Source organism: Catharus ustulatus, chromosome 13 (genome assembly GCF_009819885.2).
Source record: "Catharus ustulatus isolate bCatUst1 chromosome 13, bCatUst1.pri.v2, whole genome shotgun sequence".
In the NCBI taxonomy this organism is placed as follows: Eukaryota; Metazoa; Chordata; class Aves; order Passeriformes; family Turdidae; genus Catharus; species Catharus ustulatus.
Genome location: NC_046233.1, coordinates 10893834 through 11037102, shown reverse-complemented (window position 1 = coordinate 11037102; position 143269 = coordinate 10893834). Strand labels below are relative to the sequence as shown.

The following is a 143269-nucleotide window of genomic DNA, read 5'->3' as shown; positions in this document are numbered from 1 at the left end:
TGGACTCTTAGGGGGTGAGTTGTTTGGTTTTGGGGTTGTTTTGGGATTTTTAGATTTAATAGCTCAAGGAAATGGAAACAAGGAGGGGAAAGCACAAGAATGGATCTAAATGTGACTGTCCCCCAAAATCTTTTGATTTGTGCCAGGAAGGGGGAACAGAGCTTGCAGTAGAGATGGGATATGTTCATCTCTGGCTGACTCTGTGGCCTTTCCCCATGTGTTACAGGAGGCATCACTGCTTCCTCTGGCACAGGTGCCTTGGGGGCTTCACCATGGAGAGCTCACCTTGCTGCTTCTCATTGTTTCTGTGCTCTGAGCAGATGGTCAATACCTGGAAGGTCAAAATAATTTTTCCAGGTAGTCTTAAAAATAGTAGTATGCATTTAAGAACTTAATGATTTGCAAAGTGAAATATAAAAATTTCAGGGTAAATCTTACACTAAATTTCTGGAGTTTTTTAAGTTTGTGGTTTCCTAAGTCATCCTTTACTACAATGATGCTACTTTACAATAATTATTACAGTGTGAAAGATTTTAGCCTTTAGTTTGAGGAGTACTTACCTGCTGAGAAGGAAACTAAGTGGTAGCCTAATACTCTTTATCACTGATTTGTGTTACATTAAAATTAGGATGCCAGTAGCTGGAGCAAAGATAAAATATTGTGTGGCTCCTTTTTCAGCCTCAGTGGCTGCTTTGCTCCTTAGGTGGTTGTTTCTGAGGTGAGCTCAAGCAGCCAGCTTGCAGCAGTGCTGTTTCCAAAGGACTTGCAGGATTCATTTTCCAGGACAGCAGCAGGTCACAGAGCTCAGGCAGTGCCTGCTCACCGAACTGAACTCTACCTCAGATATGTTTGTATTGTTCAATTATCTTCTCAGCTGCTCCTAAAAGAGGTGTCAGCGTTTTTAATTGCCTGTCATCCCCCAAGAATCTCTCCCTTAAACTTGTGCCCTTGAACTTGTGAGGGAAGTGCTCAAGATAAACTTGTTCTTAGGCTGGCCCCGACTTTGCATTTGCTAATAAGCAGGAACAGCTGGTTGCTGCTGTCAAAGGCAATGCTAAACACTGGGAAAATGTCAAGACTATATAATTTTGCAGTGAAGTTTATCAGGAAAAAGACTCTTTTAAAGCCTCTTTAGAGCTTTAAAAAACCCTCTGGCTAAGACCCAACTTCAACTTTTTTTTTTTTTATTTGTCATTACAAAAATTAATTTTTCCTTTATCCTGTTTTCTAGTAGTATTCTCAGGAAAACAATTGTATGAAATTATTTTTTGTCTTACTGGGAATAGATCTTGTGTGATCTGGTAGTTTTTTATTAAAATAGCAGAATGCTGGAGTAAAAAGGGCTGTTTGCACATGTCACAGACATACCTAGGCTGTCACAAATCTTGTCCACTCAAATATTTCATTTTTTTTCCATCTTTGAATTCTTGGTTGGAACAATGAGATTATATCAGTGGACACAAAGCAGAGGTTTTGCAAGTATTGTGAGTGATGAGACATTTGATTGAATTTCAAGGGACGGTCATTCCTGAAGGAAGAACATTTTATAGAAAACCTGTGAATTTCAGCATTAAAGGTGGATTTTTGAGGTGCCATTTACTCCCTGCTCACTACAGGTTAAAAAATGTCAAAGTAAGATTCCCTGATCAACTCCTACAGTCAGGCTTGGGACAGCCCCTACTGTGTCCTCAGCTCACAAGATAAATAATTTGGGATATAAATAATTGGGACATTTCTTCTGCTTTTAATTTTCAGGTGGGTTTTTATTAGACTCTGGCCCCCTCAGTGCTGGGTGCTGTGCTGCCCTTCATGAAGGATTTTACTGAACTTGAGCCTTTCTCCCAACTCTTGTGCTTTTGAAACCTTAGGGCTTGTGCTGTTGGTGTGCTCTGGTCTGGGAGTCTCTCTCATTTCTGAAACAGAAGGAAAGAACCCTACCTTGACCAAATAAATCTGAACTTTTCAGTAAAACTTCTCCTCTTCCCAATCTGGGTAAGAAAAATGTTTTGATGTAGACAAATAGAGCTCGTTTTCTTGAAGTGTCATCAGAGCAAAACAGTATTGGATAAACAGAGATGAGTGAAAGAAATCTGAATGTTTCCTAGGCATGCACAGTTACTCTGCAGTCTTGCAAGATTAATGCAGTAGCCTGTACATGGCAAAGACTCAAGGCTTCTCCCACCCCTGGATTCTGGCAGAAATGTTCTTTGGTGGGAGTAGGCAACAATGCCAAAACTCCTCTCTATCATTTAATCATTACTGCTGCTTTAATTAGACAAAGGTTGAGCAGGAAAAGGATTCTTTCCCATTAAAAGACCTCTCCAGTGATGTGTTACTGTTTGTGCTGAAGCTCAGACATGCAATGGACTTTTAATTCACAGCAGCAATGAAAAAATGAAGTAGGGTCTTATTTGCAGTGTATCTTCCTGACAGTAAAAAAAACCAACTCCCTTTCTGAGCATATGTAACTCATAAAATCTGAAAATTGCTTTGAAGCATTGGCCTTGTACAGAGCTACACTGTGTAATTGGCTTTTTCAAGAAACCTCTGCATCATATGCTTTAAGGTATGTACTAAGTGATTTAATGGGGTGTGTCATTTTTAATTACTGTGGAAGAGCATTCATAAGTATAAAAATGCAAGTCATGTCCTCTTGGCATTACTGCTTCTAAAAGCATTTTTATGTAACCTGCAGGAACCAGCACAGTATTTTCTTTATCCTCTAAGTGCATGATAGTTTTACATTTTTGTGGTCTGCAGGATGAATTCAGTGGATGATTCGTGGTAAATTAGCCTTAACTGAGCTCTCAGAAAAACTGCTGCCAATATCTGAGTTTAAATGGTCTAAAATTAGCTCATCCAGCTTTACAGTACATCACTGTCTGAGAAGCATTTCAGCTCTCTCCACCCTCTCAATGCCATCTAATGCAGCATAATCTCTGCTAACAGGAAGGAAAAGCCATGTCATTGTCATTGCCCTATCTGGGCCACAGCTGCATCTGAGTCCAGTGGCCATCTGTGGAAAATAATTGATTTTGTTTCTTTTTTCTCTTGATATTGAGTTCTGAGCAAATCATTAGAATTTAAAAATGACATAAAACCTCTTTAGAGGATCTTTAGAGGAGAGGGTGATTTGCTTTGAGAAAGTGTCATGTGCAATTTAACCTGCAGTGTATTGTAATTGATGTTGGCTGCCTTTGACAGTTATCTCCTGATTTTTCCCTCTGTGCCTGTGCTCGGGCCCTTGCTGTTGGAAGGAAGCTGATGCCTGACAAAGGAGAAGCTGCTGTGCTGTTGTCATTGCATCCCCCAAGCATGTGAATGCTTTTACCCATTTCTGAGTTTGTAAGCATCCCAGCCCTCAAAATGCAGTGAGAAATCCAGCAGAGCAGTGCTGCTGGTGGCTGACAGCAGGTTTGTGGATTTAGTGGCGATAGCAAAGCACTGAAACATTGTCCTCCAGCAAGGAACTGACCACAGGAGCAGCTGGGTAAAGCTCTGAATTTTTGGATGAGTAACACATTTGTCAAAGAATTGAAATGTGGGGGAAAGCTCCCAGCCAACAAAGTAACTTAGCACTCACAGGTAGAAGCACACCTTCCATCAAGGTTGGAGCTGGACTTCTCCAGCTGGAGTTGGTCTTTCATCATCTGCAGTACTTCTAACAGAATTTGAACGTTTCCAATGCTTTATAGTGTTTAAAAATGTATGAAGTATAAGCTACCACCCATTTCATTGTAGCAGTGGCGGACAGCTTTTAGCATAAAGTGAAACTGTGGAAATATTCTTGGAAACAACAAGGTCTGTTCCTCAGCCCAGGACTAGCTGAATGGAAGCTCTTCAGCATTGATTTAGGTAATCCTTTTTCCTTTAATGAAAACTCAGCTTGAATTTATCATTTTCCCTCATTATTTATTTTTTTCCTTTTCCTGGGCTAAGATTAAAGTGCTCCCTCTGCACCAGACAAGATGGGATAGCTCTGTCTGTGTCCTTGCTCCAGCTGCTGTCCAAACACCCCAGTGGAACAATTCACATCTGGGGGACACCACACCCTGCACAGCAAGGTCCTGGCTTTGCTTTTGCCCTTTCCCTTGCTCAAAATGCTGCTTGTCCCAACTTCTGCCCTTGGTTGCTGAGGAGTCCTGTCCCATCTCTCTTATTTTCTTGGCAGAGGAAAAATTACAGATAGAGTGTTTTAGCTGAAATCAGATGAGATGATGGTGAGGGGGTGTGTATATATGAATATAGATAAGATATATCTGTATTGGTGCCTTATGTATTTCTGGTTGCAATGTCAATATTGGCTTTCTTCCTTCTGCAGGAATAAACATTAGAGAAGCCACAGAAAACAAACCAGGAAGAGACTCTGAAGTTCATTTGATGCATTTGCTTCACTTAAAGTCGACACAAATCTCCTGAAAATGATCTTGCTTGAGCTATGATACGCCTGGAGAAGCCCCTGCTTCTGTTGTAGTTTGTGTTTACACCTGTATTGTGGGAAAGGGGGTAGCAAATATTGCTGAGGAGAAGGGAGTGGAAAGTTTGAAGCCGTACAAGCAGCATGTGGTGAGACTGGAGACAGGATTGCACTGCCCTTGCTATTTGACAGCAGCCTGTAAAGTCTGGGTTGGACACAGGACAACCACTTCACCTTACCTGGGCCAGGGGAGTGTAAAGGGGGGGTGAATAAGTTCTTGAACAGGTGAGAGCTGCTGGTTCTCTGCTGCTCTTTGCTTTTCCTGTAAGTCCTGGTTACCTGAACCTGTTTATGGCAAGTGATGTGCTCAGAGCAAATCAACCAAATGCTTTCACATCCCTTTTTTATGAACCTCACATTACAGAAACTGTTATTCTGCAAAAGCTGTGACATGATCATAAAGAAAGCTGTGCTGATGTAACCTGACATTTCCTTTCCTAATACTATTAAAAATGCCCAGGCTTTTATGCCTTAATATAAGCTTTCCCCTTGCTAATACTTCTTATTCTTCTAGACTGAATAGGAAGCTAAAAATGCTGAATTGTAACCTCACTGAAAACGAGGGAAACCAAGAAAAAAAAATTGATAGCAAAATAAGTCAGAAAATTCATTTCCATTTTAATGGGGTTTTAGTTGTGTTCTGAATATGCTTCAAGCTTAAATCCAGCACTTACAAAGCTCACATTACAAATGGGTTGTACTTTCAGTGAAGGAGTATGTGTGTTGTTTCCTGAAGCACCCAGTGTGGTGCAGAGAGGATTGAGTGTGTAATTGTTTATTTACATAGGTGTCTGTGGGATTTAGAAGCATCACAATATGTTTAGAGTCCATTTGTATTGTAGAGAGTTTGTTTGGGGTTGTGTGAAGGCGAGTTAGATTAAGAAAACAAAAATAACCTGTGAGGATGCTGCTAATCAGGGAGCTGAATTTACATGAGCTGTAGTCACAGCCATCCAGTGGTCTTATCAGCTGCAAATAATCAAGCAAACTTATTAATTTTCGTTCCTTTTTATCTCCAGACTATATTTTTAATTTCTCCCACAATGAAGTCATAAGAAAGAGAAAGAGAGAGCTCAAGTTTTTGTTAAAAATAAAACAGAAAAAAAAAGAAAAAGCAATATTTATTTCTCTTCAGCCACCTTCAAACATTGTCTCTCCTAAGTAACAAAGAAAATGCCAATTCAGATAATCACTGAATTTTAAAATAGGTAGCATCTCCAAATAGACTCTGTTTTACTGTCTAATAAAATAATTCCAATCTTACTGAATTGTTTCCTGTGTAATATAACAGTGACTCTGGGGAACTTTCATTGGCTCTGCAGTGGAGCTGATTACCAAAGGCTGTTCTAATGTGTTTCTAGGGAATCACCAAGTGACCCAGAGCAAAAATTCTATCATGTCCTGTGTATCTCAAACAGGAAAAATACAAAAAGGAACACGTTTGAGATACAGAATGCAGACCAAATTGTTACACAACTCACAATATGGGTCCCCAGTTTCTGCTGTCTCTTTCTACATTCTCATGCTGCATTCCTGCTCTCCTTCAGCCCAGGAGAGGATTGCTTCTGCTGCCTGCAAAACTTCAGTTAAAGCATCAGCACACCAGTTAATAGGTGTCATTCATCCACAATGCCCAGGATTAACTTGGATTAATCCTCCATTGAGTTTCTCTCTGTGAAGGTGCCCTGGACTGCCCAGACAGGGAGGCTGGGGATGGTGAAGTGACCTGCTCTGGTGCTTGTCCCTGCCCCCAGGTCTGGGCTCTCCCCTTTTTTTATGGTATCAGACCTATAGATGAAGAGCTGGAGCACTGAGAGTGAGGCTTTCACAGACCAATTCTCATTTCACTGCGCTGTTGCTATTCTGGTCCTTTGGAGGTTTATTCAGGAGTGTTGTGGAGCAGGTGGAAAAGAAGCTAATGTGTTATGGATTATCTGACACATTCAGCTGCATCTTTCATTCCCAAGGAACAAAAGCCATTCCACAAGTAAAGAAACTTCTTTTAATTAACCATCAGAGGTAAAGAAGCCTCCACCTCCTCCCCAGGAGCTAAGCTGTCAAATCAAACCAGGGCTGGTTGATCTGCTCTCTCTGGTTCTGATTGCTCTGTTCTGTGGTTCTGGTGCAGGTCTGTGGGTGCTGGAATCAGAGACAAATCCCTTTTCCATTGATTCAAAGCACCGATTGGAACCAAGAACTTGCAGAAGAAAATCTTCATCACTGCATTTCTCTGTAATGTGGGGCATGGATTCTCTGTCTCTAGGTAGAATTATCTCCCTTTTCTACTTTTCTGTTGCTTTCATTTTCTGCTGTATTGCAGAATACTCACATAGCTATCATACTAGAATTTATAAAATTACTTTTATGATGGACATTAGGAATTAGGAAGCGTGACTCCATTCTTGGCTAGATTTATAATGTTAGTCTTTCCACCTGTATTTAAAAATAAATTAAAAGAAAAAAACCCCAAACCCTAACAAAATGCAAGTGTGCTGTCTCTGGGCAAATGTCATATTGAAGCCTGTTTAAGTGGCTTGCTGCATATGGGGTTCATGACTAAGGAATACAAAGGATTTAAACTGAAGGAGTTTAGGTTTAAGTTAAATGTTATGAATAAATTCTTCCTTGTGAGGGTGATGAGGGTCTGGAACACATTTCTCAGAGAAGCTGTGGGCAGCCTGGTTTAGTGGAAGATGTCTCTACCCATGGTACCTGTGCTGGAACTAAATGGTCTTTAATTCCCTTCTAACCAAAACCACTCTGTGACTCTCTGATGATTTCAGTGAAATACAGGCAGGAGAGGATGAGTCACATGGAGTTCTGGTGGCCTGAGTGTCCTTCATGAATATTAGTAAGCTACTATTCTTCTGTGGTTAAGATATTAAAATCTAATGTGACTCCAGGGAAAGCTAAGGAAGAAAAAATAATGCAGCTTCTCAAATAGAATAAATCCAAGGTGAAAACTGATAACTTTGCCCTAGGAATATAGTGAGTAAAATCTGGTTTAGAATAGCATTTTAGAGGTTTTTTCATTTCTCAGACTTCTTTGGTTAATTAACAGAGTGTTGTTAGCAGGTGGCTCTGTTATGCTGTGCCATTAGTGAGATGTGTGTTTGCCTCTCAGTAACTACTCTACCTGTTAGATTTATTAATATAAGTCACCCACACATTTGAGGCTTGTTCAATCTGACCAGGACAGCTTAGGGTGAGTTGGGCACTGAGGGAAAATCGGGCTGGACAAATTCCAGGGCAGTTCTCACTGCAATTTGCACTCTGCCCTCAGCAAGAATTTGGCAACACCTAAAGTGTCAGAGGGTGTGTGCAGGTGTATCAGAGGGCAGTGGAGATCAGCTCTGCATCTGAAAGCTGCTTAGGGATTGGATTGATGGGATGTGAGGAATTACAAAATACAACCTGGATTCTGGAGGAGATGCAATGGTGTTTATATGAGAATGTTATTAAATTATCTGTTTCCACTGAAGCGAACGTGTAGAAGTGGATTGCAAGTGCAGATCTGTATGATTGCTTGTCATTGCTCCTAAGCAGTGGTTAATTTCAAAATGCTGCACAAGCCTCTGCCTGTGGATTTAATCTTCAGACACAGCATTGATTTAAGAATTTTCTGCCAGAAAATGGTGAGAGATCTACCTATGCGACAATAGGAAAAACACAATCCTCCTTCCTTCTTATACACACATACACAGCACTCATACAGCCAGAGGTGCAATAATCCCTGTTTAGCTGCCAGAGCTGGTGGGAGAGCAGTGGTGGCCCCAGGCAGAGGTTAAGGGGCAAGTACAGGGAATGACTCCTCGTGTTCTCTAACACAGCTTTGTGGGGGCTCATAAGTAATTGTTATCTGACCCTTCCCTTTGCTGGAGCTGCCTTTAAATCCCCAATCAATAAAAGGAACTCTCACCATGGCTTTGAATGAATAATGCAGCAATTTTGCAGCAGAGTGTAGCTGTTGAAAGGCAGCAGTTTATGATTCAGGGGTGCTCAGGCTCTCTCACAGGCCTGGGTACGTGCCCTGCTGAAGTTCACAGAAGTTTACTGCGCCTTCATGACGAGCTGAATGTGGGGAAGGTTATTATTCTGCTGACTTATCCGTGGCTCGGGATGAATGGGTGTGTCCCTGTTGGGATGTTAAAGGTACTGGGAGTCACGTTGTGTTGTGCAACCTGTGGCATCTTTGCATGTGGAAAAGGATTTACAGTGCTCAGTCCAAGAACAGAGCGACCAGAGCTGCTCTCTCCAGCAGCTTTCTTGTCCTGAGCACTCCTGAGCTTTATTGCAGTTCCAATCTGAGATGTGAAGGTAGGAGCTACAGTCACAGCTACAGAACTCCATTTCCTGTGAAAGTTTATGGAGAGGGAAAATCACAGCATCATGCAACACCGTGGGGATGCAAGACATGAAGTGACTGCCCCAAAGGTATACTCATGGCAGAGCAAAAAATTAAAACTCTGAGGCAGAACTAGGGAGATTTTCACTAGAGCAAGATGAACGTTTTGCACTAAGTTAGCAGTCTAGTTAGCAGTAAAAGATGTGGACTTGTCAAAACTTCAGTGTTTCCTAGAAGCACACCAGCTGTGTTGAAAGTAATGTTAGAAAAGATCCTGAAGACCAGGATGAATTTTTTTGTTATTTTGTCATGAGTAAGAAACTGTGCAAGCGACCAAGAGTTAATCTAGGAGGTGTAGAGTGCAAGTTCACTTTTTTGCTTTTTCCCATTCAATCTGTGTTTCATTCCAAATAGCTGGGAATTTTGGCCTTGCAGTGTTTCAGCATTCCTTATTGAATGGACATGGAACTATCATTGGAGTCATTAGAATTTAAAAGGGTGAAAAGCCCTACTTTAAAATTTTAAATCCTATAAGTAAATGAATGGACGAGTTGAATTGCATGTACTGCTTTTACTAGGAGAAAAATACTAATGAAGGTTAAAAGCCATCTGCAATTAAAGATAAACAAGTCATGGCTGATTCATTAGACTTGCTCTTTATTGAGAGACAATTGTCTTTTAGATTTTCTTTCCTCTCTCTGGTGTGCTGATCCTGGCAGTGCTGTTACAAATTGCTATTAACAGCAATAATGTATAATACCAACACTTCACACATAGCATGAGAAGACAGCAGTGTGAAACCAGAAAAACACATCAAGCCAAGAAGCACGTCAGGTATTTCCCCAGCCTTTTGTTCTGTGTATTCCTGTGTGCTGCTGTGTTTTGGTTTTGGTTTTTGAGCACTGAGTGTGCCAGGGCTGGCAGTTTGTCTGCTGAGCCCATTCCTGATACAGCACCCAATCAACTGGGTGGTGATTTATGTTGGGAAAAGTACCTAGCATAATGACAGATCACTGAATCCCTCCATTTGTGACTTATCTTGTATCTCTGGGTATGTACAGACTGTGGCCTTCCCTGGTGAGTAAATCACGAGAATCTCTTTTCCTGAGATGACATTCACTCAAAAACAACCACAAAAATACACTTAGATTCCATGCAAAATGGAAAACTATAAACTGTTAGGCAAGCTCATCCTCTAGAATTGACCTAAAGGACTCTGGAAAGTTTTGCTGCACACATCCTGCTCACCAGAATTGTGTCACAGCTTTCTGGGGTTTTAGCTGTCTGAAAAAATAAAGAAATGCTTTTGCTGCAGCAGAAGTAAATGAAAATCTAAGAATCTGAGAAGACTATTTTAGCAATGATCCCTTACTCACATGGGCTTGAAAAACCCAAGTTTCCTGGGCAGCTGCCAAGTGCAGGTAATGAAAGGTTGTTTAGCACTTGGGACAAAGTAAATGTTAAACACCAGTTACACTCTGCTGTCCAAGTCACAAGACTGCCTAGAGAACTGCTGGTGATCAATGCTCACAATTATGGTATAGAAATACCATCAGGAATTTAGGGTGGAACGAGGCAGGGCAGGGCCACCCTGGACTAATTACATGGACTCAAGGAGAGGAGAAACTTCCTTGAGAGAGGAGTTTTGAAACACACACATTTGCCTGGATAAATGCTGACTGTGCAGCAAGAAATACTTTCATATGAGGAGGGTAAACTTAGCAATTCCAGCTTGGAGAGTGTGCTGGATCATTCACAGAGCCACTGCATCTGAGGGCCAAATGTGCTGCTTCTGACTGCAAATAAAGCCACTTCTCACTGCTGTTTTCACTCTCTGGAGTACTTTGCTTAAGTCACTTAAGCATCTGCAAGAAGTTAGTGGTGCATGAGATGAGGAAAGGTTCAATATGTATGAATAGGTCCAACTGTGCTTCCAAGCCAGATTTTTTCCATGCACAACAGCACCAAAATTTGGGCAACAGCCAGAATGTTGCACTAAGTTCTTTTATTTGTTCTCCTTATTGTTTTATTAGCAATTCCAGGATAATCTGTTGTTTCAGACTAATTTTACTCTCATTTTGCAGGATTAGTGAACGAACCATTGTAACAATCAGCTAAGGACACTGAAGCACTTGAGGTCTGATCTCCATTTGCACCTGGGGAGTGGATGTACCGTGTCTGCACAGAAACTGCACAGGCTGCAGATAAAGTACAGCAGCATCTGAACAGAAGGCATCCCTTATCTTCATGAGCTCCCTTAATTAGCTTGGTGCAGAGTTAAACTGCCTTCCCTGTGGAATGGAAGTTTCTGCTCATTTATTCTTTGTTTTCTGAGTACTGCTGAAGTCTTACCATTTATATAAATGTGGAGTTTCTTTCCCCGAAGAGTCTTGAAGTGTTTAAGCTTAATGCAGGATGAGAGACGGGTCAATAAGTTAGGGGACTATTCCTGGGAAGAGGGAAGAACTTTTCTAGGCTGTGACAACACAAATTCTGTAGAGTATTTTGTAAGAAAGCAGAAAAACTACAGAAGGACGTGAGGGATGATTAAAGAGAGGTGTGAATGTAGGAATCACAATTGGAAGAGAAGGGGGAGCAAGGTGATACATGAAGCCACAGAAACAAGGTGCAGGAGCTAAATCTGAACTGGTAAACAGGAAGTCAGACACACAAATTTGCCTTCTTGCAGGACAGTAAATTGCACTCTGTCATGCTGGTACAACAGAGCAGCTCCAAATCCCCACAGGCAGGATTACACTGGAGCAGTGACCAAAGCAGGGGCTGCTGCTGCTGAGGGGGAGAACCACAGGATCTGCAGAGGAAAAGACACAAATCGTGTTCAAATGGTCATATTCATGTTAGCAATTCAGTTACTTATCTCTGATGAAGTCACTTTAGAGCCACCTCTAAGTCCTTTGAATATGATTGACAATTACTTTGACTATTTGCTTTTGCTTCTTGGGGATTGTGAAATTTTAATCAAAATTACCTCAATATAGTCAGTTTGCAAAAGCTGAATTCCTAATGTTTTTTTCCCCAACATTTTACAATCTGATCAATCTTTAATAATGAGACTGAGCTGAGGAAAAAAACCCAACAAAACCAATTTTCTACTCAACTAATGCAATTTCATCAGAAATGAATCATCTTAAGTGAATACATTGATTTAGATTAAATTTGATGGGAAAATATCAAAATGAATAATTTTACCTTATTGCTTTTTGGCAATGTTGAAATATTTTATATTGGCATTTTATTCATTTAATTTCAACTTCTATGATATTTACATTATTTTGATATTCCTATACTATTGCATATAAGGATTTCAATGATTCAAACCCTGTGTGTTTGTTATTTGCACTGAAAATAAATGTCAAAATGTTAGAGTTTCCTGTGGGATAAGAATTCTACTTTCTATTTACAATAAAATGTGTAAAGAAATACAGTACTCCAGAGTAAGTCTGACCTTAGTACTCCTCAGCTCTGGAATGCCAGGCAATCTAATACATGGATCAGTATTGTGTAATAAGATTTCTGAATGATTAATGCCAACCACATTCTCATTATTTCCTCACCAGTACTGGCAGTGGTAATTCCTTGTACACTAATGCATCTTTTCCATCCAGCCAGATACAACTTATGTGAAATAAACTGCCAAGAGTCTCCTTGGAGCATGGCTTCCAGCTTTAAGGATTTTTCAGGTATTTCATCTTTTTTTTGCTGAATTAGGTCAATTTATGATTTCAATCCCCAGTATTATCATTGATAATTTATTTTACAAAATGTTCTGCAGTGTTGATGAATGTCAAGCCACGTGGAGATAATGGCAACTGTCCTCGTGTGCTTGCTCATAAAATTGATCTGAAAGCGATCAATGAGATGGTGAAACTTTCTTTAAAACACCAGAATTACACTTTAAAATATTAGAGGGGATTTTAATTTTTTTTAATTAAGCACATAAGTGATCTTTATGTAAAGCCAGATAGCTTCAGCTTGTGCTGAGGAAGTAATCAACACATTAGGTGAAAGTTCACCTCTGCAAATGGTGCTCCTGAAGGTAAGGGGAGCTGGATACATTCTGAGTTTGTTCATCTGAAAGACACCTGGATAAAAATTGATGGATTTGATGTACTCCTGAAACAATTACAGTTGTTGTCATTTCCATGTATTGCATAAACTATTTCATCAGCTTTCTGCTGGAGAAAAGGTTATACAAACCCTACACAGAACCCACTCTGAAATTTAATATAGGCAAACTTCTTGATTAAAAAGTTTGAATTTGGCTGTCCTAATTCAGGTCAGATCACCCTGTCCTAAAGATGTAGGTTTTGATCTCTTAATGAGCTGTCTCCTCTCAAAGCATTGACAAAGAGCTCAGATAACAGTATTGAGTTTTATTCTGTCATTAGCCCCACTGGAGTCTCTTCTCCACCTGTTCTCCTCCTTGTAGGAAATGCTTGGAAACTCAGTGCAATAAGTGTGAGGAGGTTTACACAAAGGAGAGATGCTAACCAGAGTTCCATAATTGGCTGTATTGAACTCTCTAAACCTAAAGCCACACACAGAGTAAATTATCTTCTTATCAACCAAATCTGCTGGTGATCTGAAAAACAGGATTTTTGTATTTAGTTTCTCAAGTGCAAACTTAACATGCATTTGCTGATGCCTGCTGAAAATTTCCAGAGCCCCTTGTGCATCCTACTCCACCAGAAATACTGCATGGAACCTGTTTGTAGAAACCCTGGGGGGCAAATGCTGATCAAAACCTCCGAAATTCTGTCAGAAACAATGCAAAATATCAGCAGTCCAATCTAAAAATCTTAAATGTATCTTTTCTCTAATTTCTCTAATCAGAATATTCTTACACAGTTTTGTTCTGCAGGGTAGCTGATCTCCCTTCCAAGACAGAAATACTGCTCTGGAAATAAGTGTTTCTGGCCCCTTCTAGACTCAGGTTTTGGGCTCTACTTTCTATTTGTTTCAGAGTTATTCCACTAGCCAGGGACATTACAGAAATTTCTTTACAGTGAAAAACTCCAACAACTCCTTGACCAACTGTGTCTCCTTGGTTCTTTCCTGCTGGGTGTCTGCTGGTGAGTCCATTCTGTTTTGGAGATTGGCTGTTTTGTGAAAACCTCATCCTGAAAAATATATTTACTGGATTATAAACACGTTATCTTAGATTTTGTGCAATCTGACAGACTGATCTCATGGCAACAACACTGCGGGAATGTGGGTTAAAGACTTTGTGTTGTCAGCTTTTAATATCATACTTACAATTTTTGGAGCAAAATAGGGCAATATATGTCACTATGTCTCAGATGTAATATTTAAGAATACTTTCAAGAAAATAAATACAAAAAGTGTCATCTCTGTAAAAACAACCTGCCTCCAAATTGAGGCCGTGCACTTTGTTTCACACGGAGCACAATTGCCAGCAAACACGAGCACTTTTCCTTGTCTCTGGTTGTTTGCCAGCCTGAACCATCCATTCCAGACAATCCACGTTCACCTGGGGCTCCCAGACACCCCTTAGGGCTCTGTAAACAGGGACTCAGCCAATTGTTTCAGTGTTGTTTTCTTTGTCAAGAAGAGTTTAAACCCCATCCTCTGCTGGCAGGTTTCCCTCCTAATTGCAGCAAAGTGTTGCTGCCATGTCATCGTGGAGTGGCTGATAGTGGCTGTGTTTTAAATGACAAGGCACAGAAGAAAAGCCCCTGCTCTCTGGAACCTGCTGTAGGAACAGATAAATGTGTGTAAAGTCTATAATTAGTGAGGCAGATCTTGCAGAGGAATCATTTACAGAAGGATCTGTCCTGTAGGGCTGATGGAATAAAAGGCAAAGGGATGGGGGATGCACTTCATAAAGGCAACACCAGAGCTAAGGCTGGACTGGCAGTGCAAAGAGGGGAACAGATGAATTTTGAGAAATTCTGAATTCTGAGAGGGTGAGGATAAATGAAATAAAAGTACACAGACATGGCAGAGGCATAAAGGCCTGGGGTTTGTGAGGAGGGGGAATGATGTGGGTGTGATTGCTGCTGGGTGCAGATTGAGGGGGGAAATTGCAGCTGTGGGGTGAGGCTTGCTGGACAGGTTGTCAAAAATCAAAACAACCAAAGGATGGACAAATGTTTTAGCCACAAGTTTTTGAAGGAAGATCGCGTACTTTAAAACAATCCCAAATTGTGGTGGAGGAAAAACCCAATGGAATCTGTGCTAAGGGCAGTGTGGATACACCACAAGGAGGATTCCAAAGTCCTGAGAGTGCTCTGAGACAGGGAACCTCAATGACAGGATAAATGCTTTATTTTTCTCATGCAAGCTGTCAGAAATAATTACACTTAATTTATAGTTTTCATTTGAAGATATATACAGTAGTTCTCAAAAGACACTCCTATGTCCAAAAGCACATTTCAAAGCTCTTACCCCTCCGGTGGAAGTAATTGTTCTCTTTTGTAACTTATAAAAACATGCTTGGCCTCCTCTCATATCTGCCTTTGGTACACAAGCCTGGCAGATGCAGACATTCCTGTGCTGTTTGTTCCAGCAGGTGAATTATGATTATAACACTGGGGATGAGCATCTGACGTTGACAAGGTTTTTCTGCAAGTCACCGTGAGGTAACGAGAAGTGTCTGCTTTAATGATTTCTGCTGTTTAAATTTTTATTGTATTCAGCTGGATTTTTTTTTTATAGCCTTTGATTAAAGTTCAGAGGGAAGATGAATTTAAAAGTCTTCAAGTTTGTTAGATGTGCTACAGCTTGCCAGTCACCCTGCCAAAATTTTCCACTGTGTACTTCTTATAGTTCTGCGTGGTCTAAATTTAATTGACTGCAGATGAGAAGCATTATTACAGATCTGTCATTGCAGCCACTCTTCATGTGTTTCACTAGCTGGAATGAGCAGTCACTGGGCTTGTTTCTGACCTAATTCATAACGATGTAAAGCAGCAGTGATTTCACAGAAGAGGAAACATTTAGCTGGTGAGAAGGGCAGAACCAGGCTCAGTGTTGCTTCAGTAGTGCTCATTCACAGGTGAGTGGAAGAGTAAAGTCCATTGTTAAAACACTAAATTTCAATTTTATGGGAACAGAGGTACATTATATAAGCTGTTCAGTTGATATAACAACATAATTCATCATTTCATTTCTCTGATTCTATTAAGACAATATGAGAAAAAGACAATAATCTGGGTTTTCCAGTCTAGCCCCTCCTTAGGATACTGGATCAGCTCCAAAGATCAAAGAATGGGCAGAGATGTATTTAACATGCCTGCTTATACAAACTGGTAATGTTATTTTGTTGTCTTGAAACATTATCATTCCATCAGCCTCATTTTAGTAAGTTAAAGTAAACTAATTTATATGTGGATGTCTGGATTTGTCTGCACATTGATTTACCAAGTATATTTCTTTATTAAATCCCCCTTCCTGATAACAAACAATTACTACCTCGGGTAATTGATTTAAAACATGGGGGAGACCATTGCCAGCTGATCCTGTGCCAGGAGTTATAGTACAAATTAATACAGACCAGAAGTCTACGTGCCTTGTACTTGCTCCACCAGATCAATATGTGAAGGAGGACTGGCATCCACCAGGCTTGTTAACAGGATCTTTAACAGGATCTTGTTGGGAATACAAATGTCCAGCACACTGCTGGTGGGATCCTTTTTTTTTAATGTGCATCTAATTTGTATTGATAGCTGACTTTGGGAGAACAGAAGGCACTGTGATCTTAGTGGGAACACACAGGGAGAAGCTGAGACTGTGATCTTGCTTCTATTAAAATTGATTGTCATGTGGTGGGTTTGGTCTCTCTCTAATCTGGGACAATCTTAAAAATTCCTGAGTCTTCCTGCAAAATGCAAATGTGATGTTGAAATGGGAAGGCTTTTGTGCACAGCCATCAGCAGTATTTTCAGGCATGTAAGATGAGACAGAAGGTAAGATGGACTGAGAGACCCTAAAACAAAGCCCTCATCAGAGCAGAAATGTCCAGCTTCCTGTCAACACTAGCAGTTAAATAACTCAGAAGATTTTCAAACAATTGCTTGGGCTGGAGACAGGAGCTGTGACATCTGTGCTGTCAATTAAAGCTCTGTGAAGTCACCAGAGAAGGACAAGAACAAACACTTGTTAACAGGGTATTGAATGTGAATAATTGTCCTCTGCCCTCACAAAATGAGGGTGGGAGGAGATTTACTGCTGAGGAAGAGCATGACATGGAATATTGCTTTCCAAATCAGATTTTCAATATTATTGTGTAAGTATTATTAAATTAATCACTGAAGGTAAAGGGTCAAGTTAAGGTTTGGAGTTTTCTTCCTTAATTACTTAATTACATCAATGGCTTTTACCTTACTGAGGACAGTAAAAAATTTAACTGTGTTTATAGGGTAGCTTCATCCAAATTCATGAAATGTCTCAACTTTATTGAAGAATTTGGGCTTATTTCACTAGTCAGTACATTGTATCTTCCTGCTGGGTTGTTTTCCCTACTTGGAGTATTTCCATTTGACAGAGAAAACCTATACTATATTTGCAAACTGGAATTTTCAAAATTTAGTCCAACTTCAGAAGACAAGACTCAGACTTGTATTTTGACAGAATTTGTACCTTGGGACTCTTCAGACTTTCTGAAGGACAGGCCAATTCTCAAACATTTCCAGCAATAAAGATTTTCAGTTTACTTTTGATTTTTTGGCCTTTAAAAATGTGTTTTCTACCATTTCTTGTACTAATGGTTTGTTGTTTTTTCACAAGAGTGCTCACAGACTGCAAAGTTTAACTAATAAACATGCAAATGTGTTCACAGGAAGGTTTGTGCCAGAAATTTTTATGGGTCGCAGTTCTGCTCCTGATTGAATAAATCATGGTGCTCTAACTCTCTTCCTCTTTTTAAATTTGGTAAGCAATCCCAGAGCAGGAAAGGGCTGGGTGAGGGAAATGTTGTCAGTCCAACACCTACAGCTGGAAACATTAAGACAAAGCCCCTGTGACTTTTCCCCAACCAGCACTCCACATAATATAAATTTTGTTGACAATTTTAAATAGCCAGGTGGAAGAAATTTGAGTTATTAATATGCAAGTAATTCGGGATTTTTTTTTAGAAAAATGTTGTGTTGGAAAAATAGTATTTGGGAGGGGTTTTGTGCAAGGAAGTTGTTTTTCCAGTTCTTTTAATTGAAAGAACTTGCTTAATGGAAATGTGTTTCTCCATTTCAGGCTCAGGGATCTTAGAGGATCCCCACTTCTCTCAGTGGCATCCTTCAGCTGCCTCTTTCTCTGAAAGACATAGTGCCTCTAAACCAGGACATTTTACATGTAAAACAGTCCCTCTCAATTCTAAACTCTGAGTAATACCAGAAGAAATTTCAAAGATGCACTCAAAGGACAAGAATCTGAATTGTGTTCCTCTCCTCTGTCCACCTGCCACTGGCAATGCTCAGCACTGGTTGGCAAGGCTCAGGGTGTGGGTTGTGCAAGGCAGAGCCAGCCCGGTGTCACCTCCCCTGTCCCCAGCCAGCTCCCGCTTCCCTTCCCGTTCCGTGTCTGTGTCACCCGTGTGGGCGTCGCTTCTGGAGCCTAAATCTGGCTCAGGCACCGGGGCAAACCCTCCCTCGTTTGTCTGCTATGGAGACAGAGCTTAAGCCAGAGACAGAAATAAAACATTTCAGAGGCAGCTGGGAGAATGTAAAGATTGGTTCTTCAACCCATGGAATGTCCTCTGCTACAAACACAGACTTCCCTCCCTCAAAAGAAAATGAGTCTTGATGTCTGTGTTGCCAAACATTAAAATATCCTGCAAAGAACTTGAATGTTAACTCTGTCCCTAAAGTAGTAAAGAAATTTGGGTCAAATCCAGCATAATAAATCTAAATGCCAGTGGGAAGATCTAGTTGGATTTTATGCTTTTGTAAAGCATCTTTTAATCCTGAGAAAGCACATGGCTACTATTACTTCTCTCAGCAGTTGTGTTTACAGCAAAAAAAAAAAATGTTCAATTTGTGTGTGATATGGAAACAATGAAGAAATCAAAATATTTAAGATCTATTTAGACTGCAAAGCAGGCCAAATGGAAAGATATCATTGCTGTGACTGACCTACAGAGGACTTGTTGATAAAGAAAAATTGGTGTGCTGATGCTTATTCTGTCAAACGATAAAGCACAAAAAGAAAACAAGGCTGAAACCCTTATTGGTAAATACACAGCTAAATGCCTCCCAGACCCGCCTCAAGCATCCACTTTTGCTGCCTTGTGATTTGGTGGGGCTGTCTATAGATCCAGCTTGCTCAAAGATTTTTCATTTCAGTGTCAGTTGCTGTGGTAACAGCATGAAGAGCAGATCAGACGGAGGCCAGGACCAGATGGGTTTCCCTAAGAGCTCCCCATCCATGGGCAGATGGTTGTGACCCCATTCCAAGGGTTATCCACACAGATTTGTACTGCAGCTGACTTGGCCCTGCCTCCTCCAGGGGTCCAGACCTCATCTCTGAACCCCAGGGATTCTTGAATTTGCAGCCCCAGGCCTTCATCAGAAGCTCATGGATTTCTCACAGAGGAAATGCTGGCAGATGAGCAGGAGTGATGGAGTTTCATACCCTGATGTTTGTGCTGCCTTCTCATTGTCAAGGGCTGGGCTGAGCCCAGTCTTGAGCTCTGTCAAAATGTTGAGTAATTATTACATGATAATCACACGCTGCAGTTTCTCCCAGGCTTAATCTGATTTCTGCACTGTAGTTGCTCACATCCCACCTAAATTCCACCCACATGTAGTTTAACCAATATGTCTGATTAGATTCATTTTCCATGGTCAGGGCTGTGTTACGTGCAAGGTGTATCAGCAAATATTTGACCTTTGCTGAGGTCTTCTTGGTTGGTTCTCCTGCATTTAAAAGTGAATGAATATCCTTATGAATAATTCAGCTGCAATCATAGTAATGGCCTGGTGTTTACTGTTTGGTAAAACCCCAAGTTTCCCTTCCTGTTTTGGAAGGTTGGGGTTTCTGTTTGTTTTTTGTTTTCCTGAGAAATGTGTGAAGGGAGTGTGTGTGTCGTGGTTCAGACACAATTACGTGGGCTGGGCCAGTCAGCGTTCCAGCTTTATCTGGAAAGGGGATGGAAGGCAACTCCTTAAACAATGCTCACTTCCCTCCCTCTCTTACCTCCAAAATATGTTCTAACATGTTGGTTTGTTCAATCTTGATCCAATCTCAAGTAAATTGCGGGTTTTTGGAGGAGTAATGCTACGTCAGATTTGTGGGAATTAGGGAATGCTCCCAAAACAAGGTCCTGCCTGTTCTGTATGGATGATGTGTGTCCCTTGCCTCCCTGGCCTGGCTGTGTTGGCAGATTCACAGCAGAGCACCTGGGTAGATGAAAAGGTGTGGATCTCGACTTTAAGGGTGTTAAAATCTACTTTTTTTAAAAAAAATTGATATTTGATAAAATTGCATTAGAAGGGATTCACGGAATCAAGAAAAGTTTTGTTTTCTGCTTTTCATTGCTGCAGATTTAGTACTTTGGGGTTCTGTGTTAGACTGGGCCAGTTTCTCCTTTGATCTTCAAACCTCTTCTTCATGCCCTCCCCAGGTGTTGAGCCCATGCAGGTGGCAGGTGGTTTTGGACTATTGGCATTTCTCATTAAGCACAGCTCTAACAGTGTCTGGCAGGAGGCTGGGAGTAAGGCTGGCTGAATTTGGGGGGTACATTCTCTATTCCTGCCCCTCAGTGGCAGGTTTGAGATCATTGTGCTGCAGCTGGAGATGCACCATGGCACCAGGGAACACTCTGTGCCTCTGGCAGGTGCTCAGGGCACCTTTAGGAGGGCAGGCTCCAGCTCCTGTGGTCACAGCTCAGCACATCAGCCTGCCCATGGTGCTGAAACAAACCACAGACTGCTGGTGCTCACAGGCTGTGCTCATCCACACAGAGAAACCTCAAAGTGATTAATTCCTGCATTTTCAGCTCTGTGCTTTGAACGTAGAGATGAAGAGAAAATACTTGGCAATAGAAACCAAGAGGAGCAGATCAAAAGAAACAGAAGAGCTCAGAAATATCTGCAGTAGCAAATGGGGAGGCTGGGGCATTTCTGGGACGAGGCCACTGAGTAAGGAGGTAAAAAGTCCATTTGTGTCCTTCTGGTGTGGACCAGAATGCAGCAGTCTGGCAGGTGTTGATACACAGCACACTAAGTGTTAAATGTCCACACCTTCTGCTGGAAATGGTAAGAGATCAGCTCAAGCTGAGCGTTTGCAGAGTCAGAGCCCAGCCTGTGATGTTTTAGAGAAGCTTGTGCTGGCTCAGGATCCCCACAGTGGTGCTGGTCAGTAGGCTCAGCTGGTTGTGCCTTTGTCCCCTTGGTAAATGCTGCCTCATCTCAGCTGGGATGGGCTTTGCTTTTCTAAGGTTAATTTGGTTGCTGCCTGCTGAAGTTGCTCAGTGCCTCACAAATGGGATAAAATTACCAGGTGATGGATTCTTCCCGTGGCAACGTGGCAAAAAATTATTCCCCAGGGAGGAATCCACAGGCAGTGTGGGCATCCCTTAAAGCTCTGCTCATGACCTGTGCTGGGGAGCTGATGGGTCTCAGCTCTCCTGAGCCTCATCCAGCCTGGGCTGAGTTGTATTCACAGGCAATTACTAAATCAGCTTTAAGATAGTCTCATAGATGGTCTTGATTCCTTTATCTTCAGTGCAAGCTGTTCAATAAAGCTCCAGGACATTTAGCAGGATTTTATGTTTGAGAGCCTTCTTGATAACACTCCAGTGTTGTTTCCTCATTGCTTTTGAAGGTATCTTGGAAGCTTTTAAAAATGATCTTTATATCTTACTGTGCAGTTAATGCTCTGTTTCTCACTGGTATGTACAGATGTTTCTTGGATATTGGTAACTCCTAGAAAGTGGGAATGTGTAAAAAAAATGCTTAACCTCATGGATCTTCCCTTTTCTTCAGCTGTTTTATTTTTTTTTTTTTTGTCTGTTTCCAACACCCACAAAATAAACTGCAGAGTTCCCTCAGAAAGCAGGACTGGAACAAAATGTATTGCTTGAAGGAAATTTGGATAACCCAAATTTCTATGAGATTCAAGACTGGATTTTTGAATCCCTTAGTTTTGGGCATTTCACAGGGTCCTGTGAACCAGAATAGGTGTTCAACCCCCACCCCCCAAAAAAAAGGCAAAAAAGCAGGGCTCATAATTTAGATCCAAACCTAAGCTGGAAAAAAATCCTTCTAATTCTTATATATATTTAAATGTTTTATTGAGTTACTTCTATTTAGAAAAAAAAATTGTTTTTACTTCTCTGAAGAGCTTGCTGTCCATACACAATAGCACTGGACTATTTAGTGTGGAGAACCCAGAACAAATCACACTCCTTTGACTTCTGCACTGAATGAGCTGCTGAAAAAAGAAAATAACAGCATTATTTGGAGGAAAAATAAAGCATGAACAGGGCAGGGTTCCTAGGGGGGAACCTTGATTTGGAACTCTGCAAGGATATTCATATGTAGACAAATGAGGTTTTAAACTTAATGGTGTCCAGTTTTATTATGTTCATAAAATATTACTGTTTTTATATCCTTACCACATTCATCCATCTTTGAAAATCCATCTTTAAGCACCAAAAGGGAGGAAAAGCTGCTGTTCCTGGGGTCACTGCTGCTGTTCCTGGGGTCACTGCCATCGATTCCCACCTGGAAGGTTTCTTGATGAGAGTGCAATGTATGAGCAGCCATAAAGAGCCAGACCAGAGGGCTACAGAGCCCAGTGTAGGGCCCAACAGAAAGGAAAAGAACAGGAAAACACTCCATGGCAGCTCTCCAGTCCACCTTCACAGCATCCAGTGCACTGTAGTATTGCTGCTACTTGAGCTTTAACTGGGACAGCTCATGGATTTTTCTGTCTTGGGTTTGCCTGATTGATTTTTGAACCTGTAAAAAATTTAGTTGAACTTGCAGTGCTGTGAAAAACAAGGAATTGAATTGTGAATGAGCGGCTGCATTCAGAAATGTAAGAATCAGTTCAGAGTGAAGAAGAACTGATCCCAGCAGCTAAGCCTGCCACCATGTGCTAAATATACTTCAGAACAATCCTTTGTGGCAGATCTCTGGAGGTGCTTTGTTGGGAGTGAAAGGAAGGAAGAAAAGAACCTTTTGTGAAATCCAGAGCCAGGGCACAAGTCCTGGAAGAACTGCTATTATTCTGGCCAAAACCTGGAGGATTTCCCATCCTGCTTTAGTCAAGAGCTGCTTCCAAAGCAAAGATTGCTGCCCATTGAATAAAAGCAAACCTTTCATAATAAAATGCACACAAAATGCTTCTATCAAATTAGACTGTGCAAACAAACTGGCTTTTGAATAGGAGGTTTCTTTATGTGATGCAGGTTGGGTTCCTGAAAAGAATTTTATTACAAAGACTAGACACAGTAGTGCTTATTTATTTCTCCCCCATTCTCCTTCCAGCTATTTCCCTGGTACTCTGCTCCTTCTACATTCTGCTCACTAAACACACAAAACTAAATTTGCTGAGTTTTTTGTGAAAGTTCTCTGCTTGTTTCTGTATTTTTCATAGCTCTTCCATTTTTAAAAAAGAATCCATATTTGAAGCTGTTCATTGAAGCTTAAATTTTGATGAAGATATTAAAGAGACATTTTTGTGGAAGCAAATATCTTTTGATCAATTATATCTTTGAGGTTCCATTTACTTGTCACAGCCTCTGGGTTTTTTTCCCAAGAATTATCAGCTACTTACATAGTACCAGATAAAAATAACCAAGATCTAGCAAAATAAAAGATTCAGAATACTTTTGCAGAAGGATGCTGTGGGTGAAAGCAGTACTCAAGATGAAATATGCATCTCTTCTTGTTGGTAGGGAGCTTGAAAGCCTGGAGCTTCACCTTTGCATTTTTAGTCTGACTTTTTTTTTCATGTTCTGATGTAAAGAGCCATAACACAACATATTCATCATTTGGTACAGCTGATGGTCCTTCTTGTGTAGTATTTGTCTCACCTAAACTTCATATCTGAATTTTACTCACTGGTGGAGAAAATATTTTTTCAGTGAGATTTCTGCTACTGTGAACTGGTTTTTGGTACATGCACCAAAGAGGTGAAGGTGTGGGCTGGATTCTCATGTTTCTGGGTGCAGGTGGGGATGGATTTCAAAGGCATTTAGAGTTAGTTTATAGCCACCATTCTTGTAGGGATGTTGATTTTTAGTCATCCAGAAACCAGCACAGCCTGATGAGTGCTTTGTCAGGAGCCACCATGGTGATCCTGGACTCAGCTCACAGCAGCCAGGTGCAAAATCCACTCGGGATTCCCTTCTGCTTATCCTCAGGAATGATTGTGACAGACAATTTGAATATTCCCCGGGGCCAGGGCTGCAGGTGGCAGGGATTTGGAAACTCCTAGGTTTGGAATCTCCTTTGTGAGGTCTGCAGGGAGCAGCACCTGGGGAACAGGTTTGCAGTGGTGATGGATGTGCAGGGCTCAGTGTGTCACCTGCAGGAGCCCTGAGGAACCACGAGTGTTTCAGCATCCTGCTCCTCTGGTCCTCCCCACATCTTGGCTTTTGGGGGGCTGGGACACACAGAGGGAATAACCAGGATTCTCCAGGGCTCCAAAGGCATTTCCCTGCTCCGGGTGACATCTGCTGGTGGAACGAGCTCTGTGAGTGCAGGAGGGAGCTGGAAAATATACATCAAGTTTAATATGTGCACCTAAATCCAGCACAGAATTTATTAGCCTCAACGATTCTGTATTTGTTTGGGTTATTCTGTGGGCAAAGGGAGGCAGATTTGTGGCAGGAAAGCAGGGTTCTTGGCAATATTGAAATGAGAGCAAAATAAATCACTGCAGAGGGTTTTATAGGCAGCACTTCAGCTGAGCTATGAATAAGTGGGATTATGCTGTCGCTGCCTCCAAGGCTTTTCTGTGGTTTTGTTTGGTTTGCTTGTTCTGCTCTCCCTACACAAAGGAGCTGTTGGTAGGAAGTGTCACACTGTCAGAGGATGCTGAAAGCCAGGTTCACTGTGGGAATCTGAGATGGCACCTTTTTGTTTATAATCAATGCTTTCTGGCCCTGGCACGTCACAGGCTGTTGGCTTAGGAAACAAGTGTAAAGCAGGCTTTTCTTTCTGATAGTGGCTTGTCTTATATGCTTTTTTTAGATTACTGACACTGAAAATTAATCCCCTATTAGACACCTTCAGAATACATCCAGCAAAGAACAAGAAGTCAGAAGTGAAGAAGGTGCCAAAACAGATTTTTAATTTTTTTTTTTAAAGCCCTTTTGGCATACAGAAAATTCTATTTGGAAAAGGCACAGGATTCACAAAAATTATATATAAATTGGAATTTATCCCTGTCCACATTATTAGTGTAAATATGTCTGCTTGGGTCTATGAATTCAGAAGCAAAATGTACTGTAACTGCAATGGTTTAGCTTTGGGGGGTTGAATTTTCTTCACTTTCCTGGAATTGATTTGGCTTTACCAGGGTTAAGTGTTCTGCATTTCCATTTCTCATCTTTCCCACCCAAACTTCCTCAAGGCACTGTGTGGCCCAGCCAGGGTTCTTGAGATCTTTGAGGAAGGGAAAGCATTTTTGTGCTGACATCACAGCACTTGATTGAAGACTTTGCAATGAGCAGACATAAAACTCAGCACAGATTTGGATCGTTGAGAACCCGAGGGATGTAAAGACCTCTCAGATTCTGCTTGGTCTCTTTTATACCAGTAAGTCAGATAGGATTCTGCACGTGTGTACTCTAGAGCTGCATTCCTGGCTGTTAAGCCGGATGTTGCTGTGCTCACAATGTCACTTCATTATACAATAAATGCTTAAACTTGCCTTTTAATTAGGGCTAAGAAGATTATTTTGGGGAAGTTTACTAAAGCAGGTCCCAGAAAGACAAATGCCAGAACAGTGAGGCAGACAGCAGACACTCCCTGCTGTACCTGGAGGTGCTTTCCACAGCAGAGTTCTCTTTGCTCCTGTGCAGGATGTGGAAAAGCCCCTGATGCCCTCAGACTACAGCTGAAAAATGAAATAATGCTACTGCTGAACAAAACTCCTGAATGATGATGAAACAGAGAAACTCACACTGCTCCTTTCCTAGGCTGTGTCTCTTGGAATGAAGTCACACTGGAAAGGACTTGGAAAGCTCTGGGTTTATAGCTCTTGAAAAAAATAGTGTTTGTGTATGTTTTGGGAGTTTTTTGTATGTTTTAAGCTTGTTTTTTTAATGTTAAAAGCAAGTCCTACAGATTTCCTGAAATTGTCCATACTGAGAGATTACAAAATATAGGAAACTCCTGAGAAATGCTTGTGATAAGGAGAAAGTTCCTGTGATCCATATGGACTATTCTATCCCAGAATAGGTACTTTCCACAATTGTTACTCACTCAGTATAACTTACAGGGAATGACACATTAGTCACTGTGCTGGGACTCTAATGACCCATAGCAGGATAAATTATGCTGTGTGCTCACACAATTGTTTCCTTGAAATATGTTTATTTTTCTGTGAGTGCAGGCTGGGATCTCAGGATGGTTAGAGGCATCAAGACTGTCTTGTGAGCACATTTAGCTATTCCTGCAGGCAAGGTCAGCTGTCTTTGTCAAATTTACACACAAATTAGTAGAGTTAAGAATTCATTTTCTCATTGCAATTTGTGAGAAAATTAATGAATCATCTCTTGGTAGGTGAAAGAGGAAATTGTAATTAACTAACTCACTGTGGAGCCTGTCTACACTGAAGGCCCTAAAATCTAGGAAAGTTGTAGACCTGGGAAGATGGGCACAGGCTGGTGCTGTGCCATGGTCAAGTCTAGATATTTGCTTATGTTGTTTGTCCTCTTTCCCTGCCACAAATATTTACCTTATTCTTCCTTCCCTTCATGTCCATGGGTAACTCCTTCCATCTCCTTCCCCCACCTGTCATTTCTACAGAGCTTTTTCCCAATGTCACCTCATGCTGCGAGGATCAGGTACCCCACATCAGGAGAATTTGAGCTTCCTGTTCACCTGTGACACTTTCTGATGACAGCATCACACTGAGATACCCTGAAAACCAACTTACAAATAAAATGAAGAAATAAATAGTGCTTCAGATTTGTTCAAGTTTGGAACAACAAAAATTTGCCTACAATGCTGATTTTTGCAGAGGATGCTGTGTGTGCATATATATATATGTATATATGTAAATATATATATACACACATATATATGTGTGTGTATATGTATATATATATTTTATATATTCTATATATTTTATATATATGTAGATATGTATAGGTATATGTGTATATATATATATATACACACACGTATATGTGTGTGCATATGTATATTTTTTAATATATTCTATATATTTTATATATATGTATATGTATGTAAATTTATATATACACACATATATATGTGTGTGCATATGTATATATATTTTATATATTCTATATAGAATATATAGAATATTTATGTATATATATGCATATGTGTATATATATGTAAATATATATACATATATATGTGTGTGTATATATATTTTATATATTCCATATATTGCATATATATGTATATATATGTATATATTATATATCTCATATTTATATATTATATATTTTTATATTTTACATATTATGTATTCATATATTTTATATATTTAACATTTTTATATATATAGTATTTTATTTGTACATAAAAATTATATAAATAAATACATTATATATTTTTTCCATTTATATTCATAACTATGCATTCTCTTTGGCATCTCTTTATTTCCCCACCCAAGAAAGGTCGGTATTTTATAAATTCGTAGCAGCTGAGGCTCCGTGGCTGCTATCCCGGCTTTTTCCAGCGGCGGTGGCAGCTGGATCCCCGCAGTGCTGCCCAGCAGCCGGGAGGTGGGGCACGGGCTTTGCTGCTCCTGCTGCCGATGGTGCCAGCACCGATGCTCAACACCAACCTCGAGGTTTGCAGGGTTCAGAAGAGATAAAGTAGCGACAGATTGCAGATTAAAATTGCATAAATGAAATAGTAGAAAGTGAGAATTTTTAATGCCACTCTCAACACTGAAGCTGGTTGGCCATGAGGTCTCTTGGCAAATCCAGGTGGCAGAGGTAGGGAACAGGGAAAAAATAGGAGAGTAGGGAATTGAACTAAGGAAATATAATGTAAATCTATTTACCACTGTTTCTGAAACTGTTGGGGCAGAAATTAACTGAGAGCACTGACTGTACAGATTTCAGCTTAAAATAGATGTATTTTCCATGTTCACAGCAAGGACCAGGCAAAATCCAATATAAAAGCTGTGTTCGAATATAAGGCAAAACTTGTTCATTTACATTGAGGTAAATTTAGATCAAACCCCCAGAAGTCCTCTAGCAGAGTTGTTGGAATTTATTCTGCTGTAATTGTGAGCAGAGACATCTCCAGCCTCTGGACAAGCTGTGAGAAGCTCAGCCTGAGCTTCATCACACACAGGAGTCACAGCAGTCCTTGGCAGCTTGCAGGAGCCTTCAGTTCTAGGTTGATAAGCACATAATTGTGATTCAATTAAATTCTGAACAACACTGCATTGATACCCACAAAGAGTTTCTTCCTTCCCTAAGCTGGTTCCAACTTTGGTGCAGTCAGTGCACATCCCTGTTCAGGAGCACACAGTAAAAGGTGCATTCAGATGTTTGGAAAATTCCGTAACTGCCCAGAAACAGCTGCTCTGAGACAGCACTGCTATTAATTTATCAAGTATATTTATCCACTCTGATGGATTGAAAGTGCTTATTTTGTAGTTATAGGGTTGCATCCTCTGGATGTACTCCTCAAAATACTCTGCAGGTAAAGGTGTGTGTAACACATGCTGTTAGTGTCCTAAATGACAATGGGCTTGGGCTCCTCCCCAGAGGAAGAACTTGACCCCCAGCTGCTACAACCTTCTCTCAGGGATTTGTAGGAGCCATAACATCCCCCTTGAACCCCCTTTTCTGGACAACCCTAGTTCCCTCAGCTGCTCCTCATCACCCTTGTGCTCCAGCCCTTCCCCAGCTCTGTTCCCTTCTCTGGACACACTGCAGCCCCTCAGTGTCTTTTGTGCAGTGAGGGGCCCAAAACTGAACCCAGGATTTGAGCTGTGGCCTCAGCAGTGCCCAGGACACAGGGACAATCACTGCCCTGGTCCTGCTGGCCACACTGCTGCTGACACAGCCAGGATGCCACTGGCCTTCTTGGCCACCTGGGCACACGCTGGCTCATGTTCAGCTGCTGTCAGCCAACATGCCCAGATCCCTTTCCAATGGGCAGCTTTCCAGCCACTCTTTCCCAAGCCTGTAGTGCTGCATGGGGTTAATATATAAATATATTGCACAACTGCTGATAATACACACAACACTTTTGCTTCCATAATTAGATCCTATTAAAAATTACTCATGCCCTAGAAACCATCATCTTCCTTCAGTCCTCCCATTTCTTGGTGAAGAAGAGAATGAACATCCCATGTGCAGTCACCTGTGCCATGCCACCAGTCCTGACATTGCTGCTGATGCTATCAAAGCAGGTCAGGTCAGTCTCCTCAGCTTTGAGAGCCTAATCTTTGGGAAGGCTGAGTAAAAGCACTCCTCTAAGTCAGGTAAGGTCCTTCCTTCTCAGTACACTGATAATTCTAATTGCTACCATCTCCCTTCTTTGTGAGGACTGTGAATCCAGTTGGGGATCTGGAGAGCCATCTCTGACAATATCAGATGTTCTCAGAACTCTTAATCGAAGGCAGCCCATGAAAGCACCCTGGGGAGTGCTTTATTCTCTGTGTTTAAAAGGACATGAAAGTACAATAGTTCTCTTTATATGGGTACAAAGCAGCCAATTGATCTTGTCAGTTTAATAAATAATACAATTGCTTCCATCAGACACTGTTAATAGACTCCTGTCTGGACTAATGTTGTACAGAATTGTACAAGTACAGAAATGTTATCTTCCTTGGTCTGCCTTGGATTAACCATCTCCCCCTTTATCACCTGGAGGCAAAGCTCCCAGCAGTAGCTTCTGAAAGGCATCAGGTCCCCTGATCTTCATCTCTTTCTTCATTTCAGTGTGTGCTCTTGGAAGAGATGAGCTAATTTCCTGATGCATCTGTTGTCTGACTGGTTCCTAACATTTGTATGGATTCAAAGAAGCTTGAGAATGTAAAATATGCAGCAGGTTTAGGGAGTTTCTTTTTGTTTATTTTTAAACAATTCACTGTCTATGGGGTCCCAAGATGCCAAATTTGGGTCATGCTCTTCAAACACTGCAAAGGTGCAGGGAAGCTGGGATGCAGCTTCACACCTGGGGCATTGTGAGCACAAGGACCAGGCATCAGCAGAACTGCTGCAAGGCTTTGGTTCAGGAAGCTCACAGCTCAGGGGGTTGGGATGGTTCTTCTCAGTGTCAGCACAACCAGCTCATGCCCTTCTGTACATGCCCCACTCAGCATTTTAAGCAGCCCCTGAGTTTTGCATTATCAGCACTGCTGTTTAGGTGAGGTTTAGGTGGAACACACACACCAGTGTTCACCAACAAAGTGCTGGTAGCATTAGCAAAGGTAGCATTGAAACTTCTCATTGTCTTCAACTTTAAATCTTTTACCAACTTGTTTTCTTTTCTCTGCCATGACACAAAGTGGTTCTGGGTTTTGCAGCTCAGGGATGTGCTAGACAGGTGAAAAGAGAAAGTATTTGTCAGAGAGAATAGGTTCTCAGGGGTTTCAGGATGTTTTGCTTTGAAGATAGTTAATTTTACAGCAGTTATGGATGTTACATTTTTTAAATCTTTCTGCCAAATACATATCTAAATTTATGTTTATATATGCATAGAAGGTTTGTAAATATAAAACTTTAAAAATATAGGAATGGCTTATATAGATATAGATATAGATATAGATATAGATATAGATATAGATATATGTACATATGTATATGTAGGAATCTCGTGTTTGCTGTCAGAGTCCCCACAGGTGTTTCCCCAGATGTTGATGATGGTGTTTTCTCCTCATGCCTCCCTCAGAGCATCAAAAGAATTATTGTGGTGAGTAAAACAATGGCTGACCCCCTTCTCTGTGTTTGCAAGGAAAACAGTTCTGGTTCCAATGCTGGAATCAGTTGTTCAGCTGTTAGTAACATTTTGTTTCTCTATAATAACCTGAGTGAATAATGCAGTGACCAATAAATAAAATCCACTGCTGTTGACCAGGTATTTCGATTCCCTCTGCCTTGGTTTCCCCTGCTGTAAAAGGTAGGCAGCAGCAGTGCCAAAATCAAAGGGGCATTAGGAGGATAAACACATGATTTACATGGAGCTGTTCAGGTATTTCAGGTGCTGGGACAATAAATGAAGGTGAGGATTTGTAGCTAAGCAGAAAGATATTCAGGTTGAGCAATGAGGTCCTACAGCATGAGAAGAAGTCAACAGACCTGGAATTCTTATGGATCAGTGGGAAAAGTAATTTCTGGGAATTGAGTGCTTCACCCTAGAAGTCTTTTCCTCTGGATCCCTGTGGGATCAAGCCTGTGCTTGCATCAGTATTGCTTTTGAATTGTTGCACATCTTGGAGAGAAAACACATTGCTGCCCTCAATTCAAATGTTTTTACTTTAAATTCAAAACCTGTTCATTCAAAATTTAGATTCCTTTACTAATTTTAGATTTAACTTCAGGAAAAAAAAAATAAAAGAAAACCAGTTCTTCAAATAATAAAATTCTCATGTTAAAAATCACGTTTTTTCATTCAACATCCATTTTGAACTGAGGTTACTGTGTTTGAAGGGTGAGACAAATAAAGGTCTTCTAAAGTCACAATTGGTATTTAAAAGGCAGCTCTGTGCCCTCCTTTGAGTGCTATTGATGTTTTCAGCTGGGGCATGAAAGACCTAGAACTCTGATCTCTGGTTTTGGCAAGTCAAGTCATTCAATTCAATTTCAGAACTGTGCAGCTGTGAATCTTTGCAGTTTTTGATGTTCAAAAAGGTAGGGATTATTTCTGTTCTCTGTGATTTCTGAGAACTGCTGCTTCTGTTAGCAAACCCAGGAAGAAACCTGTCTGTCTGATGTGCATGGACTGTAAACTGATACTTGGCAGACACCTGAGCAGATATTACACATCTGGCTGCCATCTCTGAGATCAAAGCACTCCCTGATGCTCTGCTGCCCTTTGAACAGCATTTAATTGGCCATGAGACCACATTTTAGGAGCTGGGACTGAGCTTTGCCTGCCTGGGTCACTGGATGAGTCCAGTTTAGGTCTGCAGGAAACTGGCTGGTGTTCTCAGCCTCCTTTCTAGTGCAGGAGAGCTGTGTGCTCTGGTTCTGTCCCTGCAGTTTGCAGCCCCTGCTCTCCCTTGTGGGGTTTGGCTGAAGCTCATTAGCACAGACTGCTGGGTGGGGACATCCCTCGTGTGCCAAACCCCCCCAAACCCCATGTCCTGGGGACAGGAGGAGCTTAGGAGGGACAGGGGCAGCAGGGCCAGGGTCAGACATGAGTGTGGCAGGGCAGCAGTGCGTGGTGCTGGCTCCTCTGCTCACCCTGCTCAGGATCACTCGCTCCTGCATGGTCCCATCCCCTGATGGGGACCCCCAAAGCCTGTCAGAGCCCCAGGACCCAGCACTGTCCCCTCTGCCCACCATGACCCCTTGGCCCAGCCCCAGAGCCCCCACTGACCCAGACAGTGATATGGATGAGTGTTTGTTTCCCCAAACACAATCAACTTGTTCTGCCCCTCAGGGACCCTCAGCCAGCCCCAGCTGTGGGCCACAGCCTCTGGTCCCATCCCACACCATTTAGGGGGTTCCAGGGACTTGTGCTTGGCTGTGGCTCTCTGGCTGGGATGCTCTAAAAAGTTAAAACCTGCTTTTGTGCAGAAACTCTTTTGTGCAATCCATCTCCTTCCCCTGGTGTTGGGGGAGGCAGGGAAGGGCAGTGGGGATGCCTTTTGTCTGGGACCTGGCAGAGCATTGGCCCTATTGTTTCCACTCTTTCCTAGAGAAAAGGACCTGGCAGTGCAGAGAGGGACACAGGAGCTCTGAGAGGGACAGCAGGGTGTGTGCACATGATGGACTTGCAGCTAAACTGGGTGTGGTGTGTGCTCGCTGTGTCTTGTGACAAGGACACTGTGCTCACTCCCTGCTGCAAAAAGGGTCCTTCACAGACAGATCTGGGAGCAGGGCTCTTCCAGGCTGGTTTGCAGCCAGGACAGTGCAGGATGGATGCAGGCAGGGAGGTGGGGGCAGCCAGAGCAGCCTGCACTGCTGGTGGGTGTTGGGATGCGTGGGACACGGGCAGGCTGGGGAAAGGAGACATCAAAGTCACCCACAGGATGTTTCTCTGAGCAGGGACACCAGGGCTCAGCCCAGCTGTGTGCAGACTCCTGCTGTCTGCAGCCAGGTCCAGAGGCACTGAGGGTACAGTGCCTTGCAAGATTAAGCTCTTTGATTCCAGTCTCTTCAGCTACAAAGCATGTTGTTTTATCTAATGCTTGTCCCTGTCTGTTTTAGGCTGTGGTGCCTGCTGAGAAAAGGTATGCATAATGAAATGATTAAATCATGCGTTTTCAAATAATCAAAGTCATGCTGTTTCAGCTATGCAGAAATCCTGTTCCTCTTACGAGACATCTAGCCAGATTCAAAATTTTGTTTTGGATTTTACATTTCTTAGAAGGACCCAGGATGAAAAAGAGAATCTGTTTAAGGCCAGTTCTGCGTTCCTGTATGCCCAGGGCCAGAGATGATGACATTCATATTCTTCTTGTGTCGCTGCAGAGAGAAAATAACTTTGCAGTCAGATTTTATGCTCTAAAGAAAATCATTCACACTGTGACAGCACTTCAAAATATTTCAATCCTTATTCTGTATATGCTGCTGGCTATGACTGCAGTGCAGAATAAAAATGCTTCACTGAATCAGTACTTATGGGAAGGGGTAAAGTTTCCAAATCACTCCTTTCCATCTTAATTTTGTAACTAATCCCTCATCCCTGCTGTATCTCCAGTTTGAGATGGCTCCCGTGTAGCTCTGCACAGCTCCCAGCTTTGGCACCCCTGGCATAGCAGGTTGATCAACACTGCTTGAATATTGTGCAGGGGAAGGTCAGAGGGTGCCCTGTGTGCTGCACATGGAATCAGTTCCTGGCTGTGGGAACCTCCCAGGGAAACGTGCCCTGGAGTGGGTGCAAAGGAAGTGAACAGAAAGACACTTCTGGTGCAAGTACAGCTCATCCCACCCATCCACCCAGGGAAGGTTTCTGTTCATAAGGATGCTGCTCAGGCTTTTTTTGAGTGATCATGTGTGTTCCCATGTTCTGCTGTTCGGGGTCACTTAGAGGAGCATGTGAGGAAGCAGCTGAAAACAAACAGGAAAGTTGTTATCAAGGAGGACATTGACTTGCCAAGGCCATGGAAGTGACTGAACTGATGGATATTAATAGACTTGTTTTAATGAAAAAGATTTATTACAGAAGAGGTTGCACAGCACATATAAAGCAGCTGCACTGTAAGACTCGCTCACATGTTAATTTTTACTGGCCCTAAATAGAGCCTCAGGGAACAGAGCAGTGAACAAGTCCCTCCCTCCCTCAGTGTGCCACATTTATGAAACTGAGTAACAGCAACAGTCTCTCTAAGAAGGCAAAGATATTTAATCAAAAAGCAAAATATCAGATGTACACTTCAAACAGAGAAATTGTATTTTTGGGGGCCAAGGGGAAGAGTTTAATTTTGACAAAAGAACTTGTAAGAACTCTTCTGCTTTACCATAATGAAAACTGCCACCACTAGTCTCGTTTTTATTACAGAAGTGTTGTTCCAGAAGACTCCAGATCCACATGTGCAATTCTCCATCTGAAAATTGAAACACCACGCAGAAAATTACACCTGCAGTTCCAGAGAGCCCCAGGGAAAGAGCCAGCCCCTGCATGGCTGCACTACTGGGATGGCACCCTTGCTCTGCAGCTCAGATGATGGGGACAACATGTTGACAAGACAGAAGGCATTACTCCAGCAGAAAGTGTGAATCTGGGACAATGGAAATGCCAGAGTAGCTATATGCAGACAGCAGATGGAGATGGAAGAAAAGGAAATAATCAAACTGTGCATTAAGATAAAGCTTGCTTAGATATCTGTTTACATTTGCACTCATCTTGTGAGATGAATTTGCTATTTTCCTCTAGATATAGATTTCCTCAAATGATGAAATTTTTTAAAAAAGGCAGAACTCCCAGCTCAGCAGCAGTGCAGAATAAAGTCAGAATTTGAAAAGAGCAATTTCTTGTCCCTGAAAGAACAAAGCTGGATGGTTATGCTGGTTGCTTTCAGCTTTAAAATGCTGCTGCAGAGCTGAGCCTGACACTGTTCTGGTTTGCTCTGCCTGTGTGCTCTGGGACAGGACATGGTGCTGCCATGGAGAAACCACCTGGACACAAGAGTCTGGCAGATATTCACAGACCTTCATGTGCAGCCTAAAGCTTTTCCCAGCTAGGAGCTAATGTCACCAGTGTCCATATTCAACCCTTCCTTTGCAGAGTTCTGCCTCATCCTCTCGGCTGTTTTCCATGCTACATGAACCTAAAACTCCAACCAGCAGCCAAGAGAAGAGCTCTGTGTGGGTTTTAGAGTCTTCAATGCAATCTATTTGAAAAATGTCTTTTACTAAATGGTGTAAAGCCTTTAGCAGTCAAGAGTAGAACAACTTTTTGTCAAAAACAAATTATACCAGTCCTTATTGATTTTTCTTGTCTGAGTGATTCCCAGATCAAATGTGCTCTTTCTACAAGTCAAAGGGTGATATTTCTAACTGCAGTCACTCCAAACTCTGAAGAGCTAAACCCCAAGTTTTTCTTTCTGTGCTCCATCATTGCTGTAAATAAAAACTTTACAATGAAGACTCACCATTTTGTTGCTGATCCATAAAGCTTACTTTTTAAACATGGAAAAAGCTTCCCAGCTCCATAAACTGGGCATGGCTGTGAAGAGCAATTGCACATAAAAGACACAGTTGTGTGCAGCTTTTATGCCCCCAAGCACCCCAAGTGCTCTGATGTATCCTGGCCCCTGCTCCCCCTGTCTGACCTACGTGCTCAGCTCCCAAGGACAGGAGTGCCTGCAGCCTGTGTTCTTCTCACCAGCCTCCCTCTGCTTCAGTCTGGCAACTCGTGCACTCAACAGGGACAAGAAAGGGCAGAGTGAAGCAAGAGGTGAAAATGCCCAAGCTCTTGGCATCAGATGAGATTGGTACCTCTGTTCCTTGTGGTTTAGATTTAATTTCCCTCCTCCTCCTCGAGGTTTGCCAAGGAAATTCTGCTTCTGCCAAGTGATCAGTGATGCTGATGTTTGAGACCTGCTGGCAGAGCTGACAGCAGCAGCATCCTCAGCTCTCCACAGAGGTGCTGCTTGAGAGGAGACCTGGAGAGAGCCCCACACAAACCTGCAGTAGTGTCCCCCCAAGTAAGATTACACAGCCAAGATGACGATTTTAGGAAATTAATAAATCAACATTTATTCGTGAGTGAATGCAGGGAAGATCCTTAAAATCTATTTCACTAACAACAACAACAATAAAATTGGAATTTCAAAACCAGAAAATACGTCAAATACCAAAGGGACATCCTATTGAAGGAGAGGAAATCAAGTTGATTTGACTCCAGAAACAAAACCGGAAATACTTTGAATATTTGTCTCTGTAAAACTGATACAATGACTTTTATTTTTCAAAAAAAAAACGACACTTTTTTTTTTTCAGTAAGTATTAGTTCAAAATAGTTGTCACAAAGGTGGAGTGAGTGGTGCTGGCTTTCATTCTTGGACTGTCCCAAAGAAAGAAACTTAACAACAAAAACTTTTTGGTCACCCCAAGGATCCTTCCCTCAGCTGTCTCCTGCTCCAGATCTCCCCCTTTCTGCACATTCACTTCTCCTTTGATCTCCTTCCTTCCCAGCCAGAGTTTACAGGGCTAGCATCCTTTTTTTCCTGATTATTATCAGCATGAGAGATGCCCTAAATACCAGCTTAAAGCTGGATACCAGACATTTTACATCTGCAGGAGAAAGGGCACTGCACAGTTATTTCCTATCTCCATTAAGTGTGTGGTTCACATTCAAACAGATCACCCAATCTTTCTTAGACAATTTATCTCTCTCATTCTTTTCTCTTGTAGTCTCCCACAGCAAGGTTCCCAAAGTTATCTAATAAACATAGATGCTATGACATCCTCCCAAATAATTCTAAATACCACACAGGATACATTGCCTAATAAATGATATAATTACTGTGAAGAAGGAAACCAGCACTCCTGAAAATCCACTGTGAGTTGCTCTTTATCTTGTTGTAGAAATTGTTTCCATTTCTTTTCTTGAGTGTGGTTTTCTTTTTTTTGTCCTGCTTTGCCTTCCAAGCTCTTCTTTTGCCTCAATGCTTGAGATCACGTGCAAGAAATGTATATCTCCAGGCACAGAAACATAAAGTGCACTCATTCTGAACTGGCATGGGAATGCAGGTCCACCCAGTTAATTTTTTCCCATTGTACTGGGTGGAGTGGCTCTGCAGAACCACTCATATACACACCCTTTCTTTTTTGGTACTGTTAATTATTTTAAACTGCTGTTCAGGTTGGTAGCATAGCTTATTACTTTAGAAAATGGGCAGTTTCTCTCCTTCTGTGGTGACTTGCAAGTTATGAAAAGCTTTTTAGCTTGATTTATTCTGAATTCTGCCATGTCTTGCTGATTTATCTATTATGCTCTAAAATAAGGCCAATTAAGCCCAGCAGTTAAGCCAGACAAAGAGAAAGACATGCATTTCCCTACCCAAAAGGTACTTTTGAAACAAAAAGACAGTGCTTTAAGCCAGTAAATGGTATCTTGTGCTTTGAACTAAGGACAGCACCATAGGATTATCACTGACTCTGTTGTCATGGGCACCTCACATTATTACTGCACTTTGCTTTGTTACCACATTCAGTCAAAGCAGTGACACACAAAGGAGAAGGCAGAGCTGTCAAGTGCTCCAAGGCTGGGATTGCTGAACGCTGTATTTAATAATCTGACTTGTTCACATGAGCCAGCCAGCCTCAGCCAAGGCAGAGCTGTTGTTGGCCAACCAAAACACAGCTGTTGCAGCTCATTTTGAAGTCTACCAGCCTTTCTGCTGTCCCCTTTCAGAGATTATGCTTAATCTTCAGTGTGCAGGGCTTATGTCACCTTTTTGGGGAAGGGTTTCACTGCCAGCCTCGGCGTTTTCTCCTCTTCGCCTCATCCTGTGTGGTTCTGGTAGGGGAGCAGATTTAGTGCAAACATTCCCAGGCAAAAAGCAAAACAGTGTGAATGTGGTGTGGTTCTGCCTCACAGGCAGCCCATGGCCGTGCAAGGGCCCAGGGAAGCACAAGGTTTTTGGGAAAAGTGTGAGCTGTATTTTGGAATGTTCTCCATGCTGTGGGAACCAACCCTGTGGTGTGGCTTAAGCCAGTGGGCACATGTCCAAAACAGAAGCTGTGTTTTAAGTTGAGTTTTCTTTCTTTTTTTTTTTTTTTTAACTTTCTCTGAAACCCAAGTGAAATTAAAGTGTGGGAGGGGAGGCAGTTGTCTAATCTGTATGGATCAAAATTTCATAAAATCTTAAGTGAGTAGCAGCAAAGCAAAGCAGCTGAGCCTCCCCAGCCCCAGCATCTCCCCACAGCCTCATCCGAGCTGTGCAAAAGCCAGAGCTGAGCTATAAGTAACTCTGCTCCTCTGCCAAGGACTCATCACATTGGTTCATCCAGAAGGGCTTCTGCACCAAAGATAGCCTCGGGCATGTGGGTTACATTGCAGGGCTGCTTTTAGCAGAGGGAAGCTGAGTGCTGGTCCTCAGGCCCATGATTGCTGCAAAAGCCCAGATCTGAGCTTTTTTTACTGCCTGGTGTCACAGCACTCCTCTAATGACCACTGGTTGTTGCCACAGCTGAATAAATTTCCCAGATTAACCGGCAAAAAGAGAAACCCTGCACCCTTGGTTCTTTTTTTTCATTTTATAATTATCTGCTGTTTCTCTACACTTGCTCTTTTATCCTCACGTTTGGCTCCTGCCTGGATGTGCCCAGTGCCTTGCAATTAAAACGAAGCTGCTCTGTGCAGTTCGCAATCTAAGATCACATGCTGCCAGCCCTTGCTCATTAGAGCAATCCCACTGGAGAGAATAAGGCTGTTCCACACCAGGCCTGCTTGCTTGGTGCAGTTAAGTTCTGACCTTAAGTTACATCTTTTAAAACATCAGCAAAACGTTCTGTGACTCACTGCTAATAATATAGCTGCTAATGGGAGGAATCTCTAAAAAATACATCCAAATATTTTTATATAATAATCAGAAAACTTTCATTCCCAAAGGGAAGGAACAGTTGCACTTTCAACATCACTTGTGTTTTGGCCTGGAGGTGTCCTACATGCTGTGCCAAAAAGTAATAATTAAAGGGACACAGTCAACATAAAACTAAGTTTATTGAAATTCCTAACCTGTGCTCCTTGGCAATGCAGTAGGGTGTTCAGAGTGAGGAGTTTTTTAATAAAAGTTTGTTTTTCACCACTCAGGCTCTTTGTTCTTTCTGCAGTGCTCAGTTTTAAGTATAAAATCTGTTTTTTCTGGTTTCGCTTCTAGTTTGTGTTCGATCACTCAGTGTTTCTGTGCTGTATGTGCTCTGAATTTAAAAGACATCTGCTTCACTTCAGCTGGATCCCCTACTGTCAGTCTTTGCTTCCTCCTCTTATGTGCATGTTAAAATATCACTGGCATGAATATGCAAGGAAACTAAATGCAAAGCCAGCACCACAAATAATTGCTGATCCTTTTAAAGTGTCCAAGCCTCTCACGAGGTCTTTGATGCAAAGGCTGTTAAGCAAGACAAAGATTTTTGACTGCTCTCTTTGCAAGCAACAAGAGTGAGCATCTGCAATTACTTTATGAAAGCAACCACTGGTGAGAATTACAAATCGATACAATGCAATGTGTTTGGTGTATTTTATTTTAATGAAACTCTGCTTCACACAGCATTTGGAGTTTCTCAGCTGCCTTGCTCATCCCTGGCACCCAGGCAGGGTGATAAAGGAGTGAGCCACCTCCTCCCCAGCTGGGGTTATGCAGCAGATGCTGCAAGAGACCCCACAAATTCTGCTGATTTCTTTCTGTGGTGGGGTTTCCCCTGATTGGATGGCGTTGCAAGTAATTCGCTGTAAATCACAATTCACTTGGCTGCCAAGTGTTTGCAAGTAAAATTCCAAGAGACTCAAGTGAAAAGAAGAAATATAAAAATGCATAGCTGTGTGTCCGCAGGCGGGCGTGACGCTCCTGCTGTGTCAGAGGCAGCCGTGCCAAGCAGACAGACCCCAAACAGATGTTGGCACCCTGCCCTGCCCAGGGAGGCTCAGATGGAGAGGGGGACTCAGCTCCCAGCCTGGGTTTGAGTGCAGGGGCTCTGCACCCACGGCAGGCTCAGCTCATGCTGCCCCACGGCTCCTGGCCAGGAGCCCCCTGCAGCTCCAAACTGAGCCAGAGGGATTTGTGTCCATCTGCACCCACGGCCTGCTCCTGCTCAGGGTGCAGTTGGAGGTTACAGCTAAACCAATCTTGCTTCTAGGAACACTGCCCTGAGCAAGGCCTGTCTGAGCCAGATGATTTGATGTTCTCAAGATGGGAAAAAAAGCCCAAAACAAAAAGAACAAGCATCAAAGCTGTGCCATTATTGCCCCACTTCCAGGGGTCAGAATTGAAGGGTCTGGTGGTCTTACAGGGACAGTGAGAGCCCAAAGGCTGAGCAATAGCCTGCTCTGCCAGTGACTCCTTCCTACATGTCCAGAGATGGGGAAAAAGCTGAAAATAAAAAAGCTCTCAGAAAGTCTAATGGATAGACTTGAGAAATCCATAGGCTGCCCATCAGGATTGCTCAAGCTGGAATGGAGGATGTGGATACCATACTGATCTTTGCAGGGAGAGCCAGCCCTTACTCTGCAGCAGCAGCAGTGAGATGACCTAAACAAGAGACACAGCACATTTCCGAAGACCCAAGAGAGCACTGGGAAATAAAAACTATAAATATTTAGGTTGTGTGAGTGCTCAGACAGGTCAAAAAGCCAAGGGGAAGATGAGAGAGGCTCCTGGCAGAGCAGCATGCTGGGGAGAAACCTTCTTCCTCCCAGGGACCGGGGGCTGTGCTGCTTCTCTTTGGATTCTCATTTAATTCAAATCCCTTTCAGTCTTGATTTGTAATTCTTCATGAAAACTGGTTGTTGTATTTTACTTCAAGGGCTCAGTAGCCACTTGGCTCCTCTCCAGCAGATGCTCCCCACGCACAGCCAGGGCTGTGTGCTCCTCTGTATTGCAGCTTTTATTTGTGGATTCCCTCCCTTGACTGCAATGAAGAGGGGTTTGTCTGCACAGCCCCCTGCAGGAGTGGCAGGGGGAGCCTGCAGAGCCCAGAGGGTTCAGGGGTGAATTTAGGCAGAATTAGAGCCACGTGCAGGGGCTGCTCCCAGGAGCACATGGGCCCTTTGTGGCTGTGAGCAGGCTTGGCAGCTCCTGGGGCATCAGCACAGCTGCTGGGCTCAGCCCTCTGCAGGCACAGGGGACAGGGACACTGCTGGGACAGGCTCCTGCTGCTCCTGGGGCACTGCAGAGCACACCCTGCTCCTGGGAGAGCAGCAGCACCCCTCTGCAGGGAGAGCCTGTCTGTGCACTGGCAATGGCACCACTCCCTCTGTCCTTCTGCAGCATCCTGAGCAGCTCTGGGTACAAACAGCCAGGCTGAGCAGCCTGCCCTTGCTCTGCACTCAGCTGGGCCCTGCTGCACTGGCACCCCAGAGAAAGTCTGGGCCTTTGGCTCTTCCCAGGATGGGCAGAAAGCTCAGTGCACCCCCTCAAAATGCTCCAGCGCTCCTGGTCAGGGTGTGGTCCCCAGGGAGAAAGGCCCCATTCACTGAAACTCATCCAGTTTCTCAGCCACATTGCATTTGGGATTCCCAAATCCTATCCAGAGAGGCTGGCCCTTGTGCTGCAGTGGGGAACTGAACCCCTGTGAGAGCTTGTTTGGATTGAATTGTGCATGTGCACTGAAATGATAAAAACCTGGGCTATGTCCCTGTGCCAGTGTTTGGCTGTGCTGATAATATTACAATTCCTGGGGCAAGTTGGAGCAAAGTGACAGGTTTACCCTTTACTAGGGAAGTGAACTGAAAGTGAACTTATACTCTGAATGTGAAAGCAAAAGAACTTGAAAGGAACAAAGAAAACATTGGATTAGTCGTTAAAGGTGTCTTGCAGTAGATAAATTGGCAGGAGCAAAGCTGACTTAACATTAACACCAGAACTAATAAGAAGCAGTAAGTTAACCTTGAGGGATCATTAGCTTCCATCTCCTTTCAACCCATGGAAAATTATTTTCCTCCCATTCTCTTGTTTTTGGCCCCTTTGAACGTGATCAAATGCAACTTGGCTTTTCAGTTCAGTGAAACCTTTTAATCCTGCCTGCACATGAAATACTTCATACCATAGTGTGGCACTTGACAGTAAATTGAATAAACTCTTCTTTATACTCCTGAACTGTGAGAGACCCTCAATAAATAAAACAAATCTGCAAATTGAGAGAATTTAGGAGAAGGCTGAATGTTTTCCTTTCCCTCGGAGACGTGGAGATGTCTGTGTACCTGTGTAATTTCAATCAGACACTCGACTTCTGTGCGCATTTTTCTCTTCTTTTCCTTCAGAACTAAAACTGCTGTCTTCTGAAAACAACCAGGGACAAGAAGTGCAGCCTGCTTGGCTGCTCCAGGCAGTCTTGCAGCCATTCCCATCCTTGCATTTTGCTGCAGGAGGACTCCTCTGCCTCTTCAGGCTCTTTTGGAGGTCAGCAGAAGAGCAAGAAAACTCTTTCTGCCCATGATATCCACAGGGGATGGGTGTTCAGTATCAGCCAAGAGCCACTGTGTTTGGGTAGGACCTGGTGAACAACAATCTACCTGGGAAATCCATGGGCTGCTCTCAGGACTGGAAGAGTATCTGGATGCCCTGGTGGGCACTGCCAGGAGAGCAGCCTTCCCTCTGCAGCAGCAGCAAGGAATGACCCAAACAAGCACAGTGCACACCTTCAAATACCCAGGAGAGCATTGGGAAATAGATACCAAAGCATCCCCACGCTGTGTGGATGCTCAGCCAGGTCAAAGCCAAGGGGAAGCACTCTGCATGGGCCAGGCTGGCCTGCCCAGCGTGGCTGACAGTCACAGGATCAGTGACCCAGGGATTCATGAGCTCCAGAGGAGCATCCCCCATGGATGATTTACTGCTGGCTGCTTTCAGCTGCACATCCTTGCTTGCAGCTCCTCTGAGCTGGCTGGATTGATGGCCAGCACAAGGCACTGTGATGCTGATGGTGGCTCATGAGGCTGGGAGAGGCTCCTGGCAGAGCAGCACTGCTGGGGAGAAACTGGGGGCTGTGCTGCTTCTCTTTGGAGTCTCATTTAATTCAAATCCTTTTCAGTCTTGATTTGTAATTCTTCATGAAAACTGGTTGTTGTATTTTACTTCAAGGGCTCAGTAGCCACTTGGCTCTTCTCCAGCAGATGCTCCCCAACACAGCCAGGGCTGTGTGCTCCTCTGTATTGCAACTTTTATTTGTGGAGTCCCTGCCTTGAATGCAATGAAGAGGGGTTTGTCTGCACAGCACCCTGCAGAAGTGGCAGGGGGAGCCTGCAGAGCCCAGAGGGTTCAGGGGTGAATTTAGGCAGAATTAGAGCCACGTGCAGGGGCTGCTCCCAGGAGCACGTGGGCCCTTTGTGGCTGTGAGCAGGCTTGGCAGCTCCTGGGGCATCAGCACAGCTGCTGGGCTCAGCCCTCTGCAGGCACAGGGGACAGGGACACTGCTGGGACAGGCTCCTGCTGCTCCTGGGGCACTGCAGAGCACACCCTGCTCCTGGGAGAGCAGCAGCACCCCTCTGCAGGGAGAGCCTGTCTGTGCACTGGCAATGGCACCACTCCCTCTGTCCTTCTGCAGCATCCTGAGCAGCTCTGGGTACAAACAGCCAGGCTGAGCAGCCTGCCCTTGCTCTGCACTCAGCTGGGCCCTGCTGCACTGGCACCCCAGAGAAAGTCTGGGCCTTTGGCTCTTCCCAGGATGGGCAGAAAGCTCAGTGCACCCCCTCAAAATGCTCCAGCTCTCCTGGTGAAGGTGTGGTCCCCAGGGAGAAACGCCCCATTTGCTGAAACTCAGCCAGTTTCTCAGCCACATTGCATTTGGGATTCCCAAATCCTATCCAGAGAGGCTGGCCCTTGTGCTGCAGTGGGGAACTGAACCCCTGTGAGAGCTTGTTTGGACTGCAATGTGCATGTGCACTGAAATGATAAAAACCTGGGCTATGTCCCTGTGCCAGTGTTTGGCTGTGCTGATAATATTACAATTCCTGGGGCAAGTTGGAGCAAAGTTACAGGTTTACCCTTTACTGGGGAAGTGAACTGAAAGTGAACTTATACCCTGAATGTAAAAGTAAGAGAATTTGAAAGGAACAAAAACAACTTTGGATTAATACTGAAAGGTCAGCAAAACAGCCAGAAAAGGCCTCCAGGTCCCTGATACTCACATGATGTGGGTGCTCTGTACAAGCCAAGAGCCTTTTGCTTCTGATGGCAGCATTCAGCTTGTGGCAGGAGGATTTCCCCATGGGTTCCATTTTGGGGGAATCCTCTGTTACAGCACAGGCTGCTTTTGTACCATGTGTTTGAAGTCTTCTGCCTGCCTGCAGCAGCTGGCCACTGGTGGCCTAAAGGTGCAGGACATGCAGGGATCACCTGACAACACTGAATCCTCTCAGGTGATGCCTGCCCTTCCTCAGAAACCTTCAGCACTGAGCACATGCCTTGCTGCACCTCCAGCCTTCCCAGAGAAAAGGGATGGTGTGTAACAAACCTGGATGTCCCACAGAGAAACTCCTTTGGATGTACATTAAGAGGGAGCTGCTGTGAATCAAATTACCTCAGTTCTGTTTTACTCTGCCATTGACTTGTTCTTCCACCACAAGCAAGTTACTTCACCTTGATATAAGGAATGTAGGAACGTGTATCCAGGGGAAGTCTATTCCATGCTTTTCTGGTAATGGCTTTGCTCACTTCCTATTTTGTTCATGTTCAGTTGATCTGGAGATACGCCTTTAGAGTTTAGAAGAGGGTAGTATGGATTAGAATTCCTTGTTAAAGAGGCAAACAGGCAACAGATGGTTAAAAATTGTAGTGAAGGTGTCATTGGTTAAAGAATAAGTTAAATGGAAAGGAATCTATGGTTGGTAGAACATAGAGCCCCATATTCTCACCCCACCAGCCCACAGAAATGATTATGGGGCTCCTACAAAGATTTTAAGATTCATTGTGCACTTGGCTGCCCACTTTTTTTTGCCATAAAGAGCTAGAAATGTGTCATGTTCCCCATGGCATGAACTTGTCTGGCAGCACAGCCTCTTCTGAACAAAACATTTCTATAGTGGCATCACACAAACAGCGTTGCAACTTGCTATAATCATTGAGCATCCCCTTCCTAGAGCAGAAATGTGAGGGGCAAACTGCTGACACCCCTGGGCCTGTGGACTTGCCTTCTGCCTGTGCCAGCTTTGGGCAGCTCTGCAGAGCTCTGCATTCCCAGCTGCTTCCCATTGCTTTTACACAGGACACATGCAGGGTGGCAAACTGGGAACAGAGCTTGCCTTTGGGTGTGGCTTTTGAGGACTATTTAATGAGACACTTGTGCTACTAAAGGACGTGGTTTTGATGTGCTTTAGTACAATTCTGAGCCTACAGGGTATTGTCCAGCAAACACTCATCCGAATGAGTCTGTGGTTCTTTGTGTTTCAACTTACTTTTACAATTCACCTGTCCTGCTTAAGTAATAGCAAAAACATTCCCCTGGAATCTGGTTGAAGAATTTATATTCAAGACCCAGGATATTGTCATTACACTGATTTCTTCTTATGCAAGTGTCAATCCACCCACTGTGTGCTCCTTCTGCACCTCTTACCATCACCCCCTTCCTCATCCTCACTCTCCTCCACTGCTCAGTCCATATGTTACACAAACCATGCCCACATTTTCACCCTCTAGCTTCCATTATAGAGAAGACACAGCACCTCTGTCCCTGCGTCCAGCAGTGTCCCCTCTTGTTCCCATTCCTGGCCTCTTTTGTTGAATGGATAATAAAATGTTTCTCATTTAATCTTTAACAGGCTTTCCAAGAAGCTTTGGAAAACAAGAGGGAGTCTCAAAATTCGCAGGCTCAGTTAACCGCATGGACTAGAAACCACCTGAAGGGCTTTTTAAAATTTTTTTGACCTGTGAAAATTTAAATTCAGCAACCAATGTTTTCTCTGCAAGAGATGGTGAAATTACCACCTCTTAACTCCAAGGAAAAAGCTGCTTACCCTGATTTCCTTAAAATGTTTTAGGTGTCAGTGATTAACAGTGTAAGCCTCCATTTCTGTCTTTGCAGTACTGAATTTTGTGCATATGGCAAGTGATGCAGGTACACCACCTATTGCTAAAATTGACCAGCACTTCCAGCAACAATAATTCACTTCAGCTGCTCATAGTTTTGCCAAATTGCAACTATTTGGGTTGAAACTTCCTAAGCAGAAAATGTCTGCCTCGTGCTGATTAATTTGCTTTAAATATCAGCAAAAATGTTTCAGCTGTTCTTTGGCCAAGGCTGAAGAGATGCAATATTGGACATTGTTCTTACTACTTTGGTTATGGTGGAGGTTTTTATCCCTTTCATAAAATAAATTCTACCACCCACATGTACTCTAAGTTTGTCATTCCTTGGATGTCATTTCTGGTGTCAGGCAGGGTTGTCCTGAGAACCTCTATGAAACAAATGGCAAAATCACAGTCCATTTCATTGCCTCCTGTTACAGTCTGTCTCCTGGAAATCTTGCTTTTCCTGCTCCTGATCTCAACCCCACCATCCAAGCTGAGTAGCTTTCTGCTGTCCCCTCTTTCAAGCCAATACTCCTTCCCCTCAGTGTGGCAGAGCTGGTCCTTACAAATCTGTCCCAGGTGCTCAGATGGACATTTCTGCCTTCCCTGAAGGCAGCAAATAGGCTGATTTTAGTTGGTTGTAGGAGTCCATGAACATGGTGAACATTTCCTTCTTGATAAAACCTCTCTGCACTTTCTGCATCTGGAGAGGGTATGGGCACTGAACACCTGGGAAATGCTTGTGTTACATTCTGTTCCTCTGTTTTTTTCAGACTGTTGATTGATTTACAGCCAATATTCTTATGGGCAGGTGGGTGGAAGAGGTTTTTTGGCCAAGGAGAAAACCAGGTATCTGAAGCTGGTTAAGGAAATATTTCCCCCCCACCTCACTTAGCTAATATGAAATTTACTTATTATGATTTAAAGTTGACAAGGAAGACTTGCTGCACAAAAACAGAAATATTCACATCTGTCACTGTAACTAACAGGGACTTTCTCCAAGCACAGACCAGAAAGTCAGGTGCATTTGTTTTCATTGCTGTTGGATCTTTCACCAAAAGCATTTGGTTTCCCAGCAGGATTTCCTACTCTGGCTTCCATGAGATTACAGTAATGTCACGATTATAAGCCGCACTGAGTATAAACCGCACTTCCGGGTGCCAGCAACTTTTCATTCTTTGTCCATACATAAGCCACACCTGATTATAAACCACACATTACAATACAGTGTGATAAAAGGTATCTGTTCTATCACCATCTGTTGAGGGTGGGGGCAGTGATCCTTATCTCAACGGCAGATATTCTGCTAATGGGCCATCCACTGAAACCAGGCAGGGCATTGTTCTTTATCTTTTCACAACCCATCCTTCCTCCAGCCAGTCATTTTCTGCCCATGGCCATTGAGTCCCACTGTGGGACTGATAAAATTACTGCATCCCGTTGGGAGTTGCTCCAGCCAGGGGGAAGAGCCCAACATTTCTTACCAAGAACCACAGAGCCCCTGCTCTACTCTTCTTCCCAGGGGATGAACCTGAGGCAAAACAGGTGCTTGACCCACAGCAACATCAGGGCGACAAAGCTTGCCCTGCTATTTCCCAGTGTATCGTTTTTGGGTTTTTAACACCCCTTTGAAAGCAGTGCAGCCAGCTCAGCTCTGCCTCTTGGATGCTGGCAGGCTGCCACGCTCTCATTAAGCCTGCTGTTATGTCTAATGCTGGTGGCAGTGTTTCAGGGCACCAGCACAGAGGCTGTGGGAGTGGGAGCAGGAGATGAGGTGGCTGCAGAGCTGTGTGGTGACTTGGATGCTCTGGCTAACACACCAAAGAGTGTTGATTTTATCCTCCTCACTGGTCAGATCAGCTTGTGAGCACAGATCCAGCCAGGCTGTATAAAAACTCCTTTTCCTTCAGGGAAGAGGACAGCTGAGAGCAGAGAGCATTGGTTTGAAACCCCACTCCTCACTTTGTGGCATGTGTTTCTGTGCAGTCTAATATTTCATTCAGCTGTTACTTAGTATTACTTTATTCAGTCATTATTCAGCACATTAAGGAAGGACATGCAGAGGTTCCACGCTGCTGTTGATTGATACCTTTTCCTTTATGGCCTTCTCATAGCAATTTTTTAAGTTTCATGGTCACGCTCACAAACATCAACATGCAGTCACAGATCAGACTTGTTTGAAGCCAGGGCAGGTGTTTGAGGCACTGAAATCAAAAGGAGGAGATTTTGCTTTGTGTCATTCACTGCTACTCCTAACCCTGGTCACAAAGAGTGGGATTCAGGATCAAGTTTCTCTCTGCAGTCCTGACTTATTGAAGAATGCATTTGAGAGACTTCAGCTGAGAATGCTTTTCTTTTCTTGGCTTCTGCATTTTCCAATGAAGATTTCATTGGAAAACTGGTTAAGTATATCTCTTCTTCAGCTGAAGCAACCACACAGCTATAAATTCCTGTGCAGCAGACAGTGGCTCACGAGATCCATGGAGTCATGCCCACTTTTGTCAAGCTCTGGACATCCTGAGAGGAGATGGAAAGTTAGCATTTGCCTGGACTGCATACTTGGCTGGTTTAACACCACGAGTCTCTGCTGGGCTCTGCAGGAATAGTTTGGCTGGCTACAAACCAATGCCCAGAGAAAGTACAGCTATGGGAGCAGAATAGGAGAAGGCAGTAGTCATGGTTTAACCCAGCAGGCAGTAAAACACCACACAGCTGCTTGACAGGCTCTCAGACACACACACACACACAACTGGGGAGAGAACTGGGAACAAAAAGTGCAGGACAACAGTAAAATCATATATTCTGCACTGCAGTGTGAATGATAACTGTCAGAGTAGCAGACCTTTACTACATTTTTTCCCCTAATTCCTAATCTTTTCCTAGCATGGAGCCAGAGTTTGGAGTCTGGGTCAGCCCTATGTCTAGATAATGTTTAACCATGATTCTCTCTCACTGATTATCTTACAGCTCAGTTTCAGCTGCTTTGCTGGGCAGCATGAAGCTTTTCCACATGGTCTGGGGACATCATTAAAACGTGACATGAGCCTGGTGCTTTCAGCCCAGAGGGCTTTGACCCCCTTTCAGCAGGAGGCTGAGGCACAGCAGCAGCAGCAGCCCCTGGCTCTCCCCAGCCTGGAGGAGCCCTGCACGGGGAGCCTCAGCCTGCACACTCCATGCAAGCTTGGATGAGATCCATGTTGCAGTACAGCACAGATTCACAGCTCATTCAGGGCATGTCCCTCTCTGCCACGCCTGCAATTGGAGCCACAAGTTTTTAATCCCTCACTAATTTTTAGGTATTCCTTGTCTTTGTTCAAACCAGGAGGTTGGGGGTGGCTGTAGTTCCCCATGCTGTGTTTGGGAGAGCCTCTGGAGGACTGCAGGACAGAACTGCTGGCCAGGGGCATCTCAGGGCACAAGCCACAGAGAGGCTGACTGAGGCACTTTGTTCAAGCTCCTTCACTCCATTAGCTCCAGGACACCAAATGCAAATAAAACAGAGCTAGCTTCAGTGCAGTTCTCATTGCTCCAGGTTTTAAACGTTGCAACATACGGCTGAGCTACCTTGTACTGTGTCCAGCTGGTGCTCTCTGGACATGCCCCCATTGAAAGAGATAATCATGTTTTGTTTAAGTTCATTTCTGAAGTTTAAAAGCCCATTTATATCTGCCCAGTTCAGTGAATTGAACCTCTGCACAGTAGCATATTCAGTTTCTGCTGTAACCTGCTACTGCTGCTTTTAGCTCTAGCTGTAACCACAGAAATAGCAGCCAAAAAAAAAAAAAAAAAAAAAAAGAAAACAAGCCACCAACACTTTACTTGCTTCATTTTTTTCCTTTTTTTTTTTTTCCAGTGACACTGGCTGCACTGTTCATTGGAAAGAGGGTTTGGGCAAGGCTTATGACTGTGCTGTCTTCCTCAACTGAGAGGAATTGGAATTCTCTTTGGCTTTGCTGAAATCACTCCAATGCTGAGAGCATCAGTAGAAATGAAGTAGCTTTTTCTCTTCCCCTCTCACTGATGGCAAACTTTAGAGAAGGTCAGGCTCATGGGTGTTTGTGTGGATTATTTTCATGACACTGAAAAGGGAGGAGCCTGTCTCACTGTGACCAGCTGGAAATACATCAGCCTCTTTAAAAAGTACATGATTTAGCTGCCATCAATATATAGATTTGGTAGCAGCCAGACTGTTCTTCAAGACTGTGAGCAGCACTAAGCCAAGGGCTCTGAGAGGAGCTCTGGCCATGCCCTGGGCAGTGCAGAGCACCAGAGGCTCAGGCAGCCACAGCATCTCTGCTGGGCTCACAGAGGGGGACAGGCTGCAGCTGAGGGCATTTGGAAACACAGTGGGACTCACAGGCTGCAGTTTCTGGGAGCATGGTGCAGAAGAGCATGAACCATCCTTCCATGGCCAGTCTCTGCAAGAAGAGGCCAAGGCACCACCTGGAAACCTTGGATCTGAGGAGTTTGGCAATTGCAGGGCTCCTTGGGCTGCTTCTCCTGAATTGATTGTGGTAGTAATAAAAGCTCCAGCTGCAAATTCAAGGCCCTGCTCTCTTCTGTCTGTGGACACTGGGATGAGGTGCTTGTTTGAAAGATTTCTTTAGGAAAGAGAGAGACCAGCTGGCTTGGCTTTCTTTGCAGTGGCTCAGAGGGTTGGAATGGGTTTTCTCCACACCACACTAAGCTGATTTGGTACCTCTCCAGGACTAAACTTCTTGCAAAAGACACCTCTGGATATAGTTTCTGCTGGAGGCAGACACCAGGCTTCCTTGATAGACCTCCTAGACATTATGGGTCAGTGGCTGTCTGATTTTAGCAGTGCTGGAATTTTCTAATGCAGACGTAATTCAATTAGGGCACCCAGAGGATTGGAGAAAAGCCTTTATTATTTTAGTCAAAATAAAAATAGTATCTCAGGCTTCCCAGAATAGTGAAAACACAGAGTATCACGAACAAGAGCTGGACTAGGAATATTTATATGCCTTTTCAGCCAGGGTTTCCATGAAATAGAAGCTGTTTGAATTGGATTTGACCAGCTCTGTCATGTTCAGACATATGCAATTACTTCCCTATGCCTAAAATTGCAGCAACAAAGCTGAGTTTGACTTTGTGGCAGTATGTACAGGGTACAGCCTCACTAATGGTATTTAGCTGATGATGATTATTTTAACTGCACCTCCTTCAGTAAACAAGAAGCTCTGTTTTTAGTCATGAAGGAATGTATCAGCAGTACTAAAGGTATTTAGGAACCTACAACCTCATCTGACATGGTCAGTGAGGACAGTGCCTAAGTCACACAGGTTTCTTTGAAAATGTCATTCCATACTGTTATCTTTGTTCATTTTTCTCTTTCCCCAGGGCCAGGCTGCTGCATTATAGAAAGAGCCAGCAATGTCAGTATTTCAGGATGGTCTGGTTATGCTGTCTGGACATGGGGTGCTGAGGGGAGAAAGGACAGATCTGCTCAACCTTCCCTGATGTGAGAGGGACAGGAACAAATGGGACCTCTGTCCCTGCCCATAACACAGGGTGTTAAGGAGAAAAAGAAATTTCTCAGCGCATTCATTCTGTGGTTGAGTGGACTTCTATAGAGCCCTTGTGATATTGCAGATACAGCTCTTCCTTGGAGGGAGCAACAGCTTAAGGAATGAGAGGGGAAAATTCCCACCTCCAGAGGACACTTGAAATGCATGGGGGTTTTTTTTGTTCTTGAAATGCTCTAATTCTTCATTCCCAGCCATCATAATCAGGCTGCAAGAACAAGCACTGAATGAGTCCCTGCACTATCCAAAGCCTCACTCACAGGAGATCTGTGTGACACAGCAGACAAAATCCTTCCCTCCATCTCCTCCCCCTGAGCTGTGTTCCCTGGCCAGCCAGAGCAGCTGTGCACTGAGCTGCTGTGCTCTGCCATAGAATGGACATGACCCTGGTGGGGCTGTGCTGCAGAGATTTACTGGGTTTCCTTGAGATACAAGGTCCTTGGTTGGTTCCCATCTCAGCCATCACCTTCTCTTTGCCCAGCCCTGGTACAGAGGTGCAGGGCAGAGCCAGCCAGCTGCTTTGGGCAGCAGGGACAAAAGCTGTGGCTTTCTTCCCTGGCTGTGCAAGAAACAGCAGAGCAGGAGGCAAACCCTGACCATGCTCCTCGTTGGGAGGCTTGACAGGTTTGTGCTCTTGCTGTTGAATGAACTGCACAACTCCCATCGTTGTGCCAAGGTCGATTTGCTTTCCAGTTGTGTGTATTTGTAAATCACACCCCTTCCTCAGGTGAGCTCTTCAATCAGACATCAGCAGAAAGCAAGCTCCCATCTGGGAACAGTATATATACTAATGAAATACAAATGCCTGGTACAAAACACAATACAGTCCCTAGCTGTCACCACTGAATAAAAAGTTTGACGGGAGTTTCCATCCTACTGACAGCATTTCCAGTAGATGCAGGCAGAGGGTTGTCCTTAGAGCCTGCAATTTGGTTTGCTTCCATCACCGCTGGTGCTTTTAAAAGAAAAAAGCTGCTGCTTTTCGTTTTGTTTTATTTTTAAATATGTGGCAGAAAGAAAGTTAAAGGAATGTTTCCTTGAAAAGTATTTTGACACAGGCCAGCATGCCAAAATGAGAAGAGACAGCCCAGTTTTTAGTTCCTTGGTCTTTAGGAAGATTTCTGAAGAGATCAGGAGATAATTGTAAAAGGGTCCTGGGAAGCCATCAGCTTTTTCTTTTTTATGCAGTGAGGAGGTAACAGCAAGGTTGACAAGCCGTGGAATTAGCCAGGTTACAATATTGACTACTCAGAACCAGATGCTGGGTGCACTGTTCTAACCCTTAGCACTTTTTTTCTGATGAGGCATGAGAACCTGATTAGGTTCAGGCAATGTACACTGTCATACCCACAAAATCAGTGGGATTCCTCAGGCTGTGGAATGTCTTTGGGGTTGGCTGCTGTTGTTTCCCTGCCCGTCCTTCCAAGACCAAGGAGATTTCTCAAGGCATCAGTGCTACTTTGTTTGAACAAGTGGCAAAATCTGGCCACAGATTTTAAAAAGATACATGAAGCATCTTGTTACATTCTATGTAAATAGTAATCCTCCAGTTATCTCTCCAGAGGTATTTTGTGTTCTTTTTACCTTTTATCCACCCTGTATCTTTTATATACTGACCTTGCCGATATTTAGTCCAGCACACCATGGTGAATAGTCCACCCCAGCATGGTTCTCTGCTGCTGTGAAGTAAGGTTCTTGTATATCAGTGCAAAGTGAGCATAAACACTAGTGCATTTATAAAATAATGTTTGAAAAGTCACATTCTGCAGGTGCAAAGGGATGGTAAAAAATCAATGCACTGCTTGAGAAAGCAAGTATTCCAGCTCAGTGCTCTCAGCAGAACCTAGCACTCTGCTTATCTTTCAGGGGAAAATGTCATGGGGTTCCTGTTTTGACAAGGATGATTCAGATAAGGTGTTAGGGAAAAAAAATGAGGGTTTGTAAATCTGGGAAGGATTGCTTGACAAGATCTTAGGTGTCCATCTTGGAAAATCTTGAAGAACAAGCTCAAGCAAGGGATAGCTGAGGCTTGGCAACGTCCCTCTCAGCCACCACATTACAGTGATGCCATAAAACTTAAAACACAGCATTGAGTATCAGGATACCCAGGGGACCACGGAAATCCCAGAGGCAGGGGGATGTCTAATGCAGTTGGTAGGAAACAGAGGACATGACCCATGGTCATCCCTGGAGCACCTCCCAGCTGCAGGTCTCTGAGGAAAGCCTGTGCTGCAGCGGTGTCACTCCCCACATCCCCGCCCAAGCAGGGGACACCCGAGGTGGCACTGTCAGTGCACCCGGGCCACCAGCAGATGGGAGCCTCACCGGCAGGAAGCCAGGGAAAACTGCTGCACCTCCAGAATTAAACAACTGGGGGCAAAGTCAAAACATCCTCTAGAAAGGCTCTTTTTCACAGGGGCTGGGCAACCAGGCCTCCGGGAGGAAAACAGATTCCTCCGTTTCCAGCAGAAACTAGACGCTGTTTAATTTCTATTCAACATGGTCACCAGACCAAAGCTCGGGGTTAATCTCACTCAGTGGCACCAAGGTCCTGGGAAAAAGCAAAGCATGTGGCAGAAACCTGCTGAGAAGACAGTAACGAGCACTACTAATGAGCAGGGAGGGAATCAAGCATGCACTGCATCAAAGGCTCAGCATCATTCTGCAGGCAAACAGCACTTCCTCTTCACCTACAAGTCAGCTGCAGTTCAGACCTTGGCAGTAACAAATTATTTCCCTCTGCTACATGATTTTAGCACCTTTTGATCATTATTTTTGGTTGCCCGTATTAGCAGTCACAAATAGCTCCAGCCATGGTCTGAACTGCACAGTGGGAGGCACTGTGCAGACAGGGAACAGGGTGGCCCTTCCACGAGGAGTTCACAGCCTGTCAGGGAAGGAGCCATTGCCTTTCTACAGCAAATACTCATTTCTCAGTTCTTCCAATTAACCTGGAAAAGTAACAGATTAAGACACCAGGGAGCAGTGCTTGCCACACTCATTTCACGCGTGCTGCTGAGCAGTTGTATTTTCATTTGTGCTTTGTGCATCTGCTGTTCTCCAGCCACCAGTGGTGCCTGGGGAGGGAGAGAGGGGCTGCTCCAAAGCAGAATGAATCTGATGATTCCATTAGAAATGGGCTTGGGATCATAATCTGACAGCTTCATCTTGTGCCCTTCTATATATCTGCGGTCATCTTCTCAAGCAAGCACTGGTCACTGTTGTCTGCCTGAACAGGCTGGGGCTGCTCTTCTCTGCATGGTGGGGCTGCAGGGGAAGGGGGATGGTACAGGGGAGCAGCATGTGTGACCACGAGGTCTGTCACACACTCAGGAACAGGCAATAGCAAAGGCTGACCTCCCAGCAGCTGGTGCCACTGCCAGCAGTCAGCTGTTATCGTCATGTACCTCTTCCCCCTGGAAAACGGGTTTGTCCTTCTGAAAGGGGTTTTCTCCTTCTAAAAGGGATTTGTCCTTTGAAAAAGGCCGCATTTGCAGCTGAGTCCACATAGGAATCCTATGAAATCCTTATGGTGCACTTCCGTTTTTAGCCCCGTGGATCTGAAGAGCACGTTCACCTCGGGCTGCTGAAACCAGCCCTGCATATGTGATGTGCTCACAGATGGCCCTGGCCCTGCCCCCGGGGATGAATTACAGACAGCAGGCAGCAGGACTCAACAGGTCCTGCTCAGCGCCTGCGTTTCTGCTGGGAAGTTTTACTGTATTTTCTTTAAAGGGAATTTCCAACTATGGGTGAAGTTTGGTTATTTCTACTGTTCTTACTCATCCTGCTGGACCCAGGGAAGGCTCAAGGCATTATTATTTTCCCTAGGTTCTCTGGGAGCCTTGAGCTAGATCTTCTGGTGCTTCAGTACTGGGAGATACAAATAATGAAAAATTCACCAACAGTCTTGAGTACACCCTGCAGTTCCTGAAAAGCTACTCCAATGGGGTTCCCACTGCATAGGCTGGTGTGCCTTCAGTCATGGAACTCTCTGGCCCCAAGGACAGCAGTACCAGACATCCCTTTTGCCCGTCTTTACACGTGAGGCAGACCCCAAGTCTTTCCACACTCATCAAGGGGCCAAAATTACTGCACCATTTGCAGCAGAGAGCAGGCTGTCTCTGCAGGGCCATTTGCCAGGCAGCAGCACTCCCCCAGCTCTATCTCCTGCTCCCCAGAGGCTGGGTCACAGTCCCTCCCTGCACGTATCAAACAGGCTCAGGGCTGTGCTGTCACTGCACACACTGCTGTGCCCTGGCAAGGAGAGATATCAGGGTCTCACCTGTGGTCTCGTTTCTATGGCCCCTCTCTAGACCCTCCAACAGGGACATCACAGAGCTGTTTTATTCGTGCTCATAGCCCAACACAGCCTGCAAGGTGCTGCGTGTGCTATTTCATTCCAGCTTTCTTCGCTACAACGAGATTCTCCTCCTGGTTTCCTCTGCCCTAAATGAGGGCAGAAAGAAGCCCAGCATGTGCACGTACTCAAGGATTCTTTGTCATTCCCAGTGGCTCCTCCTTGAGCTGTCCTCTTTTTCTTCAAACTGAGTGTGTTGGGGCTGAAGAGAAGCAGTGAATGAATCCAGGAATCCAGCTCTTGGCCTGGCTAATTTGGCAGGTGGCCTTTGAGTACATCTCGAGTGTTTTACAGAGCTGGGTGAAAAGCATCGCTGCTATTTCAAAACTGGGGCAACAGAAGCTCTGGGCTGCTTCTGCTGTGATTATGGAGCCTGGGGGATAGAGGATGCAGTAAGAGAACTTTGCGGTCTCACTTTCCAAATGCATGCCGAGAGTAATAGAAAACTATGTCCTCCTTCTACAGAAATTTATTGCTTGAGGTGGAATTAGTCAGAAGCATTACCGCTTTCAGTAAAAGACTGCAGGGCCGGAGATAGCCAAAAGAATACTAAAAAAAAAAAAAAAAAACCAAACAAAAAAAAAAAAAAAAAACAAAAAAAAAGAAGAAGAAGAAGAGGTGTGTTTTAAGGCCACGTGTATTTAAGACACGAAACTTCGTGATGCTTCCTAAAGTACAGACCATGCAGAGGAAAGTCACCAGGAAACTCCCGATGCTGCCACCACACAGGCGACTCCCTTTTCCCCGGGGGGAGCGCTGAAGCCGGGCAGGGCGGGCGGGGAGCGGCCCGGCCCGCGGGGCTCTCGGGGGGCCAAGTTCCCGTGGCGGCGGCTCGGCCGCCCCTGTCACTTCCTGCGGGCGGGGCGGCGGCGCCCGGCGGGGCTCGGCGGGGCTCGGCGGGGCTCGGCGGGCCGGGGCCGGGCCGGGGCCGGGCTGGGGCCGGGCCGGGGCCGCGGGCGCTGCGCTGCGCCGCCAGCCGCGGCCGAGGATGCGGCGGAGCCGGGCACCGCGCCTGGCGCTGGCCGCCGGCCTCGGCTCGCTCCTGCTCGTCCTCTTCTACTTCCAGAGCAGCCTCAGCCCAGGTGGGTCCGCGCTCCGGAGGGTGCCCCGGGCGGAGAGGGGAGCGGGGCACGGCGGGCAGCCCTGCCTGGCTCCGGGAGCCCCTCGGGTGCCGGGGCTGTTCCGCCGGTGCGCTCGCCCCTCGCGCATCGCTCGGCTGAGCCCATCCGAGATCGCTCTGCGCTCCCCCGCGCTGCGAGCGGCGCTGCCGTCCCGGCGGCGTTCCGCTGTGACACCGAGGCGCCTTTCTGCAGACCCTGCTCTGAACCTGTCCTGTTCACTGTCCCCGAGTCTGCTTTCTTCAGATATTTCTCTGAACCTGTCCTGTTTGGTTGTCCCCGAGGCTGCTTTCTGCTGATATTTCACTGAACCTATCCTGTTCGGTGTCCCGGAGTCTGCTTTCTACAGATACTTCTCTGTCACTGTCCTGTTCGGTGTCTTCTTTCTATAGACACCTTCTCTCTGTCGCTGTCCTGTTGGGTGTCTCCATTTCTCCTTTCCACAGACGGTTCTCTCTGTCGCTGTCCTGTCCGATGTCCCTTTTCTCTAGACACCTTATCTCTGTCACTGTCCTGTTCGGTGTCCCCGTGTCCCTTTTCCATAGACACCTTCTCTCAGTCGCTGTGCTGTCCGGTGTCCCCGCGGGGCTCGGAGCCGTGGCCAGCTCTGTGGCTCCCGGAGCTGTGCCCAGCTGTGCCGGGATCGGGACGGGGAAGGGGAGCTGCTCTGCCCCGCAAGTGCCGATTTACACCCGCGGTCACTAAAATTCCTGGGAGTCTGCTTGAATGGCTCAAGGCACTTCTGTAGTGTGTGCTCTTAGAAATTTCTTTGAAGTTGGGAAACAATTCTGAACTAAAATCTGAACCGTTTTGTGCTGGGGGGATAATTTATCTCCCTGCCTTTTTCTGTTCCTTTGGGGAAATTAGTTCCTCTTTCCTAAGAAACGTTATTTGGTAATTCCTGCCGTTTGAACAATGTACTAATATTTTCTAAGTACAGCAGCAATCCATCAATGGGGCCTTTAGAGTTACATCTTAAAATTCAGAAGACTGACTTGACTGAAACCTTAATGGAACTTTATCAGTGTAAACTAAATGAAATGTTATTTTCCTTTTATAGGGGCTGCTCCATCACTTTAATGTCTTTAAAGTGTTTTTTTCCTAAAAATAAGAAAGGCATAGCTTGTTGGCTGAGTCAAATTGAAAAGGAGTTGGGCTTCAGCGAGCATTTGTTCTAGACAAGCATGTGAAGCTTGTCAGATGAATTCAGAAATCCCAGAAGACCATAATCGGTATTATATTCCTCAGTAACTTTTTCTTTTCTTAAGGAAATTATTTATGCGTCTTATTTTAGTGTTAGGACTGCTCGGTAAAAAGTGCAGCACCGAATCAGCTTTAATCTCTAGGGTGCTAATGAAGAGATGATTGTGTTTTACACTGGATACACTTTCTAGCATCTGACTGGAAAACATGTCTCTTTACAGGGCTCAGGTTTTCAAAAGAGATTCTGCTCTGAGTCAGCAGAACTTTCTGTGCTTATTTGACTTTAATTGCTTACCTGATCTCACCCAGATTCACACAGAGTTCCTGCGAGGTCAGAGCAAACCAGGTGATGGTGCTGGTGGTGGTGTCTCACGAGGTACTGGAGGCAATTTGGGTCTGGAATGCTACCTTGAGACATGCTTTGGAAATGCAGTGCCCTGCAAATCTATTCTTTCACGTGGGGCAAGTGTGATTTTTGAAAGTTCCCACAGATGGTGATAGGTTTGAGATAGGGATCTCCAGCTGCTGTAACCAAGTAATGTTGGTCACTCAGTGGGAACACATTTGTGAGGGTGCAGATGCCCTCTACAGATTTTCTCCTTTAGGTCCAAAAAAGAGGTGAGTTAAAGCAATATTCATGTTCTCTAACTTCAGCTTATTTTCTAGCCACACTGTTTTCTCCCTGGGTCCAGCCTTCATTTTTGTGCCATTTCTTTCTCTTAGTATTTTTCTGTTTACAGTTTTTCCTTTCCTCTTCAGATCAGTGAGAAACTCACACTAGCAGAGGAAAGGTCATTACTACATACAGAAAAGAAACAAGCTAAAGATTGCTTCATTTTTTATCCCAAAGGAAAACAAACTGAGGCCAATTACTTGAATTTTAGAAGTTACAAGTTACAATAATAGGTAAACAATTTGCAAATGAAAACATCATCTTTAAAATGATGGCTGCCTGGGGGTTATTTAGAGTTCTAGTTGTCAGGTGTCATTTGGTTTTTCTCTAATAACGAAGAAAAATGCTAGGAAAAAAAAAGAAGCAAAGCTTTGAGTTTCCCCCAGGAGCAGTCAGATCCTTTCTCCATCGTTAGCAGGATTGAGCAGGTTGCCTTCCCTGGGCCACCCACAGTCCATTACATGGAACATGCTGAATTAATCCTTGCTAATGGCACATAGAGACCAAACCTTCCTGTGACCAGGACAAGGAATGGGAAGAAAGATGATACAACCAGAAACCTTTAAGCTGAGAGTGCTAAGGGCTGGCTCAGCTCAGGGAGCAGGAATGAACTGCTCTGTTTGCATTGCCCACTCACAGCTCCATCCAGGCAGTTGTGCACTGGAGTGGTTTGTGCTGAGCTCCATGGCTGTGCTGGAATAAGGCTTTCTTGTTCTGCCTCAGGAACACCCACACACCAGCCTGTGCTGAAATAACTCTGCTCCTAAATGCCGCTGAGTTGGTTATTTTGGTGGTGGGCTGAATTAGTTTGTGCTGAAGTCAGTGGCAGAATTCCCTGTTGTACCTCCTGGAGGCAGGAACAGGCTGGGTGTGTTTGCCAGAGGGGTGAGACTGCTCATGGTGCTCCTCAGGGCCGTGGGCTTGTGTGCTTGAGTGTGCCCTGACCTGGTGGCCCTGGTGGCTTTTTGCTGCCTTTCCTTCCTACTGGCTGTAGCAGTGAGCAGACACAGGAGCTGTAGGCCCAGCTTTCCCCTGGCTCTGGGCTGGAACTGTGCCATGGACTGTCCCCTGCTCACTTTAAGTCAGTGGTGACCTGTGTGCCCTGTTGGCCACCAGCTCTCCTGCTCCAGGCTCACAGACCATGGCCAAGGGCAAGAAGGTGCTGAAGTGTGCTGAGCACACTGACCACTGGACCTTCTACACCATGCCACAGTGGGTAGTTCTGGGCTTTACCTGGGCTGGTGGTGTGGGCAGGTGTGCTCAGCTCGCAGGCAAACCTCATGTCACCTCAGCTGGGCTCAGGGAGTGATGGGGGCCACCAGGAGTCAGTCCTTGGCTGTACTGGTGGCGCCCCAGAGCCATCCAGGAGATCCTATCTGCCCTCAGCATGGTTGCCATCCATCTTCTGAGCCGGTGTTCTCTGCTGTTCCCTGCAGGAGTGCTGTGCTGTTAGCTCTGCTGACCTGTACACACTGTACACTTTCTGCACTGAGGGGAGAACACGCTGCAGGGCTCCAGGCTGGTGTTTCATCTCACTCTGCTGGCAGCACATCCAGGCTGGCACAGCAGGAGACACTGGAGGCTGCCATTCCTTGTCTGCATCACACCTTTGGTCACTGCTGTTCTCAGAGGGACCACACTGATTTAACAGCAATGGGGGAGGTGGGAAGACTCTGGATGTGGGATAGAGGGAAGGGGGAGCATGTGAAGGAGGTAGAGGGAGGTGAGTGGCAGGTTCATCTGGTCTGAGGTTTCTGCAGGACAGTGCTGTGGGGCCACCCCAATGGTGTGTCTTTAGGGCAACTGTGAGTAGGCAAACTATTGACATCTGGACAGCTGGCAGATTTTCTCCAACAAGACGGAAGGAAAAGCTTTCAATGTCAAAGTGCTCCTTTATTTCTGCTCTGGTTCTGTCCATTTGCAGCATCCAGCTGTTGTTTCATGAGTCTTTTTAGCAGCACTTGCTCAATGCTGGCTTCTGCACTCCCCATGTTGTTTCCCAACCTGCTGTCAGCACGAGCTGTTGGACCTCACGGGGCTTTGCAGGTGAGATGTGCTCAGCCTTTGGTCTGACTCTTTCACAACGAGAGACACCACAAGTGCCAGGGCTGGGATACTATTCCAGAAAGCTTTCCAAGTGCGAAAACAGCAAGAGCCCTCTCTCCATCCTTGTCTGCTCCTATATCAACCAGCTGGATCTCCTCTGGGCTCTGATAGAGCAAAGCCTTCTCCAACCCCTTCTCCTGCTGAGAGAGAAGGGTTGGGGTGTTGCAGGAGGATGAGCAGCAATGCCAGAAGCCATATCAACATGTAGCAGATATCACAGGTAGGAAACTGCCTCACTATCTCTGTGTGTTCCTTGGCCCTCTGGTGTGCCAAGGTGGATATGGGAGACACCACTGCCACCACTCTGCAGTCCTCAGGTGGTTTTACACCCCTCAGAGCTAGCAGATCTTAGATAAACACTTTCTTCTCATTGTTCCAGATGTATTAATCTCAGCTCTATCTCAGTGCCTAAAGGTTGGTCCCTTCAAGGAGACACAAATTGTAGAGATTACCGAGTTGATAAGTGACTTGACCCGCAGAGCTCTAGTCCCTGAACCTATAACTGCACCTAGACCTGGCGTGGATGGAGAAAAATACACACTTAAATATCAACAGACTTTTGAAAACCAGGGACTTTTTTCCCCTCCAGAACAGGAAAGAGCCTATTTTAGATCTCAGTTCCTCCCCATTGTTTAAAGGTATTTGGAGGCTGAAATTCAGCCTCTGCCTTGGGACGTGCGCACGGTTTGGCCAGAGAATGCTCTGAGCCTGGGTCATGCCTGCAGCTGGCTGACACATGTCCTCAGCCTTCCAGATAGGGAGGGAGATGCTGCTTTTACCCTGGCTAAGGCTGCAAGCACAGGCAGGGATGAAAAATCTAAGCCACCCTCAGATGGTGTTGATCCTTCCCTTCCCTTCCCTTCCCTTCCCTTCCCTTCCCTTCCCTTCCCTTCCCTTCCCTTCCCTTCCCTTCCCTTCCCTTCCCTTCCCTTCCCTTCCCTTCCCTTCCCTTCCCTTCCCTTCCCTTCCCTTCCCTTCCCTTCCCTTCCCTTCCCTTCCCTTCCCTTCCCTTCCCTTCCCTTCCCTTCCCTTCCCTTCCCTTCCCTTCCCTTCCCTTCCCTTCCCTTCCCTTCCCTTCCCTTCCCTTCCCTTCCCTTCCCTTCCCTTCCCTTCCCTTCCCTTCCCTTCCCTTCCCTTCCCTTCCCTTCCCTTCCCTTCCCTTCCCTTCCCTTGGCACACAGAGGCTGGAATCTCTCAGTTCTGCCGTGTTTGAAAGGACGTGAAGCCTCCGTCCATGACCCATCGGGGCGGATAAATCCACACGCTCCTGTGCTGAGAGCAGGGCAATAATGAAGCCCATCTGCTCCTGAGGGCCAGGCTTTTCATGAGGAATGCTTTCTCTAGTCCTTCTTGGCTTTATGCAGTTTCCTGAGAATCTCATCCACGCAAGAGGTTTCAGAGGGGAAAGGGGTGGGCTTAGCGCATCCGGAGTTAACTCTGTCCCTGCAGGAGAAATTCGTGTCCTGGTAGCTCTGCTGGATCCTCTCATGGCCCCACATTCCTCTGGCATCTCAGCCTGGCTGTTCCTCTCTGGCAGCACGATGCACCTGCATTTTGTCCCCACACACAAAGCTCCAATATCCTGCAGTAAGAACTCCACAAAAACAGCACCAGTAGGACTTTTGCCTGTGTTGGTGCAAGGCTGGGAGATGAGTGTTTGTGCAGTGCCCAGGGCTCTCCTGAGGGTGTTGGGATTTGTTATGGGCTGGGTTCATTTCTTGGTCCTTGGTTCCTGCAAGCATCAGAATGGAGAGCAGGACAATCCCTCCACCTTAATTCCAGTGCAAACACAGCTGTCTTTCCCAGGACTCTGTATCAGAAGCCAAGAAACTACAAAGGCATTAGGCACTTAACTCCCAGTACTGCCTCCTGGAGCTGAGTATCCAGAGAAGAGCTTAACTCCCCAAATACTTCTGAGGGGCCAAGGGGGGATGTTTCAAAAGTCCAAAACTTTCCTTGTCCAAAGGCAGTTAAGGACCTCCAGCAGTCTGACAAGGGGGAAATATCTCCCTGAGTAGCTCTGGTGGCCTAAAAGGCCTGGGTTTGACACCATTGTGCCTTGGTCCTGCCTGCATGGCACAGTTTGCACTGTGAGTGAAAGCAGGGAGGAATGGAGGAGTACCTCCTCCTAGGAGCTGGAGGTACAGTAAAATTTGTCACAAATGGAGGGGAGTGACTGATGTCAATGGGGAGTTGAACCCCACATTCCCAGGCTCTGCTGCCCAGTTCAGACCAGTCTGCTCTCTCCCGTACATGCACCTGTACCTGCAGAGCTTGCAGTGCTATAAACTGGGACACCCTGTCTCTGTCTGGATCTGCAGCTGTGGGACAGGTCTGCATTCAACCACAGCCTCTCTGCAATTCCCCACTCATTCACATCGATCTTTTCATTTTTCCCTTCTTCCAATGGAACTCCCCCCTCAGCATAGAATCCACCCAGGAAGGCTGGATGGTGGCAGATATTGCTAAATGCCCCCTGTATATGCTGCTGCCCTATGAGGTTGTCCCCCATCCCTGATGCTCATTTCCAGATTCTGGGATCCTTGCTTCATGACTGGCTGTTGTGATTTATCCTGGCTCTGCCAGTTTTTGCTGTTGCAAGTTTGTACCCTGTGTCGTTCTAGTAAATTACCCATTAAAGCCAGTTGTAGAACTCTGATAAATAGGGTTCAACCCCCAAATGTCTCTTCTTGCTCTGTTCTCCATTTCCCAATTGTCTGGGAAGCCGAAATTTCAGTTGAGGTCAAAGGCCTGCATGGGCAAAGGTGAGAAGGAAGAGTTTCTGTGTATCCCCAGGAGCTGAGTGGCTACTGCTTGGGTGAAGCCTTCCTGCATGTCCTTCACAGGAGATCACCCAGTGTAGGAGATAGCAGGGGCCATGGGGCTTGTTTTGTTTCTCTTACAGTTTATGGGGAGCAGAGATGATGCTTCATTCATTGTGTTGGAAGGAAAGCGTGATGTCCCTGGGACAGGGAGAGGGAAGCTGAGCTCCCTTCCAGCATTTCTTTTGGATGCTATTGAGCAAGTTTCATTTTTTACCAGGCCCTTTGCAGCAGCCCTTACTGGGGTGTCTGGGGTCTTCAGACTTTTTGAAGGTCCCTGCCTTGTAACCTTTTCCGCCTCCCACCTTTAGAATTCTCAGAGAGCAAAGACCTTTAGAATTCTCAGAGAGCAAAGATCTGCCTCAGTTTTGTTGCTAGACTTGGTGATCCTTGCCTCAGAGATCCTTGCACGAGTCCACTCCCTTTAGCTTGCTGGCATGGCACTGAACAGGTTTAGCTTCAGGGCATGGAGGTGTCCAGCCTTGAATCAGCCAGTGGGGAATTCCTGCAGCCTGTTGGAGGAACAGGCTGGATGCTCTGCCTGCTCCTGTTTTCCCCATAGTGCCCCTGAGCTCTTAATATCTGGATGAACTTTGACTAAATAAATAGTTGTAAATTTATGGGCAGGCAGACTGATGGGAATCTGGCTGGGAAGGGCTTGGAGTTGGTCTTTCCACGGAGAAGAAAGCAAGGGTTTCTCCTCTCTGGTTAGGGCTGTAGCAGCTCCAGCAGCCTTGGGTTCAGCAGCTCCATCCTCAGCTGAGGTGGCTCGTCACTGTCTAGCAGTGCAGGAAAGCCTGGCCACATAACCCACATCCTGTGGCAGCTCTGTGCTGAGAGGAGAATCACCTCGGTGTTGAAAATGGTTGAGAACCTGGTTTGAGGGTGTGAGTGTGTGTGGATTCAGTGTCTGCTGAGTTTTCTGTCCCAGTTGAACGTGCTCTCCCGTGCCACCTCAGGTCCTTCCCTGTGCTGTGCTGAGAGCTTCCTGACCTACAGCAGGGCTCTCCATGCACCACCTTCCCCAGCCCTGTGGACAGCCCTGGCCTGGCTCTTTGGAGTTTGGAGTCTTTGGAGTCCTGGTTGTCTCCCTGTCTGTTGGCATGTCCCACCTGCCCTCACCTTGCCAGTGATCCCTGACACCCTGGAGCAGTGAATGGCAAAGGTGTTCAGTGCTCCCAGCAGTGCAGCATCCCTGTCACTGAGCCCTCAGTGCTGTCACACTGTGGAGCTGCTTTGGCAGCTGTGAGATGCTGCAAACCACAGTGCCCTGGGTTTGTGTGTGGTGCTGTGCTCAGGTGAGTGTTACAGGGCTGTGTACACAAACCACGCTGAGACCTGCTGGGCTGAAGGAGTACCTGGTTCTGGTGAGACACAGCTTTGTCACAATTGGACTTGGTTTTCATAGACTCCCTCAGAGCAGCATCCAACTGGATTTGAAGCTGTTTTCTCCCCAAAGAGTGTCTCTGAAGGTGTTGCTGCCTCTGCAGTGGCTCGAGTGACAGATGAGGAAGCCTCTAGCCTGGGCATGGCAGGTGGGCAGGTGCTGCCATCTCTGCCCACAGTACTTGTGCCATTCAATGTTTTGGATCTTCACAGCAGTGCACAGTAGGTCCCTTCCCATCAGCCTGTCACCTGTGATATGGAGGGATGCTGAGGCCATGAGTCCTGGCCTCCAGTCACAAGGTGCTCCCAGATTTTCCTTCTCTGTGTAAATGTCACTTGATTTATAGCCCTCCATCTCCTGGCTGCTTTCCCACTCTTCCAGGGAGGAAGCAGCAGCAGCTTTGAGCCATCCCTTGCAGTGTCTCTCTCCCTACGAGTTTGCAGCCTCACTGCTGACATGGAACTCACTCCAAGCCTGCTCTCTGGCCAGATGTTGCCTCACTGACCTCGCAGGAGGATGGGCAATATCAACATGAGGTTCAAAGGTGGTGTTTGTTTGGAGCTGCTGACTGTGGGTGTCTCTGGGGCTGCCTTGCCTCTTCTAGAGGGCTTTCTTCAAAGCAGGGACCTGAGAAATCAGCACAAACTAACTGGAGGTCAGAAGCTCCTCAGCAGCTCCCCAGCCCCATTTGTGCTGTGCTGCCCTGTGAGAGTGTGGCTGTGCCTGCCACAGGAGTGTCTCTGCACAGGCAGATTTCCCCGTGGCAGAAGGCAGCGAGTTCAGTCCTGCACATATCTACAGAGCCAGGCCCTTCCTTTTGGCAAGGGTGCAGGAGCAGCATATTCACAGCTGGGTCTCTTCCAAGTTTACTCCTGGCAGTATCAGGGAGATTGATTTCCCTTTAGCTTAATAGGATCAGCAGACACAGGCACTGTGAGACCCAAACAAGGCTGAATTGATGCTGGTGGAGTTTTGCAGCAGTAGCCCCCAGCTGCTGCTGGGTGCTGTAGACACAAGCCTCCCAGTTCCCCTCTTCATGAGGTCCCATCAGAGCTTGCTCTCTCCCTGTGAAAAGGGAAGGGATGTCCCCAGAGCCAAGAGCCACTGTCAGGAAGGGTTAAATCCAAAGCCACCAGACAAGCAGCTAGCACTGCGATGGCACCGGAGGTGTTTGTGTCCTCTGTGAACATGCTGGCTGGGGAGATGGGGCTCTTTGGTGGCCTCAGGCAGTGCTCATTGCTAAATGCAGCAGAAGTAGGCATGAGGGGCCGTGTGGTGGGACTGTATGTGCTGGAGATGATTCCCAGAGATGGTTCTCCCTAGTCTCCAGCAGGCTGGAACTCACTCCTCTCCTCCTCTGTGAGCTCATGCATCTCTTCAACTCTTTGTAAAGCCTCTTGCTGTGTATCTTGTGTCAGAGAGTCTCACCAGCTAATGACTGTGTCATTAGAAAAGCAGGACAGATTTCCTCAGCTCCTCTGCTGGGAGCAGAAGGATGGGAGCCATGAAGCAAAGCCAGGGAGGGATGGCTGTGTGCAAGGTGCTGCTCTGGGAAGAGTTTGCTGCGTGTGCATTTTTTCTCAGATCAGCTTGTTGAGGCTTTCATCAATCCCAGATGCACAGAGCTGAGAAGATGGCTTGAAACACATTCAGCTGGCAATATGGCCAGGGCCATCTGACACTAGAGAGGCTCCTCTCTTGTACCTGTGCAGGTGGCCTGTGTGCAGAGGGTACAAACAGCACCTGCCCAAAGCAGTCCTGAGCGCGGGCAGGTTTGGAGCAAGCCCAGCCTGGTCCCCTGCACGCTGGGCTGCCGTGGCCTCAGCAGCTGAGCAGGAGGCAGCAGGCTGGTGCAGATGGTCTCTTGGCTTGGAGCTCTGTGGTGCTGTGTGAGCAGCTGTGGGCTGCCTGAGCCTGCCCAGAGATGGGGGCCTGCAGGGCTGTGGGCACCACACAGGCAGGATTTTAGGGAGAGGTGGATCTCTGGTGCAGCCTTGCCCAGGGAAGATCAGCCCCTGTCCATCCCAGCAGGGATCCCTGCCTTGGCACTGCTGGTGCAAGCTCCTCTGCAGTTCCTTCGGGCAGCAGGCTGCAAAGGAGGAGTTTATTGACAAGGAATGGAAATGCTGGCAGTTCAGGCTTGTATTATAAATGCAAGCAGCCAACTGGGGCCAGGAGAATGACAGGCGTAATGGGGAAGAGAAATTGCTCTTGGAAAGCTTCTAGCTTGGCTTATAGGAGGAATTAACCATTTGGAAACAGAAGATTGCATGGTACTTACACACAAATACTTTATTTGCTCACAGAGGCCGTGTTCCTGCTGGATATTGTTAATTTTCGGCTTCCTATAAAGATCTTAATTGCAGTCCTTGTGACAGTAGAGACCTAGGGACACTGCCCCAGCAATATACATCCCTCCAGCTAAAATGCCTGTGATCTTTCTATTAAACCTCCCTGGCATCTGCCTCAGGCTGGTACCAGGTGAGCAGAGCCTCCTGCTGCTGAGGAGACACGAAGGTTTAGGAAGAACCCATGCACTAAATGGGGCAGAGTGTCCAGACCAGCTGCCATTGGCTCTGCTCCTGATATGATCCCCACAGACGATGCTGGGGCATTTGGCAAGCTCCTTGAAGCAGCTGGATTCCTTCTTTCCCTTTCTGCATGATTTATTGTGAGCTAATCCTATAACTGTCACCATTTTCCATCACTTGATTAGAGTTTCCCTGGCTGATCCTTGACTCAACTTGACTAAATGGGAATAAGAAGGTCTTCCTTGACAAACAGAGCCTGAGCCATCCCCACCTCTGGGGAGGAGGAACTGCACAGCCAGGGCCCAGCTGTGCCAGCCCTGAGCCTATCTGTGGCTGGTGGCACTGTGATAGTCCAAGAGGTGTCATCAGTGAGAAATGAAGAAAAATTATCTTTAGAAACAAAGGCAAAGTAAGATGTGCAAGAAAGCGGAATCCAAAAGAGGAAAGAGCTTTCACGAAGCTTTATAGAAAACAAGGAGGTTCTTAATGTAATTTTAATATCTGCCTAATGGCAATGGCAATAACTTCTTCCTAAGTAAACCTTCCAGGATCTTGAACATCAAGAGTAATGCACAAGTGGTTTGGCATGTCCAGAAGCCAGATCTCTGAATCACAGTCACTTCTGGAACCAGTGACAGCCAGTCCATGCACTGGCTTGGGTACAGCCAGCATTCCTTAAACAGCAAGAATCTGGCTGAAGCCTGGACAGACCAGGGATTTGATTTCAGAGGTCTTTTCCAGCCAGTTAAAAGCTGAGCCACCTTCTGTTAGGGGAAAAAAAAACAAGAAAGAAGAAAAAAAAAAGAAGAGTAAAAGTTAGAAAGATAATTATTTTCCTGCCCAATGTGTGTGACATGCAGTAGAAATCTAAACTAGTGCAGGATGTTCTGACCCCATCTCACATCAGGAGTTTAATGTTCTTTTTATACAGCTTAAAAAAACCCCATCCATCTGAAAACACCGCTCAAAGCTCGCAGCCACCTCTGTGGCTGCTGCCTGAGCTTTGTGTACAGCAGATAGAAAGCAGAGAGGCAGAGCTGGCTGCAAACCCCTCAGTGCTGGATCCTCCCTCAGCCTGGCTTAGCTGCAGAGTGCTGAGTGTGCACTGCAAATGTGAACCTCTGTGGGCTGGGTTTGTCAGCCAGCACGAGGAGCAAAACATGCACAAGTCCATTGTCTCTTCTGCCAGGCAAGAGCTCCAGCAGCCTGCTGAAGTGCCCCTCCAAAGGGGGCTGATGGGGGCTGCACACAGGGTCAGGCTGGCTTTGCTCACCTGGGAGTTCTTGCATGCCTTGGACAGTGGAAAGCCAGCTCCAAGCTTCCCAATTTCTGCTAAAACTGTAAGAGCATTAATAGAACTGGACAGTGGAGATTATACTGTCAGCAGTGCTTGCTGTGTTTCTTTGGAGCACTTTCAGCAGAGATCCCTCTCTTTTAGTGGTTTGGAGAAAAACCCAAATAGCTCTGAAGGTTGGAGCACTGCCTCCCTCCCATCCCACATCCCACGGGGTGCTGAACGGGACACGCAGGCTCTGGTGTGGCAGGGGCTGATCTCACCCAGCCTCCTGCTTCCAGCCAAAGGCACAGAGATCCTGGGGAGTGGGAATGGAGAAATGGCCCCCTGGAGAGCCAGTTTCTGGATCCTTTCAGTGGAGGAAGCAGTGGTGATGTGAAATAAGGGCTAACTGTCACATTTTTGTAGTGATGGCAGCGCCAGCCCGTGTGTGACCTGTCAGAAGGCTCTCTTCAGGTGTGACTCCTGGCAAGGAACATGGCTGGGACATGTTCAAGCTAAAAGAGAAGATATTGGAAGTTGATGGTGAGGGCCACAGCCCTGAGGAGCCCATGGCTGGAAGGGGTCAGACCAGCTGCTGCCTGCCACAGCTTGGCTCAGGAGGTGTCTGTGCTACCCTTGGCTCTGGGCATTGCTGCCCCACAAAGGTTGCCACAGCACTTGAGAGGCTGGGCTGAGGCATTTTCCAATGAAAGTCACTGTGTCTGTCTTGAACTGGATCCAGATGGAGAAGCCTGAAGTCTGGTGGCACTTGGTGCCAGTGGCACCTTGTCCTGCTGGCCCCTGCCCTGTCCTTGCTGTCTGTGTGTCATTGCATCTGGCATGAGTCACTGAGCGTGGAAATGGGTGTGGGGAGGTGACAATCGTGAGCATGGGTCACTGCAGCCCCAGACTGAGGAAGCAGAGAGCATCCATGTGCCTCTTGCAGGCTGGAAACCATGTGAGTGCATTTCGTGTGCCTGGGGCTTCTGTGCCGTCCCTATGCCTGTCAGCCCTCACATTTCTGTGGGAGTCTGTGCTGTGGGTAATCTGCACTGTGTGGGTGGCACAAGTGCCCCAATACCAGACAGAGAGGTGCTCTCCATCCCCCAGTGCAGCATGCCAGAGGCACTCCATTGCCATGAGCCCCATTTACAGCAATGCTGCCTGCAGATGGCTGTGCACAGATATCAGGGATCTTGGGCACATGTGGAGGCAGGTGTGCTTGGATTTTTGGTCCCACTTCAGTTGCCTGGGGCTGTGTGTTTCCACCCCAGACATTCATCACAACCACTGCTGCTTCTGGCAGCCTGGCAGTTCCCTGTCTGGCTGGAATGAGAGCAGGACATGTGCTCAGCCCTCTGCGTGGCTCTTCCCATCCATCACTTGCCAGAGAGAATAGCTCAGAACCTTCTTCCACACCCCATTAACATTTCCTGAAGGCAGCACACCCCTGGTTCCTCTCCTGCTCGTGGACTGTTGCCTTCCAGCCGGCAGGCCACATCCCTGGAGGAGGGAATGACTTTTCCTGTTAAAGGCAGTGCAGTCCGTCGAGTTATCCCATGTAAAACAGTGACTCATTATCCCCTCTTTGGAGTGTGTTTCTTGGCTGGAGCAAGGCTGCTGTCAGTGCCAGGGAGCCTGGCTGCCATTGCCACCCAGTTGTGGCACTCAGCCCTGGCACTCTGGAGAAGTTGCAAGGGGGTGATTGCTGAAAACAAGGGTATTATTTTTAGGGAGTGACACTCCTTTCATCTCTTTCCCAAAGGAAGCAATCTTGGACATCTTACCTATGTACACCTGGTTGTGGTGAGGTCCAGGGATCCCGAATACCCTCACATCTGTGTGTGTGTGTGTGTGTGTGTAGGAATTGTGTGGTTTGGGAGAGAAAATGCTGTAGAAGGGCTTGCCCCAGGGGATGATAGCAATGGAGCATATGCATTTGGTGGAAGGAGTCTGGAAAATGCTCCTTTCCCTCTTGGCTAAGAGGTTTGTACTGCTGTGCCTCCTCAGAAGCTGTGTCACCTCAGTTCAGTGCCTGTGGAGCCTCCTCTGAGGGTTGTGGCTGGGAAGGGAGTACTGGGTGCTTCAGCAGCAGAGACATGAGATGAAAATGGGTCCTGGGGATGGGGTGCCCCATCACCCTTCAGGAGCCATCTCTGACTGCTTGGAGTTGGCCTTAAGTAGCTTCTCAGGAAAACAAGAGTCATTTGTGCAAAAAGGGGAGATTTCTGGGGAGGAAGGTCTGTGTGGCAGGTCTGGTAGGACCCCTCCATTGGCTCTGCAGGAATGTGATGTATTACAGGCAGGTGCTGGAGAAGAGAAGATGATGCACCACTGTGCAACCTTCATCCCTCTTCTGCACCCAAGGCCTCATCTTGCTCTGAAATGGTACTTCATCACTATGGCCAAAACATCACTTCTGTGTGACCCCAGTGCCTGTGAGATGCAAAACCTTCCTGTCCCATATGCAAACATGTGCTGGTTCACCCATCTGGGCTGATGGGAGAGCAGCTTTGTCATACCCTGCTGCAGCTCCCTGTAGTGGGCTGCTCTCTGTGTCAACCTACTCAGGCACACGTCCTGTCTTGCCCTGCTCAGGTTTGCCTTGAGCTTTCCTTGTGGTTTTTCCCTTAGTGTTGTGGGTAACCTCCTCCCAGTGTATCTCTGTTTCCAAGAGGGGAGGTGTAGGGGTTTAATTACTTGGTTTGGCTGTTTCAAGAGGACTAGGGGGGATGGGAGAAAACGTGCAGCTCTGGGAAAAAACGCCTGAGCTAAGCTTTCAAGCATCCCTGTGTCGCTGGGACTCAGCTCTCTCTGACCCAGCCAAGTTCAAGTCACTTGGTTTAATTTTTGCTAAATGAAATATCATTAAGTCGGGAGCCACCAAATGGAGCCCCTTTTCCATGGGGACAACCAGGCTGACAACATCCAGGCACTGTCTGTGCCTCAAAATAGAATTGTATGGCCCAAACCCAAGCTACTTAAAGCAATTTCTGGGCCTGAGAGTTAGGGTGCAGCACTGGTGAAAGACACTTACCCAGTGGTTTCAGAGGAACAGTTGAGCTTCCCTGTGCCATGCCAGTGCCTGAGGATTGTGGCTCAACTGGTGACATGGAGGAATGTCACTGAATCTCTGCTCTGCTGGCTTTGCAGGGCACAGGGATGTGCCTGCCTGCTGGTCTGCTCAGGGAGGCAGAATCACAAAGGTCCTGCCCTTCTGATGCACTGCATTGCCCTGGCTGGGTTATTTGGGAAGAACCTGTTCCAGGACCCTTGCAGGGGTACAACCACCCTGGCCCTTGGCTCTGCTCTAATGTCTGAAAATGCTCTGGAGCAAGCTTGGGGAAGGTTCTGCTGCTCTCCAGGATGCTCCAGGCTGTCAGTCTGCTGTAGGGAGCAGGGGAAGGTCTGATGGAGAATTATTCCCTAGCAAGTGAGCTGAGACAGATGTGTCCAACAGACTCTCTGCCACCTGTACTTCAGCAGAGCAGCCAGCCTTTCCCAAGGCTTGGCCCACAGAGCCAAGGGCAGGCTGGCAGGAATAACTTGACTTATACATTATTACCTTATTCATCAGCAAGGAAAACACTAGAGGAGGCCAGTGGTGGGTCTGCCTGTGATCACACTGCATGGGGCTGTGCTAGGTGGCACCTGTTACCTGTGTCAGTGCTGAGCCTCTGCAGGAGGACATTGTCATGAGGCAGAGCAGCCAAAACTGGGGAGAAAAGCACCATAAAAAGAGGAGCAATGGTGGGAAGGGCCACAGGGGCATTTCCTGAGCTACAGAGGATGTTGGTCTGGAACAAGAAATGCATGTTTGTATTGTAAATATTAGAGTTGCAGAGTTTGCGAGTTGATGCCAGCACCCCTCCATCACTCCTGCTCACATCCTCTGGCACAGCCCCAGGATGAACAAAAGAGGTCAAGCACAACCTTTGCTCTGCAGGGATCTGTTTTCTGCCACGTGGAAGCTGTGTGAGGTGCTGGCTGTTGTGGGTTGATACCTGAGCTCTCCTTTTCTTGGGGAGCGGTGCTGTGCCTAGGAGAGACCCAGGGAAAGGACCAGAAATCATCTTTTGGCTGGTTCTACATAGGGCTGGTTGCTTTTTGCCATTGCTTGTGCTTGTCTGAATATTGCTGTGACATGTTCTCTCTCCCCAAAATTCTTTCTTTTGTGTGTGCTCTGCTCTGTACCTGCCAGAATGGGGCAGGGATGCTGCCCACTCCCTCTGAGTGTTCTGGGTGCAGACACTGGATGAGCCCAGCCACTTACAGCTTACACTTGCAGCTCCCCAGCAGAGGTGGTTATGTCTGAATTCACAAAGATGAAGGATGCATTTAAGCAAATCAATCGTGGCTTTATTAGATTTCTTTTCCTAAGCTTTTTAATTAAGCCTCTGTTGTCTATATCCTTGGCTTTCTAGAAGCAGTACAAATGAGCAGTCACAAGAATCTAAGGAGATTTGATTGCCTGTTTGAAGCCAAAAATTTGATTTGCTTTTGGAACCAAAAAATTCCCATTCCCAAATCAAAACCTTTCAGTAAGAATTAAAATAATTCCCAAAGGTCCTCCCTTGCTCTGTGAACACCAGAATTGCCACACAGTTCTTCACAACCAAGAGTATGATGTGAGAAAGCAAATGCTCACTTATTTGGTCATCTTGTCCATCAAAGAGAGGTCACTGCCTTCCACAATATTAAGGCAGTATGTGAGTCTGGAGTTCTCTGTGGGATTCTGGTGTTGGATTCTCACATCACTGTAGTTTTGAAAAATATCTGTCTTTAAAACAAAACAACAAACAATAATCAGCCTTTGTGCTTAGGCAGAAATTAAGGAAATGTGTTCTCCACCAGTAGGAGCCCAAGCATAAAAGCCAGAGCTTCATAGAATTAAACTGCTTTCTGGAGACAACACTGTTTGACCCTATAGCTCTGATCCTTCCAGGCAGGGCTCTTCCCATGAACACTGCCCAGGGGTTCAGCTGCTGCTTCCAGGTGGGATCTCTTGGCCTCCATGTCCTGGACCCTCCTCATGCACTCTGTGCGTACAGCTGCATGTCTCAGTCTTTGCTATCAAACCAGGAGGGAAAACTGAGCTCAGACTGCAAGAACTGTCTGGATCCATTGCTGCTGCTGCCAAGCTCTATTTTCTTATTTTCTTTCTCTCTTTTTTTTTTTTCCTTCTTTTTTTTTTCTTTCCCTGCTTGGACGTTAAAATCAAAAATTGGACAGATTTAGTGGGCAGTGGCTGCAGCTAGGGTTTGGCTTGGACTAGCACAGTCACAATATCCTCTCAGAAATTCTATGGCAGGATTCTTCTCTGTGTCTCTTGGGTGCATTATTTCAGTAGTGAGGAGCCTGACTTTGTGGAGCAGCATCCTTGTGGTCAGGGGTGAGTGAGCCATCACTGCTGAGGCTGAAGCACTCACTCATTGCCCTGGCAGGTCCTGGAGAGGAATCAGCAAGAAGCTCATTCCTGTGCCCACACAGAGATCCAGGTCCTAATTTCTGGCTCTTCCAGTGACTGGCTTAAACCAAGTGCTGATCCCTGTACACTGTAGAGCTCTGGGTGTTGTTTACCCTTCTGGTAATACAGTTATTTGTTTCCCAGTGTACACTCTTCTTTCTCCCATGAATGCAGTTCAGCTGCACACATGCCGTGTGTGCCAAGCAGACAGCTCCTGTCACCAGTCCTTTTTCCTTTGTTCAAGTCAGAATCCATTGAAAATATCACCTTCAATTTCAGAACTTTTTCTTTGGTGTGAGAGAGAGCATTCCCTTCCAAGAGGGTCTGCCCTGAGAACTGACTCTTCCTACAGAACAAAGCATCACCTCTCCCACTGCCCTGCTGGCATTTGCAGGCTGTAATTTACACTGATCATTTCAGGCACCGCAGTTATTTTTTTCTCTTTTTTTAGGTTTTGCACAGACACAACAGGAAGCAAAGCTGGGGCTGTGAGACGGCAGTGAGGAGGCAGTGGTGGGGTCAGGATTAGCTCCTCAGGGCCTCTGGGGTGCTCATGTGCAAGTACATGTGCTGTCTTTCACTTCCTTTGGCTTCCCAGGAGACCACTCCTCCAGGTGTTAACTCTCTCTAGTGTTTCATGTTGGACACCACATGTGGAGTTTTTGGCTTCTTGTGGCCCTAGTGTCCAGCCTGGAAAATATCTGAAAGCTTCATCCTCAAGCCCAAAATGAGCTGGGATTTCTCCTGTTGCATTCCAGCCAGTCATCCCACTCTTCTGGGGTTTCCTAACTTCTTCCCATGTGGCACATGGGGTTTAAAAACTTCCCACCCCTCTCTGCTGGCTGTTCCCAGTGACACAAACACAGACATCCAGCCTGTGCAGCCTCCCATGGCACAGCAAGTCCTGGGATCTCCTGCTCACCTGGAGCCCTTCTCACAGCTCTGCATCTGCCTTGGTCCCAGGAGAGCAGGGCTGTCAGTGCTGCAGGTGAGGGTCACCAATGCTATGGATAATGGATATATGGATATATATATATATGGATATATGGGTAATGCCTTTTTTTTTTTGCTGTGATGGCAGATATCTCACCTGATTTGTTTCAGAGCTTCATTTGCTTTTTTTTATGACTGTCACACTGGCAGCTGATAGCCCAGAACTAATGCACATGGGACCTCCTGCCACTTCCAGCAGCAAAGTAGCAGAAACTGCTGAATTCCAACACTGTGAAATTAAATCCTATTAAATTTCCACTCCCCTCATCCAGGATGAACTTCAGTTTTCCTGTTGGTATTTGTCTTTCCCTGCCATGGCAGCCTCTCTCAAATCTTTGTCCACCATCAGTATCTTTCTGTTTTTATGTCAACTCCTGCTCAAGATATTAATCCCAAAGCTAATCTGGGAGGTATTTTTCTAGAAATCTGCCCTCTGTGCAGTATTTCTCATTTAAGTGCCACCTGCTTTCTTGTTGCTCGTGACCTTTTCAGTTCACTTTCTAAACTTCATCCTCTCTGACTGAAGTCTTGTTTCCTCTACAGTATTGTCTCTCATGCTCTGTGTGTATCTGGGTGAGGATCTACCACACAGAAATAGCTTGTTTTATTTACAGACAGGTTTGCATGGGTATGAGCTGTGTCTGCTAAGTGCCATGTTGATTTTCATTCTAAGTTGTTTATTATCCAGTTGCACCCACATCTTTTTAATTACTTTCTTTTCTTCAGAGTGTTTTCTAAAGCCTGGGTAATGCTGATGGCAGCCTAGCAGGCTTGTTGCTGCCTGAATCCTGTCTCCAAGCCAAACTCTTCAATTCATGCACTGGATTTGCTGTTGTGGTTGCAGAGAACCTCCCTCCCTTTATAAGGGTTTCTGCAGCCAAAACAGCATATTTTTTCACTGCTGCTTCCAGAAGTCTGGAATAGGCATGATCCAGTCTTTCCCTCACCTCACACGTCTGGCTGTCTTTGCAATCAGCTAGTACACCTAAATATTCACAGCTTTAGAATCTATTCCCTTTTCCAAGGACAGCTGGCAAGACATTGAAGCCCCAGATCCTGCTGTGGTGTTGATGTCACACTGCAAGAGAGTAGCTTCAGCTGCGGTGGGACAGCACTGAAATCTGGGGTGCAGGAGGAAAGAAAGGAGGAAATGTGATATCTTTTTAAGCTGCAAAAGAAGGTCTGGGAGCCCTTGTAGCACAGGAGACTCAAAAGTGTGCCTGAGTTTCTTTTCAGGCTCATCTTACTCAGTGATTTCTGGTCAGTGGCTCTGCCCTAGCACAGTGGATTTGGTCTCCTGCTCCACATCACTCCTATTCCCTTGCCTCATCGTTTGAAGACTCAAAGGACAAATGTGATACTTCCTTCTGCCTGTGTCAGTGAGAAACAACACTTCAGATTTGGATCACAGACATGCAGTGTGTCGATGCTTCTCACCCAAACAGTGATCCTGCAGTTGCCAAGGGTTTAGAAAGTTGATAGGCCTTGGCTAAGTGATGTCCCTGCTTTCAGATGCAATTGTGGCAGTGGTAAATTTCCAGGGATTACCAGTGCATGTGGTAGAATCTCAGTAACAAGCTATAAAGTCAGAAGAAAAAACAACATGCAAAGATCTTGGCAGCTCCTCCATGATGGAATATCCTGCTGTACTCAGGGCCATGGTGCCAAAATACAACACAAACCATTAATTCACTCACATGATACTCCCTCCTCAATACTGTCATTTATTTCACTACCCCTTGGCCTTCCCAAACTTTTTGGGAGTCCCAGGGGCATTCCAGGGATTGGTAAACCAATCCCAAAGGGAATGAGATGTTTAACTCACTATCAGCATGAAAGAGTGGAATAGGAGGGATGTGTACATTCCAGCCAGCATCTGGCAGTAGGGAGGGCTGGGATGGGAATGTGTGAGCAGTGATGCTGCAGGTACTGGGGCTGATGAACAGGGGGTGGCCACACTTGGGGTCACGAGGCAGGGCAGTGTTGGGTGCCAAAGGCTGATCTTGGTGGGGTGAGCCCCACAAAATCTCTGTCCAGCCTGCTGCTGGCTCAAGCGGGTTGCAGCAGCCCTAGCCTGCCTGCCACAGTGACAGCCAGGTCATCCCAGGTGTTCTGGGGATGCTTTGGGCACAGACAGCCTGCTCTTGTCTCTGCTCACACAGCTGCAGCTGCTCTGACCCAGCTTTATGGAGAATGGACCCTCCATCCCTTGGGACACGGCCGATGCTGCTGCTGCCTCCTCGTGCACTGGTGCCTTGTGGAGCTGTGCAGGGCCACAGTGCATCTGCCAGGGGCCTGACCCTGGCTCCAAGGGTCACCATCACTGCCCAGCTGGGATCTCAGCTGCTTTTCTCCTCAGGATGCTGTGTGTAGTGCGAGCAGACAGTTTCTGAGTGGGGAGACTTCCTGCAGTGGAGCCATGTGAAAACCAGAAACCCAGGCCTTGCTCTAAGGGTTTGGCAGTTTGTGGCAGGGATGGTGACATGGCTTGGAGCTCACAGGCCATCAGGATGCAGCCAGTGCTGAGTGCTGGTGTCTTCCCCTGCCAGCTCAGCACTCCCAGCCTCCTCCAGCTGCACAGGAGCAGCCTGGCAGGGAGCTTTCTTTCCATTTTTTTATATCACTTCCCCTTTTTTTTTTCTGGAAGTCTGTACAGTAAGAGCATAGCAGGGATCCCAGGGGGTTTGTTGCTATCCAGAGAAGACACCTTGTTCTCTGCCAGATCTTGCTCTGCAAGGGCTGGAGGAAATCCATTTCGCAACGTTTCTGCTGGAGCCGTTGGCAAGAGCCCTGCAAAGTGCAGCAGCCACTGGCCAGGCTGGTCCCTCTGAAACAAAGAGGACTGAAGAGGTCAGAGCATGGCTGTGACCTGCCTGACCTCTGCCCCCTCCCCTCTTTACTGCAGATTTGCCTTCTGTTGAGTCCAAAGAGGCAGCACTCCTCCGGGGCCATGACCTGACGCTGCAACAGGCACTGAAGCCTTGCCCTGGGACATTTCCACACTGCCCTGTGCAGCACCAGCATGAGCTCTTTGCATTTCTAACAGCCTTAAGTCAGCCTGAACCACCCGGGGTTTGTTTCTGTCCCAGTGAGAAAGGTTCTGGCTGATGCACGTGTTAATCACAGAAACAAACGCCTCCACATTGTTTTTACTAAATATAGGAGCAATGTCTGCTGCAAGGCACTGCCAGCAGCTCTCAGCAGGGTCACAGTCCTGCAACCAACAGGAGTTTATCAGCCCCAGCCAAAGGGGAAAGGGGCTCAGGTTTAGTGCTCTCTGTTGCAGGTGTGAGCTGCAGTGAGTCGAGTTTTCAAGGTCAATCTCATTCCCTGTCGTTTGCAGAGGGAGATGTGAAACAGGGCTCCTCTGGGATGAGCATCTCAGCCCAGCACTGTACATTGGATTTTCTGCTTATCTCCCACTGGCACAGGTGCTATTTCACCCTCCTGTGGGGTAACTGATACAGAGGATTGAGGAAGAAACTATACCTTCTTGTTGAGTCACATCTTGATCAATCCAGTGCTGCAGGAAGTGTCATTTCCCACGACACGCAAGCGTACAGGCACTGCTGATGAAATCTTGTGAGGTCAGGCAGTCATTTCCTCCTAATTACAGCTCCAGGAATGAATAACGTTTAGCTGAGACCCTTGTGACTTTGTGCTTTGGAGCAGTTTTCATTTAAGCAGAATACAAGCAGGTCAAAATGAACACAGGATCTGGATTTTTCCTTCTGGTTATTTTGGTTGTACAGATGCCATCTGGGACTTGTATAACAAATTTGGGGTTGTTTGGTGACGGTCAGTGAATGAAAAGATCCAGAGCACCAAACTGTCATGCAAAAAGCTTCTGTTAGAAACCTTTACGTTGCCAGAAATGTCTTGTAGCAGATGCTTTTTCCAGGAACTTGGAGGACTGGAAGAGCACAGTCTCCAGTACAATGTGTCCTATCTTCCCCTTCAGAGAAAGCTATAGTTCTCTATTTTAAAACTCATGGTGTGATTCCTTCTGTGGGAGCCAACACCAGGGCTCCCCCATGGTTCAAACCTTGTCATGTGGAAACTGTCTTGGCATCCTCTGCCAATGGAGAGAGTCAGAGCCAAAAGCAGAGGGTGGGTGAGTGGTGGGAGCTGCTTGAAAGTGTTGAAAGTGGGAGCCTGTGACCCTGCCATGCTGGCTCCATGCTTTGGGTTTGGGATATCCAGGCCACATGGTCCTGCCCTCACTGTGCTGGAAACAGATCCCTGAGGGCACCTCAGGGGCTGAGGAGGGGCAGCTGAAGCACATGCTTCCTAGCCTGGAAGGTGGTTGCACCCTAAATAATTTATGAGTATGAGAACTTGAGCAGCTGTCACTGATTGTTTCTGGTGCCACACTTATGGCTGGCCACATCCAGCCTTGGGTTTGGTGCTGCTGCACATGGACCTCCAAAAATGAAACAGCTGATCTGCAGGGCAGGGAGGGGGCAAGGACTGCCTGGGTGCTGTCTTCAGCTTCAAACACCAGAGGAGATGCTGCTGGTTTAGAAGGGAAATTAAAAAGTATAAATAGCAAATAAGAACTTCAACTGATTTACCAGTCAAAGCACCTGACCAAGTTGTGTGCTCCTGTCCATGTCTCTGAGCCTGTGGAGGTTCAGCACAGAGCTGCCAGTGTTGGATCTGCCCTTTATCTCTGCCAAGCACAGAGGCTGTCTCACCCCTCACAGAGCTGTGGCAATGCTGGTCAGGGTCCTGTCTTCTCTGGGTCATTCCCTCAAACGTACAGCCTGGACAAAGTGGCATTTCCCAAAAGTATATGGATCAAACTTTTCCTAGTCTCTTAGTCCTAAACTTGTCTTAGCTCTTGAAATTGTAATTGCTACATTTATTTATGGTGTTTTATTTGTTAAAAAATAGGTCTGTACCTTTTGAATCCTAACTGCAGATTTTGTTACGAAGTAAGGGGGAGGGAAGAACATTGCTTGAGCATCGCTTCCAGAGCAAAATGAGTTTGTCTCTTGCTGGGAGAGGCTGTCTTATCCCAGCGTGGGTACCTCAAGAGAAGGTGAGGGAAGCAGATCCTTCCAACCCCTCTGATTTTCCTCTCTCCTTTTTCAGCCTCTGAAGATATGAGACCCACCTGGCAAGGCAAGGCTGGTCGCAGCCCACTCCAGGCCCTGTATGAGAGTGACCAGGTAAGGGGACAGGGACAGAGAAGTGGTGGGGTGAAGACTGAGTGGAGCACTGAGTGCTGACCCTTTCTTCCACTCCTCTGTTGTGTGGGGCACTGTGCCAGGTCCAGCCATCCCCAGGGTTCTTGCAGCTGAACCTTTGGCTGTATTCTAAAAGACAAGACCACACTGCCTGGGGGAGTACCTTGATAAAAGCTGCTTATGGCCCTTGCTGGCACTTGGGCAAATGTTTTAATTACCAGTGGGCTGAGCCATAGCTGTGCAAACCTGGGAGACTTTGCCATCTGAACATTTAAAATCCAACTCTGGGCCATCGCAGCAAGACCTTCATTGCTGGTCTTCCTGAGCTAATAACTGATGGATATTTCTGTGTTAGCTGCTAGATATATAGATGCCCACACATAGGTATGTGCACATATATATGTTTACATAGATATGGCTGGACTCAGCCAAGGAGGATTTATAACATCTCAGGCCTCTCCATCTCTCTGAGCTGTGCCAGCTATACCTGCTGAGAAATGGGCAGCCAGGCACAGCCTGGGCAAGGAATCACTCCCCTACAGGTGGGCTTGGTGGGTCCCTCCCTGTGCAGGAATCCTGCTTGCCCTTCACAGCAGGACTTGTGGTTAGAGCTGTAAGAAGTGTTGGTTTCTTTCTGTTGCATTTCCCCCTGTGCAGGCAGTTTGTCCCTCAATCAGCCACACTTGCCTTTGCAGAGGAATCTTCAGCCACAACTTCCCTGCAGCAAGTTCTGTGGGAAACCACCCTCCAACGAGTGCCATGCCACATGGCCAACCACCACATGTGCCCTGCATCATCTCCCCATGTGCATGGGGCTGTCCTCTGCTGCACCCCCAGAGCAAAAGGAAGTGCTGGTGGCCCCTCAGTGCAGTGCTTGCAGTGCCCAATGCAGCCAGATCTTTCCATATGTGTGCTTTGTGTTACTGTCTAGGTTGATGCTTTTATGTCTGTAAGCAGCCAAAGTACATTTGGTCCCTGAAAAATGGCAAATATGGACTCCCTTGTTCATGATGCCAGCAAACCCTGATGCTGCTGGAATGTCATGGTGTTATTTCCTTAAAAGTGATACTTAATTTCCCTGGCTTTTAAAGAGAAGGAAATGAAGGGAGCAATTTTGCTCTGAAATAACTGCAAGACATGCATTTATTCCAGTGGGTGGCTGCTGAAAAGTAGTCACATTTATTTGTTGCCATGCCTCCAGACAGTGTCTGTCTGTCTGTCTCTCTGGTCCAATAGATTTGAATTATGCAAGTGCAGGGAAAGACACCTGAAAAAAAAATCACATTATTAGAATCCCTCTTTTTCTAAGCCCTTGCAAAAAGGTTTTCCAGTTCTAAAAGCTAATGAGGATGTTCCAAACTAAAGAAATTTCTACTGAAAGGTTTTGTTTTGTTATAAGGCATCATGAGAATGCTTCTTCAGCTGGGGTTATCACCTCCCTAGGTGCTGCATTTTCTTTTTAACTTAGTAGCCAACAATGTCAGAGTCATACCTTGCTGGCAGTTAGCATCTGCTCACCTGAATTTCCTTTGTTTTGCCATTTTCCTTTATCATGTCCCTGTAAGGATATAAGGATGTAAGGATGGGGTGCTTTCTCCTGTCCCTGTCTCAGATTACTGCCCATGAAGGTTCCTGGAGAAAGTGGTTGCTAAGATGACCTGGACAAGGTTATTTCTTTCATAGAAATAAGATCCAAAAGGGTCTGAGCGTGGTTCATCCCTTGCAGAAGGAGCTCTTTGCCCAGATGTTCGTGTCTCTCTGAATCTTACAGGTCTGCTGGATCATCCACAGGATGGACAGTTTGTCTTAGTACCCCCTTTCCTGGCAGGAGCTTTACAAACCTTTTCAAATGCCCCTCAAAACACCTCATTAGCCCCCAGGGAGCAGTGAGGGAACACCTGAAGGCTGGCAAAGGGTGTCCTTTAGCATGCCTGGGCACTGACAGCTCTCAGCAGCACCAAACCTGCCCTTGCCATTCATCTGGAGGATGCCACATCTGTTCAACTGCAGAGCAGTTTGCTGTGGCACCTGTGACACTGGAGGAGTGTCTTTACAGCCCCAGAGTGGGAGCCACCGTGATGCTGGGACGTGGTGGTCACTGCATGGCACTAAAGCACAGCCCTGTGGGGTCAGGGCCACCCTGGTTAGCAGGTGCTTGCTGCTGCCAGACAAGGCTGTGGATGTTCCCAGCAATGAGGAACATGGAATTTCCCAACCCCTGTGAGCAAAACAGGGATGTAGTGGGCAGGAGGAGGAGGGGACCTTCCCCTTCTGACTTCCTGGAAATGGTTTCCTTCCCCAGATGTTCTAGTGACATTTTGGGATTTCTGACAAAAACCATGACAGAAAAGGCCACGTCCCCAGATCTGCAAGGGGTTTTCAGCTGGGTCAGGGGTTAAGGGACTCTGGGCTTCTGGTAAGCCAGTGCAGCAGCTGCCAGTTCTTGAGGCAAGGGTCAGAAGGGTTAAAGGACCATGTGTTAGCTCCTCATCCCTGCGGCCAAAGGAAGCTGTGACCAGAGCTGAGGCGTTGGACTGGCCTGTGTGGAAGAAGTTCCTCAGGAGAAGGAACCCAAAGCCCTCAGGAAGGGCCCCAGCACCACCTACTCAACCCCTTGCTCCTCTCCATCATACCTGCCCCCCCACCTTATCTCCAGCTCCCTCCTGGTTGCCAGGGTTTGATCATCAGCATTAGAGACCATTTCCATTTGCCTTTGGCAGGATACCCAGGCTGTTTCCAGCCAGCATGCCCAAATGTGTGTGCCACGTTTCTGCCCTTGGCAGGTTCACAGCGAGCACAAGTGTGTGGGTGTCAGTGTGAGGCAGCAATGCCCATAGCCCAGGAGGTGTGCAGGGCCCTGTGCCAGCAAACAGGCTGTGCTTTCTGTCCCTGGGGCCATGCATCCCCCCAGACTGGTGTGAGGGACAGCACATTAGCCCAGTGTGTGGGTCTGCTTTTAAAAATGCTTTGTTATTGACCCTCTCTGCACCGCCTGCTCTTCCCTCACCCCCTTCGACTTCTTGTCCATCTCCTCATCACACTTGTCCTTTCTTTTGATGCCAGCCTGTCCAAGGATTAAGTGCACCAAATCAAGTTGTGTTCAAAGTGAGTTCTGTCCAAAATCCCACATTGGTGACTGCCCAACCCAGCAGAGGGGAGGCCATGGGGACAAATGTGGGCCAAGTGTTGTGTGCAGGCCGCAGTCAGCTCGGGCCAGCTGGTGACATCTCTGTTGGGTTTCTCTCCGCAGTTTGAGCAGTCGTCCCTGCAGGCAGTTCACCAGCAGAGACGGGAGATGTTGAGCAGTGTCTGCAGCCGTTACACCCGCAAGCGGCGGCTCCTGCAGCCGGAGGACTTGCGGCACTTGGTGGTGGACGACACGCACGGGCTGCTCTACTGCTACGTGCCCAAAGTGGCCTGCACGAACTGGAAGCGGGTGATGATGGTCCTGACGGGGCAAGGCAAGTACCAGGACCCGCTGGAGATCCCCGCCCACGAGGCCCACGTCCCCTCCAACCTGCGCACCCTGGCCGAGTACAGCGTTCCCGAGATCAACTCCCGCCTGCGCAGCTACCTCAAGTTCGTCTTTGTGCGGGAGCCCCTGGAGCGCCTGGTCTCGGCCTACCGCAACAAGTTCACGCTCAGCTACAACACGGCCTTCCACAAGTACTACGGCACCAAGATCATCCGGCGGCACCGGCGGGAGCCCAGCGAACGGGCCCTGGAGCGCGGCGACGACGTGCGCTTCGAGGAGTTCGTGTACTACCTGCTGGACCCGCGCACGCAGCAGGAGGGGCCTTTCAACGAGCACTGGGAGCGCGTGCACTCGCTCTGCCACCCCTGCATCATCCACTACGACGTGGTGGGCAAGTACGAGACCCTGGCTGAAGATGCCAACTACATCCTGCAGCTGATAGGGGCCGATACGAGCGTCAAGTTCCCGGCTTCGTCCAAGACCACCAGGACGACAGACGACATGACGGCCAAGTTCTTCCAGGACATTAGCCCCTTCTACCAAAGAAGACTCTTTAATTTATACAAAATGGACTACTTGCTATTCAATTACTCCATCCCCTCGTACCTCCGCATCCGATGAGGCAGGGGCTGTGGGGGAAGAGGTGGGGGAGAGCTGGATAACTCTCATCTTGCCACAATTCCTCTCCTCCTACCTTGTGCTCATCTCTGGTTGACTTCTTCCCTTTTATCAGGGTCTGCTCCACCTCCCGATGCCTTGTTCATGCATGATCTGGAGGAAGAACACTTCTCAAAACACTGGGGCTTTTCCTTCTGTTCCTTCTCAGCCTTCAATATCTACAGGGAATGGTGGCGGGACTTGACACTTCTTGCCTTGGTTGGGGACTTTCTTTTAACTAAGAAATTTCTCTGTAGATCCAAATCTTGAGAAGGCTCCTTTTTCGGGCAGGATCCCTTCAGGTCTTTCTCCTCCTTACTGGGCTGTTTGGGGGCAGGCGTGGAGTCTCAGGGGTCAGAGTGAAGTGTATCAGAGACTTGCACAGAACCAGAAATAAAGCAATAATTTAATGTAACTTTTTCCTTTTATTTAAAATTGCTCCCACCTTTTCTTTTTGTCTTGTTGTTCTCTGTTCTCATCCCACTTCCCATGTCATCCCCAACAGAGGTGGAAAGGAACAGAGGTGAGGTGTGTTGCTCTGACTACATTTTTATCCCTGGAGGCATGTTTTGTTCCTCTCTTTCCACATGTTCTCAGTTGAGGTGCAAAATACACCAAAGACAGAGAGGAAAGGCCTGCAGCAGGTGCTCAGTGCTTTCCCATGAACTACCACGGCAGGTCCTCAGTGCCTGTGTGTGCATGTCTCTGGATTTCTGGTCAAATCCATTAAATCCAGGCCCCACACCTCCCATTTTTTGAAAGCAGGTGATAACAGTTGCAAAGCCATACAGACAGCATGGGTGCAGTGTCTGCTCTGATGAAATCACATCATCCCCAGTGTCCTGCCCATGGCCCTGCTGGCAGTCCTGGCTTCCCTTCCCATGACAGCATGGGCTGCTCCTGTGTGCAGCCCTTTATAAAATTGTAACGTGTTTGGGGGAGCACTGGGCTGGGATGTGGGAGATTGCTGTGGTCATGGAGAGGTAGCGTTGGACTGGGAGGCCAGAAAAATCTGTGTGTGGATTTGTGTGTGTGTGTGTCCCTGTGTGTGTGAGAGAAAAAAAATTGAGGATAAAAACAGGGAGAGAGACACCTAGAGGGAAACAGTCCTTTGCCTGGTTGCTTTTGGATCATCATTCCTTGAAGAAAAAAACAGGGAGGAGAGGGTGAAACACAAAAGAAAATGACAAACTGAGCCCTAGGATTTTAAATTAAAACCAGCCCATATTTCAGTCTTTCCTCTTTTCTGTTTGGCTTTGGCTTGCTGGCTGCCTTTGTAAATAAACACACTGGTAATAGATGCTGTAGAGTGTGTCTGCTGGCTTGGCTGCAAACACTTGACTTATTAGTGCAATACAATGGGAGGTTTTATAAAACCACAGTGCTCTCAGTATCTGTAAAAGAATGGTGTTTCCATCTAACAACTTTCAGCTGTTATATCTTAACCTTTTACTTCTCTGCCTCTGACTGGCATCTATATGCTGACACTCCCTCCTTGCTTGCTCCATTGGAGATTGGCTTCTGCAAAGCAATGAAAAAGAAAAGTAAATGAAGCTGCTGGTGATCCTGGCAGTGTGAATGAGTCTCCCAATCTGCACTGGAGATCTTGAAGAAATGGCCTTTCTCATGCCATCTTGGTATCTCCCTGTCTAGCTGAAACACAAAGCACAAAAACACATTATATGATGCAACAAATTTAATCTGCAGTGTTCAGGCTTGGAGTGCATTCCTCCTGCTTTCTCAGGAATCTCATGTTCCCTTCTTAGAGCTGCCTTTGCTTGGAGAAATCATTGTTCAAATCACTGCAAGATCTTTTCATCGCTTTTGGTCATGAATCATAATTTGGGGTCAGATGCAGGGTCATAAAGGGATGGGTTTTTGGATGGATGGTTGTTTTTATTTTTCCTAGATACTGTTCCCTGCCAGTACCTCTGAAGAGCTGATGGCACAGTGAGTGGCAAGGACGGATGCACTCAGCTGTGCTGTCTGTGGGTGCTTAGACAATACCTGGCTGGCTGGGAGCCACTTTGGGCTTTCTTTGGTGTGCAAGGGAGGGAATATAAACCTCTGGGCTTTGTTCTTCAGCCAGGTGGTTTCTAATCTTTCCTGCAACATTGGCAGTGGGGCGGTGGTCCCAGCTGTGAATGGCTGTTTGACTGGCAGCCTGTCCTGGCATCCCCATCAGACCTGACCCACTGACCCAGTCAACAGCCCAGCCACACACAAATGGACCAAATTGCAGCCCTGCAGCCTTGGCCGTGAGCTTCTGAAGGCAGGACCCTGTAAAGGTGTGTTTTGGGTCATGTAGGACCTTTGGAAATACCCACATTTGTGCTCTTTCTATAAAATCCCAACAGCCACAATCCACTTAGTTCACACCCTTGGCTTCCTCTCTGCCTAAATCCACAGCTTTCCAAAGGAAAATCTAACCATAGGAAAATCTAACCTCTTTTCTGCAAACAGAAAAGAGGTGCTTAGTATTTCTGAAGTGAACACCTTCAGCCTGGGCTGGAGCTTTCTGGGACAGGAATCGCTCAGCCTGTGCCAAAGCCGAATTGCTGGGATTGAGATGTTCCGGGGCCAGCTCTGGAGTCGGGATGCTGCGGGATGAGGTCGGGATGCTGCGGGGCAGGGATGCTGCGGGGCAGGGATGCTGCAGGGTTGGGATGGTGCAGGGTTGGGATGCTGTGGGGAAGGGATCCTGCGGGGAAGGGAATCTGCGGGTCGGGATGCTGCGGGATCGGGACACTATGTGGTTGGGATGCTGCGGGGAAGGGATGCTGCAGGGTTGGGATGCTGTGTGGTCAAGACGCTGTAGGGTCGGGATGCTGCAGGAAAGGGATGCTGTGAGGTCGGGATGCTGCGGGGCCGGGATGTTGCGGGTCGGGATACTATGTTGTTGGGATGCTGTGAGGTGGGGATGCTGTAGGATCGGGATACTATGTGGCTGGGATGCTGCGGGTCGGGATGCTGTGAGGTCGGGATGCTGTGGGATCGGGATACTATGTGGCTGGGATGCTGCGGGTCGGGATGCTCTGCGGTCGGGATGCTGTGAGGTCGGGATGCTGTGGCGAAGGGATGCTGCGGGTCGGGGCTGCTCTGGGCAGTCGCCGCCCTCGCCTCAGGCACGGTCCGACTCCTGCCGGTCCGAGGGAAAGCGCTGGAGTTCGGGAGCAGGACGGAGCTAGGAGGACCCCGTGTGACCGGCGATCCCAACTACAGGCGGTGAAATTCCCTGTACGGGTGCTGGGAACAATTTCTCTGAGGGCTCCTGGTTGGTTGAGCTTTTAAAACTGTTTCACTGTGTCCCTTTTCCTTTTTAGAGGAGAAAATATCAAGGAAGCCTGGGCCATCTCTAAAGTGTAACTGGATTTGGTTTTCCCCTCGCTTGGAAGTGGGAATGTGGCAGTGGCTGATGTGCAGCAAGGGCAGGAACTACAAGGGGATGCCTGGGGTCTCATCCCCTCTGCCCTGCCGAGCACTCCTCTCTGAGCAGGGACTGTGGCCAGCAGAAGGTGCCAGTCCTGGCCTCACTGAAGAGAGGATCGTGTTGGTGATGTCCCCCCAGCCCCCTGCAAGGTTCCCATCCCGGCCTCAGGCTGCAGAGCCTGGGGACAAGAGACTGAATGAGTCAGGTTGGTCCTGGAGTCTGGCCCAAGGCTGCTGGGGAGCTCTCAGAGCACCAGGGACACAAAAAACAAGAACAGCCTCACTTTGCTATGTTCATGTGTGCACAAATATACAATGAAAATAATGATTATATTATAAGAGAATTACTGCTGGGTCAGTCTACGTATTCTATATTGAGCATTTGTATATGGTTATAACACTTAACAGGCATTTGGCTTATGTGTGTCTACATATGTGTGTCTGTACACCATGCCATTTATTATAGAAATACTCATATACCCCCAGCATGAAAGAGAGAGTACCTTCCCTTGCTGCACTGTTGAGCTTTGCCAAAGTCCAGCAGGCTTAGGAGTTAATGAAGAGCCAGACCCTTCCTCCAAGTGCCTCCAGCAGCTCCAGCCTTCCAGTGTGGTGGGCACTCTGTGGGTTTTCTGTGCTAAGGGGCTGCTGGCCCCATCCTTCATGGCCCATGTGAAGCTGTTGAGTTTCTCCTTCCAGTGGAACAAAATGGAGCTTCAGTGATCAGGAGGTTTCCTTCCAGACTTTCCTGTGCAACACAGATTGGGTTGTTTACCAGCAGGAGGATTAAATAGACTTTCATTGAAGAGGAAAAAAAAAAGTGTCTTCAAGTATGTCTTGGAAGCAGTGTCTCCCTTGAAGAAGGCTTTTCAGATTTCTGGAAAATTACTGTGTTAGGATTGAGGCAGTGAGTGGAAGCAGTGGGGGGGAGAAAAATAAATATAAATTACCCCTGAAACAAGCCCCTGTTCCCATCTGCATCTACAGATGGTGGCATCCCCTTTGCCTGCAAAGAAAAACCCAGGAATGGGGGAACCTCTGACTGCCCTTCCTCCCTAGCTCAGCTGGGATCTCCTCAAGGTCCCAGCACCCCAACACATGTGGTGGTCCAGGACAGGCACCCACCCCATCCCAAACTCCAGGCTCTTCCTCAGTCCCCATCCCACAACACTGTCATGAACCTGAGATTTAGTTTATTGGGGGACAGCTAGGGGCTGATATCAGGAGTGAGTCTACCTGCACTGCTAATACAGAGGGAAATAAAACCATGGGACATGAAAAAACATATATTGTTTCACTGCCCACTACTGGAATCTAGATCAGCTGGCTGATGGCTGCACAGGGTTCCAAAATAGCCAATCTCATTCTCTGCCAACACTCCACATTTTCCTTTATTCCCTCTGAAGATTACAACAAGGTAAGCCTTCCACAAGCATCTCACAGCACTGGATGGATTTCTCAGTCCAAAACCAGCACTGAGCCCAAAGGGGCAGGTCAGCAGCCAAGGAGAAGAGCAGCAAGGAAGAGCAGCAAGAAAGAAGCTCTCTTCTTCCACCTCCTCCTTTTTTAAGGCTATTGGTTATTTGGGAGCTGTGAGGACTAAATACAAATAAAAGGCACTGCCAGCTGAAACTGAGGTGCTGGTGCTGCTCTGGCAGGGTGGGTCCAGCCCAGTGAAAAGCTGGGCACAGTAATGACACAGACGCAGCAGCAGAGAAGCCAGACCCACTGCTGGCAGTGATTTCTGTGCTGGGCTAGATTGAAGACAGAAATCACTGTGAAATATCCCCACCCTGTCTGGGCTCTGCTATCCACACAAGTCTGTTCTGAAACTGAGATTTGTGGAGCAAAAGGGAGGCAAACAACCCCCTCTCCAAATCTCCTCCCTGAGCAGCTCACTCCAACACATCACCACAGGGAGCATAAAACCAGGTAGGGCCTGCTGTGATGTACTGAAAATTCTTAGAAGCTGAGGAGCCCGCAGGTATTTAAGCATCACATTTCTGCTTTTAAGTGGAGGGAAGGGGGAGGATGCCTGGGCAGCTCAGGGGCTTCTGGGCCTGCTGGGATGGGGGGTAGAGCAGTGCTGCCCACTCACTGGAAGGGCTGGGGGTGCTTTCTTAGAGGGGCAAGTTCAGATGGAGTTACAGGAATGCTGACCCAAGCTGTGCTCCAGGGTTACATATAAGCTTTGTTAGCAAAGGCCCTTTCTCATTTGCACAGAGAAAAAAAAAAAGAGGAAAGAGAAAGAGTAAACAGGCTGAGCAGCCAAATAACTAGCCTCTTACTGCCCTTAGAAAAAAAAAAAATCCCCTTTTATTGAAACCATTTCCTTTGGTTATATCATTTCTCTCAAAGCTGGAAGCAATTTTAATTCTTAAGTGCACTCCCTGCAGTAAGTGCACAGGCACGAGGCTGATGCTTGGCTGCCCACCAAGGGGTGCCCTGGAGAGCAGCACATCTTGCTGTGCCCTCTGTCATTTCCCCACATCACCTCTGAGCCCCAGTGCCTCCTGCAAGGGGGAACCCCCAAGCCCAGCACAGGCAAGGTGCAGTGTAGGTCACCTTGGCGCAGCTGAGTCCCACAAGTAGGACACAGATGGCATCCATTACATGTTCCCATCCTTGTCCTCTGCCAACAGTGACAACCAGATTAAGCTGGGTTCTTCCCAGAAATCCCCCAATGAAGGCACAGGCCAGTGCCAGGGCTTTGCTGCAAGCACACAGCAGAGAAGCACCCGTGTGTTGGGCACTGAGATTTGATGCTGGAGGAGTGTGCAAGGGGTCCCCAGCCACTGGCTCCTGTCTAGGTCTTCTGCAGGATTGGAGGAAGCAAGGGAAAATCTGTGTTATTAAGAGAAAAGCAGGAGTTTCACATGTTCAGGATCTTGTAGAGGGCTGGGGTCTCCCCAGCAGATTGGCTTTAGTGCCAGCCTTACCTGATTCCCAAAACCAGCAAAGCACCAAGCTCCAGAGAGGACACCTCTGAGATGGTGGGGACCAGGTAGCAAGGAGGAGCAAATGAGGCTGAGGCAGGAGGGGTTATTTGCCAGGCCTGCTCAAGCCAGTGCCAAATTTGAGCTATTAAACCCATAAAAAGTAAAGCACTAAGCTCAAGTTACCAAAATGTGTATGTACATATGCTCTAAGGGGACCCCTCAAACTGGGACTGGCTGTCAGATGCTTTGCTTTCCCCACAGGCCCCCTCAGCTGCTGCTGCTCAAATTCTCACCCATGGGTGCCCTGGCTGAGCAGAGCTGGCAGTACAGAGGCTGCAGTGACAGTGACAGTGACAGTGACAGTGACACCGAGCCAGGGCAGTGTGTGCCTTGCCTGCCGAAACCTCCCTGCCAGGAGCTGCCGTGCACAGCCTCTCCTGCTCAGCAGCACCAGGCAATTTGTCCTTCCTGAAAAAAGGAAGAGGAAGCCTGGAGCAATGGGTGGCAACAGCTCTTTTTTATTTCAGGGAGTGCTTTTCCCCATGGCTGGCAGCCCAGAGCTGCTCAGCTTTTGCTGTTATTGACCTCCAGCCATGTGTCCAAACCATGCAGGGGCCCAGCTTTGCGGTGGCTCTGGGACACCAGAGCAGAACTGGGAGCAATGAAACACCCAAGGCCAGCAGACACTCAACACTGCTGAGATTCAAGTGTTTTAGAGCTGGCAGGTCCTTGAATAAGGCATCTGTCAGCCAGCAGACTGGGAAACTTGACCTCCCCTTTTCCTTTCTCCAACAAGAAGGCAGATAATTAATAAAGGTGAAGCCTAGTGACATTTTTCAAAGGTTTGATCCATCTCCTCACCTCCTGGCTTTTCAGCATCTTATTATCAGGAGGACTCTCCTGCTTCTACAATTTCAGTGAGAATTGGCTGCTTTCAGCCCCAAAAGCCTCCCTGACATGTCCCTGGTAGCATCAGATTGCCACCCTGGAGCAGGGACCTGAGGAGTCACTGGCCACAGCCCTGTGCTGATTGTCACCCAGAGCAACACAGGAAGCTTCTGGACTCATTCCAGAGCAACTGTTAATGGTGACTGTGGGAGAGGCTTTAATTCTCACCTGAAACATGTGGGTGGCAAAAAGTTCTTGGTTAGGAAACACTGATTTTCCTGAAGCCCTATTAAAATTGTGTTGTCCAACCCTGAATGGATGAGAAAAAAGCAAGAAGCTCTACCTGACAAGTTAGAACTAGAAACAAGCAGAGTCATGGCAAGAAAAAAGCAACCCACAAATCGACAGCATTTTTTTTAACCCACTTTATTTATGTGTGTGTTTCTATAAACATTTTAACTACTGGACATTTCATAAACCGTAAAAACAAATCTTCCTGCCCCCAAAATGCAATCTAACCAGCTTTTTGGTCAGACACCAGCAATGCTGCCAGGGCAGGTAGGTGGTATCCCTAGATAACCTCCTGCTGGGCACGAGCCAGCAGCTCCCTGCCTCAGCTCCTGTGCCTCTGAGCGATGGAGAGAGACAAGTTTAAAGACCTGCTCTGCTACTCCAAGGGTTCAGCACGACAGAACTTGGGTGAATAAAGAATTTCCCTTGATGGAAAGTCGGAGTCCGATGGAGGGGCTGCAACATCCACTTGCAGGATCAGACACAGTGACCTCGGCAGGAGCAGCCTCGGTGGGACTGAGACCACAACCCAAATGCTCCTCCCTTCCCAGTGGCCCAAATGCTCCTTGTTGCCTTGTTTGCCAGGTGCAGGTGTGAGCAGCAGGGTGCTCCTTAAAGCAGCCTTGCCCCTTGCAAGGGTGCGAGTTTGTGGTGCTGATTCCTCGGGGCCGGCGAGCCCGGCTGTAAGGCACGACGGGGAGGGCAGGAGGGTGTTGGGGTGGCAGGAGAGGCCCAGCCCAGCTGGTGACCCAGCACTGATGGCCAGGTCCCCCGGTGGCCAGCAGGAAAGCACCGTGTGGCACGAGGGATGACAGCAGCACACGGGCTCTCAGTTCCCCAGGTTCATTTCTGTGCCGTGGATGAGCCAAACGAGGCGGAAACAGATGGCCAGGAATCCAGTGCCCAGGAGATCACCCAGGGCAGTGAGGTAGGGGATGGAGAAATTGTCTGGGTCCAGAGCCTTCCTCCACATCAGGCGCACGATCAGGTCGGCCACGTAGAGCAGGATCCCCACCTGAGAGGGACAGACAGGCTGTGAGGCAGCAGGAAGGAAACACAGCCTGGGCTCAAAGCCAAAGTGATGTGGCCATGCCAGGGCACCAGGGCTACAGGGAGCACTGAGCACTCACCCCTGCCCCAGAGAGCCAAGGGTCTCAGTGGGATGGGATGGGATGGGATGGGATGGGATGGGATGGGATGGGATGGGATGGGATGGGATGGGATGGGATGGGATGGGATGGGATGGCATGGGATGGGATGGCATGGGATGGGATGGGTGTAGCTGACTCCTACTCTTTGGCATCACATAACCCACAGTGCCCCAGCCCTCTGCTGCCAGCCTCAAGTGTGGAGACCCTGCTGGAACTGCTCACCACCTCTGCCTGCCCAAAGCAGAGCCTGCCCACACCAAAAACATCTCCCAAAGGTGCAGTTCCTGTTCCTGCGCTGTGAATGGGAGTGCTCCCACTCACTCCACCAGATGAAGGGTTCCTATGAATATGCAGGCAACCCCAAAGGACAAGTTCCTAGCCAAACTTTTTTCTCCTCATTCTTCTTTTTTTCCATTAGAAATTCAGATCTTGTCTACTTTGTTTTTCCTAAAAGTCTCAGTGGACAACTGGAGTTTGAGGCAGTTTTTACATCAAAGCTATCCCAAGCAGAACTGACATGTTAAAAAAAAATAAATCTTTTTTTCATCTCAACAGTTTAAAAATCTTTGTTGTGATTTCTTTTAATTCTTATTTCATTCCCAATTCTGATAAACAGATGGAGGAAAAAAATACTTCGGTTAAAGATTAAAGACTGTCAAGTTAATTGAATTAAGAATTTGCACCCAACATCTGTGGTCCCTCCATGGGAGACCACAGCACATCAGGAACCAAAGCCTGAGGCAGCATTTCTAAAGGTGAAAACTGCAAGCTGGGTTGGGAGAAAGGGAGGAGGAGAGATGGGAGAAGTAAATTAAATAACAGAATCACAGAAACTAAAGCTGGCTGGGAACTTGAGAGTTTTACATAGATCATTCTTCCTCAGTTCAGGATCAAATACATCCACATTTTTCCTGGTGGAAAATTTGTTTGACTTGTGCTAAACAACCCTCAGAGATGGGGATGCCACACTAAGCAATCAGCCCCATGGTTTTTTTCTCCGTTTTTGTTTTTCCCAAGGCCTAGCTAACACAAATCTGCCTTCTTCCATTTGAAATCCATGATTTCATGTTTCCTCCCCTAGTGACCACATAGCAAATGTTATTCTGTCCCTCCCTACAGAAATTCGGTAGTTTAAAGGCTGTTAACCAGATTTTTCCCAAGCCTCTTTACTTTGGACTGTTAACCCCAGTCCATTCAATCACTCCTCTGAGGTCATGTTGTCTGAGCCTCTGACCTTGGGCTTCCTCCAACTGACCAAAACTTTCCCCCAACCCTCTTTCTTTCTGTCTTTTTTTATAAATCTAACAGAGAGGAAAAAAGGGCCAGGCTGAGCGGATTCTGCTCCACTGGCCTCCCTGGGAATCTCTCGGGGTCAGTGGTGTTGCTGGGATGCTGCTCTGTATGCTGTCATTTATTCCTTGTATTTTCATGCTTGGCTTTGGTCAAGGAGTTACCTCGATGCATAAAGAGAAGAATAAATATTTTCCTTTGCAACTGTGGCCGTGCTGCTGGGCTTAGGGTTGTGCAAAGGTCGAGAAAAACTGATTGTTTACACACACAAGGAATTCACCCTCAGACACAAGGCTGCTTGTAAGGCAAAGTGAGAGTCAGCCACCTCATCATGCAAATCAATGAATCACTGATTTAAAAGGGCAAGTGAAGTCAGAGCCTCTGTGAGTGCAGGCAACAGCCACATGCATTTCTGAGTGAGAAAAATAAAGTTTACAAGGCAGGAAAAATAGCAAAAGAGAACAAGCAGGACAAATCAGATAATCCGCTCACTGCCTACCAGGAATTTTTACTTTTGAAGGTGAACTGCTCAGGGTTTGGGCTTTCCTTTTGTTTTCTACACACATATGTGTCAGTGGTTTCCAAATGGGTGGGGAAATGTGCTGGCTGGAGCTCTCTGCTCCTCACTTGCCCCTTGCTGGGCTGACAGAAGCAGCCTGGAGACACCTGGAGCTCAGAGACTCAAGGAGTGAACATCTCAAAACAAGGTACTTCCTTGCTAAGTGTGTCTCTGCACACTTACTGCAGCTCAGTGGATTCTGAGAACTTTTTCCTCCTCTCACACCTGATCCCTCACTCACCCTAAAGCTGAGCTGTGCTATGTGGGAAACTAGAGCCTGGCAGTTTGGGTGAAGGATTCCTGGACCTACAGAATGGACAGGACTCTTGGTAGAAGCATGCCTGAAATGACAGGAAACAGAGGCTGCTGCTGAATGTTTTACTGTGACTCCTTTCTAACCTGGAGAATGCTGGTTTTGTGTTATCTGATAGATTCCTTCTGGATCAGAGTTTGGGGCTTACCTGCAGCAAAGCAGCAGCCAGATAGAACATCACAAAGGTGAAGGACAGGGATGTGTGGCCTCCCTGCAGCAGATGGATGGTATAGAGGAACACGAGGTGTCCTGGGATCACCAGGAGGAACAGGACCCGGGCTGACTTGGAATTCACCCCTGCAGAGCACAGAGACAGAAATGGGGTGACAGCAGCTGCAGGGTGAGGGGAGAACAGCACACAGTGCATATTTTAATGCATAAACCTGGGGCTTCCCCTTCCCACCAACCTCATTGCTGATGCCTTCTCTAGGTCACACAGACACAGGAAGCATCTGCAGGATCAGCCCAGCAGCTCTGTCTAGCACTGAAGCTACACACCAAAGGCTTTGTGCTCCGTGCTGATCCACTCTGACTCTTGCAGACACTCCTCTCAGCTGCTCTCTGCCTCCCACAGCTTCTGCTCTGCCTCACTGCAACAGATTTTCCCAGTTTATAGTTTGATCTAGCACTAACTCCCAACCTAACAGGGAAAATCAAGAGGAACTCTATAAAGACAACAAACTGAAAATTGAGTTTTGCTGATGCTTAAGTATTTCCAGTGCTGAAGATGGAGGAATTGCTGATTTTTAGCAAGATTATGGTCTATTCACTGCTCTGTCCACAGGTGATGGCTCTAGGCTGGCCATTAAAATGGCTTTCTGTTAGATCAAATCTAAGATTCTTTTTCAATTACTTTCTTGAGTGCTCCCTGAAGACCACTTTCTTTGCATGCTGGTGAGCAAACATGCCATAAGCCTTTTTTTCTCACTGCCCACTGCAAAGATGCTTCCTCTCTGATCTGAGTATTCTCTGTGGAAGGGGAAAGTTCTGCCTTTGAGACGCACCTAGTCCTTCACCAGCCAGGGAAAGGAGCTGCCTGTATGACAGCCTTGAGACGTGGACACCAAGGGTTCAGGGTGTACCTGATGAGAAGAAGGTGGTGCATGGGTTGGGCCAATTTTGCCTCATCTTGTATGGCAACACTCCAGGCATGCTCCAGAAGTGCAGGAATGTAGAAATTCGGCTGGCTTGGATGGCCACCAGATTCCCTCCAACACCTGAGAGGACAAAACACAGAAAACTAAAAACCACCTTCACCACAGCAGGAAACATCTATGGTGAGCCCACCTGCACTCACTGAGAGCAGCAGTGGGAGAAAGAGAAAACCTGATCTCTGATCCCAAGTGGTGCTGCACTATTCACTTTGCAGGAACAGCTTCTAAAAATCAGGAAGGCTCCAGTAATTGTATTCTTCTCACTGCTGACTGAGAACATTTTCCCTTTCTCCCCAGCACTGGGTGTGAATGCCACGTGGCCTCTGAAGATGATGTAATTGCCCCTGGTTTGACACAGTCTGTGAGCAACACCTGGGGAAGGCAGTGCAGATGCTGCTCATGGCCACTTCTTGGATTTACTCACTCAGACAATCATTATTGTTTAAAAGACAACAAAACGCCACAGAGAGTGATTGTATGTGTATCTGAAGGTACCAACACACTTGTTAAATGAGAAAGAATCATGAGAATGAATTAGAACCCAAATATGTTAGTTAATTAAAGTAAATTAATTCCTTCCAGACTGATTAATTGTAGCAAACATGAAAAAACAGCTACATTTTCCAGCAGAATATAGAGGGATAATGATCTGTGGAGCGAACTTCCACCACCCTAAGTATTTTCAGGGTGGAAATGCCACAGAAAAGATAATGGTAAGCCAGATGCCACAGGCTTCTCATGTTTTCTCTTCCATGGAGAAGAAATCATCATTAAATGTGAGATTTTCCAGATGGGAATCAAAGTGAAAATACTCAGGCTGTGTCTCTGTAGCTGGAGATGGGAGCTGTCTGAGCCACGCACGCCACGCTTTGCACACACAGAGTGAAGAGCTGCCGTGCAAAGACACAGAGCACTGCACAGCTGCGCCAGCAGCTCTGCCAAAGGGGTCACCTGCCCCCACAGAGCCATGTCTGGGGCTCTCATTGCTCAAATAAAGGGCTGTGGACTTTCCCAAGCAGGCTCCTTGACTAACTGTGCTGGAAGGGTTTGTGGCTGTCTTTGTGCAGACCCAGGATGGTGGCAGCTGGGTGACACCCAGCAAACAGGACACCATGCTTTAGGTTGGCATGAGGCCCTAGGAACCTGGAATGGGCATGTCCTACAAGAATGTTATAACAGCAGAAAAATCATCTAATGGTTCTTCACTGATACCAGCATCCCCAGCAGCTGATAGGTGTGTGTATAAAAGTGCTGTCACTATAAATACAAATATACACACAAAATATGTTCATATATATCTATAAATCTAATTAAATCCAACCCATACATACAATCTTTTAGATACATATGTAATCTTATTCTATTCATATTTATCAACAACCTGTATAGGGGATGACTGCACTGCACAAATTACTGAGTGGAGGGAAGGAAACAAGGGGAAATGGATTTATTGTGACATCCCAGTAGGTTTGATTTTATGAAAAGTGTCAATGCAGCTCTCAGAGATGCTGTTAACCTTTTTGTACAGTTCTGTCCTTGCTGCTCTTTTGCTCCAGAGACACTTCAAAACCTAAGCAGGAATGTGATGGGGACCAGTAGTTTCACTTCCACTCATGATGGGAGCAGGGACTTGAGCACTGATCTCAGTGTAGGGGCAATGATGGAAGCCAGAACCCTTGGGAGGAAGGGGAGGTGTAAATAAAAGCATGCACAGAGCCCCCATGCCCAACCTACCATTAATCACAGGTGTGAAAACTGCCATGCCTTCAAAGTTTGGGTCAGTTACAGTTTTGTCCAGGATGAGCCCACCAATGCTGTTAAAAAAGGACAGGAAATGAGGTTGGATCAATCTTTTCACAGGGCAGTTCCTACACTGTGAAAATAGCACACTGATATGGGTTATGCATCTTTTCCATTGCCAGGGCTAGACTGTTCACCATGTCCTCCTTTTACAGCTCAGTTTCCACCAACAGAAAGCATTACAGATTTTTTTGTTGGCATAATGAGTTCAGGAGGACCTCCTTGCCCACCCCCAAGCAAAACTGGCAGTAGTCAGGAAAGCATTATCATCCTCCCACAAGGTTTTGTTATATTTCTATACTGTACTGGCCTTAGCATGTTTTTTAATTCTTTTCCAGATCTCAGATGAAAGATGTAGCACAGGAAGATTGAATTACCTGGCTCTACATTTACCAGTATTTTCTCTTTACAGCTGGATAAGAATGAGGTTGAATCCTGACAATTTGTGACAATTGAAGCCTGACAATTTGTGGTGATCATCATCTGTGCTTTCAGTTTCCTGGCTTTCACCCATGTGGTGCCTGGATGTGCCAGTGACACTTAGAATGATTTGCTTTTCCCAGTCCTGTGGGGGCTCCTTATTTGCTGTCTTGCTGGAGAGTCACCAAGGGCAAATGCCCTTCTGCTGTCCCTCCCAGTGCCACCTTTGATGGCCTTGTAAGTGAGCCCAGGGTGTCTCTGCAATGTGCACACAGGGCTGGGAGCAGTGCCTCCTTTACCTGCTGATGCTCATGGCTACAATCACCGGCTGCCACCCAGACTTCAGGACTTCAGCCAGGGAAGGACTTTGCTTGGCAATAGCAATCCAGAGAGGGATCATGACAATGAACACAGCACAGATCAGAGGAGAAAGGTACTTCATATCTGGCAAGGAAAAGAAACCTTGAATTAAATGGCCATAGCTTCACTGGTTGCCAAAATCGTATTGCACAAAGATTGGAAGAAATGCAGCAGGACTCCTGCTCCAACCGAGTTATGTTAGAGGAAAAATCACATGAAATGTGATAGTCCCCACAAAACCACCTCATTCCACCACAGAAATCCATAATTAATCCCTGAAATTCACGGCTAGAGGATGCTGTTTGTAAATCAGCAGGAATCAAAGCAAGTTATATTTGAAGACAAACAACTCTCCAATTCCATCTCCAACTAAGAAAGGCAAAAAGTTACAAAATTTCTGGCATCGGGGTACAAATCAAACAGCAGGGCAAGGAGGAAACTCCTGTGTGGAAGCTGTATCCCACTCAGGGCAGACACCTCATACCTCCACCTAAAACAAGAGGTAAGAAGTATTTTAAGAGGCAAGCTAGCAGAATTGCTGAGCAGCTGGTCTGCTCTATAGGAACAAATGTTCTCTGGCACGTATAAGCCAGTTAAGATCTGGGGTTTCTTTTGTGCTAGCTTGCATGTGCTTCCACTAGGTGCTTTTTCCATTTAGCAGAGGCATAGCCTTGGAGTGATCTTTAGAAGCAAAGAAATTAAAGAATAAGTAGATGTGCGGCACTAAAAGAAAATAAACATGACTGAGAAGCATGAGAAACACCTCCGAGCAATGGGGCTGGTGCCAACCCTTTTGATACAAAAATGCTTCTTCAACAAAGCTCTCCATCTGGTCTCTGAGCTGGGGCCAAATGCAGTGGGATGTAATGCCAAGCTTGCAGGTAATCTGGGAGATGAAGCAGCTCAAAGTGTGCATTTTTGAAAACACCATTGCCAGGGCCTTGGGCTACCTGGATGCGACAGCACTGACGTGATGGCATCTTCTGTGAATGAAAGCTCTTACACAAAGAGCTGCAGCTCTTCATGAGTGGCTTCAGTGGGCACTGAACTGCAGCTCCTTCTGGGGAGCCAAGAGTTTTGTCAGTGCACTTCACCCCCTGGAGTCATCCAGGACAGCTGGGCTGTAGGACAGATTTAACTGCTGTACTGGGTCTCTTACCCCCACCACATGTCGTTTTGTGCAATTAATTCCTTCTTAAATAATGCAGACACACAGCACTGGAGTTGATCAAACCTCATCAGAGCCCACAGAAAGACTCCTGGTAGGATGAATGGTCTTCAGGCTCCACATTCCAGTTCTGCCACATTCTCTCACAGGCAGCCCACAAGCAAGCTGAAACCCTTTGGCACAGTTCAGTTTGTATCTCCCTTATGCAGGACTGAGAAGGACCAGAGGCAATTTAAAAATTTAAAAAAAATATCTTCTCTGGCAAGAGGATATTCTGCAGAAGGAAAAGGTGCTGCACCAGGTGGTGCACAGCACTTCAAACTTTACAGACTCATCAGTATTTCTGAAGGATACATATACATTTTGGTAGAACCCAGAAGTTTTTAGAGTGTGACCTGTACCTTATTACACACTGGGCAGGGAAATGGATTTGTTCAAGCACCATCAGAAGTGCCATCCTCCTACCTGCTTCACTTCATGCTCCCAATGACTTGGTGTCTGTGTGCTGACTATTTTCCATCTCAAGAGGCTCTTCAAACTACTCTGGCAACCCCAGCAATGCTCTCTGGTCACAGCCATAGAGGTTATCATGTTGTTCTGCCCTGTGCTCCCTGGGAGATATTATCTGAGGCATACAGCTGAAAGACAGATTAGCTTTACAGAGGCAGGTGTGATGGCATCATGGAAAAATCCTATTAAAAAGAAAAGCACCTCTGAAGCTCAAGGAGGACTGGATGGAAGCAATACACAGGCTTCTCCCTGTAGTGTGTGCTCCTTTACTCCCTCACTTGTGCTTGCACATGCAATGAGTTATGCAAACTGAGAACAGCTGCCTCATTGCTTCTGCTCGGTCTGAAGCAACAGTTTGGGTTTCAAATGCTATTGAGTTTGCTGGATCTGTTTATTTTCCCATTTCTCTTCTAAGCTTAGGCTCACAGTAAGTAGCCTAACACTGTAAAAACAACAGATACATGTCAGTGATGTTTTGAGCTTCTGAGGGCCATCAGGTGCCCAAGCCTTTGGCAACCAGCAGCACAGCTAACCCCAGACCACAGCTCCTGTTCAGAGTCCTGCAGGCACAAAACACTGCAGGCTGCTTCCCTCCAGCTGAGTATCTTGTTCATCCATGATTCTCCATGTGAGAGGACACAAGGATATTTTACTTGTGCCAAAACCTTGAAATTGCCTTGTGAAGAAGGACCTGCTATTACCCATGCACAGGAAGTAGTTTTGCTTGGCTAGTGACAGATTGAGGAACAGAGGCAGTGTCACATATGTCAGCCTTCTGTTCCAAAGCTGCACAATACATGTTGGTCATTTCTTTGACAAATCCCAGTTGTGTTTATTAGGCTCTGCCTTCCAGTTTGTAACTAAAACAGAGTCTGGAAAAAGCCTCTCTAGTCATTTTTCTACCCCAGTGGCACAACAGCCTCCATTCTGAAACGCGCCAGGAATGCTGAGGCAGCCTGCAATAATTTCACAAGGATTTGTGAGCCCCCTTGCTGAGCTGCAGCTCCCTGCTGAACACTGTACCTATGTATTTGAAGAGTGTGCTGCTGATTCCAGCGAGGAGGGAAAGGGTTATCAGATCTCCAAGGCTCGCTGCTATGGGTGTGGCGACATTGTCTGGATTGATCCCAACCTTCCTTGCTCCGATGATCACACCAATCATCACCAGACCTAGAGAAGACACAGAGCAGGCATCAGAGAAAGAATTCTGCTGAGTTGTACCCCAGAGCTGCTCTTCTGGTTCCCAGAGGGATGTGAGGGTCTGAGAGAAGCAAGAAGCACATTGCCCAGCACAGCACCATGCAGCTGGAGATTGGACACCTCCAGAATTCGTCCTCTTGTTTTCACCAACCTGAAGTGCATGACTCTGTCCTTACAAACTGCAACAAGGGCCCAGAGGCACACAGGAAAATTCCAGGGATCAAAGGAGATACCAGCAGGCAGCCCAAATGTAGAAGCTCCCCTCCTGAGCAGCTTAATCTTTGCTGCCTTGAAGCAGGACCAGGCATGAAGCACACTCATAGATAAGCACACAGCAGGCATGCAGCAGCCTCCTGGTGCCTTCCCCTCCTCTGGATTCCACAGCACAAAGTTATTTTCCATATTAGACTGAAATTTCTCAAAGTTTGAATCAACAAGGAGCAATGATCTTCCTTACAGTAGCCTGCATTAGCCTTTCAGCCCAGCCACAGAGCCCTCATGTCCCAGAATCTCTGAGCCTGCTTTAATTTGCATTGGGTGGATGCTGTGAGCAGCTCCAGAGCCAAGGGGTCATGGTGGTGGCCCACATCTCTTCCCTTGTCCTCTGAGGTTCACCTGCAATATTGAGCTGCTTTTCAGCATTGTTGGGGAGAAGGGAAGTTTTGCTCGCCCAAGTAAGTTTAGGAACACAAACCCCAAACCCTGATGAACACTTAGGAATCCTCAGCTATCAGATCTCTCACAGGCCTGGAAGAAGCCTCTGGAATAAGCCCTGCCTGGCTAGGCTCTACTGCTAAGTAGCAAAGGCAGCCTTGAGACAAGACACAAGACATCCCTTCAAAGTTGTTCTGTGGCTGACAGGCTGCACCAAAGGAATCCTGAGAAATGGTGATTCCCTCCAGCTCACAGCCTCTCTGTGCCTGTCTACACAGCCCCACCAAAGCTGAGCATGCACAGGAGCATCAGCTCTACCCCAACAAATGCCACACGTGCATCTTCCCTGATACAACATCCCTTACACAAAAACACAAGATGACATTTCCACAGCAGCCACCCCAGACACCCACACTCCCCTCCCCATGGCACAGTTCGTGCTGCTTCCCTCCCTGGCCATAAAAACAGCAGCTTCCCATCGGGGACACCCACACACAGGCTGCCTGTGACTGTGTCCAGGGAAAAAACCAATGTCATCAGCAAACCTGAGACAATGCAGCAGCAAAGCCTCTCTGAGCAGGGAGATTGTAGGGAAGAGTAATGAAAACTGGGCTGCTGTTTTTTAACAACTGCCTCATCCCACGTTTTTCATCAAAGGCATCTACAGCCACCCTTCCACTCCCACTCCGGGGTATGCACTTGTTCTAACTTGTCCCTCTCATTTAGAAAACTTGCGGTGTCTCTGTGCCAGCTGCCTCTATTCAGGGTATCATGCTGCCCTCCTATGGCAGACCTACAAACTGGAGATCTTCAGGCCACAGAGCAGCTCCTACTGTCCAGCCCTTCCCCTGGAAGGGGAAGAGCCAGGGCAGAGGATTGGCTGGCTCCCAGCTCCCAGCAGGCAAACTACAGCCCTGCTCAGGGTGTGGGGTGACCATCTGGAGGATGGTCTGGATTTGTGCGCTAGCAGCCCCTCCGTTCCCTGGTGACATTATTGCACCCTCCCCTGGGAAAGGGCCGGTGTGATGGCTCATGTGACAGCCCAGAGACACGGAGAGGGGCTGTTTGTGCACCATGGACAGCATGGGGCATTTCTCATGTGGCAGGTGAAGGACATTTCCACTGCTGCCTGTGGATGCTGAACAGGCAGGATGCAGAGAGGATGAAAGCAGCAGGCACAGCTCCCTGCACCCCTCCTCTGCCAGACCAGAGGGATGCCACCTGGAAGGGACAGTTCATTCCCCACCTGGTTGATCTGAGGAAGCAGCACCACTCACCAAGGGACAGAGCAGCTATGAAGGCCGTGGTCACACTGCTGGCACACAGCACAGCAGCCTGGCTCAGCTCCACAGAGCCCTTGGAGATGGCTCCCAGGATCACAGCAGCCACAGCAGCCAGGAGTCCCACCACAGTGGCCTGGACCTGGGGACAAAGGACAGCTGGTGAGCACTCACCCACATCTGCCCCCAGGCAGCCCTGGCTCCACATGGGAGCAGCACTGCCACACAGCTTGGAGGGCAAAGCCTGGCACAGATGCTGATTGTGGGAGTATTTAAACAGCATCCCTGCAAGGCTCCACTAGATCAAAAAAGAAATCCTGACAGTTTGGGGAACAATTCTAGGGGTCTGCAAAGGGCAGATAACACTTCAGCAAAGGACACCGAGTCCATCAGCAAAGAAATAGCCCTGGTCAGCACAAAAAGGGGCTCCCCAGCAGCACTGCACTCCTGGGGAGCTTGGAGCTGTGCAGGGAGATAAGGGAAGGCACACAGACACTTGTCACCAGCCCTGTGGTCTTGCCATCTGCAAACTCTAGGCTGGCTCCTGGCTTTTAACAAGCAGAAGGAGCTACAGGAGGCAATTTTTCCCATCTCTCCCCTCCTGCCCAAGGCTGATTCCCAAACACTGCCAGTAAATGACAGGCTTTATCCAGGGGCTGCTGTGAAACAGGGATTGTGCCACAGCTCCTGCTGCAAAAGGAGTTTTATCAGTTCAGTTTGTCCACAAAGGCAATGAATGTCTAGGTGTGTTTTACAGCTAAACTACAAGCTCTGGGGCCACACTGAGCTTTATTGGAGGTCAAGTCCTGGCTCTGCTTGGTTGTGTTGAGGATACCTGCCCCAAATCACCAGCCCTGCACTCAGCACTGCTGGAACAGATGCTGCTGCTCTGCAGCACAGCAAGAGAAAAGGGACTTTTTAATCTCCCAGCTGAAGTGACTCACCTGGATAAGGGCTAAATTGCAGGTGGCCATTTTCCATTGCTTCTGGGCATCATCCATCTGTCCAGTGTTAGCCTAGGAGTCAAGAGAGATACCCTGAAAAGCTGTTTCTGTGGCTGCTGAAGGCAGTTCCAGCTGGTCACTGGGGGAAAGGGGCTGTCAGAGAGAGGCAAATGCAGGTGACCACCCCCCAGCCTTCCCTGCACTTCCTGACACTTTTCCACCAGCCCAGTGTCCCACGGGCATCAGAGGCTCACACTGGAGGTGCAGAGGTGTTGCAGGGCACCCAGCTAAAGGTGGGGTGGGTGTATCCAACACAGCCCACACAGACAAAAAGCTGAACAAATTAATCCATTTTTCCTCCTTTGTTCCTCTTAAATTGCTCTAGTAAGCTACAGTTTCTCCTGAGGCATAATAACAAAAGGCCAAAGCAAACAAAATTGCTTAGGGAGGTAGAAGAGATCAAATAGGGAGTAGCAAAAGCAGCTGCAGGTTCTGGGAAGCCTGGATCTGCTCCCCCAGGGTGGGACTGCTGGGAAGCCCTCCAGGATCAATACCCACAGTAAAGCAATCCTGTACTGAAGCTGACAGCTGTGGAGCCCTGGCTTTGTCTCCTTCATGTGTCACAGGGCCCCAAATATCAGCAAGTGGCCACCCAGGGATTAATTCACCTTCAAAGTGCAGATGGAAATTCTCTGTTCCAGTTACAAAATGAGGGCAAACACATTATTTTAATACTCACACCCCACTAGTTTCTACTTAGCAGGAAAGGGCATCTCTCATACACAGTGTGATTACATAAATGAAGAATCTCCTGATGTCTCCAGCTAATCACCCCCCTCCAACACCCCCCAGCACTCACAGCAGTGGAGAGCCTGGATGCCAGTGTCATCTCCAGATTGCCCTTCAGGCCAACCAAGGCAGGAACCAGGATAAACACTTCTGTGATTGTCCGGAACACATCCCAGTGCTGCAAGAGAGCAAAGCAGTGACCTCACTTTGTGATGCTGAGCAGTCCAGTGCTGTTGCACCCCAGGGCAGCAGGTCCTTGTCCCACCTCCAGCCATCCTGTGCACACAGAGGCTGCCATGAAGAATTTAATATTTTGCATTTCTAGAGTGAAGGAAGGAATTGTCAGCTTGCAGTGATCTTTCTCATTTCATGCACAGCACAGCACTGCCCTAACGGGGAAGGATCTTTCTAGGGGAAACAGAAGATTTTAGAAACCCACAAATCAAAATCTATCTACAGTGTCAGCCAAGATCAACATTAAAAGTAATTAAGGTTCACAAGCCAAATGAAATAGAGCATGTTCTCCATTCTTTGCATTGACACTAGATACAGCAATCTCTGTTGCTAACCAAACTCATAAGAACAAAAACAAAGATCTGGAAAATGATCTCACAACAAGAGGCTGTGTCTGTCTTTTCTTACCAAACTTCTAGTCAAGCATCTAAGACTGGTTGAGGGAGGGAAGAAGATTTTTGCATCTCTTCTCCACAGGCAATTCCTAAATCTTCCTATTACCAAGTACATTCTGGAAAAAGCTGGAAAAAGGTCTTGAATTAAGATCTCTCATAAGCCAAACTGCCAGGCCAATATCTTTACTGTTGTTGCTCCTCTGAAGCTGAACTGTACAAAGCTGTTGAATCAGCTGCAACACCAATCTGAAAACGTAAGAAACTTTGTTGACTGACATGTCTTCTCTAGTTTTTGTACCATACGGTGCCTTGGAATAGAATTTGTTCCTCTTCTGTGCATTCAGGGGTGTTGGCAAAGCCTGCTGTAGCCAGAGAGGTTTAAATGAGGTTGAAATCACAGAATGGAGCCACTCAGCATGAAGGAAAAGTAACGAGCCCAGCATCCAAGAGCAGAATACAATGAAAAAAGGGTGGCTGCAATGAGTCAGATCAAAGGTCCATCCAACCCATCCTTAGCTCTGCCAATAATCCAGTTTGGGTGTATAAAACAAGAATCTACAAAATGACAAATAAATGGGATAATTCTCCTGTATATTTTCCAGACTATGATATCTGCCACAGGGTACTGAGGGTGAGGTCCTCATCCAAACTGCCCCCTCTGACCCATGTGCCATCCCTGTAGCAAAAATTTCCACAGTTTAGCTGCACATCAATTTGTTCACTATTTTATTTGTCACTGGCTCGTACCCATGGTGGTCCTGAATTCTGGCACTAGAGGACAAACCAAACAGCACATCCCTACCCACCTCTTTTACATCTACTGGGATTCTCCAAACCTGAATATCCAGGCAGGTGGACACTCCACAAATGGTGGCACATTCAGCCAGTTAGGAATTGTATACAGGGTGTAAGAGCTCGCTGGTTTTTTTCTGGCTGTGCCATGGGAAGCTGCAGGAAGCTGGGGGAAGGCAGTGTCTGTCTGCTGGGAAAACCTCACAGCTTCTTCTCAGTCAGGATGAAAGAAATTGGGGCTGAGCCAGTCCTGAGCATGTGGTGCAAGGCACCTCAGAAGTGCAGGTAACAGACAAAACGTTGTTATCAATATATAATGTTATCAATATATAAAAGGCACTTTTCCTGGCAGTGGGGACCTGGAAACAGGCACGTTTCAAAATGTACAAGGTATGTTACTGTTGCATAAACAACCAGCAACACAAAAATTGTTCCCTTATTTGACACACTACAGTTTTGTTTCAATTTGTTAACATGAAACTTAAATACATGAGAAAAGCTAAGGGTGGACATCTCTTTTAAAGATTCATATCCCCCTCTCTCCTCTCTCTTTAATTAAGAATAAAGATCCAAACACATCTTTGACACCTTCAAAAGAAATTGGAGAAAAAACAGACTTCATAGTCACAATCTAAACCCCCATAATCATTTAAAGCATAGAGGCATGCAGAAATTCATACTTAAGACCTTGTATATTCTGCACATAAAAAGACATAAATAGAAATCCACAGAAAAGCAACTTTTGCATTTTCTGTGCACGCCACCTTTGGGAAATATGACTTTGGTGTATCTTGGTAAGCTCCAACACTTGTGGCATAATATATTTTGCAGGTCTCAAGCCATCAGAACAGAAGTTTCAGCATATGAGGCATGACTTTTTGGGACTCTGCCTTACATATAATTACACCTGAAAGCTCTGAACAATTAATAATCACACAACTGTACTAATAAAAAAAGCTGACTTAATTGCCTCTATTTCAGTCTCATTAGTGACTCAGCGAGAGCCTAAGGACAGAGTCATAATTATTTATACCACAACAGCCAGGACTCCACTGTGGCAGTGGCTGCAGAAATACAGAATAAACAGATGATGCCTGTGCCATCAACTTGCAGGATGTCAGCTGGAGGAGTGGCTGAGGGGGCAGTTTGGAGCCATGCAGAGAAGGAACTACCTGAATGAGGACACCTGGCCAAAGCCTGGGGAATGTCTCTGTCCTTTGAGATGAAACCTGGCCTAGAAAGAACAAAGAGATTCCATGCAGCATTGCATCCCCACACAGGGGGACACAGTGCCAGAAAGAGACTCTTTCCCACTTCACATTTTCATAATGGAGTTTCAGCCCTAAAACTCAGCTCTGAAGAAGCTTGGTTTACCCCATGTTCTACCCAGAGCCGCTGGGTCTGCTCATGGGGAAAAGAGGTTATCATGGATGTACTGAGCCAGCCCCCACCCTCAGGGCAGCCCTGCTGGAGCTCCTCACACTGTCCTCACTGACCCAACCACATCCTGTTACCTCCCCAGGACATCATCTCCCATCATCTTCCAGCAGCTCAGAAGCCTCAGAGATTTTCCATTGCTCTGAACAAGTCAACAGAAAGATCAAAATATCCTAGAGTACAAAATGGATGCTAATTCAAAATTCTTTTCAAAGCTAATCACCTCATGGGCTTTTGTCAATGAAGGACAGAGATATCTTACATCTGTGATTTTCATTTGGATTGTGTCCCACTCCTGTGGCATGGAAAGGGAAAATGAAAGGGAAGCTTTCCCCCTGAATTCTCTGGTTTGAAATCTGACCATCCAGCTTCAATATGATTTTTCACCTTGCTGTAAAGTGAGCCAAACACTGACCCTTGCTGGTCTCCAGCAATGCCAGCCAGCCCAGAATCCAGATGGACCAGTGGGCCAAGGATCACTGGAGCAGAGGCAGAAATGTCCAGAAGGACAAAACCTGTGCCATGCTATCAGCCCTGCAGAGACTGCATCACCTGCACACACTGGAAGAGAAAATGGCAAATATCTACTTCTTTGGGCATCCTTTTCCTACATGGGACTGAGCTAGAGTCTGAGCCTTAGAGTCAGTCTGAGCCTTAGAGTCAGTCAACTGAGCTAGACAAATCTCTTCTGATGATTTTTCTTTTAAAAAGTTCTTGGTTTCATCCCAGAGCAGATCAGAAACTGCTAAAATCCTGAGAAGTTTGATAGGATACAAATGAGCAATTTACATTTTGTTGTCTTTACAGCAGTATGAGCCCTGCAAAAGACAGCATCAGCTGGACTTACAACACAGAACCAAGTTATTTCAAGATATTTGATATGTAATAAAAAGCAGGATTAAACTCAGTATTATCTATGCTCTAGATACCATCCTTAAGCTTGCCCATATATCTCCCTGTCCAAAGCAGACACAGAGTTTCCTAAGAAAGTTGTGCAGTCACTACAAATAGGGCAAAACATTCCTTAGCCAGAAGAACCACTAGAAAATGGGCAAATCACAGACTCCTGGACTTGAAAAACCTGTAGTTTGAGTATGTGAGCCCTCATGAGTGACAGTGCGAGTCTTACGGTACCTGGCCTCAAGCAAACAAACAGTGTCAGGTTTTAGTTGGACACAACTGTGAGTTTCTGGCTCTCACACTTGCAGGAAGTTGAAAATAAACAGCTCAAAGACAAAGAAGCACAGGAGAATATCCCAAACCTTTAAAGGCTAAGATCTCTGCATTTTCCCAGCTAGTGGTTTTGGTTTTAGCTATGAGGTTGCTGCTACCACGGCAGCTCACCCCACTAACATCTCTCCTGTGCCAGATGTGACTGACAGTGCTCTGGGCTTCCTCCTCTGGGAGCTGAACCCATGGACTGATGGCTTCTATTTCAACACAGTTCACCAGAAGACACACTTCCTGTGGTTGTGGTTTACACCTGACCCCGTTTCTGGGAGTCAAGTGAGCAAATACACAAACTAGATTGCACATTGTTATTTAAAGGACAGGTGCAGTGTACACACACACATGGCTTGTGTTTCCTATCAGTTTGGATAGAGTTACAGTTTGTAACACAGCTCAGTTCTTAGCAAGTGAATCGATTTCTTCTAGACAAAGACCTATTCACTCCAAGGTACACAGTGGGTATATGCTATGTCTTTCTCCTTCTTTGAGACAAATGCTAACTATTAACATAACATCTTGGGTAGTTTGAGAACTTCTGTAATGCTGCAGGACAGGTCTGTGCCTAAGCACAGCACAAGGTGGAGATGACAAACACAGCACAGCAGCAGCCTGTGCCACTCCAGTTAACCCTTCTTTGATATTCCTTCTGTTCCCTTTAGTTCAACTTCTCTGCCTTCTTTGTTTCTTCCAGTGCAAGAAAAAAACAAGCAAGGTATTGTCTTTCCAAACATTCAAGTATCCATATTTAGCTCCTCCTGCAGTATTAGTGCCAGAGAATCCAATGTACTCCAGTGAGCTCAGAGTACAGGATATATCCTTGGGAAACTCTGCCAGCCTTTTGATTTGTAAATCCACGGCCACGAGATGCCCAAACTAGATCAAATTTTGCATTTCTATTTGTGCCACTGGTAGAAAGGAATGACAGATGGGATAGATCCTGGTTGTGGGCACAATGGTGTAAAGGCAGCAGCACTCTCTGGCAGTCAGTGGAAGTTGTTCTAAATTTATACCCACCTCAGAAAGAGCCCAAGAAGATCTCAGTTTGTAGGCAATACCTCAAAATACCATCATTTTATGGCGGCATGCCTCTCATCACAGTATCTAGGTGCTTTCTAGACCAAAGATTACTTTAGGTTGCTTGCAAAGTACTGAAAGCATGAACTTGCTTCTTCATAAAGCAAGTAGTTAATAATAACCCTGACCTATATCTCCTTATCAGCAATTTTTGAAGGAAAGAAATGATATCATGCAACAGGGGAATATGCTGCAGCCTGATTCAGTAGCTTCACAGGAGTCTTTACCAAAGTGTTCAGCTCGATAGAGAAAAGGGAGTGCCCAGTCTAACGTTAGGCAGCTATCTGAAATCCAGTATCCCACATTACAAGGAACCTAGCTACTGCTCTGAAGGATCTAAAGGAGATAGTGTCCCTCCAGCAGAGAAAAAGCCCACAGCCATACTGCTGACTGGCTGCTAGGACCACACTCCTTAAAAACAAGCAAGCACAAACACTCAAGGTCAGAGCCTTAGCCCACCCTCTCACTGCAAGTTGCCTAATCACAGGTACCTACTTGAACAACATCCATCAAGAGGCCAGCAGCCACCATTCCCAAGCCAGCCAGAAGGAACGGCACAAAAATCTGGGAGGCAATGGAGAAGGAAGTCTCTGGGAGAAATCCATTGGCTGACCTGGTCAACTTGCAGGTGAAACCTCTCAGCTTCTTGCCGTGGAAGCACAGTTCCAGCTGTAACTGGGTGACCACCATGGTCACACACTGTTACCCCATGCTCAGCAGGAAAACGGAGGGAGATCAGGACATCCCACAGATCCTCCTCGTAGCTCTCTCCAAAGTCAGAAGGAATGTTTTTCCTCAAACTACAGCAACGATGCCAAATTCCTTTAGTTTCTTCTCCTCCTAGGAGCACGTCCAGATGATTGCAGCAAGGGTATCCTCCAAAATTGGTTCAGCTGGGTTGAGCCCAGGTGGCAGCAAACTCGATGGACACAATTTCTCTGATTTATATCCAGTGGGGGATTAAAAAAGAGAAGAGAAGATTGTAGAGATGCCTGTGGACGAATAGAAACGAGCCCACACCCCATTCAGCTCCCACCACTTCGGTAAAAACCAGTAAGACCTGCTCAGGCTCCAGCACTGAAAGAGTGACAGGTCACACAAGAATCGCTCAGCGTGCTCAGCACACTGCTGTCCTTTCTCCTCGGGTTACATCTCTTGTCGGAGCGCGGCGCGTTTGATACGACGGTTTAATGTGTAAGCCTGCTGCAAACCAGCCCAGCTCCCTCGCTCCCACCAAAGCACTGCTGAACTTTCCTCGCTGTCCCGAGGCCGAGCAGGAGGGCAGCTACCAGCCAGGGTCCATTCTGCACTTGTGCAAGGTGAGGAAAGGTCAAGGAAAGCGGGAGCCCGCGTTGGTCTCAGCTGACGGAATTACGCAGCTCCCATCGGCGGGCAGGTGACACGGCTGGGCCGGCTGGTGACACCAGATCTGCCCTCCTGGAGCCATGTCCGCTCCATGGCTCCGGACAGAACAATCCCCTGTGCCAGCTGTACCTCTGAATGACTGGCTCTCTGGGGGAAAAAAGTTCACAGAACCAGCCAATAAGCTTCAAAAGCGAACAGCCTTATCTGCTGTCATCACTTCAACTTTCTGCTAGTTTGCAAAGGCCAAGATAAGAGTCCTAGCCGAGCTTATTTAAGGTAGCTCCATAATCTCTCTGCACCACAGACAAGGAAGAGAAAGGGCAGGCTGTGAGCAGGGCACCCTTCCTGTTCTGGAATGGAGCACTGCTCCTGCACGCTCCCTGGAAGGTACTGTCTTCGAGAGAGGGGTCTCACCCCAGAGGATTCATGGTTAAGCAGCTTATACAAGCTCAAAATTCAGAGCTGCACCATGGCTGCATACAGCCAAAAGTTTGTATCCTGCTGCATAAAGACTTCAGCTCAAAGTCAAGTATGTAGGGAAAATAGTCATAGCATTGTGCTTGGGCTCCTTTCTAATAATTAATTTGGGCAAATTAGTTGAATCAGAGGGTCAAAAAGCTTTAAAAAACACCTTTTAGGATGGATCAACCCCTTTCCTCACATTCTCTGCAGAGAGAAAAAGGCTAATGGCTTGTGGACTCTGTCCTTGTGGCAGGGTCCCCAGCATTGCGGGGGAGCTGGAGAGAACATGACATGCTGGCAGCTAAACTGGGAGCTGAGGAAGCTCTCAGCCATTTAGACAGTGTTCCTCTGGTCTGAATTCACACAAACTGAGGTGACAGAGCACATCTCCCTGGCAGCAAGGCAGAGTGGAAAACAAACACAAGCTACAGAGGCTCTGTCCTTCGTTGCTTTCTAGGCTGTTATTTTGGTACAGCCCCTAAAACCTTGTCCACTCCCAGCTGCCTTGTGTACACGTGTCTCCACCACCTAATAATGGTCCAGTTAGCTGAAAGCTAACAGGAGAGTACATTTTAGCTAATTTAACTGGAGAAAAAGGTCCCACAATATCTGGAATAGTCAGGTTAATAAAAATCCTGTAATAGCCACACATGACCCAACCTCTTTATACCAGCTGGGAAGAGGGAAATGACAATCTGAAAGCCCAGTTCTGGTTAGTCATTCACAGAGGCTTCAAGGAAATAAAAGACAATTTCTGGACAAAAACATAGGTTTTCAAGTTCTAATAATGTGCTTATCTAGTCCCATATGCCACTGTATCAGCCAACTGGATTGATGACAGGCAGAAACAGTAATGTAAAGGAAATATCAATGAGCCTAAATGACTCAAATGACATTAAAAAAACACAGCAGCAACACATCCTGTACAAAAGCGTCAGCCTGACAGGGTTTATGAGTTTATCACGCTCCATCTCTCTCCTTCTAAGCAAGCACCATAAAAAGCCCTCAACCGATAAATCAGTATGCAGAGAGGTAATTGGTTCAGATGACCCATGTGTGTACACTGGGTCATTTTATTATGCATTTAAGGAGCCTCTGATATAGAGCTACACCATATTTATCAGCAGAGGGATGCATCACTTTTTCCTGGCAAAGAAATATACCTTATTTGTCCAGAAAAGATAGATCAGGTTTGAGAAGAAAGAGAGCATTGCTCAACAGTGGGAAAAAGATTGTAACTAGCTAGTGAAAAGAAGAAAAAAACACCAATAGCTCATGGCTGTACCAGTCAAGGTGGCAAAAGCTGGGGAGGGGCACTGCTGCCCTCCTCTGCCCACAGATACACCCTGTCCTGATGTGGCCAACTAGTCAACAAGTAGCACTGTCCTGGAGGAGTCAGAGCAGAACAGAAAGATGGCAAGTGTCTGAGAGCACAGTTTTATACCTACCTTGTCATCCCTGCAAAGAAGAGACAGAAATGCCCATGAATGCTCTCACAATGTGGCAGTGCTGGACACAGGCAGCACTATTCCAACACCATGGGCTCACAGGAGAACGATGCTTTTCAGGGATTAATGTCTCAGTTGCTTGAGCACTACCACTGCTGGCTCTGGGATCTCTCTTTTACATCAAGCAGTGTACTTTTGTTTCTAACCTTGCTCTTCTCCTCGCTGCTTTAGGAAAGGGCAGAGAAGAGAACTTTTGTGGAGAGATGGAAAGCAGGGAGATGGAGAGTGCCTGGAGCCCAGGGACTCTCTGGGATCCACTGCTGTCCCACAGAAACAGCAGCAGCAGCCAGGCAAAGGTAGGACTGGCTCAGGAAGGAAGGGCAGCAGCAAGTCCTCGATGAGATGTGCTCAAGCAGCCCATGGCCATTAGCCACTGTGCTAACTGCCAAAAGCCACCTTTCCTATGAGGCGTTGCATGGGTTGATTTCCCATGCTTCAAGAACTAATATGATGGCTTTTAGTGGGGTCTTTATTTGCAAAAACAGAAAACAGACTTTTGCAGTTTCAGAGGAGAATGAGGTTTGTCTCACATTCTGTTCATATTAGTGGCTCAGTTCCTCCTAGGAAAAAAAATCTCCCTGGGAAGAAATATTGAAGAAAAAGTCCTCCTCCAACATCATAAACCCATCTGCAATCCATTTAATACTTTAATAACTCACAGTAGGAAGAAACATACATTTAATGTCAGAGATCCATAGGAACAGGCAGCTCTAAAAAGTCTAAAAAATGAAAATGGAAGTGACTGCTCAGTATTCAAGACTCTTGAGAATAATGTCTAAGGAGACAAAAAGTAGTTTGACACTGGGTTCTGGATTTGCCTGCTGTTCTGTGACCTGACTAGACATTCTGCTGGGTAACAAGTACATGCTAAGGTCAGTTAAGGATACTGTGTCACTCCTTTATAGCTCTTCTAGCTCAGGGAATCAGCCCTGGGTTAATGACAAAGGAGCACAGCTCCACATTTGTGGAAGTTGTCAGTGTAAGCACAGTAGTTTCTGTGTCACTGTATCAGATAGGTCAGGGTTGTTTGACCTCACAGCTAGTTAGTCAAATAACAAGGTTAACCAAAAAGGCACATTGTTAGAGTAGCCCAGAGTGCAAAGGCATGGAAATTTATAATCTGGAAATCTCCTGCAGCTTTAAGCTGTCCAAAATTAGGTGCTGATCATTGCCTTAAAGGTTTGTATTGCTGCACCATAGGAGGAAAGGTCTCATCCTGACCACCACAAAGTCAGAAATGGGACTTAAATAATTCAAGTAATCTGCTGTGAGATGCACATCTCATCCTTTCCTTAGGAAAAGATGTGGTGCAGAGCAGGTCTGAGCTGTTGTATGAAGAGTGCTGGGCTGGCTGTGGCCTTGGGCAAGGAAGCAGCGGGTGCAGGACTGTCCAGAGCTGCACCCATGAGTGATGTCACCAGTGTACCTGCTGCAGGAAAGCCTGTGCCATCCCCGCCCTGGGCTGAGCTGCACTCACCCACCCTCTTCCCAGGACCCAGGGGACATCTCTGCACAGGACTGCACATTCCTAATCATCCTACATGTACTCTTCAGTACTGCGTTCTCTTTTTTATCCAGAGGAGGAAAGAGGCCAGAAAAGCACCACGCATCTCTTGAGAGCTGCTCAGTACATAATAGCTGACTTTGAGGGACATGTCAGCATAGGGAACTGCTGCCAATCCTCCCAACTGTGCCATTCCCAGAGCAAATCCCCTGCCTGTGAAGAAAAGTCCCCACTTATCCCATATCAGGTATGTCAGAGGAGCTTCTCCCATTATCCCATATCAGGTATGTCAGAGGAGTTTCTCCCACTTATCCCATATCAGATGTGTCAGATGAGTTTCCTTCCCTTACCTGAACATAATCCAAAACCATTCCTGCCAGGACCATGCCAAGCCCAGCTAGGAGGTATGGTAGGAGCACTTGCAGGCAAATTGAGATTGCTGACTCTTCCTGTGACTTTGCCATGGCCGCTTTCTCCTCAGCCAGCAGCTTCTGCTGGGCATGCACAGAGACATCCTCTGGCTCCTGGCTGCCGAGCCGGCTCTCTCTGTGTTTGCCCTTGCTCCTTCCTTTGTGCCTGGATCGCTCTCCATTCCTAGACCTGCCCTCTTTTCTCCTCTGCCGAACTTCCTCACCTTTCATGGCGGCTTTCTTGAATCACAGTTTTTCTGAAAAACAAAGTCAGAAACAGTGAGATCACAAAAAGAACTATCAGGTAGGTGAGAGACAGGAAATTCTTTGGCATTGTGTGCACTCCAGTAACCTGAAGGCAAACTACCACTTACTCCCCAAACCCAAGATATTCTGCTGGCCCAAATACTAGTACTTAGTTTACCTTCAACTTTGTATAGTGTCAAACCAACCTCCCTTTCTGCAGCTGCATCTCTTCCTAGGCCTGTGTTCATGCTGCAGTGCTTGCTGAGCATCCTGGCTCTTCCCCTGAGAACACCTGGAAGAATGCAGAAGGTGCTGCACATGGCCTGAACCCTTGACCCACCAGCTCTCACCCTGGGAGTTGCAAGAACTTCTGAGCCCAGCAGAATCCAGCCCTTTTCAGGACCTGATCCCTAGTCAAGAAATAGGAGCAGACTGTGCCTTCCTCGATCCTAGCATCCCACAGTCCAGCAAAGGACTAGCATTCAGGTGTGCACTGTGCTTACTGCCTGGCACAGCTTGCACCACTCCTCAATAACAGGACAATTCTTTGATTTTCATGCTAATCTGGATACTTTTCCTTCTTTTTGTGCCTTAGTTGACACGCATGCACTACATGACTCATCCATCTACAGGGAAGTTGCCACGACCCCACACCATCTAACACGAAAAAATAAGCATGAAAAATTCTAACCAGCAGCCCTTTTGCTGCCATCAGATCTCATTTATTGACAGAACCCTCATTCAGGCTGCCCGTCCCACTGCTGGCCCAAGTCTTTCACCCATCACCTCCTGCCAGCCCTCATCTGGATCAACCTCTGCCAGCTGTTCTCTGATGCTCTCATTTCCAGGACGGACCCCTAACACCCCTATCTATCCCAGGATGGACCAGCCCTCTTCTTGCCGCAACATCTGGATAGTGGGGAAAACAGCTGGGAGGCCTCGGCCAGGACTGGGCAGGGAGGGCAGGAAGGATGGGCAGGACAAAATCCCTCCGTGAGGGAGGAGGAACCGCGGCCCCGGCCCCGCTTACCGGCTCGGTGGGTGCCCGGGCGCTGCCCGTGCCGGGGCTGTCCCCGCTGCCAGCCCGCCGAGCTCCCGCCACATCTGGGCCGGCCCCGGGCCCGGCCCCGCCGCGCAGGCGGAGGCGGAGGCGCTGCCGTGAGTGGCAGCCGCCGGTTCCTGCCCGCACCGCCGGAGCCCCGGCACAGCCCCGGCCCCGCCCGGAGCCCCGGCCCCCGGGGACACAACAGCAAGGACGGCTGTACCCTCCTCTGTGCCCTGCTGTACCCCCGCTGTCCCTCCTCTGTCCCTTCTGTCCCTTCTGTCCCCCCTCTGTGCCCCCGCTGTCCCCTCCTCTGTCCCCGGCAGGGTGGCAGGGAAAGGGTGACAGCTTCCAGCGTGGGCAGCGTAAACAGGAGGCTGCAATTAAGAGCTGCGGAAAGACGTTTCCTCTGTTTGGGTTCGTCGGGATGTTTTTTTTTTTTGTCGGGTTGGTTGGCGAGGTTTTTTTTCCTCCTCATTTTGGCGTTTGCGAGAGCTCGTGTTGCAAGCTTCCTGTGCGAAAGCCTGCCTCCACCGCCGGCAGGGCAAAAGTCCTGCTGGTTTGGTTTTTCTCCCCCTCCCGTTCTGAATCAGCGTGTTAGATATGTGATTACAGCATCCATCACATTTAAGCACATAAATCTCATTAAGCACTGGAGTCACCATACCCATGCAAGTCTCCTGAATCATGCAGCTCAAATTTCCAGAACAATTGAGGATATTAAATCATACCTCAGTACCAGAGCAAACTTATATCCTGCTGAAGTCTCTCAGATGTCATGCTACGCTAAAGGGCTCTTACAGATAAAATGGTACCTCTGGCTCAAAAGGGCACACCAAAAGGAGATGAAGGTTTTTGCAAGTGGCAGTAACGAAACCCTGCAGCTGCTGCGTGTCCAGAGTGCATGGTGACTGTAGAACGTCACTCTATAAGGGCAAGGCTTTAAATTTCAACTCACTTGGTGTAATTTTACGTCTTTACTTTGCAACTGATGCTTCCCTGCGAGTGGTCAGAATACAGTGTCTTGGTGTGAGAAATAAGAGGGGAAGGAACGCGGTTTTAAAACGTAACAACGCTGCCAGGACAGTTTTAGACCTGTTAAGTGTATTCTCCTATCATTTTACCACTGAGCTTCAAAGAAAAATATCTACAGAGCAAGCAAAAAGTCTGCCGGGGAACTTGATTGACAAGGGCATTTTGGTAATGCTTCCAGCTCAGGAAGGACCTGTTCCTGAAGGGGTCTCACACCTGGCTGTGAGCAGCAGCCACCCAAGAGCTCCCAGCAGCCTGCCAGAGCTCACTCGGGGTGCAGGCCTGCCTGGTTCATGTGCCATGACCTGATGCAGAGGCTGCAGTCCCTGCAGCATCCCCAGTGGGTTGTGTTAGAGTGGGCTGCCTTTCAGCCCAGCACAAAGCTGCCCTTTCTCAGAAGTGCAGCAGCACTGTTTGCATAGATCCTGGCTTTGACGTAAGGGAGCAGTGGCTGGACCTTGATTGCAAACAGAGCTCCAGTGACCCTTTAGATAGGATAGCTTGAAGCCTGGGAGGTGCCTGTGGCACTGTGCTGAACAATCTCATGCTAAAATGTTTTATCTCCTGTCTGAGTTACAATTCACGTGTGCTGCTTTCCAGGTAGAACTCAATACACTCATTTCTGTTCCTCCTCACAGTTTTCTGCTTTTGAAGACTGGTTTCCTTCAGGGAAAAAATAATAAGATTGGTACTCCCTTTGTCACCTTCATGGACTTTCTTTCCAGCACTTATTCCCTCAGCCAAGAAGAGTAGAATTTTGCAGCTTTCTTCAGTATTCTATTTGAAGATGTGATTTTTTTTTTTCCTTCCTGGTTTTCTCCTATAAAATGGCATTTTTTGGGTGACTAGGGACTAGGAGACATTTCTCAAATATAAATCTTGATTTATGACACAGATTTGGTTGGACTGCTGGGCCATGCAAGCTCCCATGTCACCACTGGGGCTGTGTTCAGGCTGCTGGAGACTGCTCCTGGCTCATTCCCACCATGGGACATGGATACCCACCTGCTGCAGCCCAGGGATGCATAAAGGAATATGCATTCTCTAGCCTTTCTCCTCTCTGAGACAGTGTTAGCTAGCATGGCTTAAAATAATTATTTGGAGATATGTGCATGGACAGAAACAGGCAGTGAAGAACTAGTACATGATCAATACTTTTTACATGATAAATCTGAGAGTTTAGAGGCAGAAAACAGCAGGAACTTCCTGGAGCTGTAAAGGGAGAGATGGAGACATCTCTTCTCTTTGGTTTTCCTTTATGTAATATTTGAAGGAAAATGAGCTTTATTGTCTGTTAGGCCAGGCCAAATTATTTCTAGATAGTTGTGTTAATTTTGTTCTAATCTCCTTCTGATACAAAGTTCTGGGAAGTCCAAATATTTAGTGTGCAGCAGTGGTACTAAGAAAAATTAAAAGTGCCATCTCCTACCTTCTTTTTCTCATCACCCCGCCTTGTTACAGGCACTCACCACTCAGTTGCCATTGCCCTTGGGGCAGTTGTTAAGCCAGGCTACAATCACAGACTTTCCCTCAGGTTTCCTGTGTGAAAACAACCCAGCAGAGAAGAGCAAAAGCAGTGTGAGGACCTGGTGTTTGTAGTGGGACACTTCTGTGTTGAGTCCTTTATCAAACTATTCTTTAGAGGAATAAAACCAGCCTAAATCCCCACGCTTCCCCAGCACTCTGATGAGAGCTATCTGTGCAGGTTCTACCACCTATGAGAGTCCTAGGAGTGATATTTATATTGCTTTCTCTTGCTTCAGCCTTTCCACTCTCCATCTGCCATTAGATGGCAGCAACTGAATGTGAATGAGGCTCTGCAAGCGCTGTTTATCCTGTGGCTTGTGCAGGGATTTCAAGCTTTTCTCTTCTAGGTCAATGGTTCAAATCTGGCCCAGGTCAGGAGGGGCCAGAGATCTTCATAATCTGACAGCTGCTCTGGAGACAGTTTGTGCATTTCTGCTTCTGATCTGGTGCACGAGTGCCCTTCTCATCACTGGCACTAACTGGCACCAGTGCTTGACACGCCAACAAAGGCAGAAGATGCTCCAAAGAGGCTGAATTCTCCTCCCTGAACTCCGTGTGATTGGACAAAGGGGAGCACTCATCCCTGTGCACAAGCCTGCCCTCGGTAATGATGCCAGAAGAATGTGCTGGCCCCATTCCTCCTCTAAGCGAGTAACTGCCCAAAATTATCTCATCCCGGATAGGATGGTGACAGTTGGGGTCTTTCAGCAGATAAAATTAATTTTTTATTAATTTGAGATATGATATTCGGATAGAGTAGTGATGGCGCAATGAAATCCTGTCAAACATGTTGTAATACCCATGTTATTTACAGCCTCTATAACTGTGGGGACAAACTCCATCCAGAACTGCCTCACAAGGTGACCTAATTTGGAAAAGAAAAGAGATGCAGAATTTTCTCACATTAGAGGACACCTCACTGTGACTCCTTCCCTTACAAATTTAAAGCCCCATGAAGGACTGGAGCAACTGATACTCTCCAGAGAAACCCGTGAGATAAGAGCTGAGCCTAGCAAGCATGTGATTGTGATGCAGTTCAAGCCCATGTGTGTATCACTCAGCTTGTTCTATAAAGATTTGAGAAGCATGTCACTACGTAAATCCCTCTGGGCAGCTGGGCTCCCCTCCAGCACGCAGATTTCCCTTGCTGCTAATGAATCAGCCTCTTTTGCTAACTTACCTCCAAAGCTCGTTTACTTGGAAACCAAGGGAGCTTAGGGAGCAGGGTTCTCTCCCTGCATAACAATGACCTATTTTAGAACTTCTCCTAACGAGGTCACGGAGAAGGGGCAGCAAAAGAGTGCTTCTATCCAAAAGGCATTTGCTGGAATCAGTCCTGAACAATGGCAGCCATTTCCATTTTGAGACCTGACATTTCATGGTGCCAGTGCTGCCACACAACAGAAAATGCCAGAGTGAGCCAGGGATGGGATCCAGCTGCCTCATTCCAAGGACATGTACCCAGGCCCGCTGCACACGTGGGGATTATTCTCCAAACAGCTCCTTCCCACGGAAACTGGGAACCCAGAATGGAAATGCAGGATGGCAGATGAGCCCAAGGGCACGTTTCACACATCTGGGTGTGCTTACATCACTGGGCTCGCTGAGCAACACGGTAAGGAAAATACAGAAGTGCATTAGGGAATCTGTCCTTCCTCACCAAGCTCTGAGGTGCTGCCCGTGCTGAATTAGCAGCACAGCTCACAGGACTGCAGGGAAGAGGCACCCGGTAGCCCCAGAGGAAATGCTTGGAAAGAGGAAATGTTTCATGTGCCATTTTGCCTCTGAGATGTGGGCTACTGCCCGAGCTTGGGAAGAATTCAAGCACTTGGTGATTTTCCCACAGTTAGTGCCCTGAAGCAAAATGAGAGGAACAAACAGATTATAATGTATTCATTTTGTATTTTATTTAACCCAAACCTCACTGATCTGATTACAAGGCTCAGGTCCCTATCTGTGGTTGATATCCTGCAAGGCAAGAGAGGACCAGTGTCCTGTGTGGCTCAAAGTACACAACATGTCTTTAGATTAGCTCCTGGTCGAACTGGAGCATTTCTGTCAGAAATTCTGTTAGAATGTCTTTATGAGGCTGAATTTGACCCATTCAGCTTTCAGCCCTGAATGCAGTTACATCTTTATGACTGTATAAGCTCATTTCCAAGCTGCCCTTTCACTTCCTGCCATTCTCCTTGAGTCCCTCACATTAGGACAAGCAGATCAGCTTCCACTCACCCGTGTGGGTCTCCCCAAAACTTCTCCCACTTAACTAACTTTCCAAATCATGTGCAAAACAACAGGGCCCAGTACTGGCCAGTAGTGCTGAATCCAGAGAGAACCAAACTATCTGACTTTGTCAAACCAGTGACCATTTTAGCCCTGCTAGACCTGTACAGACTGGTGCATTGGCCCATGGATTTTCATACCTAAAGTGCTGGTTGTTTGCCTGTGCAGCAGGAGATGCCAGTGTGTTACAGTGTCACTTCAGTCCAGCAATAATAGATCTCTGCCTGTAACCCGTCAGCCTAACTGGATTCATTTGAAGGGACCCATTTTTCCTAAATAAATGTTCACGGGTGTTAATTACCCAGTTATTTTCATTCATGAGTCACCTCTGAGCTCTTCCATTATTTTGACTAATAGCACTGTCACAAGCAGTGACACACAGCACAGCCTTTTTTCCGTTCTCCTGGAGTATACCTGTGCTTTGCTGCCCCTGCAGGGTACATTTCTCACCACCACCGACAGCTCAGGCTACTGAGTAAGAGGGAGAGAAAAAAAAAATAAAATCAGTGTTTTCACAGAATGGTTTGAGTTGGAAGGAATCATTAAGATCATCTATTTCCACCCCCCTTGCCATGGGCAGATTTTTTCTAGTTACCAATAGGTAGTTAGTCAGTCTGCCTCATCTTCCAAGTTTACTCATAGCAGCACCAAATATGCTCTGTTCAGTTAAAGCTATTTTTAGTATTAAAAGGGAGTCATCTTCCTGACCCCTGAAAATTCAATAGGATATCATGATGAATAATTATTCTTAGTCATCTCAGCATGTTTAATTTAGCATAACTGCACCTTTGCTAAGGAGCAAGATGGCTCTATTTATGCTAAGCACTACAATTGGTTCCCTGTAGTTCACAGCAGTGTGAGGTAAAAGCTGTACTCACTAATCCTCAGTTTCCCAGTTTGCAGTGATCACTTCAAGATACCCTGCAGAACCATTCAAGAATACTGGTGTGGAACACAGCTCACAGTAGGTTTTTTAGGTGCTTGAGTATGATGGAGGTGGCAGTAGGAAATCTTTCTACTGGGATGTAGCAGCTCCAAATGTAGGTAACAAGAGCATAATTTCTTCCATTCAGTTCTTCCTGGAACTGATACCTTAAAGTAAGGCAGTGATCCTTCTACTCAATTTTTTTATAGTTCTTAAAATAAACCATCTTTCAAAACCACTCAGTTTTGCAGAAACTTGGATACTATTGAATATGTTTGGAGCTGTGTCACTGCCCCCAAGGAAAAGGAACAAAGCAACCTTTCCCTACAGATAAATGCCTCTTGCTTAAGAGGATTTAAATATAGCCACTTATTCCTTAGGGCACAGCTGTACTGAATTGAATTTTACTAAGTGACTTAAAAGTGGTCATTTTGAAATGTCATTCTGTTTTGTTAGGATATTTCCTCAGGAAACAGTTTCATTCTTACCTTTTGCTGATCTGTATTATGAATTATTGCCTTTGATTTCTCAGCTGTTTGCTGCTGCAAAAAGCTGAAGCTTTCTTGAGAAAGGATCTGGGAAGTCCAAACAATATTGTTTAACAAAACAAAATATGCAGCGAAAGTGTCCCAAAGATCACCATAAGAAATGGCCTCAAGCTTGGCAGTCTTAGCAGAAAACTCTAAAAGGACTGTGTAAAGAGGACTGAAGTGTGAGTATGGGCACATTCATTACCAAAAACAGGATTTTGGAAAGCAGTTATAGCCACAGGCCTTCAGGGGCACCTTTTCAAAGGAATTCTCTAACAAGGCAGGTGCATTTCATGTACCCTATTTCAAGACTTGCCCAATTAATATGTAAACTGCACGTAGTTATTATGCAAATGCATTTTAATCCCCAGACAAATTCAAAACTCCCATAAGGCAGCATTGAGACCTTTTGGAAACCATGGGAGGCACCAAGGTCTGGGCACACACCTCTGACAGCACCCTGAGATTGCGCTCTTTGCTCAGCCAGCCCGTGGTCACCTGGGGCACAGTGTCCTACCCCTGCACTGGAACAGACACACAGATGTCACAGATCACCTTCTCAGCAGAACCTGCTGTGGCTTGGGTGGCAGGGGAGATATTTTAGCAGCATGAAAAAAAAACAGAGTCATATTTCCTCCAAGGATCCTTGAGCGATTTATGAGCTTCCTCAAGAAGATTTATTTGTTAAGTAGTATTCTGAAAAGTTGATAAATGTTACATATGTGTCATGATGCTGCTGCTGTTAGGCCCAAAAAGGCAGATTGTGGAACCAGAGTCAGTCCCCTTCCAAGTGCACATTCTGAGGGTTTTTTCTCCCCATCAGTTACCAAGCACTCACATGGTGCTCCCCTGGCTGTAGGCCTGCACTCCTGCAAACTCTTCTCACTGCATCATTTATTTGTGCAAGTCCTGATCTTACAAACTGTCCTCACTGAAAACCAACAGCAACAACTTTTTCATTTCTGTTTCAGTCGTGACTTTTCTCCTTTTTCTCCCATACATCAAGCAAAGCACCCAGTTTCTTTTCCCCGTCAATGAATTCTCCACAGGCAGGAGGAAGGGATGTTGTTCATCCTCCAGCTCTGTTCAGAGCATGTCACCCACAGGCAGAGAGAAATAAGGGGAAAACTTGTGTGCCTGTTCTGCAGCTGGGCTGTAGCATGTCAGCCTGATCCTGTATTGAGTAGGTTTGCAGCTGCCTGTTACTCACATCCACAACACAGGCTGATCCAGCTCACTGGGGCTTTGCCAGGCTCTCCTGAAAAAAAAAAAATAAGGGAAAAGGTATTTATTTATAACTGGCTTATGAGATGGAAAAGTGGTTTCTATATTTAATAGAAAGTGTTCCCAGCAGATTAACCCTGGTAGTATTAGGTTTGGGGGCTTGTTTAGTTCTATTTGAGCATTAACTACTATACTTACCATATTTCCAGGTCCAATCCTCCACAGCGTGAAGTCCCATAGAATAACTGTTTGCTGCTTAGAGAGAAGATAGTTTATTCTCAACCTGTCAGAAGATCCAGACTTAGAATTGTACAGCCAAGTGGAAAGGAAGACAGTAATTTTCAAGGTTTTTCTGAGTTTTTATTTGATATTTGAGAAAGAGAACTGGTGTTTGAATACACTCGATGTTTGTGCTGCAGCCATCGGTACCACACGAGCCCCTGTCCTGTGATCCTGTAGTAAGATCACTTCTGCCTTTTGAGCCCGAATTCAAGGGCAGGCTCCCGCCTAAACAGCAAGTTTACAAACACTGCATAAGATCTTCTGGGGGATGTCCAGTCCAAAGCAAGTTTGAGCACGTGTTCCTCAGTAGCTGCACGCAGGGAGGCGATGCAGCAGCTGCGGTGCCCACGTGCAGAAAACAGCTGGATGCAGACAGGCAGTGCACTCATGATGCTTCTGGAGCTGCCCTGCCAGCACCTCACAGCGTCCCTGCAATCAGTCTCCTGCCACCATAGCACAAAGGCAAAAGACACTGTGAGAGAAAGGCTGTCAAAGTGGGTGCAAACTGAGGGAAATAAGTTCCTTACACAGATAATCTCTGAGTTCCAGCCTGGGGAGATTACATTCTTCACATTTGCATCACCATTTCTTCTTCAAAGGTATGCAGTGCATGATCCCTCTACCCTGCTGTGAGCTGCTGTGCCAGGCTGTGAAAAAAGCCCTGCTGTAACATTCAGTCCCAGACGTGGGTACATTCCAGGAGCAGGAGACACTATTTCTGTGTGTTTGCTTCCACCCTGTCCAGCTGAGCTTATTTTGAAACTGGCTTTCTATTTGTGAGAGACTTCTGGAGGTACTTGGCTGAAACACACACATAGATCTCCCTTTACAACTTAGGCTGCATGAAGGAAACTGAGACACAAGGAGCTCTAATTAAACTCACACAAAGCTATAGACATATCTGTAGAAGACTACAAGTAGAAAAACACTCTGTAACCCCTGGATTGCATCACTTTTCATTATTCCTAACCTCTTGCTCTCCAGACCCTCTCCCTAATAATGAGGAACATCTTTCCAGACTCAGACTCTAATCTGGAGTGTTCATATATCCCACCATGCAAAGAGAACTCATCCTGTAATGGCAAACCCAGATACTCTGTCAAAGTAGTTTAGAATTCTGATTACATGCAAGTGTGTATACATGGAACATTACAACATCAGAGATATGCATAATTCTAGGAAATCTTGGTTTTTTCCTTTCATTTGCAGCCTGGACAAAGGGAAAAGGCTGCATGCTCTTGCTTGTGTGCCAACACTCATTTGGTGCAGGGAAATTCTCAGTTCCTGAATGCAAGAAATGCATGGTGAGAGGGGCCTGCCCATGGGTGTACAACCCACATGCTGCCTCCAAGTCTCAAACCAGCATGCTGAGAGTAGCCATCACATGCCTTGGCTTTTCAAAAACCTGTGCCTACATTACTCAATCCCCTCCACACCCCTGGCCACAGGGAGAGCCATTGCTTGCCTGTATCAGCAGAGAGAGGTTTATATAAAATGCAGGGCCCTATTGGTTCAGAAACTATGAGCAGCCATAGCACATGATATATGCTAAGTAGCTCTTCAATCTGTTTACCAAAAGCTTTCATATGATTCTGAAGGATATTGGCAGTGCTGGGCACTTCAGAGGCAGCAGAGCCCAGCTGTTGAAAAAGCAGCTTTGGAGGAGGCAAAGCAAAACTTACATTTGTATGTGCTGCTGGTTTGAGCAGCATTTTAGTCTCCTGTGTCTCAGCCTTCTCATGTATGCTAGCAGGATAATTACAGCTAAGAACTGAGCACAGTCTGTGGTAAAGCTTTCTTAAACATTTGGGTGATAAAAGCTGCTGACAACATTTATGGATTTTCATTCCATTAGCAGTTAGCTTCTGCCACAAATAGGACCCAAACCATCTGATATCTTAAGATGAGATCTATTTATGTATCTGTGTGCTAAGCAAAAAAACAGAGTCCTTGAAATGACAGACAAACAGGTTTCTCTGTGTGGAGAGCCAAGCTGCTAAGGAGAACCAATCTGCTGAGCACCATGTGTTTAATGTTCTCCTGTGCCTCAGGAGACAGACGCTGGTGAATGGACACTGCCTTGCCTTGCCTGGAAGCTCTGACCTGGCAGCAAAGTGGTTTGGAGTAATGGGAGCCATAATGAGCATGTGAGCCCTGAGCTTTCCATATTTGTGGGGTGTGTGGAGCCTGTGGCAGCACTGTCAGTAGTACATTACACCCTGTGACCTGCCTGTGATAATAACACTGAATGAACGGTGACATTAAGGCCACAGGCAAATGTTTTGCAGTGAAGGTAATAATTTAATGAACTTTTGAAAAATTTGCAGCCTTCCAGAAAACTCTGGGAATGAGCTTTAAAACAACTTCCTTCCCATCTATAACACCAAGGGACTATCACTCTAACTGAACAAATACCATGTCACAAGTACCAGAGAGAGTCTTGTGTACAGGTGCAAAAAAGACCTTGCTGAAGGTCTCCTTACTTTTCAAATTACTATATAATCAAATATACCTCATTAGCTTGAACTGGAAGAGCCCTCAAAGCCATTTGCAGTTTTTTCAAGCAAAGTGATGTAAAAAAAGGTGAATGTTCCAACCTTCCACAAACAGAGCACTTCCTACAACATCCTTTTAACACAGTCAGTATCTTGTCACTGTCAGAGTTTAGTTATGTCTGCAGATTTACTGCATCCTCCCTTCTCTTCCCTTGTGCACTTCAACATCCTCTGGAATTTTTTTGCTTTATTTTGTTGTTCATTAATACATTAGTTTAATTACCTATGTTGAAATGCTAACAAGCACCCAGAAAGACATGGTAAATTTGTTTCAGCTTAGGAAGAGCTTTCAGATTACAGAGAAAATGAAGCATCAGGCCAGCATGCCTCCAATAATTGAGATCTTTACAGGCATAAACATCTATACACAGATAGCTGCAGCAGAGGATGGATGAGAAGGCTTTTAGAGTTGCCTTCCCACTCCAGTTTGTTAATTAGCTGTGATAAACATCAACTATCCACTCTCTGACAGTAATGAAGTATAAGTAACTAGAGGTACATCCTTTGGTATTTTATAAATTGCAGTTAAATGTGTCTTATTCTCAGACACTCAACTGAGTTGCTCTGGTTTACTGAGCTACTGCACATCAGCTGAGCTACATAAATCTTTGCTTTTCATAGATAAGGGGGGAAATGTAAGCTGTGAGAACTGTTAGCCCAGATGAGTAATGCCTAAAGCCCCTGACTGCACATGTCAAAATTGAAACAGGCTGAATCATACCCATTAAACATTAGGAAGACTAGAGAGCCAGGGAGCAAATCATCAAATCCATCTTAAACACGTCTCTTCAGATGGGACCCAGTAAAAATGCTCGTTGTTCTCTGCTGGCTACAAAGGAATCTGCCTTAAACATTGATTTTTAAAGTAAACAGACAACATGAGTCTTGGAAGAAATGTTCAGCACTAAACAAAACCTAGTAACACTGCCCACCTCTCTGCTTGTACATGGATGTGCTGCTTTTGGATAAACAAGGAGGAAAAGACAAGGAGGAAAGCTTTCTTCTCAGACTGCAGTGAACACAGCATCCAGGTGGCTTCAGGGTTCAAGCCTGTGACTGAGGTGGATTTCTTCTCATCTGGTTAACTACTCTTTTGGCAGAACTGCTTATCTCAGCCCTGCAGCTATGCAGGGAGGTTTGCATTCACAGGAACACTGTGAGAGCCCCTCAAGGGAAAGCTGCCCAGCATTTTCCCACATTACAGCCTTAATCCTCAAAGTTCACACCAAGTGCCTCAGCTCACTGCTCTTTTGCACGTGGCAATGGATTCTGTGCAAGGAGGCACTGAAATATGAGTGTTTAGCATTCCTTTTCTGACGTTGACAATGTGATCCTTTTAGAGCAAGGAAAAAGTAAAGCCTGTGATGAGATACACTGATATGGTTTGGTAGAGTTTCCCAGAGTAAAATATAGATCACTGGGTCTTCCTTGTCACACAGCAGTTTTGCTTGCTAGTATCTGCCCAACATCCTGCCCTGTCCCAGGCAGCAGAAGGTTCACTGACTGCCTCTGTCTACCGACACTCCATCCTCTCCACAAGCACTACAGACACTGCCATAACATGATCATTGTTCAGTATGTTACTGCTTTACCTGGGCCCAAAGAAATTAACCCTCTAGCTGAAAACTCATCAGAAGATTAAAGCCTTTGGAAATGGAGGGCAAAGTTAGACAGGGGCAGAGTAGCAGTGTAGCAGAGAGCAGGCTGGAAGTCAGCATTGTCACACACATAAAAACACACACACACACAGAGAGAACATTGTCACACACACACACACACACACACACTGAGCATTGTCACACCCACACACACTGAGCATTGTCACACACACACACAAACAAACACAAACACACAAGGAGCATTGTCACACACACCCTGAGCATTGTCACACACACAGAGCATTGTCACACACACACTGAGCATTGTCACACACACACAGCATTGTCACACACACTGAGCATTGTCACACACACACACACACACAGCATTGTCACACACACACACTGAGCATTGTCACACACACACAGCATTGTCACACACACACACTGAGCATTGTCACACACACACAGCATTGTCACACACACACAGCATTGTCACACACACTGAGCATTGTCACACACACACACACACACAGCATTGTCACACACACACACTGAGCATTGTCACACACACACAGCATTGTCACACACACACACTGAGCATTGTCACACACACCCTGAGCATTGTCACACACACAGAGCATTGTCACACACACACTGAGCATTGTCACACACACACAGCATTGTCACACACAGCCTGAGCATTGTCACACACACCCTGAGCATTGTCACACACACACTGAGCATTGTCACACACACACAGCATTGTCACACACACACAGCATTGTCACACACACAGCATTGTCACACACACAGAGCATTGTCACACAGCACACACCCCCAGCATTGTCACACCACTGACACACAGCATGCCCAGGGCAGCAGCTGCTGCACAGCTGGTGCAGCCTGGCTCTGGCTCTCTGTGCCCCAAGCACAGCCACTCAGTGTGTTTTGGCACGGTGTGCAGCTGACAGTCACTCAAGTTTGGCCACAGTGCAAGTGCAAAATGAATAGAGGTGGTTGCTAGAAGCAACCTTTTTTCTCTCCACCTCCAACCTCTGTGAAATGACACAAAGGATAAAATCATCACCTTAATGCAAGGGTTCTTCAGACAGAGAACCCTGACCTGACCCCAGGCAGGACAAGGTTGCCAGATTAGATTGACTACAACCAGCTATAGACAACACTGGTTCTGGCAGAGGTCCTCATAGCACATTCTCATTAAGGACTTCCACCCTCACCTCATTCATTTCCAAACAAGTGAAAGCCTGCTGTCAGAGGGACATTAATGGCTAAAGGGATAAATGTCCTTCAGAGCATAAAATTCATTACATGCTTCCAGAAATGATGGGCTAACCTGCTAAACCATGTGCAGTGAGAACATCTAATAATGGGGTTGTGTATCCCACAGGGGTGGAAGATGGGGCACAAGACCATAACATTTTTCCCAATGGCTGAGAACAGGACATTTAAGACATTTTTAATTAGCTGTCTTCTACCTAGGTCCTTAGGAGAGGGTACAAGCTGAGGAACACTGAACTGTCCAGTTTAAGGTACGATCAAGTTGTAAATACAATCCTAGCTTGGAACTCACATGCCAGCACTCCTGTCTCCAAATCTACCCACAAACCCCCACTGATTCAAGTGAGACCAGAGACTGACCCCAGGTTGGTCACACCTTGGGTTTTCTGCCATGATAAAGATTTGCTAAACTTGGACCTCAGTTGTGGGTCAGCTTCCTAACACCACCCATGTTTGGGGAGGCTGGAGCTAGAGTTTCAGTTCTGGCCCTTATCCATGGAACTGAAAGCCAGAATTATGATAATGACAACAAAAATATTCAGCACTTCATCCTCAAAGGGTGGGGTGGATGATTCAGTCAGTGCCTAGCTTTGCAAGCTACATATGAAAATATCCTGTGGAGTTGATAGGTATATTTAGATTTATTTTTCTCTAGAGCTTCCCCTATTTCTAGATTTCCCAAACCAAATAGCAGCTACATATATATTTTTTAAGAGCACTGTTATGATCTAGAGGCAAGTTGGAGGGGAGGTGTGAATGGATAGTCCTGCAGTGATCACTTTTTACTTACTGTGTGGCTTTCTGAGCAGTTCCTGTGTGTCTTTTTACCCTCCTGCTGAGGGATTTGGCTGGAAACATCCTCATCAGCCGCACTGCCTCCTTGATTGTTGGAGGCATTTCCTTGGTGACCAGAAAGTGGCACAGAGGAGTAATTGAACGTGAAGCCTTTAAAGGGCTGGCACAATCCCAGTGAATGAGTGATCAGAAAAGCCACTCTACTGAGCAGCCTGAGAGGAAGGAGCATTTTGCAAAGCAACCAGACTGGGAACAGAGGCTCAGGTTTTTTAAGACGGAAACTTCTTGTCCAGAGGATCAAAGTAGGTGCATAAAGAAATACAGAATGTCTCAGAGTGCAAGAGATCCTTAAGAAGATGCTTCCTTTCCTTCTTGGCTCAGAAAGGGGAGTTTTGCTCAACCCACATCACACTGCTTTTATTAAGGAGCTGATCTTGCTATGTGCTCAACAGCTTTGGCTTTCACACTCATCAGTGGCTGGAGGTCACACAGTGTTTTGCAGGAACATATTCTGTGGCAGGCTCAGGCTCCAAAGTGTTTGGTGTCCAGTCCTTTCTTTGCTCTTAAACATGTCACATATCTATTTCAAAAAGGGCACATCACCCTTAGGATTTTTCTCAGTGCAGAGAGCTGTGCTATGTGTTTATTCTCCAGTGCACTCCTGTGGAACACAAACACACTGTGGGCTGGAAAAACCTCACAATGCTCTTTGTACTTTCTTCAGCTCAAGACCAACGGGCTCTTCTACTTATATCAGAGCCCAGTCTGGATAAATTGAAATAATCTCCTGAAGTACCCTTCTTTGGCAGGGTAGTTTAAGAAAGCCAAGTCATTCCTTGGGAGTGATTCTTCCACTCACTGTTCCACATGGAAACTACGTCTTCCCTTATATTTTCTCATGGGCATGAAAATCTAGATTTGAAGACAGACATTTCTAAACACAGAAAGTCACTCTGACCATCCCTACACCAGGAAAACCACCTGCCTGGAGAGCTCATTTAATCCTGGAAGCCTCCTGGAGGGCTCCAAAACTTTTTCAAATGTTGTGAAATGAAAAACTGAATGAAAATCCTAAATACTTATTGTTTAGGCTGCAACACAACTCCACCCCAGCTCTAGGAAAGTCATGCTTTGCCTGCTCTACAGAGATATTTCAGAGATGTTTTTCTGGAGGCTCAGACACTAAGAAGCATGAAATAAGACACTTGGAAGTGGCAACTCAATTCCATCTTCATCAGTAACAGGGAATTAGCTGCTAATGGCTAATAGCTGACTGTAATTACAAATTAAGTATATTAATGAATGAAGATGAAAAACATGAGAGCCTTCATATGCAAAACTATCCAAATTATACAGTCCTTTCTGTTTTCCAAATAGTCAGTCAGCAATCTCACAAAAAAGGCTGGTAATAAAAGAGATTTCTGCATTTCATTGTTTCTACAGGTTCCCAGGAAAAGCAGCATGGTTTCCCCAGAAGTCCAGGGCTGCATCTGAAGCCTAATTTACCTTCTTGCAGCTGAATCAGCAGTCTGGGCCAATAGCTGGGACAACATGTCATATCAAACAGTAATAAACCTGAAGTCTGATGGTAAAGTTGATTGACAAAGAATTTTCTTGTTCTATGGGTATCACCAGAGTAAAAGCACCTCTCAGAAGAGAGATCCTCCTGCTCTCTCCAGACAGTTTCATGTGGCAGGGAGAATAACCAATCTGTTTATTTTCTGATCTATTCACCACCTCTTCTCAAAGGCTGTTCTGGCAGGATGGCACTTTTCTGTACATGTGGGAGCACAGGCTGCAGATCCCCCTTTTCTGGAGAGATTCAGAGCAAAGAGGACTTTGGTGCCACTAAATGTCACTGTGCAGTTTGGGAGCCTCTTCTCTGCAAGGACAGCAATGAACTCTTGGCTGCTCTTCCACCACTGGTTCCCTAATAGCAAAACATAAAATTAATCAGAATATTTCCCATGCTTATTTTCCATGACACCACTGCGGCCCAAAGCATGATCTCATCCACACTCTCTAGGAATAGTTAGACAATAACTCAATTGCTTAAAACACAGGCTGGATCATAGGGTGGTAAGAAAGGAATTGGATGGATTGTTCCCAAGTGCCCAGACTCCAGGGGATTTGGGAACTAGTTTGAGTGGTAGCACCAAAAAAGGGAAGCTCAGGATGTGGAGAGAAAGACAAGAACAAAGCCTGTGACTGAGCTCAGTAAGCAGTTGGAACCTGACAACTGCCATTAGTGCCACTGAAGGGAAAGAAAGCCCCTGTGCACTCACACAAGTTTCTTCTTGTTGACACGATTTTCATGTACCACGAGCTCCCTGGCTCTCTCCAGGGGCTGGCTCACATCATTCCTCACAGACTTGCCTGAGCCTGTATCAGACAAACTCCCTCTCTCCATCCTCCTTTCACACCCACTCCTTCCTTTGCCTTCCTGCCACCTCTCTGCCACCCTTTTTTGCAGCACCATCTGTCCTGAATGGATTTGTCTGTTTTTCCTCAAACCAAGTTCTTCCTGAGAAGCAAGTACACAATTTAAGCGAGTCCAAAATCAAAAGCAAGGTAATGATAAAAGAAAACACATCTTTCTGACTGCTCCTTGTTCAGAGTTCCCACCTGGCAAGCATTTTCAACTCATTGCCAGAGGATTGTTTCATCTGCTGGATATGCACTTCATCTTTCTTTGCTGGATATGCCTTTCACTCCACAAGCCAGTTCTTCCCCAGGTGTCTTTCACGTGAGGTGTTCCATGCCAAGTGACAAACTGCAACCTTTGTGTGAGGTAGTGGCAGCTGTTCAGAGAGAGCAAGCTTGGAAGCAGCAGGTTGGGAGGAAAAGTGCAGGAAAAGTTTTGAGATAGAAAGGCACTTGTTTGAATCCCTTCCATCAAACTCCAAATGCCTTCAGTGATGAGGGGGGAAATAAAAACCAAAACCAATAAATACTCTGCATGCCAGAACTACAGCCAGTGATAGTCAGCACTGCCATGACTTCAAACCCAGCACAGACCCTCCCTCACCCCTTCCATGGGCAAAGTCCTACAAAGTGCAGATCCACAGACACACAGGACACCTTTATCCTAAATGCAGAGCAAAAGAGATCCCAGCTGAAATAAATCAATGTATGGCTCCAGTGGTGCAGTGTAAATTTGCACCCATTTTAAACTTGCATTAAGAAGTGCATGTTATATAAAATAAATCTCAAGAAAGGGATTTTCAGAAAACAAAATCAAGCCAAGTTACAGCCAGCTTCTCAATTCCCTCAGCACCCTTTCTTAGGCAGCTTTCCAATTAATGTCAATGAAAGTTTTGCCTGAGTAGTGACAAAGTAAAAATAGACTCAGAATTATCAGGATTTGACCCAGAGTCTTTAATACACAGAAATAGACAGACCCACACACCAACACACACAGAGAGGGTGAACCTCAGGAGTGATAATGAGCTTTGATTTTTCATCAGCCACAAAAATACCAGCTATGCCACCAGTACATTCCACAATAGGGCAATATTTATATTTGATCCCTGCAGTGGTTTCACACTGCACATTACATAAGCCAGTCATTCCTCATACAGTAATGGAAACAGACAGCATTTGCCATGGTTTATTTTTTGCATCAGGCCTTCTTTGCCAGGTACTCATGGGAAGCAAGGTGGCAGAGGAATGGCACTAAATTTCCCCTGTGCTGGCTCCAGGGAGGCCGTGAACAAGCAGTGCAGGGGTTTCACTCTTTTTTTGGAACTCTTGCAGGAGCTTCTGGCTCATCTTGCCCCCTCTGCATACCCAGGAGGTGTCATGTGCTACCAGTGTATTTGCTGACAGATCAAATTTGGCCCCAGAAAAGACTGATCTCTGCAGTGAGCTCCCCTCCTACCTGTGTGAAAGGGATTCAAACAATCCTGGGGGTGAGATCACCCTTCCCACAAGTGCCATTATTTTCCTGTGACTCTGCTAGAAAAGCACCACCCTGTAGAGAATGAGCTCAAAGATAGGTTGACTCCTTCACTGAGCCCTAGGCTGTGGGATAAATTTCTGGGCTGAGTGAAATGAAAATTCAATGTTATTAAAAGGAACTGGCCATTTAATATTGACACCAGCATTAACTACACAAAATAGCTACTTGGTAACCTTTTGTGAGTCCATCCACACCATACTCAGGTTATATAAAAATATGACTCTAAAACAAAACTTGGATCTGGAGTGAAGCTGCCATGGTACACTTGACTTCAGCCCTGGGTTTAGACCCACTACAAATGTGGGATCATCCAGCAACTTTGCTTGTTCTCTAATTTTTTTTTTTAATCTGTGCTTCAGGGTAAAATTTGGACAGATTATTTCCTGCTGTTAGACAGAGAGTGAAAGCTGAACTAACAAGAACTTCACAGTTGTAATATTGTTCTTTGAGTCTTTTAGAAACAGGCTGGAACAAAGGAAGCTGCCTAAGCCATGTCTCCCACACTAAAGTAGGATCACTCAAGCCTGGAATAAAAACCATTGTTGTTATCTCTGAGCACTCTGTGCACCAGGTACCAAATACCCTGAACCCCAGTGGCAGCACTGAGGAGCTGGAGCGTTTAGCCTTTGGCAGGCTGGGCCCTGAACAACACAGAACAACATCCCTGTGTCTCACCCCACACCTGCACAGTGCTCACAGCCTTGCAGAGGGCTTGGCAGGCAGGGCACATCATGCTCCACAATCTGCAAGCTGTGCCCAGTGCTGCCCGGGCAGTGCTAACATTTAACAAAGTCAGGGAAAGAACTGGGGTGGGAGAGCTCAAACATGCCCCACAGTGAGCTAGAAAGGTCTGGGAGCAGCTTGAAGGTTTTATTGGCAGGAATCATTGCTATCAGGAGGTAGCAACAGACCTTAAATCTGCCTGTTCTCTGAAACCCATGTAAGCTCTTTTTCCTGGTGCCTAATTGCTGACAAACTGTGAAGGGACACAAGGGCTGGAGTTTTATCATGTCTTCTGCTTCCAGCAAACAGGCACGATTATTTTTTGCATCCTTGCTGGAAAGAACAGAGCAGACTGTACTCCAGGACTTTGTCACCTCAGGACATATGATCACCATTCGTGTGTGTCACACTCAGACTTACGCCAGCCTGTTAGCAGAGCTGGAATAGTAAAGGCAGCGAGAGACAAGCTGCATTTCCACAACCCTCCAGCTGTCAAGAGCAGCAGAGACTGACAGAAATAAGCTGCATAGAGGAGACAGGCCAAACCAGAAATAATCCATCATGTGCCACAGTTCCCAGATTCCTCAGGATCCTTTCTGAGGAATCTGATGTCAGGCGCTGGGCATGTCAGCACGACTTGCACTTTGGTGATTTTCCATCTGTAGCTGCTGTTTCTGATATCATACAAAGGGTTACCACTGACACAGAACACTTTAGGAACAGCTGGAGGAGCAGTGGCCAACTCTCCTTTGCATACTGAAAGTATTGCACAGCCAACACCTGCAAGACACATTCTGCAAGGCTGGGAGTATCTGAGAGAGGCAAGGACAGCAGCTCCTCTGGGGTCTCACTGCTCTCGTGTGTGCTGACAGCAGGTTGAACATGCTGTGAATAGCAGGCTTAGCCCCCTCCTGGCTGACCTGCAGAGAGGTCTGAAGTCACAGAGAAGCCCCCAGAGCCCTGCAGATCCCCACTGGTGGTTATGTGACAGGGAGTGCGTGAGGAGTTGTACTGATGAGGCTCCTGAGCCACACAAACATCTTGAGAAAGACCAAGGCATTAATAAGGGGAGTCAAATAAACAGCCAGAGAGAGGGAGATTTGTAGTTCTTAGTCCAAGTGAGCTATTTTTGAAGGCAGAGTAGCTTGGAGTTTTCAATATCTGGTTTGACCAGCAAAACAGTCCTCAGAGAATGCAAGAGCAAAAGAGAACAAGGATGTTACAAAAACTCCTCCCAGCTTTCCCTGTTACAGCTTTCTAAAGATGGAGCACCCACTATTTTTACCTTTCTTCCTCCTAGAAGATCCCTTTGTTAAAAATTTTTGGAGCAACAGAAGTCCGAAACTTACATGGGTTTCTTCCCCAATAGACAGCACAGACAATATTTCTTTTCTGCCTCAAATCTGGCTATCAGTGTTGTCCTGCTCATTCCCTCTATGGCAGATGCCAAATTGCTGCAGATCTTCCATGGAACCAAACTCTGCTGCCAGCCAGTTCTGGCAGTCATAGAAAGGGAGCAGGAATCCAGAGCATGGCCCTGCCCTGGAGACATTGGTCAGCAAAACAATCCCACAGAAACTGAAGTTTGGATCACCCTGACTGCTCACATGAACATTTCACCATCACTCCTCCACTTGCTCTTTATCTCATTCCTATCTATTCACAACCATGTTAGGCACTTCAGCAAGTATGAAGACAAAAGGATCCTTGAAAGAGGTAAATTGCTATAATTAGGATTATTTTGGAATGCAGAATGCCCTCAGGAAACAAGAGTACTCATGACTATGCAGTTTCATCTCATTTCTCTTTGTTGTGGGGCTACAGCAGCACAAGCGTTAGAAAATATGGAAAGAAGGAACTCATGTTCAGAAGCAGAACACTCAAGATCATCTGGATAGACACTGAACAATGCACTGCATGAGAAGTTAGGTATTCAAGAAATGCCAGCCAACCAGAAAGAAGAGACACAGTCATATTTCTCAGCCTCATGTCCCAGCAGCTGAACTTTCCGTCCCCTTCTGTCATTTAATCCCAGCTTTTCCCAAGTCATCAGAGTGCTTCAAAGGAAACTTCACCAGAGTGCCCTGAACAGCCCTCCTGTCTCAAATTTAACACCTCTTGAGCTACTGCCTTTCATGCCATTAAAAAGGCCTTATGGGTATATTTTAGGCACTAAGTGATCGTTTGCAGCATTTACTGCAACAAGCTCACTGCTTCCTTTCTTGCCTTTATCAGGGGAAATTTGGGGTTTTTTAAAAATCTTCCTGGTCTGATTTTAAGTGCTTTTCTTCCCTTGCCCACACCCTCAACAATGTTTTGTGTTCTTCCACGAAGTCGTGCTGCCTTGTATGCCTCTCTTCTCATTCAGTTGTTGCAATTGAGTTGTTGCCATCTAGCCAGCTCGTCTGAATGGACAGATTCCTGCACAGGGCTCTGCTCAAGATGTTCTCAGCCCTCTCCCTGCCCAAGTGCACTCCCTGCTCACACAAAGAGAATTAGGTCATCTGCTTGCAAGTGTACACAACAAATGCTGCAGCAACAGATGTTCTAGAACTGTGGGCTGTTCAGTGACGCAGTTCACCATGACCCAGTTTTGAGTCATCATCTATGCCACTGGTGTTCCAAAATGTAGGAGCTTGATTTAAAAAAAGAAAAATTCACATTCATTCCATAGAAAGCTCTGTGGATGGTTCTATGGCTGAAGTGCTCGTACAGTTGAAGAGAAAAAAAGGCATTTGTGCAAAATAAGATGCAGAGCTGCAGCTGCCAGCATTGTCCAAGCCATGATGTTAATGTTTGCCACATGAGGGTTGGGCAGAGCTTCAGCACATCCTGCACAACAGCAAAAGTCCACACTTAATACAGGGGTAGCTAAGTATGGCACCGGGGATCATCACTGGTTTGTAGAGCTCAGTTCCAGCACTGTGTGCTGGTTTTGGCTGGGATAGGGTTAATTTTCCTCACCGTAGCTGGTATGGGGCCGTGTTCTGCATTTGTGCTGAAAACTGTGTGGGTAATACAGTGATGTTTTCATTAATGCTGAGCAGTGTTTGCATGAGTCAGGTCCTTTTTTGCCTCTCACCTCACCCCACCAGCAAGTCAGCTGGGGGTACACAGGAATGTGGGAGGGGACAGCTGGGACAGCTGGCCCTGCTACCCCAAGGGACATCCCACACCATGTGGCATCATGCTCAACTCACAAAACTCAAGGAGGAGTTTTGTGGAATGGGGGACATTGGGAGTGATGGTGCTTGTCTTCCCATTGCACACACGATGGAGCCCTGCTTTCCTGGGGATGGCTGAACATCTGCCTGCCCACAGGAAGGGTTAAATGAATGCCTTGTTTTGTTTTGTTTGTGTGCACAGCTTTTGGGCTACTTACTAAATCATCTCTATCTCAGTTTATGAGTTTTCTCACTTTTACTCTTCTAATTCTCTCTCCCTCCCACTCCCCCATTCCTGCTCAACAGCACTGCCATGAGATGCCAGAGCTGGACAGTTCAGCCCTCCATATCTTCATCTCTTTATTATCTCATGTATTATCAGTCAGCAGGGATGGTCACAGAAACATAGTCTTTTAGTAAAAATAAATAACAAGCTATGCTATCTGTTGTTTTGGAAACAATCCCTTCACTTCTTAATCAGGAAACAACACCCTCTGAAATCAACAGCACAACCTATTGCCACTTATTCCCAGCTGAGGGAAAGGAGCTGAGGTTCATATATTTCTAATCAACTTCACCACCAATGTTTTATTTTTCAGTGACTCACTTGGACCCAGCAGGGAATCCCAGAGGAGAACCTAAGAATGGAGATCCCATAGCATCAGCATCCTTTTTTTCAAGTAACTTCATCTAACTTTCTTCCATCCAAAGCTTTCCCCCTTTCAACAAAACTTTTCATTGGTCCAATTCTAGCTCCAAAGCCTTTCTCTTTCTCTTTCTCTTATGGGGCCCTTGTGAAAGTCTTGGACTCACCAGCACTGGGAATTAGACTGTACATGGTTGTCCTAGCACAGAACAGAGAGAACATGATGTAATTTCCATTTTTCTCCCGTTTGTGCTCTTTCAAAGCCCCAAACTACTTATGGTTTCCACGCCACGTATTCTTCTGTCCGTTGCCATGGTGCAGCCACTGGTTTGTCATTAATATTGTGGGTAACTTCAGATCCTTGACCTCAGGGCTTTCAGAGCTTTTCATGGTGTATTTTCCTCTTGATTGAATTGCTCTGCATTCCCAAGCACAGCTAAAACAAAAATAAAACACTGCTGCTTTTGAATGGTGAAAATTCATTCCACAAAGACAGGCAAGCAAAGGCTGGAAACCCATTGAAGAACAGCAGATTAAAAGGAAAACAGCCATTCTCTGCAGACGTAGCAACTGTGGCATAGATTTAAATTTACCTACAGCATCTGAGTCAAGCGATGGTCCTCAGGGCCCATGCATGAACTCAATATCTGGCACAGCTCTGATCCTAATAATATGCCATCCCACTGGAGAGGACCTCAAATCATTCCATAAATTCTCATCCACGAAGTTTCACAACAGTTTTAAGTTACTTGTTCCCAGATCACAAATTAAAAGACTGAGGTATAGGAACAGAAAGCTGAATGAAGGTGTAGCTCCTGGCTTCCCCTGCATTTGCCCTGCCTTGATCTGTGTTCTTGCCTTGGGGCAATTTGCACACCCGGGGATACCTCACTCTAACTGCAGGCCTGTGGAAATCGTTTTGTGCCTGTGAATTTTGCCCAGCTATATTATTATTTAGATAGAAATTAGTAAGTCAAATGTTGTCTGTCATTCTCTATATTCAAGACTTGAATTTACTGAGAGCAGAATTTCATCTCAAGTATTCTTTAATGCTAGTGATAATTCTCACTTCAGAAAGCAGTCCTTTGCTAAAGTCTCGGAGAGATCAGCAAGTTTACATACACTAGACAGTCTGTGGTATTCCTTATTAACAGAAGTATGATGACTATTTTTTTCAGCTTTAAGAAAACGGCCATTACCATGAAAAATGTATTAATTGTCATATGAACAGGAAACCACCAAAGCTAAACTATTCTTCAAGCAAAGAGATTTTATAAACTGCATGTACAGTAATTTCACCATTATAAGCCGCACCATTTTGACTGAAATTTTGGTCCTAACCCAAAGTGCGGCTTATAATCAGGTGCGGCTTATATATGGACAAAGAACAAAAAGTTGCTGTTTTAGTTTGGAGGACAGGTGTGTGCTGAGAAAGGCAGGAACTTCTCTTTGAAATGGAGAATGTAAACCCCCTCCCTCCAAATTATTATAATTTTGAAATCAAGGGGTTTTCAGGCAAAGATATGGGAATTAGGAATAACAGTTCTTTACTAGGGAAATTAAAATAGAAATACAGTACTACAAAGAAACAAACTCCAAACCCTGACAAAGTCAGAGTACAACCTGACACCCGTCAGGCAGGGTGTTGGCAGCAGTCCCATTAAATGGTGGCTGCATCCTCCTGCAGTGACAGATGTGATTCAGTTGGAGCAGTGCAATTTTAGGATCACTCTCACTTCCAGAGTGTCTGCTCTAGCCTCCTTCCTGGGCAGGACAGCTCAGTCCCAGACACAGCAAAGCCACATCACAATGCCTGGGGACAAAACCCTCCCTGCCACCAGCATGTCCTTCTTGCCAGAGGCTGGGAGTAAAGCCAATCCCACAGTTTCTTCCCAGCAGAATAAGGACTCCCTTTAGGATTTGCTCAGTCAAGAGGACACTCCAGCTGGCTGCACTCCCTCAGAAGCCTGCACTCCTGTGTATCCATCCTGCCAGGCCAGCCACAGCACAGCCACTCTCACTCTTGCACTGAGGCTGAGCTGGCTGTGAGATCCCTCAGGCAGCCCATTTGAAAGCCTTTCATTGGGAAGGCCAGGCACATTCCACTTTAGACAAAAAACTGCCTGACAAACAGCCCTGTTCCTCAGATCCCTGGCTAGAATAAAGGAAAAAGAAAAAGAAAAAGAAAAAGAAAAAGAAAAAGAAAAAGAAAAAGAAAAAGAAAAAGAAAAAGAAAAAGAAAAAGAAAAAGAAAAGAAAAGAAAAAGAAAAAGAAAAAGAAAAAAGAAAAAGGAAAAAAAAATAAAAGGCCATGAAACCATGAAATCCCAGATCTCCTCAGGTAATATTGTCTCTGTGTGCATCAGTATGTCTGTACCTGAGATTTGTTCTCAAAAAAGCAATAAAAAAAAGTTTTATTAAAAAAATCTTATGTTGAGGATTTATAGAAGCACAGTAGATATGCTGAGAAATGCCAGATATCCCTTCTTGGGTTAAATCCTGTGAGATGCTGGACTTTGTCATCTCCTCCTGAATAAGGCAATTTAAACCCCTGGATCATGATTTAGTTTTCCTCATATTATCAGCCCCATGCTCACAATCAAGATGCTTGCTTTGGATTCAGGTACCAGCCTACTGCTTCCCATTATCAGAAGTGGATTTGTTTGTTTGTGGGGATTTTAAAATACATTTATAAATAAAATAATGCTGTAAGTGGAACATCTGTCTATATATTGCAAAAAGCCACATCTGTTCCCACA

At 46.3% G+C, this 143269-nt stretch overlaps 2 protein-coding genes across 5 annotated transcripts; one reads left to right on the top strand and one right to left on the bottom strand.

The window, feature by feature from the left end:
- The first annotated feature begins 57223 nt into the window (after window positions 1–57223).
- On the top strand, window positions 57224–86423 carry CHST13 (carbohydrate sulfotransferase 13). Its single transcript, XM_033072030.1, has 3 exons — window positions 57224–57307; window positions 80899–80975; window positions 84244–86423. The coding sequence occupies exons 2-3, from the start codon at window positions 80910–80912 to the stop codon at window positions 85087–85089; spliced, it is 912 nt and encodes a 303-aa protein (XP_032927921.1). The 5' UTR covers window positions 57224–57307; window positions 80899–80909; the 3' UTR covers window positions 85090–86423.
- Window positions 86424–92783: 6360 nt separating this feature from the next.
- On the bottom strand, window positions 92784–118040 carry SLC41A3 (solute carrier family 41 member 3). 4 transcript variants are annotated; one of them, XM_033071921.2, is made up of 12 exons: window positions 117952–118012; window positions 117100–117213; window positions 116616–116932; window positions 106335–106442; window positions 105476–105547; window positions 104529–104673; window positions 102421–102567; window positions 99659–99803; window positions 98874–98953; window positions 97068–97202; window positions 96134–96282; window positions 92784–93687 (listed from the first exon to the last, which is right to left on the bottom strand). In XM_033071921.2, exons 3-12 carry the CDS (start codon window positions 116904–116906, stop codon window positions 93502–93504), a joined length of 1458 nt encoding a protein of 485 aa, XP_032927812.1. In that variant the 5' UTR covers window positions 116907–116932; window positions 117100–117213; window positions 117952–118012; the 3' UTR covers window positions 92784–93501. The 4 variants fall into 4 exon arrangements, with proteins under 4 accessions (XP_032927812.1, XP_032927814.1, XP_032927811.1 ...); XM_033071923.2 differs by having other exon boundaries at window positions 117128–117213; XM_033071920.2 differs by lacking the exon at window positions 117100–117213 and having other exon boundaries at window positions 117952–118040.
- Window positions 118041–143269: the final 25229 nt, after the last annotated feature.

Coding starts and splice junctions, on each gene's coding strand:
- CHST13 (XM_033072030.1), top strand. CDS start 80,910: ATGAGACCCACCTGGCAAGGCAAGGCTGGTCGCAGCCCACTCCAGGCC. Junction 80,976..84,243: donor CCCTGTATGAGAGTGACCAG/GTAAGGGGACAG, acceptor TTCTCTCCGCAG/TTTGAGCAGTCGTCCCTGCA.
- SLC41A3 (XM_033071920.2), bottom strand. CDS start 116,906: ATGAAAGGTGAGGAAGTTCGGCAGAGGAGAAAAGAGGGCAGGTCTAGG. Junction 105,548..106,334: donor CATCCAGGCTCTCCACTGCT/GTGAGTGCTGGG, acceptor CTTGACTCCTAG/GCTAACACTGGACAGATGGA. Junction 102,568..104,528: donor CATAGCTGCTCTGTCCCTTG/GTGAGTGGTGCT, acceptor TGTCTTCTCTAG/GTCTGGTGATGATTGGTGTG.